Below are 144,179 nucleotides of genomic sequence, written 5' to 3' on the forward strand. Positions count from 1 at the left end.
AGCCCATGTGGACCCTGCTGGCATGCACTGAAAGTTCCCTACTGCATGTTAACATAGTACTGTTTGAAACAGGATTACATTAATGCACACCACAGAACTTTCAGTGTGCACCAGCAGGGTCCGCATGGATCAGTTAGTGCACAACATGTTGATGTGCATTACAATCTATATCCCTCCCAGGTATGTGTAGAGCCCAGCGCAGATTAAAAAAAAATGGATCCGCATCTGAGATAATTAACTTGTGTTTGACCCACTTTTTATATGTATTCGCACCAGCACCCTATCTCATAATCTCACTGTTAGAGCCCTACACGGATACAAAAATTTGGATCTGTGATCAGCAAAGATGGTAAACAGGCAATGATTACCCCCTACCCCCATCCCGATTTTTCACACTTTCTATCTGGTCACTCTAAGCCAACCACACATCATCATGGCAAATCCCAAAGAGATGCAGCCTCCTTGCGGATCAAGTGCACCCATATTGATCTCTAGCTTACTCCTTAAGGTAAACGGGCTGGATATTCAGTTTATGTCCATCATTGACAATGCTTCAGCAACCTTGTCACAGGGCTCCTGACCTACACCTGGAGATAGAGCACAGGAGGAAGGGGGAAAGAAGTCAACTTCTCCACCTTCCAAAGAACTCTCTTGAACAGGGAGAGCCATCTGCCCTGCTAGTGACACAGAAAAAGTGACAATGTAGCCAGAGAATGCCCTGGCCATCCTGCTGGAACTGTGATGGGAAGTTCTAGAGACATCGTTTGCTCCAGTCCCTGCTGCTGGTTCTTCAGAGAATCCTCCATGGGCATGTCTAGCCTAGGAAAGAGAGTTTCTAGGGAGAATCCTCATATTGAACACCCAGTGTTTAAACATTTGTAAAGTTGTTAATTCCTGTCTATTAGATGATAAGTGGTGTTTTAAAAAGTGTTAATTCAAACATGTTAGCTAATGTTTTAAAAAACCACTCCTTTTTTCCTGGTCTAAACAGGGCCTATATGGGCTGTGCATGGGGGGTGATTGACAAAAGTCTGGGGAATGTTGCCTACAACCCCCACATAACCTCAGCAGAAATAGCACTGCATTCTCAGTGCTATACTAATGCTCTTGGCTGCAGCTACCCGTGCCAGTAGGGTGTGGTTCTTGGATCTGTACTCACTGACCTTCTGACCCCATCACCCCTCCGTGCTGTGCATTCCCCCACATAGCACATCACTGGATTATGCAAGGTGCATGGACTCCAATGCTGCCTACCTGTATCCTAGCTCTGGCTCAGTGTAGTGAAATTCACTGGCCTTTATTGGAGTTACAGGATTTGGCTCATTGTAGCTGCCATGCAGAAGTGAGAAAAGCTGGTCCTACCTGGTAATTTAAGGCATAGGTGGGAGACAGCAGTGGTGATGGAACCATGACCAGTTGAATTGTCAGTTGCTAGGCAATATGGATCTTCACCAACTGCCCCTTGTTCCAAATTCCTTTGTTTTTTCTCTCTACCACTGAAATTTGGCTTGGGCATCACACACATAGATCCCCCTCCCCAGAAAATACAGCACTGCTGAGGCTCAGGTGTGTAGTGTTTTTATATTGTTAAGATATTTTTCTTGTAAGAGACTTTCACTTCCAGCCCCCCTATTATTATTTATTTGTATTGTGTTAGCACCTAGGAGCCCCAGTCCTGGACCAGGATCCCAGTGAAGTAAGCACTATACAAACACAGATTTAAAAAACAGACCCTACCCCCAAGGAGTTTAGGGGAAAGATATCAAGTATCAGGGGGTAGCCGTGTTAGTCTGTATCTACAAAAACAACAAGGAGTCTGGTGGCACCTTAAAGACTAACAGATTTATTTGGGCATAAGCTTTCGCCCAAATAAATCTGTTAGTCTTTAAGGTGCCACCAGACTCCTTGTTGTTTTTTTAGGGGAAAGATAGATTTTTTTTTTAAACCAGGCTTGAGTAATGTTAGAAATTTTAGATCAGCTTTTTGGAAAGATCACAGAAGGAATTTAATCAAATAATATTCTGTAAGCTACCTCTGAGCTTTTTAGATGGGTCTAATAGTAACATTCTGTTTTAGATAAGAAACTATGTTCTTTGCAACAAATGTCCTTTAAGTTCTCACATTTTATGCACTGGCAGTTTTGACAAGATCAAGGATTTGAGCCTTGGTTTTTTGGCACTATTTAAATGTAGGTAATTATTACAGCTAGAATAATTCTATGAATATATACTGCATTAAAAAATTTTAACCCTCTGGCTACATTTGCTTTTCCAAAATACTCTAGCAAACAAGTTCTGGCATGGATGTTTGCTGACTCCAGGACTTTTTAGTGAATATTGGAGACTATCCAGAGGAAGGGAATTATGAATTCATAGAACACAGATATGCATCAGAAGCCTTTAAAGATTATGTTCATCCAATCATGGAGCAGAAAAAATACCATGTGACCTACGTGTCCAATCAATCCTTAAATATTTTTGAATATAAAGTACAAGTTGTTTGTTAATAAGCTACAAGTCAAGAATTTTTTAATGTTAAGCTTTTCTCAAATTTATTCAAGGATTAAGCTGCTCACCAACAATTCAGAAGAGGCAAAATTAACTAAATAAATGATTCAAAACTAATAATTTGTCCAGCTCTAGGAACTATATTCTGCCTAAGTTTTCCCTGCAGTTTCAATTGACTTTTTTGTATTTATGAGACTCCATCTGAAGATTTCAAAGTATTGTTAATTAATATGTTATTAGACTTCTAAGGATTGATTCTAAACTCACTCTGGTTTTACACCAGTCTAACTCCACTGACTTCAGTGAAGATCTTCTTGAATTACTCCTGGGTAAATTAGATTAGAATCAGGCACCTTGGATTTTTTTTTGTTCATAAGAAAATCTGTAGTTGAATAGTTTATTTCTATTTTGATTTGTAAAAAACAGATACAGGGTAAATGTTTCAAATGTACCTAAGTGACTTAGGAGTGTAAGCCCCATTTTCAAATCAAAGACACTTTTGCCAGTATAAGCTGCATCCACATTGGGAGTGCTTTGCTGGTATACCATACTAGTATACCTTCATCAGCAAAGCACTCATAGGCGATATCTACACTACAGAGCCTATGTCAGTATAGCTATGCCAACATAGCCTCCTAGTGTAGATGCAGCATATACTGATAGAAGGCCTTAGGTCTTGTCTTCACTTGCAAGCTATAACAGCAAATGCTTCTAGTGGAGACGTAGCTTATATAGCCAAAAGCATGCTTTTGCCAATACAGCTTATACCAGTTTCCTGAATAATATAAACTATACTGGCAAGTAGACATTTTTACTGGTATAACTGCATCTGCAGTAGGGCTTTTGGTGGCATAGCAATGTCTGTCAGGGTATGATTTTTTACCACACTAGTAACAGACATAGCTATGCCAGCAAAACTTTTAAGCATAGGCCAAGCCATAGGCTCCTAAATCACTTAAACTCATGAAAATTTTACTCACATATTTTAATCTGATTTAGCCAAATTCCGCCCTTGAATTTGTGTGGGTGGTTCTCATTGAAGTTTGGGGAGTCCCCTATGTTAATCCGAGGACACAATCTTTAAAGCTCAAGAAAATACGAGACCTGATTCTGCTCTGATTGGCTTCCCCCCATTGTTACTCCACTGACTTCAGAGTTACTCCTGATTTACACCAGCAAAGCAAAGTCAGAATCAGGCTGTTTGTCACTGTGAACACATCTTAAGTTTCACTTCCATGGCGAGCAGACAGAGCCAAATACTCTGTTTACATGAGGATTTGTTTGCTTTTTTACTAGGAATTCTGCTTATAAGAAAGGCACCCACCTAGATACAATGGGTGACGCAGAGAAAAAGCGCCTGATTGAACTGAACATGACAAGGGAATCCTTGTGTATGGTGGAAGGAAAAAGTGACTCAACCTGGCTCAGACCTCAGAGGAGACACTTCCCTCAAAGTAATCGAAGTTCACTAGAGACCTACAGAGAAAAAGAGCCCGAGCTTGACACTGGCAGGAGCTCCTGGACAGCACTCACTCCTCTTCACCACAAGGAGAGGAGGCACTTTCCAGAAAGAAGTAAGTTATATGCCTTACAGAGAAGAAACACCTGGGGCCAAATTCACCCCTGGTGTAGCTCCCTTGACCTCAGTGAATTTAGACCGGAGATTAATCTGGCCCACTGTGACAAATGGAATATGAGGTTACAGGATAAATGTCTTCAGCTGCCACACTGGTACCTCTGTAATCCGGCACTCCCTGGTCCAACAACATTCTTGGTCCGGCATAGGCGCCAACTCCGTGGGTGTTCCAGGGCTGGGGCACCCATGGGGAAAAATTAGTGGGTGCAGAGCATCCACCGGCGCCAAGCTCCCCCCCGCGCCTCTTGCGTGCCGGCAGCCTCATGCTTACAAACTCCTCCTCCTCCCTCCCAGCACTTCCAGAGCACCACAAACAGCTGATTCACACCGTTCAAGCTCCAGGAGGTAGGGGGAGGACCTGGGACCAGCAGCTGGGACCCTGGGCGAGGGACCGGTGGCTGGGACCTGGGGCCAGCATCGGCACCCCCGGGCAGGGGGCCACGCTGGGCGCAAAGCCTGGGGGTGCTGCAGCACCCCCTGCACCCCTACTTCCTGTGCCTATGGAGACCCGCTGGCACTCTGCATTGACCACCTGTGGTTTGGCAAATTCTCTGGTTCAGCACCCACCGGGTACTGAGGGTGCTGGACTAGAGAGGTTCAAACTGTGTAATTACACTGACTGAAATGGAGTTACTTCTTATTTACATCAGCCTGAGATAAGAATCTGGCCCAAGAAGTTTATTTCAGAGCAGGAGGCTGTTATCCAATGAGAAACTTTATTACATAGTTTTATTCATAGGATATCATAAGCCCCTGGAATTCCACAGCACTTCATTGGGTTTTTGTTTGTTTTTTTTAAAGCCATAGTAGGGTGGCCAGATGTCCTGATTTTATGGGGACAGTCCAATACTCGGGGCTTTGTCTTATACAGGCACCTATTTCCCCCGCCCCCATCCTGATTTTTCACACTTGTTGTCTGGTCATCCTAAGCCACAGGTAGAAGATTTGTATACCAAGTTTAAATTCAAGCTGTGTTTTTGAAAATGCAAAGCTGCTTACCGTCTTTGGGCTAAATTCTGCCTCAGCTTGCATGGATGTCAGTCAGACAGACCAGAATCTGTCAGGGGGGCTGGAACAATTTGTATAGTGGGGGTGCTGAGAGCCATTGGACCAAACTGTAAACCCTGTATACCAGGGGTGGCCAACCTGTGGCTCCGGAGCCACATGCGGTTCCTTGCATAGGCGCTGACTCCGGGGCTGGAGCTACAGGCGCCAACTTTCCAATGTGCTACAGGGTGTTCACTGCTCAACCCCTGGCTCTGCCCAAGGCCCCGGCCCCACTCCACTCCTTCCCCATCCTCCCCCCTCCCTCTCCCCCAAGCCTCCTGCAAACCACAAAACAGCTGATCGCGGCGGGCGGGAGGCACAGGGATGGAGGGTTAGGTGCTGATCGGCGAGGCTGCTGGCGGGTGGGAGACACTGGGGTGGGGAACTGACGGGGGGCTGCTGACATGTTACTGTGGCTCTTTGGCAATGCACATTGGTAAATTGTGGCTCCTTCTCAAGCTCAGGTTGGCCACCCCTGCTATATACAGTGGAAGCCACTTCAAGCCAGGGGGTGCTGCAGCACACACACACCCCCGCACTCCTATTTCCAGCACCTATGGAATCTGGCCCTGTGTGTGTGTAAACAGTATAATACTTTGCTCTTCTGTAGGACCTTCCAAGAACTCAAAGCATTTTACAAATATGAATGAGCTAAGCTTTACAACACCCCAGCGTGCAGTGGTGATATTGTGGGTGTTCTCGCCTCATGCCACCCCCAAGGTGGAAGTATTTCAGTGGCTGGTGAACTGATTTTAGTTCACTGCTACACTATGTACAGTAACTTTATGAAGTGCTTTGAGATTCTTTGGGATGAAATGAGTGTTGTTCCATAAATGATCACACCTCACGTAATATTTTCCTTTTTTGGGATGAAGGAGAACAAAACCTATTGGTTATTCACTGCCCATATATTTCATTAACACAGAGTTGACATTGACTGACAGTGCCTCATACCCTTCTAGAACGATCAAGGGCACCTACACTTAAATCTCTGAAAACTAGGAAATAATGAGGTATGGTACACACCAACCCCACCCCCAATCTTACCTCTGTCTTCATGTCCCAACACACCAGTAACACACACACTAGCACTCTACCCTTACAGGTGCTCGAGAACGCTTTGGAAACAGCACTATACAACAGAGTCTAACACCTTTTTGTTAAGGCAAAACTCAAGTTAGGTCTCGTTTAGCAAACAGGAGTTCCCTACACTTGGTCTATACCCAAATACTAAGTCTACTCCACACAGATGACCCCAGACTTGCAAAATGTTACTATCGGTTCACCCTTGCCTAAGGATTCCTTCTGAGACATTGCCTTCGCTTACCCCTCACTAAGCCCCAGACACTGATGTCATGCATGCCACCAGACTGCTGACAATCTCCATGGCAAGCAGACATTTTGTGCACGTCTACTAATACAACCTACACAACTCAGCACTGAAATGATGCATGCTTGATCCTTCAAGGTACATGTACAGGGTACAAGGTACTCCTCATATCACAGTGACAGCTCTGGCAACCTGCTCCAAGTAATCTTTCTGCCATTCAATACAGCTACAGCTAACAATGAATGGCAGTTGGAGTGCATGCAGATAAATGATGTAGTGAAGATCTGTGGAACACAAGACAATGGCACATTATTTTAGTCATTCCTCATGTCTACTTTAGTTCTGGTAACACCCTTTACTGAATCATTCCCAGTAGCTATTGCCAGATCAGGAGCAATAGGTGGAATGATAACACCACTTATATTAAAATTATCCAATACTACATATTCTGCTTTCATTTGCTCATTAGTCAGGCAGTTCTTATTAACACTAGTCAACTACAGACACTGTAAGACTAGAACTCATGGTCTCCTGGTTCTTAGTTTAAGGCACTTTCTCCAAGGACAAAGTGGATTTTGATGGGGGGAACACATGGATCCTCCTGTTCCTTTTGTCTGTGTCCCATATGGCGGTTCAGGTGTGGATGAGGCTCTGTTTCAGAACAAGAGAGGAGGCGTAGTTGGAGTTAGGAGCACGTGAAATGCATTTGGAGTGTTCACAGTTTGAAGGGACAAGAGCTGAACAAGTTCCAGCGTATGTCTTCAAGCAGCCTTTTTTCCCCTAATGCTTATAAGTTGGCCACATTCCAAAGGATTTTCATTGGGACAGCAAAAGGCACCTCTAACCTCAGAACTAGCCCTCAGCTAAATGTCAGGTTCCTGTTCCAGACCACAAGTACTAGAGATGTTTTAAAGTGTTAAATTTTTTATTTTTTTCCGAACAACCTATTTTTTGCTGAACTGTTTTTGCTCAAGCTTAAAAAAATCCCAAACAACTGAATCTCAATCAAAGACCAAACACTGAAATTTTAACTCCAAACAGTTCAAGTTTGTCAGAGTTATAAAGCAACTGAAACGGCAACCTTATACATTCAGCTACTTCTACTGCTCCTCCTCCTGTAATATAAATATATATTACTAAGAGAGGAATTGGTTTTCATAACTATTTTCAAACTTTACTTTTATCTTGCAGATAATGCCATTTTTGGATGAAGCACCACTTAAAAGCTGCCTTCTTGTTTGAGCTCAGGACATTTCACAAAATAAGGAGAAACCCAATATTACAGGGCTGCTTTTAAAATTAGTTTGGATATCTAACACTGCTAGAAACTGTTTCAACAGTAGCTCAGTTCCCAATTAAACTCATTACTAACACTCTAAAGTACATTTTAAAAACAGCATAATGTACTTTTCTTCCTCAGGACAAGACTCAGAAATGAACAAAAGTTGATTCACTGGAACTGTGTCTAAGACTGTAAAATTTTGACCATGAAACCTACAGTTTATTTCTAAACTGAATTAAAAGTATAATGTGTGTGTGCTGTGCAGATTGGATTTCCAGTTTATTTTATGTGAATTTTAAGCTGTACATTTCAGTCACTAGAGGTTAAAATTAATTTCCAAAGCATGTTTATATGGAGATATACCTATCTCATAGAAATGGAAGGGACCCTGAAAGGTCATCAAATCCAGCCCCCTGCCTTCACTAGCAGGACCAAGTACTGATTTTGCCCCAGATCTCTAAGTAGCCCCCTCAGGGATTGAACTCACAACCCTGGGTTTAGCAGGCCAATGCTCAAACCACTGAGCTATCCCTCCCCCCACATTTAACTCCCTGTTACAGTTTTCAGTGCACAGGATGCTGTCACGTAGCACAGGAAAAATGCATTGGACAGCTAGCTCCCTCTATCTCTAAGTGATTTTTTTTAAATTTAACAACAAATTTGGGCAACAGAATAGCTTTAAAACAAAACCCCTGAAATTTCATATTAGCTAACAATCAGTTTTCTGCCATGCTTATTTTTAAAAAAGTGACAAAAATGTAGTGAAGAGCCAGAGAATTTGTACAATATCCTGGACTAAGGGTGGGTGGGGAACAGATTGCTGACTGATGTAACCCTCCCTCTTCCTCCCACTCCCTCCCTGATCAGGACGTTGATTGCCCAGCCTCCACACTACTCATCTGGTCACCGATCGCTTCCCACCTCCTGTGGAGGGGTGTTTGGAGCATAAGTCATTGAACGGGGGGAGTGGGCAAGTGTTGGGGGTTCCAGGCAATTGTCTGATCCACAAGGTGTAGAGCAAGGTAATCACTGTGGGGGTGGGGGGAGTTGTCAGCCAGTTATCTCTAAAACTACTTCATTCATATGTAGCACATGTCATCCATAGATAAGTATCATTATCCCATTTTACAAATTGGGAAATGGAGATACAGAAACATGAAGTGACTTGCCCCAGGTCACCCAGCTGGTCAGTGGCAGAGCTGGGAATAGCACTCAGCTCTCCTCCCAGTCCACTGCCGGACTCACTGGACTGCACTGCCTCCAAAAGGCATGTGTTGTAAAAATACTGCAGTCCTCTGATTGACCCCGTGGTCCACCCGCAGCTCAGGGGAAGCATCTACATTACAGTGGTACAACTGCAGGGTAGATGTGGCCTGGTACAAAACTGATGGGAGGTCAGAAATTAGGCCCATTGCATTTTCTTATCAACACTAATTGGCAAACAAAGATTTCTGAAAGCAACCCTCTGTGGCTCTGGAAACCACCAGCTGGGAGAATGCTGGGGTCTCAATATGCCAATATGATGCAAAAGTTTGGCTCGAGTAGTAGAGAAAAGTGCAGCATTATAAGACGTGAGTCCAGGTTCAGAAGATTCCTCTTTAAATACCAATGGAAATAAGCATTGCTGGATTTTTTGATCTATGTAAAAGGCATGGAAAGTTGCAGTCTTGTTGCTATCTTATTTTCCATGTGTCTGCTCTTAAATTATTAATCGTAACTGATTTTCACCTCATCAACTGTAAAATAGCCTGCCTGTATAAATACAATAGGTAAAACTTTATTGGGCTTTTATTCTTTAAGATGTCATTTTGGTAATACAAAAATTCCACATATACCCCTGTGATGATATCATACATAGTATGAAATATGTACATGTACACTGTAAAAAAATATATACAATAAAGCCCCAAACCACAAACTACAGAGCAGAGCTGTGTTTCAGATGCTCTCTTTTTATTGTTGTTTGGCAAGTGTTCATTGTTTCAACCGCTGGTGAACTTTGGGGAACAGCTTCAGGGCATTACATGTTGTTACTTCACAGACTGTTTCTACGGATACTCCTTTCACTGCAGCAATGTACTGACAAGAAATCCTGATCTGCTCTGGTTCATTTCTCTCCTAAAAGAGAATTGCCAACAAGGTTACACTATACAAGAAATTAAGTGAGATCAGCCTGGCTTACCCAGGGCCCATAGGACTGAGTCCCTCCCTTCCATTAATTACTTCAAAAAAGTCATCACTGGCATTTACAAATTTTAAACCACAACTAGGCTCTATGGTGTTAGCAACTTAGATAAGTTAGATGGAAGAGTCAGCCTGATACAGTGCAGTTTTGGATCGGACACGAGCATAGTTCTATGGGAATTTCATTACATTTACAGGATCAAGCTCAAGAAATGCTACTTCCTTTATTGCTGAGAAAGAATAAATATTCAGCAACAGTTTGAAGTTCCTGAAACTTCTCTGTGGAGGTTATCAGCAGGAAGAAATCTGCATTCTTTGAAGTTCTATATATATCAGCCTAGATCCTGCAAGATGTCGAGTGCCTAACTAAACCCCATGGGAGTTATTTATTTATTTAAAGTAATAAACATGATACCTAACCAAGGCTTGAGGCACTCTGACATCAGTCATGCTACAATAAAATCCCAGCAGCATTAAAATCATTGCACAGGAACTCAGGCAGCCAGAGTTCAGAAACTCCTTTCCACCCTTTTAGTGTTGCAGGAAGCAAAACCTCAACCCTCTCCAAAAACCGTATCAAACAGATGTCTTTTGAAGCATAGCCAGAACGTCACTTAATTTGGACTATTTAGGGGAGCTAGTTCCAGAGTCCTGGAGCTCTCAGATAGATGCTTTTTCTTTTATAATGAGGGGAGATCCATCTCGAATGCCCCTGCTGACCACCAGCTATTGCAGTATGGCACAGGGAGAGAGCCAATCCTTCAAGTAGGCCTGTCCCAGGCCATTAATGGCTTTATAGGTCATAGCCAACACCTTAAACTCCACCCGGAGACCAACGGACAGCCAGTGCAGATCCTGGAGTCATATGCTTCTGGTAAGAAGCCCCCCTCAGTACCTAACATCTCAACTGCCACTGAAGTCAACAAGGACTGATGACACACAAAATGTTTAAGCATTGTTCAGCCCCTTGCAGGCTCTAATTTACTAAAGAGACATTTTCACATTGATTTCAACAAAAAAATTTAAAATTCCAACTAAAATGGGGGGTTTAGTTTGGATGTAAACATTCCTGTGCAGTTTGGTACCCTGAACACTGGCTCTCATGAATTAGCACAAGATGGCAAAACGAGAAACTGACTAGTCTATTTTCCAAGTTAAATGTAGTGCCAAATGTACACAGAGAGCATTAATGATGACACATTTGATTTCTAAAATTTGTACTGTTAATTACCTGTGGTGGTAACAACAGAAAGAAGGAAACATTTATTTTAATGATCTGATTTCACATGACAGTGCCCCTTTGATCTCAGAGGTGCCTGGGGGTGGTGTTTGAGCTCTAGGTTAAACTGTGTATTGGTTAGTGTGCGTCAATGGAGCGACAGCAATGTAAACCCAGTGAGATAGCAAAAATTAATCCTATAATATGTGCACCAAGAATCATTTTTCTCTCCTGACAACTTCTTTTGGCTTTTCTTTTTTAAATAAGAGAAGCTGGGACCTCTCTTTGCATCTTGCATATGGCTAGTAGTCAGGGCATTAGGGAGCATGAGCCCCTAATGCATTATAGTGCATGGACCCTAAGAGTCAGTCACTTCATTTCTGAAACGCAGGTTGAAAGGATTTAGGATTTAAACTAGTAAGCTACATACTTTACTTACTGTACCTCTTTCTTTGGGCCAAGAGAGGGTGAGTCGGTCTCCAAGCAAATGTTCTCTAGTGGAATCTGTCTTATTAACTTTGCTCGCTTGTAAAGACAGGAGAATAAAACAAGAAATAACACAGGTAAGAGTCCATTCTCATCACACTAATCAATACAGAAAGGAGCACACTATACATTTTGCACACACAATCAATTAATGGGTAACAAGTCTGCCTTATTGGCATTCAATAGGCTGGTTGAGCCACTGGGGATAATTCTATGTCTCCAGTGAGCTGCAAACACAAAGGTTAAGCAGAGTGTCCTGGGCCAACAGAGCCTCTACCATACTACAAGGATTGTGAATATTCACCCCCCTCAAATGTCTATTAATCTTTTCTAAATGCAAGCTGTCTTTAACATTCTATTAAGTACATCCACTCACCGAATGACACGGTACTGTGGTTGGGAAAGACAGTACAACAGCCAACTGGGTGCTGGGCTGGTAGTGTAGGAGACCCACAGTCAAGAACATCCTGTGGACTCCAGTTCTCATAACCATTAACTAATGACGTTAGGTAGATGGGGTGGGTTGTGGTTTTCTCTCTCTTTATCTAGGCAGTTAGAGCATGCTCACTGCCATGGTATCTGAGTCCCTCTCAGGGCTGGTGTGGAAGGTAAAGGGATTCACTCCACCAGAAGATCAGAGAAAGGACAATGGGGCAGATGGTAGCGTGGATGCAGGAGGGCCCAGTCTCTCAGCGCAAGAATTGGTCATTTGGTGTAGGAATCAATAAGCGATCAGCCTTGTGATTCCTTGGATGCTTGGGCCCAATCATCTGGCTGAGATGCACTGGCGTGACCCAGTCAGTTAACACTGGTAGGTGACCAGTCAGATCGATCATGGTTGTGAGCAAGTCAAGGCACTCTCCTCTCACCAAGTAGCTAGGTGTGCCGTCTCTGCAGCAAGGGACAAGGATAAACTCAGCTGGCACTACGGAGCAGGCCTGCGTATGAACAGGAAGGGATTTGGAAACCCCATCGTACAGAAATGAAAGATTAACTGCTTTACTGCTGCTGTACTAGGTGTATGCGGGGAGGGGAAAGAACCTCAAATCCTGCCTTAGGTACTTGGCATGTCTCATTCACACCTTCTTGTGTCAAGAGTAACTCCCCTGGAGTTTCTCTGAGGTACAATCAGTTTAAGTGAGTTCAGAATGAGGCCCCTAGACAACAGCCTGCAAAGAGCCTCCTCCACTCCAAAGTTTGAGATTCTTTAGATAGGATCACATTCATACCCTACTTCCTGACCTTCAGGGTCCTGCCCCACTCCGCCTCCCCATGGGCTCTATGCTCTTAGACCCAGATCCACAAAGGTACATAAGCACCTAATCCCCCGATGTAGGCACCTCAGTCTCAGTTTTATGCTTCACAAAACTCCCACCACACCCTGTGGGCACCTAAACTCAGGGACATTGGGGGAGGTGCACATCAGACTATCCCATAGTTCAGGGGTTAGAGCACTCTCCTGAGAGGTGGGGCAACCTCTGTTCAAATCCTTTCTCCCCTCTAGCAGAGGAGGGAATTGAACCCAGGTCTGCCACAATCCAAGTGGGTGCTTTAACCACTGGGCTAAAAGTTATAAGGTGAGCCTGGGAGTGCCCCAGGTTTTGCATGGATCAAGGCAGGCACCTAACTCATTCTCACAAGAAATGACTTAAGTGCTGTAAGCACCTAAGTCACCAGCTGGCACCCCAGTGGCAGGGCAGGGTGTAGCAGGCTCTCATGCTTCAATGGCCCCGGCTGACAACCAGTCTGGTTCTGCAGTAGTCTGCTTCTTCTTGCGACTCAACCCTCCAGCTGAGTCACCTAGACTCCCACCCCTTCTGGAGTAAACCAATAGTCCCTCAAAACAGGAAAGCACAAAGTCTTGTGGCCTCTATGCCAGGTCTGGGGGAGAGGTAGGGGAATCCAGCCTCTCCTCTGGTTTCCAGCCCAGGGACCCTGTTTAAGTGGTTAAGGGCTTGTCGTTCAATCCCTCACCACTACCCTGGGTTGCCCCTATCTTTCCCTACTTGTCAACACCTTCCATCGATCTGGGAACACCGCCATGAATTTGTGGCTCCCCACAGCTTCTTCCCAGCTAGCTACTAAGGAGCTTCCTCAAAGTTGCTCCCAGCCTGTGAAATACAGCCCAGGTGCTGCTAAACAGTCCTTCCCATTTCCCTCCTTATGACAGGAGTCCCCCCAGCTCTCCTTCTTGGAGCTGGATTTGTAGCTTAGGTCCACTGCAGGGCCTCAGCCACCTTCTCCTTCAGCTAGTTCCTTTTCCCTAGTTAGTCCCAGGCTCAGAGGATCCAGCAGGCCAGCCTTCTCCTGCTGATCTGCTCTCCTTCCTAGTCAGTCCCCAACTGAGCCATGTTCAGGCCTTTTAATTCCTCCCTCCAGGCTTGACACCTAGTGCAGGTGTAGTAGAGTTCAACTGATCTTAGTAACGAGTGCTACAGACAAGGCCTTTGATTGTAAAACTCCTGGCAGCAGGGACTGTCTCCCCCTATGTATTTGTATAGCGCTTAAGTAACCCACACACCTTCTGGGTGTGGTGTTCTGTCCCATCTAGTGGCACCGAGACCACTTAGAGAGAGATAAAACGAGTCTGCTCTATAGCCTTAGCTAATAGCAAGTTGGCTTTTAGCTCATGAGGTAGTGGCTCATGCACTAAGCTCCAGAGGCCCCAAGTTCGATCCCGCCCACTGATGACTAGGGTCTGTCGGCATTACACCTAGCACAACAAAGCCTCTAACTAGTGCTTAGGAGCATTACTGCAACACAAACAATACCACTACCAATTTAGTTCACTGTGATTCTGCCTTTGGGCCAGATGATGATCTCCCTTACACTGGCTGCACACTCATGCACCTTCACTGGTTTCAGTGGACTCACTCCTGATTTACATCCATGTAAGCCAGAGGGGAATCGGCTTTGTGTCCTTCTTGCAGAAGCAGCTTTGCACATTTTCTCTTGCCACCCTCCATCCCTGACCCAGTCCATGCACCACGCCACATCACTCTCCTCCTTATTCTAACCCCTCTTCCAAACTCACAGCAGTTAGTTAACCAAACCCAAAGGTCAGGGATTTAAAACATCAATGTGTAAAGCTTATTAATGCCATTAACCCCGAACACCAGCTCTAGCTCCATCATCATGTCCCAACCATCATTCCGCAGCTAAGTGTTCTACTCTAGCTGTAGCCCCATCATTGCTCCACACGGCAATATAGTAAGTTAATTAATCCTCATTTAAAAAACCCCAACAAGAACTAAAAGGCCACATATGTTCCTCCCCCCATCCCTTGCTGAGCTATGTGTGATTTAGACTGTAAGCTTCCTGGAGCACAGACCTGACATTCTTCATTTGTCTTTAATTCTGCTGTGATATATATAATAGAGAAAGTGTCTCTTAGGAAGTATGGGTATCACATGTGCCTATTACACACGTTGGGCCCGATTCTCTTTTACACTAAGGCCCATCTACATTGCTCTGGAGGAGTAAATGTGCCCTAAAGTGGGTATAAATATACAAAGGCAATTTACTGCCAGAGTGGCATAACAAGGCCTTGGTGGGCATGAGAATTCAGGTCATTCTTGCCCTCTGCCTCACCCTACCCTCCCAAATACTATCTCCCAATATCTGAGCCAATGCAGAACGCCAGTTCTCGTGCAGTCCAACTAAAACTATGCTGAAGCAGATTCTGTGAACTTTCCAGGGACTTACCTGATCAGTCCTTGTGACAGCTGGAGGAAAAGAAAAACAAAACCCAGCTTGTACTCCTTCCAGGGCAACAGAGGGCCTGCCAGCAAAGTTATGAAGCAGTGCATTCCGAATACCTGCACCACATAGAAGAAACCCAAAAAACCTAAAGACACTAAAACCAGGCTGCAAGAGTTTAACAGCACCACGGTAAAGATTTGTATCAAACTTTTTTTTTTCTATTTTAATTGTAAGAGAATTTAGTGCCAGCTCTCAGTCCTGAAGTCCTTTATTTATCCACAAGCAAAATGTGCATCAACCTTGGCTTTGTAGGATCCCTCCCTGAGAAGTGAGAACATAATTGATTCCACCTGTGACCTCTCTGCTAGGCCTGCCAACAAAGGTGCAGACTCTGATTCCCATGTATCCACCGGGAACCGGACCAAGACCACCAAATTCACTTCATATCAGCACCAGAGAGCTGTCAGTGGTAACAATTTTCAGTTGGCATCTGCCGGGGCCAGACTGGAACCTGTCATTAGTGGTGAAAGGCTCCACAGTCGATTACCTACCTCCGCAGCTTTCTGACCCCCAGCAGCTTATTTCTGTCCTGCTGTCACTAATTGTGTTTGTAATATGCACAGAGATGTAGATAAGTAAATATTTTAAACATATTTTAATTGTATCTTTCTTCACAAAAGAGGCCAATTTTCAATCTACAGATCTGCTGGAAAAAATCATAAAGAGAAATAAAGCTATCTGGAAACCGTACTCTTCTTGCTTCTGTTCAAAAGAGTGTGGTGGAAGTTGATGCTGAGACAGAGGTTGCTTTGCTTCACTCACTCCCTCCTCACTCCCAAAAAAAGTTACAATAAAAAGAAGAAACAATTCTATGTTTCATCAGAGGTTTTCCACTCTGCAGAAACTGTCACTCCTTGAGCATAATACGTAAACTTGGCAGCTCTAGAGCATTTTCCACACATAGTTTCCAGACTTTAATGAATGGAGTTCTATGACCCAAACGTGAGGTAGGGAAACATTATTAGCTCCATTTTACAAACAGATAAACTGAGGTAAAGGACTCAATTTTCTTCCCAGTTACAGAGGTAAATCAATTGAATTACTGTACACCAGCGTATAACTTGTGTAAGAGCAGAAACAGGCCCAGAGAGCAGTTAAGGATTTCTTCTTGCAACAATCATCAGTACTGGTTCTAAGGGTTTGATCAGAATGGATAGTGAGACTTACCTTGCTCCTTAAGAAAAGCAATAGTTTGTCTCCCAGCCGAACGAGAATGAACGTTTCTGTTCATTACAAAACACATACTTTAGAGAAGCAGAGAAACACTGGTGTTTTTTTTTTTTTTTTTTTTTAATATAAAGTGATTTCTTTTTAGAAAATAAGATCTCTCTATTAAGGAGAAAACGTTACTGTTCAGGAAAACAAGGGTTACAACTGGCACTGCTGGCAAAGTGAAGAGATTTGGTTCTATTCTGAAAAAGCAACTACAGAAAAATGGCACCTTCTTCCTCACTAGGTCTGCTCCTCGTGTGTATTTAGAGTCAGATCTGCTGAATTTAGTGTCAAAAGTAAGGTGTTACTCTTGTTTGCCATGCAGAGCCAACACAGCTAAGAGAGAGCGAGCTGGATTCCTTTCCTACTACTGCATCATCATCAGAATTGTTTACTTAGTACCAACGAGTTTCACCGACATAAACTGAATGAAGACAATGACACTGCACAGTCACCAAGGGCATCGTGTGACCTGCCGAACTTTTATTACTAGGGATGATGCAAAGAAGAAAAGAACCCAGCTTGGTTTTCAAGTCAGGGGTTGACTCTGAGGGCTGGCAATTAGGAAAAAAACCCAACATCTTTTCACTGGTAAACGGAACACATTTGTTCTGGAAATCACTAGGAGAAAATAAACACAGCACCCTGCCACGCCAAAGTTACTTTCATTGAAACAAAGAAAGAATTACAAACTAAGAGATTTTATTCTCCATCCCCACTTTTTAAAGTTCCTAACATTTTGGGGCAAAATGAGGTGAGGGATACAGGTGGTTTAAAGTTCTCCTTTGCACTGCCCCAGTGCTTGTGCTGCTCTGTCCAGGCCATTATCCCTAAGCTGAAAAGCTATAAGGGGCAAAAAACAGTAGTCCAGGATAAGCATGGCACCGAGGCATTCTAGCTTCTCTCCCCACTCCTTTCTCCAGCCATGCCCCCTTTTATCTGCTAAGTCAGCTGCAAGGTGGTCAAGCACAACCAGTTGGCATGCTGAATACCTGTTGATAGTTAAGAGAGTTACACATGTAGGGAGGAGAGAATAAAGTATTACGGTCTTTGTCTTCCTGTTTCCTGATGCTGAACTCGATAGCATCAAATTAAAATCTCAGTTTATTTTTATAATACTCTTATTTCCCCCCTAAACGTTCACTTACCAAATACAGTGGAAAACCACCTATCTAGTGGAATAGAGAGTTTTGGGAGAGATGCTGATTTCATTTATGCCAGTGTAACTCCTGGAGTTTTACCTGCATAACAGAGATCAGAATCTGAGCCATAGAAGTTATTCCAATAAAAGCTCTGGTTAAGGGGGCGAGTTTTGCGATGTAAATGACATACATAGAGGGAGGAAACCTCAATTTGGACAACAAGGAGTTTAGATAAGAGGGTCTCTTTCTGCTATGGGGGGTGCATGTGCCTAATCCTGCTCTCACTGAAGTCTGTGGCAAATCTCTCTCTGGTTGAAATCCTGGCCCTAATGAATTGTGGGGGAGTTTTGCCATTCATTTCAAGGGGCCAGAATGTCGTCCTCTGACTTCATTTGTGCAGAAGTGCGACATAAAATGACGCCTTGAAATAATACAAGTCTAACCCCCGTTGAAGTTTTATTTGGGGAGCATAGCTCAGTTCTTATCCAAAAGATGAAACGTGTACAGATGGAAAATACACCCCCTTTCAACAACAACTCTTTCAGAAGAAATGCCAGCAAGTCTCCCACAATTTTAATGATGACTCTGTTAGAGAGGAACATTTATCAACCCTAATCTCTTGATACAGGCTCTGGCTTCCCAGATATAAGCCGCCTTTTATTATTGTTATTTTTCTTTTTAACCTTAAACCATTGAATATTTGGATTATTTTTAGTCAAAACATTATTAATATGCTTTACCACCCCTCCTGCACTCCAGGAGCTGTGACTTAGGAAACAGGTGCTGAGCTTAGTTAAGATTTGATATATGAGGAAGACTTTGCTTGGAGGGATTCTGACTCACACTGGCAGGTCTAGTTGTTTAGCTATATCCAGCTGTAACGCAAAGACCTTTTGCTGCTCCTCACGTTGCTGGGATGTGGACACAAACCATGGAGTGAAGTCTAGACCGATCTGCAATGAGAATCAGTTAGGGGATGATAGAGTTTGTAAAATCTTAAGTAAACTTCAAAATGCATGGAGGATTATTGCTTTCAGTATATTAAACTTCAAATGCTGTAGGCCAGCGATTCTCAAACTTTTGTACTGGTGACCCCTCTTACATAGCAAGCCTCTGAATGTGACCCCCCCCCTTATAAATTAAAAACACTTAAATATATTTAACACCATTATAAATGCTGGATGCAAAGCAGGGTCTGGGGTGAGGGCTGACAGCTCACAACCCCCCATGTAATAACCTTGCGATCCCCTGAGGGGTCCCGACCCCCAGTTTGAGAACCCCTGCTGTAGGCTACTATGAGAAGCCACTATAACTGAGACAAGATTAGAAGGCACTACAGTCTCTATATAAGGTATTGTACCTGGGGGTACAGTAGTACATGGATCCAGAATAAACTATATTATATATAAGATAACATAAAAATGCTTTGCTAGGAAAAATCTATAGCAGCTCATCTAGTCTCCCTACTACTGTCCTAGCTGCAGGATTCTAGCATATCTATGTGGCCCGTCTCCAATAGTTATTCATAAAATGATCATCTGGGGCCTGATTCTAGTCCCACACCAAGAGAGGAGTTAGGGTTTTTTTGTTTTTTTTTTAATCTCAGCAAATATGATTTCTGTCTATAAAAAGAAAAGTAAGCACCATAAACCGCAGATTGCAATATATTGCACAGGCCTACCAGAGCAATGGCTGAGTCAAGAAAACCCCGATACTAATGAAATCAAATAAAGCACTCTACCTCTCCAATAGCCACCAGCTTATCTTTGTGCTTCTCAAAGAATGGAAGGGCAGGTTCCAAGTCCTGTAATAAATCAGCTACAGCTCACATGCTTTGTTAAAATAACAGTGGGGTAAAAGAGGTCCTGGAATGTTAATGAAATTGCAGAAACAGGCATTAGTATACCATGGTGAGGACAGCAGTATAAGGCGGGTATTAAAATTATATACTGAATTGTCTAAAAGCTACTGAATGTTTTAAGTACCCATTCTTTAAATACGACTATAATTAAAAATGAAAAGAAAGCCCAATCATTCTGCTGGGCTGCTCAGAGCCAGCCTCACTACTGTGGAGAGTACAGGCTTGGGATGGGGCTTGGCCATAATGGCCAGAAGATGTGTTGATTCAGCATATCTTCAAGGCAGCCTCAGATGGCAGGGCTCCTGTGGAGTCCTGGGGGAAAGCGTAAAGCTGCCCTGCTCCACTGATGGACTCCCCAACAGGGACAGCAGTGGGAATAGCATGGGTCCTCCGCTGAGGATGAATGCCCCAGTATCTAACCTCTCCTGCTGCAATTTGCATCCCATGGGCCAGCAGAGATTAGTCAAGGCCACAGTTTGCAAAGTGCAAAAGCAGCTATATAAATAAAAGGCATCATTGTTATCACATAGGGCTTGTCTACATGGAACTTAGTACATGTAAGCTCGGGTGTGAATTTACCAGGGTGGATAAAAATCATTGATTTTTTTTTTTTTAAATCTGATTTTCTATAACAGTTCTTTTCTCCCAAAAGCATATCTAAAGATAGTTTTAATTAAGATACATGATAGCTCAAAGATATCTCATCATGGAATAGGGATTATAAATTCTAATTCTATAGTGTGAGACAATATATTCACATAAAGTTTAAGAAAAGTTTTGTAAATGAGTTCCAATAGTTCATGGATTAGGGACCCAATCTTATGGGGTTCCACAGGCTTCTGTGTAGATTATTTAGGTTAATCTTTCTATCTACCCCATGGGACTCAGTCCTCAGTCTAAAAGATACCATCAGAGATGCTTAGTTTTGCAGTTCTCAAACTGTGGATTTGCGTCTCTAGAGGTAATAAGCTTGTTAACAGCAAAAATGTTTTTAAATGAATAAATAATATATAGAGGTGAGAAATAACAGACCTCGACCCTATTGTCCCTCTGCAAATTTGTGGACACAGAGTCAATCCCTTACCTCTCTCTAAAAGTGCAAAATTTCAAAAAGTTCAATGAATAGAAGATTGTGGGGGGCGGAATAGATCTGGACAAGGAGAAGAGGTCTGGAGATAAATGTGAGAAGCGAGGGACATATCCATGTTTTGTTAAAATATTCTATGTTTGCTGTTGAAGAAAAAAATCCAGAATACTTAACGTTGTTGTTTTAGTTTAATAAAACAACTTAAATGTCTGTCTGGTGATGTTCTTCTCCCAAGAGAGCATGGCAAGAAAATCCTCCAAATATTAATGATTAACCTGTTGAATTGGAGATCGTTCACCTCCCAATGACTTCATAAATATCTGCTTCAATTACCTTTGGTAAATTAAAGAACCAAACAATCATTCATTTTCTGATATAGCTGTAAAACTAATCTGAAAAGTTTTCAAAATAAATCACTGTTTTAAAAATGTATAGTGTGTACCTTCTAAAAATGAAACCTACATCTATCTCTGAGTTGAGAAGAATATGTATTAAGGTTATAACAACCAACAAGAATGCACTTTTATGTAGACATCCATGATTAAATCAAGTCTTCCCGACTAGTGATTTAAATCAAATCCACCCTGAATGCTACAAGGTAACGTCCCATGTGGACACACTGCGCACTACAGCACCTTTGTGACCGACATGGCTAAGGGCAGGTCTACACTACCCGCCTGAATCGGCGGGTAGAAATCGATCTCTCGGGGATCGAATTATCGCGTCTCATCGGGACGCAACAATCGATCCCCGAATCGACGCTTCTACTCCACCAGCGGAGGTAGGAGTAAGCGCCGTCGACGGGGGAGCCGCGGAGGTTGATTTGCCGCCGTCCTCACAGCGGGGTAAGTCGACTCCGATACGTCGAATTCAGCTACGCTATTCGCGTAGCTGAATTTGCGTATCTTAAATCGACACTCCCCCCCCCCCCCCCCCGTAGTGAGGACGGAGCCTAAGACTACACTGCACAAGGGAACTATGACCATCATGATCACACAGCACCCTCTGGAGCTCAGTGAAGGAACTGCCTTTATGTCTATTGACAAGGTGCTGGGGTGATGGCTTATGCATAAGGCTAAGCTTTTGTCACAGTTATTTTTAGTAAAAGTCACAGGCAGATCACGGGCTTCTGTGGATTTTTGTTTATTGCCCATGACCTGTCCCTGACTTTTACTAAAAATAACTGACAAAATGGGGACGAAGGAGGGTCCAGCACCCTCCTGGGGCTCCAGGGTTCTCCCCACTGCCCGGTGCCTTGGAGCTGTAGGGGTGCCTGCCCCAGGGCTGAAGTGGAAAATGTCATGGAGATCTCTGGAAGTCACGGATTCAATGACTTCCGTGACCTCCATGACAAAATCTTAGCCGTACTAAGTTATGCAACAAGGAAGGAAAACAGGATAAAATCATTAAAAAAAAAAAAAAAAAAAAAAAAAAAAAAAAAGTGTCCTTGCTTGAAGTCTCCTTAAATAGCTTTTATCATCTGCTTCAAGTCCTGCACCTAACTTATTTCCGAGATCTCACCATATTTGCTCATTTTCTTACTTGTTGCTTCATCTCCAAAAATGGCAAAACAAAAAAATTGTAATAACTTTGTGGCCAGTCACAACTTCATAGCTGTCACTACGTTGCACAGCAAGGGCACTCCAAACTTCGCAGGGAAGGAACTCAGACCTTCCTGCTCTGAAAGCACAGACCCTTACTACTTAAAGGAGAGTTCCCTCCAGCTGTTAACTAAATAGGGCCTATGATGCACAGATGAGCAGATCTGATACCGTCCAACAGAGCGCGGCATTAGACATACACACTAGCCAGTTTTTCTTCCAATAAATTGGTGATAATTACATTATCTTTATTAAAGTTGGGCACAGAAGAGAAGTGTCCATATTCACCCATGTGACAGCTGTAGACACAGCTGCTACCATGGCAGATTTCTGCCCCAGAGACTTGAAGAGCTACATAAGTGGAGTTACAAATAATACCCACATGAAGAAATTCATTTGATTTAGCAAAATAAAGGCATGGGAAGCTAGGCAAGTCACCTGAACAGTAACACTGCGATGTCCATCTGCACTGCCCTGAATCGGATGAATCCCAAAACATGCCATGACAGACTCTGGATACCTTTAGCAGGGGGAAAACATGTCAATGGGATTAAAACATCTAGCTCAGCAGTGACAGTAACATCCAGTGACTGTTTTATGGCCTGTGGGCAATAAGTTAGTGGTTACAGCCAAGTTTCTAGCAGAGAGGTGTCCTCACTCTGGGAAACACACATCACAATCAGCACTGAGTTGTCATTCTTAGCAGAAACACCAAGGACTGAACAGATTGGGAAGACTGAAATACCCTTTCACCACTAGAGATGGTCTCTCAAAGGCCTGTCTACACACATTTTTGTACTGGTATAACTATGTGAGTTAGGAGTGTGATTAGTTACCAGTGATACCATTATGCCAGGACAACCCCTACTGTGGACACATTTACACTGATATAAAAGTGTCTTACACCAGTAGCGCTTACTCCCCTTCATGTATGAGAACAGCTATAGTGGTATAAAGCTCCTTCATACTGACACAAATACATCCACCCTCGTGGGACTGCACCACTTTGACTATAGCAGTATAATCAGAATGGTACAACTTGTGTGTGTAGACAAGGTGGAGCTGAGGCACTTTGGTGAGGCAGCATAAGGGCATCTACAATGCCACCCCCATGCTTTGCCCATTCTTAGGAGAAATGGATGTCTCCAGGGCTGCTCCTTTACACACATGCAGGTGATCAATAATGTTTAACAATGAATATTTGATCTCTTGATATTTCCATGTTTTACATTTTGCTTTTTTATAAAAACAAAGAAAAATACAATCTCACCCTTTGCCTACAATTGCCTGTAAAGTCAACATCTCTCTCTCTCTCCCCCACACACATGCACACACACTATTTTTATAAAGCAAAATATACTCTTTGTTAGCCTGTTCCAGTTCTCCAGCTTTCTGCCGTGGTAAGTCAAAAACAACCCTCAGGCTATTTGTATGCAATAGCCTTGTTTAAAGAGGCCATATTGCAGTCCATTCTCCCTTAGAAGAGGAGAGAATGTTACTTCCCCTCGTGGAAGAATAAATGTATCTTGATTTTAGGTTCTCACGTCAGTAAGATATATGGTCCGTTCCCCTGACTTACAACAGAAACAGCTTGCTATTCAGCATGTACCCCTCCAATTAAAGGCAAAATCCTGCTCTTATATGCATGTGTGTAGCTCCCAGGGAAAGCCCTGTTCAGTATATTCTTAATTTCAAGTATATAGTCAACTTTGCCTTAAACTCCTTTATGCCATCACCTCACTCATCATACGGCTGATATTCCACACTTCAGCACTCTATGTGATGACACCATCATAATATCTAGCCCAAATGTTACAACTTCAAAACAAGCTGCTACCTTGGAGGGATGAAGGGGTTATCTCCCGCATCCTCCATACACCTGAAGACCATTACAATATCACCTCTTTGTTTCTTCTTTTTCAGGCTAAACATGTTTACATATTTGTCAGCAGACCACGATTCTGTCTCATTGCCTTCCCCGGTACTCACCCTGTAATCTATTCTTTTTTAAATGAGATGCACAAAAGTTGCACTTGATTCTAAGAATGCCATTCCCAAGACCTTATGCAGAGAGATCCCTATAACCCAGTTGCTAAGGCACAGGACTGCGAGTTCGTGGGCATGGGTTTTATCCTTGGCTCTGAGATGGAATCACTAGCCCTGATTCCCGGCTACCCTAGCTCCCTGTGTTGTCATTTACACCTGCATCAAGTGGGTGTGAAATGCTACCAGATCAGAACAGTAGATTTACACTGACTATGCACAGATGTAAATGACTATGCAGAGCCCGAGGCAGTGGAGAACCAGGGCCAACAGCACGATCATGGCCAATTCAATTAATCTCTCTGTGTTTCAGTTTTTCTATCAGTAAAGCGAGGATAATGAGACCCATTCACCTCTGTCCAGAATCTGGAGATCTAGATATGACAAGTGCTATGGCAAGTGTTAAGTAGGGTGTTATTTCTTTGATCTAAAAGATGTCTTTATACTGACACAAAGCATGCAGTGAAATAACAAACCTTTCTGCTAGATCAAGAACCTCCTCAAATTCACTTTGCTGCTCTGTAACAGAAACAAAGGCTTGAACTCCAGCCTGGATTGAAGAAAAACAACCAAACAAAAATTGTGTTTGTTACTGGTGAAAGTTACACTTCCCTCCTGTTTTATGTACGTGTTTCAGTTTATAAAGGACCTAGCTAAGAACTGTTCTAGGAGCACGTTCACTAAACTCACTTCAGTTAAATACATTATTAAATGAGTTGAGGGAAAAAATTAAAGTAGTACCAAAATAAATGACTTCTCATCTATTCAACCATGCAGGATTGAACAATATATTAGCCACATTGCCTCACTGCCCCTTCTAGTCCATCCCCATCTCAAAATCCTGAGGGAAGAGCTAATCCTTAATTTTATCCTGAAGTTCCACAGATTCAGGGCTTGTCTAAACTACCGCTTAAATCGATGTAAATTAAGTTGCTAGGGGTGTGAAACAACCACCCCCAAGCGACATAACTTACATCGACTTAAAGCTGTGTCTACATCACGCTATGATAACGGGAGACGCTCTTCCATCAAGTTAGCGCATCATCACCAGACATGCTAAATCAACGCTGCTGCATCAATGCAGTGGTGGCTGATTTAACGTGGTAGTGAAGATAAACCCCAAAGCTCTGTTGGACCAAGGAAGAAAGCAAGCTCCAGAGACAAGGGCCCCTTAATGAGAACACCCTGATGGCAGGCCCCTCTCCCAAGCTCTGATAGAATAAAGCACTCTTGACTGCTGTTCCTGCACCCAGAATTTGGGGAGCCCAAATGATCTATGCTAATCCTTCCAGTTGCTTCACACACACCTCCCCCACCTTTCAGTTGCTTCACCACTCAGTATTACCGCAGTCTTGTCCAATTTGAGTCAAGCAATCAAACTGGTCCAACCAGATGGGATGGGATTACTGATGATAATGACAGTCAGCCAAGACACTACAATTCAAACTTCCTCGCTAGCCCTTCTAATGACCCTTTCTGCCCATTAGTGGGAGGTGTAGCAAGATGGAATAAAGTTCAGTAGGCATTTCATATGCACAAGTGTAAAGTACATACTGATCTGCTCATTTGGCTCCACTAACAAATAAACAGATCAAAAAACCTCTATACTTACAAATTGTGCCTACAGATAGTCTAACATGCTCGTGTTAGTGCTACCCCGTCCTCATGCCATCACCTGCCTGCTTGCTTTACCCACAAGTTACATCTTGTCTTGACCTAGGGTCCTGCTCCTGCTACATCTGCAGCCCTCTGCAGCTGTGTAGAATCCCATTGACTATACTGCAGGATCAGGGCCTACAATTGTAAGCTGTTTGGCACAGGAGATGTCTTTTACTACATGATTGTATAGAACCTAGCACAATGGGGCACTAATCTAGTTGAGGCTTCCAGGTGCTCCTGTAATACATAATAAATAAATCCTAATAATGCCCTGAGTAATGAATGAGGAATTCTGGTGGGGAAAAAGTAATAATTTAAAATAAGTCACTAACCTTTCTTGATTTTTCAATCACATCATTTATGTCCTGCAAGACACACATCATCAGTTATCATGCAAAGCACTGAGAGACATGATTTTGTTATATTTAAGTGAGGGATGTGTAACGGTTCCCCCCACCCCCTCGGGTGCCACCTGGAACTGAGGTATCACTGAGCCGCCCCCCTGACCCACCAGCCTGGGCTCCCTTTACACTGTACTGCTGTGACCAGCCTGCACTTTCACCAGCACACATACAGATAGGGACACACCCAGCTGCAGTTATATGCAGACGCTGTGATCAGCTCTGCATGGGAAGGCTCTAGCTAAGGAACTTTCCAGCTACGGGCACGCACCCCGCTCTGGGGTGTATACCCAAAATTATACCGTCTTGCGCTGCACAGGGACTGTACAGCGTAAGCTCAGGAAATTTGCCCCCTCCCTCAATGTGGAGAAGAATATACAACAGCTTTCTGCCCCAAGTTATGACTCCCACACACTGGTTTTAGACAAAGCAAAAACAAGTTTATTAACTGAAAAAGATATAATCACTTAAAATCTAAAGGCATAGCAAACAGATCACCTAGCAAATAAACAAAAATGCAATCTAAGCTTAATAAACTACATAGATCGGATATGAATAGCAAATCCTCACCCTAAGTGATGATACAAGCAGGCTGCAGATTCTTAAGGGGCAAGCTGCATTTGCTTACAGCTTTGAATCCCCCAGGCTAAACTCCCTTTAGCCTGGGTCCAGCACTTCCCCCAGTTCAGTCTTTGTTTCTCAGGTGTTTCCAGGTGTCTCTTTGGGTGGGGAGTCAGTGAAGAACCTCGATGATGTCACTCCCCTGCCTTAAATAGCCTTTGCATATGGCGGGAACCCTTTGTTTCAAAGCTTGGTTCCCACGCCAGTCAGTGGAAAAAACACTGATATCCCAAGATGGAGTCCAGCACCAGGTGACCTGGTCACATGTCCCTGTAGTGTCACTGCAGCCATGAGTTGGAGGCTGTCTGCAGCGTCCTCAAGAAGGCTCCCCAATGGGAGATACACTTCTTCTAAGGCCTATTGTTTTCTCCTAATGGCTCATTAACCTGAATGGGCCCTTCCCAGCCAGCCATCTAGACTGAGAGCCTTTTGCCTCGTGGGCATTCCCCAAATGTAAACACATTTGTAATACAGATACACAGTCAATATTCCTAACTTCAGATACGAAAATGATACATGTAGACAAATAGGATAATCATATTCAGTAAATCATAACCTTTCCAATGACAACTCACATGACTTATCTTGCATAAAATACATTAAGCCATAATCATATCATAATCATATCTCTGTGAAGAACATGGGGTGCCATGTCACAATGTTGAGTCTGAACTTTTGATGAGCTTAAACTTAACCCAGACTTGATGTCTCTGTCTGAAACTTTTAATCAAAGCTCTGACCTGCGAACTACTCATGACACCCCCCCGCCCCTTAAGTAGCCATCTCCCCTTTTGTCTTTTTAAGTTTACATTTTAACCTGTTTTATCCTGTAGAATCTTGATTGATTATGCATGACCATTATGATCTGTTAATCACTTTGTTTACTTCTGTGTATAAATAATATTGATGCTCACCCCTAATAAACTTGCCACACTTACTCCGAAGCCTTTTAAGCTAAGGATAGTGTGAGCCCGTTGATCAACGAATTGGTGTCTGGTCTCTGACAGATTGTGAGCCCCATACCAACTCCGCACGAACTCGGGTGCTGGAGAGGTGAGTAAGGACTTGCTTTTTACCTAACAACAGGATGGTCTTGTGTTGAAGATACCAGGCTGGGACTCAGGACATCTAAGGTTCATTAGTGGCTCTGTCACAGACTTCCTGCGTCACTTTGGGTAAGTCGTTTAACATTGCCATTTTATGTATGGGGAACCGAGTCCATGGCAATGACAAAGTTTGCCTAGCTGACAGGGGGGTTGTAAAACTAAATTATTAATAATTGTAAAATATTTTTCGAGTCCTGGGGTGGAAGGTGCTTGATGAGTGCAAAGTATCATCATTGTTATTTTACTATTTCACAAGAATTTGGTGGCAGAGCCAGGAAGAGAAGCCAGGTCGTCAGACAGCACAGACATCCTCCCTTCCTCTCCCAACCTTCTTGAAAGCTAAACATGGAACCCAGCTACATCTGTGCTGGCACCAACCCCCAGTACTTCCCATGACACTTTTGTGCATTATCTTGCTCAGATTCTGGGGCATTTCAAATCCTAATCTCACACTAGAAGGAGTCTGGGGCAGCCAAAACACCAATGCATAGCCCTGAGTGCAGAAATTCAAATGGAGGTCCTGGAGCCGAGTTCAGATTCAACTACAGAGAACATCAACTATTATGGGGGGTGGGTATGACACTCTGTACCCCAAAGCAACACTTGGGCACCCCCATATTTACCACAGTGATATAATTATGATATGTTTTCTACAAAGTATGCCTTGAGGTATCATTTTAAAAGTCTTGATCTGTTGAAAAATCAGTATCCAGTTGGATTGTGTGTGCTGTCATTGTATGTGAAGTTATGAAGTCTGCCGTGTGTGTTACTGAAGTACGTTGTAATGTTGGGAATACCCACAACCAGCCTTTCATATACAACAATGGGGCAGCCAGATACTGATGATGACCCATGAAGGGGAATACACACTCACAAAGACTACCCCAAGAACTGTATACAGTGAAGACCGCTCAGAGGGAGCACATAGACAATGGATACTACTTGACTCACCATAGCAAAAGATCTTTCCAGCAAGCTGGAAGAATCTATAAAGGAAGGGAAGTGACATCATCATTTGTCCTCATTCCCCCCACAACTCAACACCTGGAAACACGTTTGGAGAACAAAGACTGAACTGCGGAAGTGGTCCCAGGTTGAAGGGGATTTCCAGCCTGTGTATGGAAGATCTCAGACCTACTTGCATTGTCTATCAAGGTGAGACACTGCTTGATTCAAATCCTGTCTAGTTTACAGAACTCAGATTGCAATTTTACTTTTTATTTCTCGGGTAACCAACTTTGATTTGTGCGCTTACTACTTATAATCACTTAAAACCTACCTTTCTGTAGTTAATAAATCTGTTTTATACTTCAAGCAAAACACATTGTTTAGGTAAAGTACTTGGGGAATCTGCTCAGGAACAAAAACTGGTGCATGTCCTTTCCACACTGAGGGAGGGGCACTGGTCAGGCTTCTGGCCAGGGGAAGACGGTATAGCTTTGGGGTCCTAGGCTGGGAAGCTGTGGGGAATTGGCTTGAGCCTCTTTATTGTCAGTTCATGAGTGTCTGGCAAAAGCATTCATGTAACCCAGCTGGGTGTATCCCTGCCTGTGGATGTCTGTGTTCAGTGCAGTACCTGGAGAGATTTGCAGCTAATCACAGCACCACAGTGTGAGAGGGAGCCCAGTTTGGTAAAACAGAGGGCTCAGTGGTACCCTAGTTCCAGGCTGCACCCCGTCACAGTGGGCATATGGTTTCATGAGATTTGCTTGCCTGACTTGTTTAAAGAACACTATTTCTTCAAGGAACACCCACCTCAATGACTTCAGACTTCCAAAGCAAGAGCCCTGATGCTAGTAGCATCACTGACAAGCAAAGGAAGGAGAGGCCCAGATTCTCCCTCTATTTGGTTAATTCTGTAGCCACTTAGGCAGTGATAGTGATCCTTTTAATACAGGGACACAGCAGTGACTACCAAACGATAGCACGTTCTAGCTTGGTGTCACATACACACACACACCCTTTGCCTTTAATGGCAGCAGCAATTTTCAGGTTAACACAATGCTTTTTCAGAGTTAAATATAATTGCACAATGATATGACATTCATGTTAGCTCACCAAGTTCATCCCCTGCAAGCACAGACTGTGGTCCCCCATAGAGGATGTAGCAGACATGAGAAACAGACCAAAAAGATTATTAACTAAAAGGCTAGATGTAATCATTTCTTCCTAATCATACTTCTATTTCAATGGAACCTAGATTGCACAATGGATGCATCATATATATATGTATTTACTTTGTCCTTGGGGGTTTCAGGTCATTCATGCCATGACACAGAGCTTTTAATATTCTGGTCATTGGGGAGAATGACAATTGCCAGGTTATTTTGTTCTTCATCAGACACACAGCTAATTGCATCTGCTACATTAGTTATCAGATCTTGTGTATTGGCATAGAGTAGAACCTCAGAGTTACGAACACCAGAATTATGAACTGACTGGTCAACCACACACCTCATTTGGAACTGGAAGTACGCAATCAGGCAGCAGCAGAGACCAAACATTTTTTTAAAAAGCCAAGTACAGTACACTACTGTGTTAAACGTAAACTACTAAAAATATAAAGGTAAAGTTTAAAAATTTTTTTTGACAAGGTAAGGAAACTTTCTGTGCTTGTTTCATTTAAATTAAGATAGTTAAAAACAGCAATTTTCTTCTGCATAGTAAAGTTTCAAAACTGTATTAAGTCAATGTTCAGTTGTAAACTTTTGAAAGACCAACCATAACATTCTGTTCAGAGTTACAAACATTTCCAAGTTATGAACAACCTCCATTGGCAAGGTGTTTGTAACTCTGAGGTTCTACTGGATATACACAAGTGCAGTCTCCCAAGGTAACAAGTTTTCAAATGTCTAGTTTTAGCTGTTTGTATTTAATGTTAACCTAGGAAGGCATGCCTACCCTTCTTATCTTACCCCAGCCTGGATGGCTCTTTTGGGTTTATCACATGTCCTACATTCTACAGCTCTGTCTGGATTTAATTAGGGCCACATAGCCCCCTGGAAGCAATTGCACCATCCCATGAGTTATTTCAGACTCCTAAAGTGTCATCGTCTTGCGATCACACCAATGTCATGCAGTGCCGGCTCTAGGCACCAGCAAAGCAAGCAGGTGCTTGGGGTGGCACATTTGCAAGGGCAGCAGGGATCCAGCATGGGAGCTGAGAACCAACAGGGAGCCCTGGGAGCTGTAGTTCCTTGGTTAGCTCCCTGCCTATAGAGCCAGCCCTGGAGCAGGGAAAGAACTACATTTCCCAGCATTCCCTTGGCAGCTATCTACAGGAAAGGGAGTGGGAGGGAGTGAGGTAGCTGAGACCTCATGCTGCAGCTTGCTGTGAATGGAGAGGCACTGTGAATGGTAGGGATACCATATTTTAACATTCAAAAAAGAGGACACTCCACTGGGGAGGAGGGTTAGCCCCGCCCCCTATCCATTCCCGCCCCCTGACTGCCCCCCCACAGAACCCGCAACCCATCCAACTCCCCCTGCTCCTTGTCCCCTGATCGCCCCCTCCCGGGACCCCACCCCCTATCTAAGCCTCTCTTCTCCTTGTTCCCGACTTTCCCCTCCAGAGAGACCCCCCCCACCCTAACTGCCCCCCAGGGCCCCACCCCCTACCTGTCCCCGACTGCCCTGACCCCTATCCACACCCCAGACAGCCCCCCCCCGAACCCCCAACCCATCCAACCCTCCCTGCTCCCTGTCCCTTGACTGCCCCCCGGGATCCCATGCCCCTTCTTCAACCCCCCCACCCTGTCAGCCGTGCCGCGCTCTGCATTGGGAGGAAAACCCCGGACCTTTTGAGAGTTTTACAAATTCCTCCCGGACGGCTATTTAAAACCCCAAAAGCCGGACATGTCCGTGAAAATACGGATGTATGGTAGGTAACCCTAGAACGGGGAACAAGTAAGCCCAAGGAGTAGATGGCTTTGGCCCAGATATCCCCTTCAGAAGACATCCCCAGACTGGATTAGGGATACTGGTGTGACCCCACCTTGCAGCCCCCAAAGAAAGAATTGGGTGGACTAAATGGACAGTGCACCTCTCTATCTGAAGCCTAGCAAGGGAGGTATGTGGATCCCACTAGCATTTAAAATGAAACGTAATAGAGAGGAGGCTCTATTAGAGGACCCAGGCAGCTTTAGATACAGTAGCAGGCACGTAGGAGGATTTCCACTTCTGAGCCATGGACGCAGAAATTGACTTTTCCTTTCCAGGTTTAGCGAATATTCAGAAAGGGAATCTAGCACCTGCCTTCCCGATTTGAACACCTTCAAAATTCAGGAGTGCTCAAGCTCAATTTGGGCAGCTGTTACTTCATTTCTCCCAAATCAAATATACTGATCCACTGTAACTTGCTGTAGAAAAAGTAGGATAAATTGAGCAAGAAATGCTTCCCAGTGGTTATTAGGACTGGAATTGCTATTTTCAACAGCCATTGCTTTTTTTAAAAAATTTTTTTATTATTATTATTATTATTATTTTTAAGTTTTAGTTTTATTTGTTTAAAAGGAAGACAGTGATATTGCATTGGCAAATTCCCCATAGAAACAAAGAATGGAACAAAAGAATAATAAAGGCACCTCAACTTTTCCTCATTTATGTAGGACAGTCTTATAATATACATCCAGATATCCTCCAATCACAAAGCTGAAAATTGTTCCACTTTACTGCAGTTCTGTAACCATATGGGAACCAATCCTGTCTGTGTTCTGTGAACATCCAAAATTCCTGCTGAATGACCCGCCCTGGGAGCGAGTTACCAGTGACCCAGGGCTGGGACGGCAGGAGGGTGCAGTTGTGGGGGGAGAGCCCAGGGCTGGGGCAGCAGGGGGTGGGGGTGGGGATGGGGAGAGCCCAGGGATGCGGGGGGGGGGGGGGCAGCCAAAATTTTTTTTTGCTTGGGGCGGCAAAAAACCTAGAGCTGGCCCTGTTCATGACACAAGCAAGACCTGAGGAAGAGCTCTGTGTAGCTTGAAAGCTTGTCTTGCTCACCAAGGGAAGTTGGTCCAATAAAAGCTATTACCTCACCCACCTTGTCTCACAAACAAGTTTGTAAATTGCAGAGCAGAGCACAAGGAACCCTGCTCCTAATCCACCAAAAAGCTCCCTGAAGTGTCTCCACCACCTCTATGCTATAAATGGGGGTTCTGCCACTGACTCTAATGGAATCAGGAGCTTCTACAGTCCGAGCATACTCCAGGCTCAGTGACTACAAGCAGGTAGAGGGAATTCAGTCACTAGCCTGGAAACAGCTGTTGTTACAATAATACTTCGTATACCCAGGGCTGCAAATCCAATAACAGCAGCCCCAGCATAGGGCCTGTGTACAGAGTGCATCTGCTGACTGCAGTCTTCAGTCCTACCTGCCTGAACTCCTCGGCTGTGAGGTGGCAGTGGCAATCGATGAACCAGCCCTTCTCCATCTGCAAAGGCTGCTGAAAGCACCCTGAGTAGGCAAGGCCTGGGCTCCTCCTCTTACGACTCTGACAGACAGCAGAAAGAGGATACGGCTCTTCCCAGGGCAGCGAATACAACCCCTCCCACTTCCACGATGACAAGCAGCCCAGCCTAGCCCGGGCACACACCGCCTCGCGATTGTGCACAGGGAGTTCGAGTCTGGCGAGATCTTCCTCTACACACATGTGCGTGCAGTTTTGCAGCATCAAAGCAGGACATTCCAGCCCCAGCTCTACACTACAGGAGTATTTACAAACGGGACGTCTGAGTCGGGGGGAGAGTGAGCCCTGTTGTGTCTCCCCCCGCAGTCACTTTCCAAACGATTATCATTTACTGAAGCCTCAGCAAAATGTGTTTAAAGGGACAGTGGCAGTTTAGAAATCATGTTTCTTACAACAATCAGTTTCGACGAGGCTAGGAATGGTCCAGAAGCAGCGAATCTTGTTGCAATCTTCTCAGTCAAACGATGGAAGCTGAAGATTTTGAGTAGACTACACATTTCTTTTATACCCACAGTTGTAGAATGAGCAATTTCTTCTGCATTTTATAGGATCTAATAATTACAGCCTTAGTCCTGCAAACCCTTAAGCCTGTGCATACCTATGCTCATGGGAGGAGGCCCGTTGACATTAGTGAGACCACTGGTGAATATTTACAGACATACTGAAGCCTTTGCAGGATCAGGGCCCAGACTGCAGGGGCAGCAGGTTTGTAGAAGTTTTGGTGGTGCCCAGAACCTGCCCCCACTTGCCTAAGGCTCTGGGAGGGACGTTGGGTGGGAGGAGGAGGTCTGGGGTGCTGGCAATTGGGGTACAGAAGGGGTGTAGGCTCTGGGAGGGAGACTGGGTGCAGAAGGGGTGAGAGGTTGGGCGCTGGGTGGGAGTTTGGGTGCTGGATGCAGGCTCCGCTGGGCAGAGGGTGGGAGTGCAGGAGGAGGAGTTGAGGGGTGCAGGTTCTGGGAGGGAGTTTGGGTGCTGGGTGCAGGCTCTGGGCTGGGGCAGAGGGTGGGAGTGCAGGAGGAGGGAGTTTGGAGATGGGAGGAGGTGTGGAGGGAGGGGGTGCAGGCTCTGGGAGGGAGGTTGGGTGCTGGGTGCAGGCTCTGGGCTGGGGCAGAGGGTGGGAGTGCAGGAGGAGGGAGTTTGGAGATGGGAGGAGGTGTGGAGGGAGGGGGTGCAGGCTCTGGGAGGGAGGTTGGGTGCTGGGTGCAGGCTCCGAGCTCGGGCAGGAGGTGGGGGTGCAGGAGGAGGGAGTTTGGAGATGGGAGGAGGTGTGGAGGGAGGGGGTGCAGGCTCTGGGAGGGAGGTTGGGTGCTGGGTGCAGGCTCCGAGCTCGGGCAGGAGGTGGGGGTGCAGGAGGGGATGAGGGGTGCAGGCTCTGGGCTGGGGGTGCATGTACAGGAGGAAGGGTTGAAGGATGCAGGCTCTGGGATGGAGTTTGGGTGCAGACTCTGGGAGGGAGTTGGGGGTGGGAGGAGGTGTGTGGGAAAAGGGTGGGGGGTGTAGGCTCTGGGAGGGGGTGGAAGAGTGTGTCACTTACCTGGGGCTCCTAAGCAAGGCGGGCCGGGGGGCCTCCGCGTGCTGCTACCCCCAGGCACTGCCCCCGCAGCTTCCTACTGGCCGCAGGAGCACTTGGGGCAGGAGCAGCGTGCGTAGACACAGACCCACCCAACCCAGGGGCTACAGAGAGGGGCCGGCAGCCACGTGGAACGAGCAGGCAGAAACTGCTCAGCTCCGCTGCACTGCTAGTGGTGGGTGGGGGCCCCGGGGCTGTTTTAAATCGCCTGGGGGGACGCACAGGAGGGAGTGCCTGGGGGCAGAAGGAGGGGCCGAGGGAGAGACCTGGCCTCAAACAGTGCTGGAGCCTGCCCCGGGCCAGGAACGTTCCTGGTGCCCAGGCAACACGGGCCAATAGAACTCTGCAGCTTGTGTAATTTGATGTCATGCTATGTTTTCAGTATTGTCTACAGCAGGGGTCAGCAACCTTTCAGAAGTGATGTGCCGAGTCTTCATTTATTCACTCTAATTTAAGGTTTCGCGTGCCGTAATACACTTTATCGTTTTTAGAAGGTCTCTTTCTCTAAGTCTATAATATATAACTATTGTTGTATGTAAAGTAAATAAGGTTTTAAAAATGTTTAAGAAGCTTCATTTAAAATTAAATTAAAATGCAGAGCCCCCCGGACCGGTGGCCAGGACCCGGGCAGTGTGAGTGCCACTGAAAATCAGCTCACGTGCCGCCTTCGGCACGCGTGCCATAGGTTGCCTACCCCGGTCTAAAGAGACAGCATTAATTGTGTTGAGTGTTTTATTCTTTGTTTATATTTAACTTTACCTTTTTTCTTGTTTTTTTTTAATAAAATCTTTTTTGTTAGAATAAGGCCTGCTGTACACAGTTTTTATACCAAGGCCCTTGGAGTAAATTTTCTTTTTAACTAGAATAGTTTAATTGGTGCAATCCTTATTGTGACTGCAGTTATACAAGGTGCATTTTACCGGTATGGCTTATTCCCCTTTCCACACACATTAGGCACTTTTGTACTGGTATAGCTGCATGCACACTGAGGGGGAGTTATATCACTTTAATTATACTGTATCGTTACAACGTGTGTGTGTAGACATAGCCTACCAGGTATAGTCTGCAATTACTTCAAAGTGTTATAAAAACATTTTAAAAATACTTTTTATATGACTAAAAATAACACGAGCTAATCAACCCTGGATGAATTTTAAAATGTAATTTGCCATTCCTTAACGAAGATGTTTTTCTGTGTTGCTCTCTGCTTAGACACTGATAAGACTTGTCGGTGTATTTTTAGTTTATTGTCAATGTCCCATTCCCAGTTCTTCTATATTGCCCGTCATTGTAAGTGTAACGAATCTGACTGATCAGCAACGGGTAGCGTGCATCCATTTCAAAGTTCCCTAGATGTATCTTGAGCTATACACTGCCCTTGATCCATGCCCAGAAAATCCTGATAATGATACAGTGGAAGCTGTGCATGCAGGTGGCTCTATGTCATTAATTATCCTTAATCAGGGTTCCCACTTAGACCCAAATGTTTACCTATTTGCAGTTCTTCCTTCTATTTCCTGTCTTTTAAAACCACAATACACATTGCAATATATATATGAGGAATGATTCAAATTCAGGTGTTTTCTGAAGACAGAAAAGACAGACATTTTCTTAACTTGATAAGCTAATTAGGTGCAACTTACCTTAACACTGCCACTATCTGAGGAACAAGTAAAGCTAACCTCCCCCAATGGTGATGCAGTAATCATAGGGATGAAAATGTGAGGGAAAACAAGCACTTAAGGTGGACAGCAGTTACCTTCCACATGACCTGGAAATAGGCTGCTTACATTTTATCTTACTTAGGGCTCAATCCTTCTCTCACTGAACAACAAACAGCAAAACTCCTACAGACTTCAAAGGCAACAGGCTGTCTCTACTCCGTTGGCACCATGACTACAATTTGTCAATCTGACATCCATCGGTGGTTCACAAAAAGCCAAGGATGTCAAACAGGAGTTCAGAACCGTGTTTTGTAAGAGATCTTCCAGAATAATAAAAACAAGGCAGTTAAAAAAACTGTATATATTAAGGGAGAGAAGATTTGACTTGTCTACAGGGTGCATTAGTCCACATTAGAGGGGTGTAAATTCTAATGCACATGCGAGTATGTCACACATTAACTGGCCCATGTGGACCCTCCTGGCATATGCTAAAAAAGTCCCCTACTGTGTGTTAATGTCCATTTCAAACGGACACACCCTGTAGACAAGTCTTAGGTTTTAAAACAGTACAAACATTTGATACATGGAAGACATGGGCCCAGACCATAACACTGGGATGCAGATTTGAACTTGCCAGAGTTTGGAGCATTCGGATACAGGGTTTTGGTTCAGGTCAGGTCCAGCTCTGGTGTAGAAGTTTATAGTGACCATAGACTGGGATAGGAGAACAGATTCTCCCTCGCTGTCCTGTTTTAACACAGTAACTCCACAGAGACCCCACATTCTGCCCCCTTACTCGGCTGGGCCTTCGGAGTAACGATTAGGGTACTATGAAGATAATTTCTCTGACTATTGGGACAACATCCTGGGCCTGTTGAAGTTTATGGGAGTTTGGCCCTTGACTTCAATAGGGCCATGATTTTACATAGTGTTTAGTTAAGTCAGGCAGCTATAATATTAATTCACCAATATGAGAGAGACCCTTCTTCCATATTTATTTAGGCAACTAATATGAATCTATATCTGGACCAGATACCGGAAGGATGTATATTTGCTGAATTATTTGATAGTAAAATCCTGCAGTTAGGACGAGACGGATTTTTTTTATTGCACATGTTAGCTGTTGGGACAGAATGTAATTGCAAATTTTAAACATGTCTGGGTCTATTTCCAGAGAAATTTCTGAAGTTTGGGAAACAGTTTCAGTGCATTCTGCGTCGTCACTTCTATAACTTCTTCCACTGGGATTCCTTTCATTTTGGCAATATACTCTGCAGCAATGAAAATATTCTTTGGTTCATTTCTCACCTGCAATGTACAAAAACAGAGAATAAATTAAAGAATCTGAAATTACATTAGTGTCAGATTCAATTTATCTTCAGAACCAGTTGTTGCAAATGGTTTCAAATATACCACTGATAGGGCCTTAAATGTAATTTCTGTTATATTTGCTCATCCTCCACCAGTCTCCTCTCAATCTATTCCTGCAATTGGCAAGAGTCTTCTCCTGTGTAGTCCCTGCCTTTGGGAACTGGCTCCTTGTATCACTCTGCCTTATCAACCTGCTATCTCTTTTCCAATTTCATCTGACAATGTCTTTCCTTCCTTGTCTCTGCCTATTCAATTTTTGCCCTCTGTTACTGTCCTCAGTAAGCTACATTTTTAGAAATGCAGAAGTGGAGAAACCAACAATTTACCTGTTTTTCAGGACCTAGTGCAGGAGAGTCGGTTTCTAAGCACATACATTCTAAGGGCAACTGTTTCACAAGCTTCTGCTTCTTAAAGGAAACAAGAAAGCTGTTAAATGGCTCATTCACTCAAACTAGGGAAAAAAATCAGAGAGAGAGAGAGAGAGAGAGAGAGAGAGGTATGTTTCATGTTAAAGGCATGGCAGTAATACACGTGGGGATCTTGTAAATATATTTTTGCTAATTGCACAATTAGGAAGTAGTAAAAAATGGTCAAGAATACATGAACTACTTTTTAATAAAGTCTCCATAATATACACAATGCCACCCCTAGTGAAGCACTCAGCCCATTATTATCTATTAAATCAAGTAATATTATTGCACATTAAAAAAAAAAAAAAAAAAAAACTACATTAGGGTTGCAAAGTAAAGCACTCAAAAGCTCAGATATACCAGAATCAAAGTTGCCTGTGCAACCCTAATTCATCCTCTTTGTGCATATGTCTTATGATACAATATTTAATTACATGCATACTATTTTTTCTCCTCCAATCTTGTCCCACCTCCCATCCCCAGGGTTCTTGTCCCAATCTATTCCATCATCGTAGTCTGGCTCTTGTCCCTTCTGCATTCAAATCAGGCAGCTGCTTCCTCCTCCAACTGCCTGGGCCCAGCAGGGAGTTACTAGAGCACAGGGCAAGCTCCCTGCTCTCATTTCAGGTGCCTAAACCCAGCACAGCCTGCAGCAATGCAGGGAAAGTCCTGCTTGGCCTGTGGCTGTAGTGTGCCCAGTGTGGATGGGATCTTTGAAGAATATAGCTGCTAAAATTTAAAGTCTCTGCTGAGCATGTGCAAACTGCAGTTTTTCGTGGACATATAACTTGGCCAAATTAGAGTGGATTTTCACAGGAACAGCATAAGGCTCATTCCTGACACACACGTCTCCCCCTGCCAAATTCTGAGTCCCTACTCCAAAGCAAGGGAGCACTAGAGCTTTCCAAAGAAAAGGTCACCAGAAGTTTACATATTATAGGGTTTAAAAAAAAAAAATCAGCCTAACAGAAAGTAATATTTTCTTTGTGATAAACTGAGGGTTACAGGCTGCAATCCCCAAATACTGAGATAGGACTAGTCCCTTCGAACTTTACCTGTTCACTTCTTATAATGGAAGGAGGAATGGAGAAGAAATATCCAGCCTTCACTCCTTCCATCGCCACAGATGGCCTCCCATCAAATGCATGAAGCAATACCCTTTCAGCACCTACAGAGAGCCAAACCAATTAGGAAGTAACTATATTCGTGGTAGGACTATGATGTCACCTCCTAGTACTAGAACCCTTGGTCTCGCTGTACTCTAGGATTACAGTGCTCTGGAGAGGAGCAGAGTCAGAACTGCTCCTGTGATGCCAGCACAGTTGGTGCTTACGGTGTCAGACAGATAGCTTATAGAACAGATCAGGTGGCGGGGCGGGATGTGGAGAAGAAGAACCTGTTACGAGAGGAGCCATGTTGGGAGATATGATTGGGATTGCAAGCAGAGACAGTCTGGGGAGGGAAGGAGGTAGATAGCACCATGGGAACAATTCTAATCTCCTTCTCTTGAAAGCATTACCGTCTGAGGAAAGTACAGTCGGACCAAGGAGTTTCTGTCAGGAGCTGACATCATCATTCTAACATAATAGAGACAGACAGAAATTATATTCACTTTCCTTCCTTTCTTCTTTTTACAGGTTTCCCCCCATTAAGTAAGGCAAATTGGGCAATAATGAAGAGATGAAAAAGACGACCTATTAAATCACCGAGTCCATTCCCCTACCAGTGCAGGATACCCCATCCCCCAGGAGTGTGAGTATTTGATATTAAATTGATACAACACTTGATCTTAGTTCAAAACATAAGAGATACCAGAGCCTTAATTTGTTTATCTATTTTAATAACGCCATGATTCCACTTCATGAGCTCCAAGACTTAAGCTATAAAAGTATCATATCAGTTAATTGCCTGTAACACTCTTTGAAATGTATTTAAAATGTCCACCTTTTAAAAATAAAAAAAAATAGAATTTCAAATGCCAACCTGGAGAGTGTGATATTCTGAACAGACGCTGAGCATGGATATGGGTCTGTCAGAAGGTGTATTTGAACTGACAAACTGCTAGTGGCTAAGGCAGTCTGAACAGTTCCTCAAACAAACAGTAAATCCCATAAATCAAAATTACAGTACTTTGAGAAGGACCTCCATAACTGTGCCCATCCGGCTTTGTGTAAGCAAACTGACATGCATGATAAGGAGATATGGTAAAACCAAAGAAAGGCTGCTGAAAAAAAAATATGAATTTTTAATAGCATGAAGTGACCCAAAAAAGTACCTTGTTCTTTTAGGAGGTTAATGGTTGGTCTTCCAGCTGAACGAGAATGGACGTTTCTAATGAAGAAAAGAAAAACTAGTATTAGGAAATTAAGCAGAGTATTTTTTTAAATAAGATTAACTGATTTAACAGCAATTTTTATAGCACCATTCACCAAGAAAGATTCCCTAAGAACTTTACAAACATGTATAAAGAAATCACTTCAGCCATCATGAAAATACAGTAGCAACAGTCTAGGACAAGAAGAGAAGAAGACTACAGTATGCAATTGAAACTACAGGGGTTAACCCAAGTAGGCACAATGTAACTACCATGTTATAATTTGGCCAAGACAATGAAGGCAATATCCTTACTTTTCTAAGTGCTCTGGGCTCTTTAATAACTACAGATATGAAGGAATTTGATTTTAGATCTCTTCTGAAACACAATAACCTGTCAGTATAAACAAGACCTACAAAGGCAAATCCAGTCTTTTCGCTAACTGAATCTGTTTGATCAAGACTTGTCTTTGTTCTTGCTTCTGTTCATCAGTGCTGGCAAATCTGGGAGTGAAATCTAGTCCAACCTACAGCACAAGAAGAGACATAAGAAAGTTTCACCAACCTGATTCCTTTACGTACTAGTCTGCAGTTCAGTAAAGAAATAGTTTTTCAATCCTGCCAGTCAATTTTAAATGTATACATTTGGGAAGGATTGCCATTAAAATGAGCTCTATAGGAAATGGTCTGTTATCAGCTTCGATTCAACATTCAAACACTTTAGGAGTTGAAAATAAATTGAGAGACCCAAGAACTTTATTCAACATTTTAACCAATAGATGACTTTTGTGCAGCTATAACCGTTGTTTAACAATGATTTCCAAACTAAAACCCCATATCCAGAATCCTCTGAATTCCAAGGGAAGTTCGGATTCAGATCTGAATCTGTAGCTCAAGCCCATTTCTAATGAAGTCAGCCAGCTGTATAGTATTGGAATTAAATATTTTCAGTTGATTTTTAAGTTTGTGAAAGGTTCATAGCTGTACCAACCAAAGTCCTTGCCTTATCTACAGAACAGGTGCAGCATAGCAAATTTACCTATACTGACATGTCAGTGTGACTCAACCCTGCACGGTGTCAGAGGGTAAACCAAAGGGCATCCAGGTGTAAGAGGATACTTCATATTTATTTAATTCTCTCTGCTAAGACTGCAGGCAAGATTGTCATTTGTTGTGGTGGTTTTGAGATATGACCATGTGTCCTGCAGGAAGTGGGCTCAGACACCAATCACCAGTCATACAAGCCACTGTACAGCTATTCTCCTTCATGTCCTGTAATAAACTGTCATGTAGCATTACCTGTGCTCTAATATTGCTCTGCTGCATTCCACCCTGAATTTCAGTGGCGATTCGAGTGAACACTATGAATTCCCTACCTATTACACTGTGTTTTGAGGGTCAATAAATTGACATTTTAGTTTTATGTCAATACATTCATACATACATGATTTCTGAAGCACTGTGGAATTCACTGAGAGGAAGTAATAACAGCTTTACCAACATTAATTAAGCAAGCCTCAAACCACAACAGCATATAAAACCACACCACAGTTTAGGACAGGAAGTAAAGGAGAATCCCAGCCAAACAAAACCGCTGAGGCAAATTAGGAAAGCAGAATGCAAGTACCTCAATGGGAATTTGGCCAGGACACTGAGGTGAACACCTGTAATCTTATGAAAAGTGCAATGGGATCTTTAATGAACCAAAGTCGTCAGGACTTGGTTTTATATCTCATCCTAAAAACAGCACCTTCAGCAGTAGTGTCCCTGCACCATACCTCAGTTCAGTACTGAGTCAAAGATAAGAGATCAGCAACTGAATCACGGACACTGCTTTCCACAGCCCCTAAATGGTCAGTGGAGATCTCCCATCCAAGTACTGACCCAGCTTGACCACACTTTGCTCTCAAGATCACCGCACAAGTTGGCATGGCTGCAGGTGAAAGATAGTATGTATATTTAAGATACTTCATACCGAGTCCACGCTATTAACTAAATATAAAATAAAAAGTAGCTAACAGCTTTTAAAACCTCCTCCTTTTCATTCAACCTGTACTGTCAAGTTCCATTGGCACTTTCCCATTGGGTTGAAATCAAAATATTGTGTTATTCTTAGCAGGAAAGAGCAGCTGCAAGGAGTAGGATGGGTCAGGAAACTCTAAAAATGAAAAGTACAATTGAAAAAACTTGAGAGAAAAAGTGGGGAAACTGGAAAGATTGGGGGCAGGGGAGAAGGAAGATAAAAAATGCTATTACTGTATTTTTCTTCTATTTTTTTCAGGCTATTCCCTTACTGCTGTGTGAATGGTCATTCCTGTTGCCAATTTATTTATTTGAAGGGCATTAATAGCAGATTCAGAGGTAGACAAAAAAAATTCTCGTTCAGATGAAAAATTAGCATTGCAAAGTAAGTAGCAGCTGGGGGGAAGAGGGGGAGGGAGACGACTGGGGAGATGCATCAGGGAAGTATATGAAGGAAAATATTTTCAGTGCTGGAATGACAGGTCAGGTTCTCCAGCTGCTCAGATTATTAGTATTACTTTTTGTTTATACAGAGCTGATCATGTGCTAAGTGCTTGTAACTCAGAGGACCTATGCTGGCAAAAAAAAAAAAGAGGATTTAAACAAAACACAGAACTTCTACTTACCTCTCCGACTGCCAACAATCTATCTTTATAGAGTTCTATAAGTGGCAATGCAGCATCTAGGTCCTGCGAGAAGAAAAAAAAAGAAATTAAAGAAACAACCCTCTATCCTTGCAAAGCAAGAGCAGGATGAATTCAGTTCCACTGTGATACAGAACCACTTAATCTGTCATCCGTGTACCTTGAAACGTGCTCCTACAGTAGGTTGGGAGGAAAGGAGGACAGTCTGTCAGGTTTAAAGATCCTGCAAGGCCATTCTGCCTTAAAGTTTATTTTTTAGATGAGTGGAACATGTAATTACCTCTTCAAGACAAGATCTATTAAAATCCTGTACATGCCAGCTGTTAGTCTGAGTGCAAACAGTCACCAAATATGGTCAGGGCATGGACACAGATGTATACATCTCTCTTTAGTCTTCCACTCCCCATGGAAGTGGAGGGACAGCTAAATGTGCATGTTCATTATGTTGATTGTAAGCAGATCATCCGCTCCACTGTAGCCCTCTGTAAAATAGAGAGCCAAATTACTTCAGTAGCATTTTGCTTGAGTATTAACAGAATCTAAGATGAGTAAGGACCTCAGGATTTGATCCACAGTGTTTTCTGTATTATGGCAACATGTACAGTATAGGTTGGATTTATTTTAAATGTCAAATGAGTTAATTCTGAATGCCTGCTGCTTGGCCCAATCTGAACATGTGGCAATTAAGAGTTTATTTATACCTTTAAAGTAACACTGCATTGTTCCTCTGGGGGAATACCTTGAACTGGATGAACTCCCAGACATGGCAAGACAAACCCTGGGTACCTAGAAATGAGAAATACATTAACAATGGGAAACATCACAAAGCATGCTACATCATGACTATTGTAAAGAACTAGAGAAAAAAGTATTAACTAATCAATTAAGGCTACAGTACATTCCTTGTCATCCCAATAACCAGCAATCCACTTGAGCAGTAGCACATCTTATGCCTAGTGCCAGAGAATGAAAGCCAGAGTACCTGGGTTCTATTCTTGCCTCTGACTGGACTTGCTCTCTGACACTGAGCAAGTTACAGCCAGGCTTTCAAAAGTCCTCTGATTTTTGGATGTCCAACTTGACACATGTAGTGCCTGATTTTCTAAGCTGTTGATGACTCACAATTTACATAAATGTGGGTGTTGAGCACCTCTGAAAATCAGACCATGAGTGTTGGATACGAAGAAATTGAAGCAACTGAAATCAGTAGTCTCTCTGAAAATTTTAGCCTCAACATCTCTGTGTGCCAATTTCCCTCCCTCTGTAAAATGTGGGAAAATACCTCCTTCACAAGGGTGTTGTGAAGTTTAATTAAAGTTTATAAAGAACTTTGAGATCCTCAGTTAAAAGGAACTACAGAAGTGAAAAGCATATTATTCTCTCATAAAAATACTGCTACCTTTCAATTACAAGTTTCATCTTGTGACAAGTTTTTGGAGATGCACTTTTTATGCATGCAGAAATCCAAATAAACAAGATAATACAAAATAAAGACACCTAAAAGCAAACCTAATAAATGCCAGCAGGATTCCAGCTTAAGATGCCTTTTTGTGCTTGAGTTTTTTGGTTTTTGTCACAACTCTAATACCTGCAAACAGGAAAGAGCTCAGAAAGATTTTAGATATTGCAGAGAGCTCCCTACTCAAACACCCTACATTTGATTATGCACAGAAGAGTCAAATAGAAAAAATGCTTAGTACAATACTATTGACTCTGAGAGGCAGTGTGGCTAATGGTTAATTCAGAAGACAGGAGTCAGGATTTCTAGATTCTATTCCCATTCTGCCCTGACTCACCATGTACCTTGGGCTACTCACTTAACTTCTCTGTTCCTCAATGTATCTGTCTGTAAAGTTGCATATCCTAGCTCTCTAACAAGAGGGTTATGAACCTTAATTCATATTTGCAAAACCCTTAGGAATTTTTGGATGAAAGGCACTGGAAAAGTGAAAAATTATTATTATTGATTCACCAAGGTCTCATTTATTAATTATTATTATTTATTTGTATTGCAGTAGCACCTAGGACCTCCAGTCACAGACCACGACCCCATTGTGCTAGGCACAGTTCAAACACAGAACCAGTAGACAGTACCCGCCCCAAGGAATTTACAGTCTAAGTAAGGCCTTGCTAAATCCCATGAATAGCCATTAACCCTGCTCTGTCCTTTTGGTACTGCCCATGTACAGTCGCAACCTGTGTTTTCTTTTTCTCCTTTTCCATAGAACATGCTTTCCTTGATGTTTTGAATCCCATGGCACCAACCTTATCAAACTGCTCTGCAGTCATTTAAAAATAATTATTGTTTTAAGCACATGCAAAGAAGACAAAGTCGTTGGAATAAACAATACCTTTCCGAAAGCTGGATAATTTTTTCAAATTCTCCTGAGTGTTCAGCAACTGCCACAAGGGCCAAAACTTTAGCCTGAAGCAACAGGAAATAAAATTGCTGTAGCACAGAGGAACAAATGGAAATCCTAGATTAACTTCCTAGCTTGACAGAACTTCCAAGCTCTCTCATAGTCTGCATTTAATTGATAAAAATTAGGTGGGGATATTTCATGTATAATGAACACTTCTCTGGAAAGCCTAGTGCTGGGGTGGGATTTGGGAGAGAAGGTTTAAATTCCATGTGTTCCTAGCAACCAGCCCTGTGCCACCTACTGGTACAAGTACTGAAAAAAATAATCAGAATAGTTTTCAAAAATGTCCATGAATTCAGAATTTTTTTTAAGACAACAGGGCATTTTTAAAGGATAGGGTAGGTTAGGTATTTAAGAGTCCAAAACCAATCAATGAGCCCTGTGCTTTTTGGCATATCTAATGTAGGTTAAACGGGGGGACATGACATCTCCGGGTTTTGGTAATGGGCTATGGAACATTTCAACTCTAGACCACTGTCTCAAATACAACTAGATGGAAGCAAAATCATGCCCGTAAAGTCGATGAAAAGACTTCAGTTAATGTCAATAAGAGCTAGATCAGCAGTAAGTGAAAGTTTGTTCTATCTGATGGCTTTCATTGTGGTCTAGGTAATAGCCAAATGGACAAGTAAACCAACACATTTATTACTTATTTACAGCCTTGTGGCAATCTCAGCACCAAGGACTGAATAGCCATAGAAACTGAAGTACCCTATTGCTCCTAGAATTGGCAGCTCCAAAGTCAGGATGAGAAATGCCAGCATCATACTACAGGGAAGTTTGCACGGTTGCTGCTCCTACCGTAACTCTTCTGTGATAAAGGATTTCAGTTTACTACACTAGCACTAAAGCAATCTGTACCAACATTTATATTAATTATATTAGAAAACCCCATTATTAAATGAAACACACTCAATTTTAACTAATAAGTAAGACAATGAAATAAGAAAAAATAGGTGAATTAGAAACCCTGCCCTCCTAATAAGGATTTTTCCATAGGATCCATGAAGAAACAGAAATGACAGCTGATTTTCCTGTCCATACAACGGTAGCAAAAGCATCTTAACCATAAATAGTTCCTTTAAGAACCATATGCTACATACAAATTTATGGCTTCAGAAAAATATTATGTATTCAACCAGATTTGTCTTTCTCAAAATATAACCCCAACTACTTTGTCTGCAAAAGACTAGACCTTGATCCTGCAAGCTGCTCCACATGGAGAAACCACTGCATTTGCCCAGAGTTGGTTAACTTCACTGGGGCTGGGTACAAACTGGGTGGTCCTTTAAGGCAAGCTGGGCTCAGCCTTGCCTCTAACCAAACAACTATCCTCAAGATGACTGTGATGGAGACTTAATTATGACTAACCCGAGCTGCAAGGAAGGAGGGGAATCAGAGAGAGGACTACTTAGATCTGGGAACTCAGTCTGGCGAGGAGGAAGAGGGGTTTCCTTTCTGGGGAAGTCAAGCTGGAAAAGATCTACGGGAAGTAGGTCAGGCTCCTGTGGGGGTGACCAGAGGCCCTTGGATAGGGCCTGTAAAAAGCAGGGAGATTCCTGAGATGTGCTGGTGCTGCCAGAGTATCTAACAAGGCAAGGCAGTGGTGGAAGCCTGCTGAGGAGATGTATCATAGGAGAAACTCTGTAGGGCCCAGGAATAGGGGCAAAAAGGCAGAGAACTTCAGTGTAGCCTAAGAGGTGCAAAGTATTATTAGTGAAAATATTTATTTGGACTTAGTTGGACCTCTTGTTACCCCAAAAAGGGAATGAATTTTTCAGTGATCTGGAGAGGACCCAGCCAGACAGGCCCTGGTGGGGCCAAGGAAGTGATCACCAGGAGGTGCTAGAGATGAAGACCCCAGTATGAGTATCCAGGCATGAGAGGGAAACCTTGAGGTGAAGACATGCAATTACAGGGCTCCATTCAGGCATGAGTTGGCCCACAAAGAATGGTAGAGAAGTCAGTGGGGCTCTATGGGGGTACAGTGGCCTGGCTGTGCAGAGCAGTTTGCAGGATCAGTCCCCAAGTCACTAAAGTTTCTGGACAAAGCACAGCCAGGGGAGGCTTTTACTTTATTCCTAACAGTCCCTAAGCCAGGCTGTTGTCTAGCTTGTCCTTGTCAGATGAAATAAACACAGTCACTGTCACAGATGACTTGAGAGCTGTGATGTAAGCACAGATCTGTAAATCAAGATCTTCCAAATTCTAATCTCAGCTCTGACATGGACTCCTATTGTGAAGATTACTTCATGTTTGTATAGAGTTTGAAAGTGCTGAATATTCAGACTTCATTAGGCGTCGTATAAATTCCACATTTAACTACATTTTGTGTTGCAATCCTGTATTTTAAAGTATAAAACTTTGTGCCCAGCTAACAGGAAATGTGCAATGTTAGCAGAATTGAAGTTTTTTTCAGTATAAGGCAAACACAAGCTCATGCATAACTTTAGAAATGGGGGTAGCCTCATTGACCTCAATGAGGCCACTCATATGCCTAAACTTAAGCATGTGTGTAAGTGTTGACAGGAGCAAATCCCATGTTTAGTAATTAGCAAACACTTTACAACTATGGAAAAATGCCAGTATAGTTACCCACCTTCTTTGCTTCTTCCAATACATCCTCAATATCCTGAAAGAGATTATAATGTTTTATTGGAAACCTGAATCAGAGAGGGGAACAAGACTTTTAAATTGACAAGTGTCTACTCTTTTAAGGGATCTGCAAATAGAGCAAGAGCTGAAGGGCTACAGTGGAAAAGTCACGGAGTGATGCCACAGGGCTGGAAAACACCCATCTGTGAGATGCAAACCTTCCACTTGAGGGAAAAGCAGCCCCAGCAATCCCTGAGCAGCCCCTCACACCCCAAAGCAAGGGCCCCTGATGTAAAGCACTGGGGGTGGGGAGCAAGGTGGAAGGGGTGAGCAAGGGGCAGGAGGGGGTGAAATCCAGATGGGGGGGTTAAGAGAGGGGAGCAAGGGTTAGAGTGTAGATAGGGGGGCGGGGGGGGGTAGAACCTGATGGGGCGGGGAGGGGAGATCAAGGGACAGAAGGGGGTCCCGGTGGGGCAGAGGGTGACCAAGGGGCAGGACAGGGGGGATGATGGGGCAGGGACCCAATAGGGCATGAAGGGAAGGTGACCAAGAGGCGGAGAGAGGGTCCCGATGGGGTGGGGGGGTGCTGGTGGAATGGGGAGGGGGGTGACCAAGGCGCAGGGTCCGCTTGGGCACGGAGGGGATGACGTAGGGGCGGGATGGGGGTGCTGTTGGAGTGGGGTGATCAAAACGCAGGGTCCGGTGAGGCACGGAGGGGCGGGACGGGGGTGCTGGTGGAGGGGGATGACCAAGGGGCAGGGTCCCAACGGGGCATGGAGGGGCGGGATGACCAAGGCGCAGGGTCCGGTGGGGCATGGAGGGGAGGGACGGGGCGGGGGGGTGCTGGTGGAGTGGGATGACCAAGGGGCAGGGTCCGATGGGGCACGGAGGGGAGGGGAGGGGCGGGGGGGGTGCTGGTGGAGTGGGGAGGGGGGTGACCAAGGGGCAGGGGCCGGTGGGGCACAGAGGGGCGGGGGGGTTCTGGTGGAGTGGGGAGGTGAGTGACCAAGGGGCAGGGTCCGATGGGGCACGGAGGGGCAGGACTTAGGGGCGGGGGGGTTCTGGTGGAGTGGGGAGGGGGGTGACCAAGGGGCAGGGGCCGGTGGGGCACGGAGGGGCGGGATGGGGGGGCTGGTGGAGTGGGGAGGGGGGTGACCAAGGGGCAGGGGCCGGTGGGGCACGGAGAGGCGGGACTTAGGGGCGGGGGGTGCTGGTGGAGTGGGGAGGGGGGTGATCAAGGGGCAGGGGCCGGTGGGGCAGGACTTAGGGGCGGGGGGTTCTGGTGGAGTGGGGAGGGGGGTGACCAAGGGGCAGGGGCCGGTGGGGCACGGAGAGGCGGGACTTAGGGGCGGGGGGTGCTGGTGGAGTGGGGAGGGGGGTGACCAAGGGGCAGGGGCCGGAGGGGCGGGACTTAGGGGCGGGGGGTTCTGGTGGAGTGGGGAGGGGGGTGACCAAGGGGCAGGGGCCGGTGGGGCACGGAGGGGCGGGATGGGGGGGCTGGTGGAGTGGGGAGGGGGGTGACCAAGGGGCAGGGGCCGGTGGGGCACGGAGGGGCGGGACTTAGGGGCGGGGGGTGCTGGTGGAGTGGGGAGGGGGGTGATCAAGGGGCAGGGGCCGGTGGGGCGGGACTTAGGGGCGGGGGGTTCTGGTGGAGTGGGGAGGGGGGTGACCAAGGGGCAGGGGCCGGTGGGGCACGGAGAGGCGGGACTTAGGGGCGGGGGGTGCTGGTGGAGTGGGGAGGGGGGTGACCAAGGGGCAGGGGCCGGAGGGGCGGGACTTAGGGGCGGGGGGTGCTGGTGGAGTGGGGAGGGGGGTGATCAAGGGGCAGGGGCCGGTGGGGCGGGACTTAGGGGCGGGGGGTGCTGGTGGAGTGGGGAGGGGGGTGACCAAGGGGCAGGGGCCGGTGGGGCACGGAGAGGCGGGACTTAGGGGCGGGGGGTGCTGGTGGAGTGGGGAGGGGGGTGATCAAGGGGCAGGGGCCGGTGGGGCGGGACTTAGGGGCGGGGGGTGCTGGTGGAGTGGGGAGGGGGGGTGACCAAGGGGCAGGGGCCGGTGGGGCACGGAGAGGCGGGACTTAGGGGCGGGGGGGGGCTGGTGGAGTGGGGAGGGGGGTGACCAAGGCGCAGGGTCCCGCTGAGGCGGGGGTGAGCAAGGACCGCACCCCCTCAAAGTCCGGCGCCGCGAGGTGGCAGTGACAATCCACCGGCCCCACGGCCCCCATCCCGAGCGCCCCAGGCCGGAACGGCTGAGTGGTGCCCGGTTTCCGCCCGGACAGGTGACCTGAGACGCCGGTTCACGAAGGGCTCGGGCGGGTTCCGCTTCCGGCGGTTTGGAAAGCGGGAAATGGCGGCAAGCCCGGCCCGGCCAAGAGCGATGGAGGCGGCGAAGGGGCCGGAGCCGCAGCCGCGGCCGCCCTCCCCGGCCCTCCGGGAAACGCGCGTCCGCTGCTGCTCGAAGCGCTGGGTGGGCGAGGTGCTGGGGCTGTGCGCCCCGTACGTGCGGGCGCTGGCGGACGGGCAGCCCGGCGAGCTCGGGGCCGAGAGCCGGGAGCGGGCGCTGCGGGACGCGCTGTGGGTAAGAGCCGCCGCGGGGGTGAACGGGAGCCGCATGCTGCGCCCGCTCGGGTGGGGGAGGCTGGGCCCGTCTTAAAGTGGGGCTGGGGCTGCCCCGACCCCCGGCGTAGAGACTAGAGCCTCGCCCCATCCCCTCGGGCAAAGCCAAGAGGCTGGCAGATGCCCCTGGTGAGGCCGAGGCCTCAGCCAGCCCGGAGGGTACCAAGGGCCACAGTCCCGCAATTAAACGTCCACCTCAGCACTGTAGCATGTCTGGTGAAGACGCTCTATGCTGACAGGAGAGCGCTCTCCCATCAGCATAATTACTGCACCTCTGCGAGAGGTGAAAACTATGTCAGTGGGAGAGCGCCTCCTGCCAACATAGCACTGGTATGAACAGCGCTTAGGTTGTTGTAACTTGTATTACGTGGGGTGTCTTTTTCACACCCCTGAGCGACATATGTTAAATTGACTTAAGCGATAGTGTAGACCTACCCTTCCATACAACACTCCTATTATAATGCACCCCAGAATATTAGCATTTTTTGCAACTGTATGACATTGTTGACTCTCGCTCAATTGGTGATCTACCATAACTCCTAGGTCCTTTACAGCAGAACCACCACCTATTGCAATTTTGTAGTTGTGCGTTTGATTTTTTTCTTTCTAAGTGTAGTACTTCACACCTGTCTTGACCACTTCATCTTGTTGATTTCGGACCAACTCTTAAATTTGTCAACTCCATTTTGATTCTAATCTAAGAACGATGATAATACTAGGCACTGCTTCAGTGCTTTGCATCCCTTGATCTCAGCTGCTTTTAAAGACTAGAGGGGGAAATGTCTCTGTGTTTCAGCCTTTGTCTTGTACATTTTAATGTGCTTTGTGTATAGTCACTGTCAGTGTTATTCCTGTGCAGTCAATTAGGCCCTGATCCTGCCGTCCAACAAGTTGTGTGCACACAGAGACCATTAAAAAGAACAGGAGTACTTGTGGCACCTTAGAGACTAACAAATTTATTTGAGCATAAGCTTTTGTGGGCTCAAATAAATTTGTTAGTCTCTTGGGCCAGGTCTACACCCAGCCGCTAGTTCGGCGGCTGGGAATCGAAGTTCTGGGTTCGATTTATCGCGGCTGGTCTGGACGCGATAAATCGATCCCGGAAGCGCTCGCCGTCGACTGCGGTACTCTAGCTCGGCGAGAGGAGTACCGCGGAGTCGACGGGGAGCCTGCCTGCCGCGTGTGGACCGCGTCTGAACCGCGGTAAGTTCGAACTAAGGTATGTCGACTTCAGCTACGTTATTCACGTAGCTGAAGTTGCGTACCTTAGTTCGAATTTGGGGGGTAGTGTAGACCAGGCCTAAGGTGCCACAGGTACTCCTGTTCTTTTTGCGGATACTGACTAACACGGTTGCTACTCTGAAACAGAGACCATTGACTTCTTTGGGGCTCCAAACATGCTCAGGAATCTGCCTGTGTGGCTCACATTTCAGGATTGGGGATTGGTCTTGTTTCCCCTATTGCTTCTATGGGTCTTTCATGCAGGGACAGGAAAAGAACAAAGAAAAAAAGGAGAATGTGATTGCAAGTCCCTAAAAACTTGTCAGAAGAATACAGGGGAACAGCTAGTACCTGAAACTAATTTAACTCACTTTTTTTTTTTTTTTTACTCTAGTCTACATTGCTGGTATCCCCTTAAATAGGTTAATGAAGCAGAAAAACCATCCAGCTTTTTTTATTTTTGTGGTTTTCATGTTCTGAAAAATGTCATAGACCAGGAGTTCTCAACCTTTTTCTTTCTGAGATTTCTCCTCCCCCCCCCCCCCAACATGCTATAAACACTCCAGGGGGCAAGGGGGGACTCAGAGCTCTGGGCCAGAGGTGGGACCCTTGGGCATAGGCGTTGTTTGACTTCTATTTTGGGGAGGCAGGGGCCGGCAGGACTGGGGCCAGCTCCGCACAGTGAGGTCCATGAAGGGAGTGCCACCTCCACACCCTGACTCACCTCAGCAGGCCACCCACCTGTCTGGGGCTGTGTGCCGGTTGCTGCTCCCCGAGGGCTCTGCCTGCCCCGGAGCTGGCTCCCCGCATGGGCAGCTGACAAGCTGCGTGAGCAGTCAAAGTGGGCTGGGAGCTGAGAAAGAGCCGCAACCCTGGGCACCAGCAGCAGACAGGGGAATGCCACGGCTGCCCACTTCATGGCACCACCAGCCAGAGGAGCAGCTGCCCCACACTGCCTGGCTCCGGCTTCCCGCCTAGGATCTGGCCAGAAGGTGGGTGGGGCCTGAGAGGAGCTGACAGAGAGGAGGAGGGGGGGGGGGGGAAGAACCTGCCCCACTCTGGGTAAGGCACTACAGTTTTTGGGGGGAGGGCAACACACTTGTGCCCCCTCAACTCTGCCCATGGGCTCAGGGCTTCTGCCTGCATCAGGACTTCAGCCCCACTACTCCCGGCCTCAGCGGGGGGAGGAGGCGGAGCTTGAGGTTTCAGCTCCCTGCTGCTCCGACTTCAGGTGGGGGGAGAGGAGAGCTCGGGGTTTCAGCCCTGTGCCGCTCCCGGCTTCAACCCTGCGGGGGGTGCCCCCTACTTCAGTGGTGGGGCCCCGCTTCCCTTATAAAAGGGCTCATGGACCCCCAGGGGGCCACGGACCCCAGTTGAGAACCGCTGTCATAGACCATAAAGAAGTGGCCAGTACCCAACCTCCACAACAGAAGCAATCTTCTTTAGACGTGAGAATTTGTAATTGTCTCACATGGAAAAGAAAACCTGGCTTCATTGTTGAATTTGTATGGGTTCTGAATGAGCTTCTTCATACCTATCTTCTATGGCTTATTAATAACACTACATTAAAAGAACATTAAGATAGCAAAGTCAAGCGCTCAGAAATTAGGTAATGCTAGAATTAAGGTTGTCTGTGCAACCCATCATGCTTGCTTGGTTTGAGGCTAGCACCTGTTGACCATCTTTCCTCTCTCTGATTCAGCCCTCTTTGTGTAGACTTCTGCTCAGGCCTAAAAATTGGACCCAAGCACAGCCAACCTGAACCCAAGAAGGTCAAATAGTGTTCTGACCTGACCCCAACCCTTCCCCTCCAAACCCAAGTCAGCGCTGCCACCACTGCCCACTTCTGCCTGTGGGGTCAGCACAGCGGTGTGCCCTGCTCCTGCTGTCCACCACTCCTTGCTGTGCGGCAGAACATGAGGGGTTTCAACTCCTTGGCATACTCACTCTGCAGCATATGCTGTGCAGTAATGTGGCAGCAAGAGCAGGGCATGCAGCTGCCAATGTACCAGCCCCACTGGCAGGAGGAGGAGAGCCAACCTGGACTGAGTCCAAGAGGGTCTGTTTTTTTCTTACCCAGCTAGACCCAGACCTGACACTTGTTGGGTCCTATTGTAGGGCTCTACTCTTGTGTGTATACATTATGATACAGTCTATCATATGAACATATACTAATTTTTCTACAGGACCCCATCTCATTCAGTGCATGGGATGGACTGTGCTCTGGGAATGAATCAGGGTTGCATAATGAATGACACCTCATCCCCCATTTGTTGCAGAAATGTAAGGTGTGTAGTGAATGTGGCAGAGGGCTGCAGGAAGAGAAAGGAGGGTCCTGTGAACCCCCTATGTCTGTCACATAGTTCCTACGTCATGCCGGGCAAGACACTTAAACCAAACTTTTCACAGGTGGGCACTAATTTGTTGCTCATTTTCTGGATACCCAACTTCCGACATCAAGAGTTGGATTTGAAGAAGTATCAAGCACTCAGAACTACAACTGAGATCAGTGGGAGTTCTGTTCCGACCATATAAAGTGCTATAAAAATTAGGTCCTAGGTTTCTCAGTTTGGGCACCCAAAATTAGTTGATCCCTTGGGCTTTAATTTCTGTACCTTAGACCTATATATGTAAAAAGGGGATGATAATGCTGTGTGAAGATGTGTGTGAAGAGCTAAATTACTATGGTGAGAGCACCATAGAAAAGCCCAGGAGGACATTAATTTATTCTGTATTCAATGCAGTGTTTGGATGGTGTGCAGTAAACAAGGCTGAGGGGCACACTTTGAATGATGAAGATTAAAAGCTACCCATTTAGTGTGCACCATCCATTCTGTGCAGGGAACGAGAGAGGGGCTCTGTGTAAAGTAGGGGATCCTGTAACTAATGGCTGTATCATAACGCATATGCGCAAGTGGGCCAATTTAAGGTTGTACAAACTGTAATTTGGCTGGATTTGATTGGATTTTCAAAGGAATAGCAAAAGATATGTCCCTGACACCATGGTTACCTACCTACCAAATATTCTGTGCCAAAGCTCAACAAAACAGTTGATGCTTTTTTTAAAAAAAAGATGGACAAAGCATATATTTTTCCTTAACCTCGTTCTTGGAAATGACTGAACCATTTTAGCTGAAACATATCAAAAAATTCAGCCTGAGTCAGACACCTGGAATGAAAACTTTCATTTCAGACAGCTTGTTTGGCAAACTTATGTGCAACTGAAAAGATGATCTTATAATCGAAAGTGTAGGATAACCTATAGACCAGTGGTTCTGAAACTTTTGTTCTGGTGACCCCTTTCACATAGCAAGCCACTGAGTATGACACCCCCCCCTTATAAATTAAAAACACTTTTTAATATATTAAACACCATTATAAATGCTGGAGGCAAAGCGGAGTTTGGGGTGGAGGTTGACAGCTTGCAACACCCTATGTAATAATCTCACTACCCCCTGAGGGATCCCGACTCCCAGTTTGAGAACCCCTGCTATAGACAAAGGTAGCTGCATGGCTTCCCTCCTTATCCTCACTAAGCCCAGGAGAGGAGGCCAGCACTTCTCCTTACTCTGCAGCAGCTTCTGCCCCTGCCAGACAGGGGGATGGGCTACAGCATGCTCTCATACTTCCCTTCCCATTATCCTTTCCTTCTACTGTCTTTCAGTTTTTTCTTGCCAGTCAGTCCCCTCTTCCTGGATGTTTGGAACAAATGACCATCCTAAACCAAGAGACCACATTCATGTGTTTTTAAACTTGTGTTAAGGTACCACGTGGGGGGGTCTCACACACAAAATAACTCAAGGGAACATGGATGGAGTCCTTGCCTGAATGAAAATGCTGAACAAGCTCTTTAAATTCAGTTGTCAGCTGTGTTATATTACATTGGTAGGCTAGAAAGCATATTATTTCAAATATTTTGATTGTTCTGAATTTCTTACAGAACTTTGAAACATCAGTTCAAGAGAATATTACCATTAATGGACACCCATGGCAGGAAACTTCAGATGAAGCTGAGCTTCAGAATGGTGTGTGTTTGGTTTTTAATAATGTTTTCACTTTAGTCTAAGCACTTAACATATTAATCAAGCAATTGTTCCTCCTGTTGTTGCTAATATATGTGATGCCGAGGGAAAAGATCAGACTGAACCCAAGCCTGTGTGTGTTCAGATTAATGAGTTACACCTTTTCAATAAAACCTTTCCCCTAAAACAACCTCCATATATAAATTAAAGGAGGAAAAATAATCCTTGAACATATAAATTCCTGTACCCCTGTGACCTGGAAACAAACGGGGTGTTTGAGAACTCAATTTGTTCTGATACTTATGACTTCAGCTTTGTTCGATACTCAGTTATCAAGATGATGGGTGATTTATAAATAGGTAAATGACATTTCAAAGTAAAGAAGTTTATATAACCAATGCCCAGGGTAATTATCCTGCAGAAGGGTTCATAACAAAAGGACTAGTGCAATATTTACAAAATAAGATTTAGTTTGAAAAAATAATCATTTTACATGATCACTTGTTACAGTCCCATTCACTTAGTCTTGTTTCTTCTCTTATTTTTACTATCTGAATTGAATAGGACAAATGGAAGGGATATTATTTTTAAAGCTTTAATAAGAAATAAATCAGATTTAACAAAAAAATGAAACTAATGTTCTTCCTAGTAAACTCACAACCTTTTTTTTACTTTGCAATTTTTTTAAATCATGACACCCCAGCCTATGATGTAACTCCCTCACAATGATAGTAAGAAGAGAAATAGAGTAACAGTTAACATATAATAGAGTTTTCAATGGATGCAAAGTAATGAAAGTCCCACCCCTGTAAAACTACCAGCCAAAGATTAACGACAAGCTAAATTCCCTGTGCATCCTAGAGGAGCTAAATTGATGTTAGGTAGTACTACTGTAATTTCCTATACTATCTTGATATTGTTTGGTGGTATCTCAAGCCAGTTCTTGTGAGAAAAGTATGTTTACATCACAGGGATTGGCATTCTTGATTATATCCAGAGACACAAGAGTGGGTGTAATGAATAGATGAATGGGAAAAATGTTTATTTTGCAGTGTAACAGTGTTGCACTCACCTCTTGCGAGCACCCCCTAGCTGAGTGCAAGTGCCTGCACTCTTTCAGTTTGTGGTGGGTCTTCACTGACTCAGCCATCCACCCAAGTCATACATATTCTGTCTGAGAGATAAAAGCAACACAAACCCCTTTTGGGGTACATGTCCAACAGGGGCCTCTCTCAGTGCCCTCTCATGTCTCTGTTTGTCCCTGCTCCGGAGTAGAGCAGTGCCTCAGGGCTCCTTCCCTGGAGGCAGTGTCTTCACCCTCTTGGGGTTTCCTGGCTACAGCTCTCCAGCTGGGTCACTATAATTTAGTTCCCCTCTCTGGGGTGCCTCACTGTCGAAGCTGCTTCCCCCAGTGGCTGTGTGTGTGTGGGGGGGGGGGGGGGGAAGGGGTGGCCACTACTCCAGGTACCAGCCAGGGATCCTGTAGATAGTTATCTGCTGTGTCCCTTTATCTAAGGCTATGTCTACACTACTGCAATTCCAGCTACGTGAATATGTACCTTAGGTCAAGTTACCGTGGGGGGTCGGCGGGAGAAATTCTCTTGTCTACTTGCCTTGCTCTTCTCGTCAAAGAGTACAGGAGTCGACTGGAGAGCGATCTGCTGTCGATTTGGTGGGTCTTCACTAAAATTAACCGCCAGTGGATCAATCTCAGAGCCTTGATCCCGGCTGTAGTGTAGTCCTGCCCTAAGTCACGCTGCTGCTCTGATTCCCTGGGCCACTTTTCCACGGCCCTGTGCCGTCTTCACCCTTATGTCAGGACCTTGTCCTGATGGAGTCCCTACAATCAGCTCAGGGCTCCTTCTAGCTCTCCCTGGCTTCTGGCAGCACTACCTCATCCGAGGTCCTATAGCTCTATCAGCCAGCCACACACTATCCACACTCCTACAGCTCCAGCAAGGAACTGAACTTGCTGTGGCCCTGCAGTTCTTCTTATACTGACCTGTTGGACCCTGAGTGGCTGCTTCCCACACAGCCATTCTAGGCAGCTTGGAGGACCTCTCTACTGCCCTTTTCTGGGGTGGGATGTGGCAGGATCACAAGGCCTCCAGCAGGGGGCCTCTGGGCCTAGTCCACCCTGTCACATGCAGTTACTGCTTTTAATATCTTTTAATTTGTAATAATGGGGATTCTTAGTATCCTCTAGTGTTCACAGAAAACAGTCAGTGTGGTTTGGTTGCATATACCTGTTAGTGAGTGTCAGGTATTCTTCCTCACATGCAACTGCTACCCTTGGTTGAGTGAAATTGAAAACACAGGTATGGACTTGAATGTGGAAGAAGAGTTCCCTGAGCTGCTGCTTGGTCAGCAAGCTCTATAAACTCTGCAACTGATGACCTAGGCTGAGGAAACACTCCAAGCTATGTTCCAGAATCACTACCTCTTGGCAGAAAGTTTGGATCTGAGAAAATGGATTCTGTTTTAGAGAGTCCTGACTTAAACCATTGTAAAACTAGTATTTTTCAAGTTTGCATCATCTTGGAAACTTTCTTTATGGAAGGATATTTTTGTTTCTATTTTAATGTGGATCACTTTTTATTGGAATACATTTTTCTTTATGGAAAACTTTTTCCCTGTTTTAAAAAAAAATCAAACAAAAAGTTTGAATTAAAAAAAAAAATCTGAAAATTCTTACCCACTTTGGATCATTTTGAACTAATGTCAATTTTAGTTTCTTATTGGAATATCAGTGGAAACATGCCAGAAGTACTCAGCTCAGCATTTAAGTTTGCAGTTAATACACTTCTAGGAAAAATATTTATTTTAAAATGTAAACTATTGATTTTCATTACAGTTGTGCAAAATCTGTTACAAAAATTCTTATTTTATAAGTCTTGTGAATTGTGTGTATGTGTAAATAACCCACTTATTTTGATGGGAAAACAAGGTTAGAGCACAACATTGGTTGTTTGCTCTCAACAAATCAAAACTTCAGGGTCGGATTTAGAGCTATTCCACTTTCTATAAATAAGTACATATTGTACCAGAGACAAACGGATTATATAGCCAAAGTAGAACAGTTCCAACCAGAAAGATTGAAAGAGGAATTCCCTCTGGTACCCCAAATAGTCGTCAGCCTGGTGGTCAGGGCACTCGCCTGACGGGGAGGTGTCGGTTATTTTGTGAAAATGTTTGGAAGGACTTGGTTTTGTCCCAGTGCAGAACAGGAAATATTTTGAAATCTCATACATTTTCATGGAATGGGAAAACAGTTTCCCACCCAACTCTATTGTTTTGCCTATTGGCATTTCTTCCACATCCACTGATGCTGCACAGATTGACCAGTAGAGGGTGCTGAATATCCATTTTTCCCTAATACACTAACATCTAATGTTCTTAGCCTTTGGCTCACATGCATTCTAGAATACAGGAATGTAACTGTTACAAAACAGAAGGAAATGGGGTTAGGGTAACTAGTTTTTATAGTGTGTAATGATAGATGATATGACTTTAAATAACATAGACAGCTGGTTAAAGTTTGTTTGAAACCTCAGACAAATCTAATAGTATTTAGTTTTAAAAATTGTCAAGTTTAATTGCAATATTTGAGAAGCTAAGAACTTATTATAGGAGACACATACTGCAAACACAACTCACATAATACTTCTCTCCTTACTTTACAGCCAAAGGAAAAATGCCTTGCATATTTTGTCTGATACTTTTAAGAATTTGCTCTTAGGAAAAAAAAATTATGTATTACAGAAAGATCAACTCATAAGTGTGTGGTGTCTGTATGAGTACAGAGGTAAAATATATTTTTTTATATTTTTCATTGCATAGCTCAGTGTCAGGATTACCACCCTTCAGTCCCTCAGAAAATGTAATTATTTTTTTTTAAATGTAGTGAAGAATAGCAGCCATTACTGCTGGAAGAAGAGCATTGTCTCAAAATAGCCAGCTTTTGTTCTAAGTCACAGTATAGTTACGGCACACCTTGTAATAATTCTCAAGGAGTGCAAAGTTTGTCTGAAGTCTAGTATGTGTCTTCAGGCTGAATACATGTCTGAAAAGGCTGCCACAAATATTAAAGTAATGGAGTTTAGTAGATCTGACAAAATACTTGTCAAGCTTGAGGGCCTGATTCAATGCCCACTGAAGTCCATGGAAGTTTTTCCATTGGGTTTAATGGGCTTTGGATCAGTAGTCACTTCTAATAGCTTGTTGCTCCAACATATACTATCTTTGCTGAAGGGAGCTGATGAGAACTAGCATCTTAGGACTTGTCTACTCACAGAAGTTGTACTGTGTTAACTATACTAGTATAGTTATAGCAGAACAATCCCCCTAGGTGGATGCAATTATAGTGGTATAAAGGAGCTTACATTAGGCTAGCTTACTCGCAAAAGGGAATAACTAGGGGTTGCCTTGCTATAACTACTTTGGAATAAAATCCCAGCCTTGACTGAAATAGTTATACTAGTATAAAACTAAAATATGTGTAGCCCATCTCTTAACAACAACCAATGCTCTCATAAATCTGAAGCTTCTCAGAAGGATTCAAGGCATCCAGGAAATTAGTATCATGTGTGAGATGCAGTTATAATATTAAGCTGACTTTCAGTCTTAGAGTTCTAGAAAGCAGTTACTTTTGGACAGTCCCACGTCATGTCTGTCTGTGAATCAATCTCTATTTAGTGAAGAATAGCAATATTCAGTGTGGAATCTGAGCACTTAGCACATGTACCTTTAGCAGCTTTACACTTTCAGTATGGTGTCACTGTATTGTATACATTATGAGGGGATGGGGCATCCCTCATGTAGGCTCACTTTACATGATTTAGGCTGATGGATGCTAACTTCTCCAAAAAACAGGAAACACAAACCTGACCCCACCCTCTCTCTGTAACTAACTAAATTTACTTAGATTGTAAGCAGTTTGGGATAGAGATCATCTTTTCATTTTACATTTGTACAGTGCCTAGCGCAGTGGGGCCTGATCCCTGATTGGGTTCTCTAAGCACTGTTCCGGTACAAATAACACCTGTTGAGCCAGCTACCCTGAAACAGGGGATAAGGAGACTAATTGCCATGAGAAATTTTAATGCCTGCTGTTAGGGGGAAGGACTGACCAACGTTTTGCTTTATTTTTCTTTAGTTTCCTGTAATAATTTTAGTATTTTTTAAAGACACTCTTAAAATAACTGTGTGTACTATGTCACCTTGTTTTTCTTGTGAATTTAGGTTCTGACATCAAAATCCTCGAAGATCAGTTTGATGAACTTATAGTAGAGACAGCTACGAAGCGTAAGCAGTGTCCCAGAAAGATATTAGTACATGTAATCAAAACCATGAAAGCAGAGCAAGAAATGTTGGTAAGGATCTTGATTTGGACTTTGTAAAGATGAAGTCTTAGTAATAAGACTTTATCACACTCTACTATTAAATCTTTGCTGAGATATGCAGCAAGATTGTTCGATTTTTTTTTTTTGATTTTTTTTTTTTTTGCAATAGTTAATGTTTTCAGGTTACAAAGTGAATGTTAATTATGATTTACGGTAGTCCTAAAGTAATTTCCCCCAAGAGACCTCTCCTCTTGCTTTTGTTACTGATGGTCCTTTCAGATTTTGCAGTAATACTAATTAGATTATTCTGTTCTACCTAAATTGTTCAGCAAAAATTACAGAGTTGTTAAAATGTGGCATCACTATACATCACACTTTCAACCACTTTTGAGCAATCGTTTTTTATATTTTCCTCATCTTTGGCTGTAAGGAGTCCTCATGGGCAGCACAACTCCCACTACCACCACTGTCTCAATATATGTCTCTCAAGGCAGTGGCTTCATATAATAGCCCATAACAATGAAGTTCCAGGGCTTCCTTACACTTTTTTGTCCAAAAAACACTCCTCCTGAAGAACAGCTACACCTGCTCTGCACAAGTGTGTCAATCTCCGTACATCTGCCAAAGGAAGGCTGCCTCCTTTAAGGATCTTCAAGTCAATCCATTAAAAATGCTTGAGCAGTGCAAGTTGTATACTTCCCTCAGTTGGGACTGTTGCCTTCTGTATTTCCAGACTTGCTAACAAAGTGTGTGAGCCACAAGAATTTTGTTCCAATAGTGACTAATGACAGAAAGAAGTGACTCTCTTATCCTGGTCTGCTCACAATTTTGAGAGGTGACTTGTAGTGGAGAAAATATTTTATGGGTCAGACTTGAATATAAATGTTACTCGCCTTTCCCTTGTATTATAAAAACTAAAAACATTTTCTAACTGTTGAAGATGTTGGTATTGAAATAAGTTTCTTTCCTCCCTCATAGCCTATCCTTGCTCATCACTCAGCCTGAAGTAAAATCATAATGCTGAATCTACTATTACATTCATTTCTGCTACATCTACTTGATGTCAGATCACAAGATTCATGGCATGGTCAAAACAGCAGGAGAACCTGAATTTTGAGGGAGAATGTTCTTATTCATACACAAATACCTGCAAAGATAGAATAGCGGAAACTGACAGTGATTGGCCATATTAATAGCTTTCTGTATAAATGTTCCCTTTGTTCCAAGTTTGTCCAGGCTCCATGAAGGGTTCCCTAAGAGTTGCTCTGCAGTTCTGTTTCATAAATCATGTAGCAGATGGCAATGCTTCTCCCAAAATATCTAGATTTCAGCTAAAAATCTTGCTTTCCTCTGCACTAACAACTGAGTTTAGAGTTTGGCAAAATAAAGCTTAATATGGTGTTTATATACATTTAAATAAGAAATGGGCAGACAGAGCTAATTAGATCACTCTTTCTAGCAGTTCTCTGTATTGGATGTAGAGCACTAATCCCACTAACCATTTTTATTACAGTAGTAACCCATTGTGCTAGGTACTGTGAAAAACATAGATTAAGACACTACTTAAACCAAGGAAATATTTCAGAGTGAAAAATATTTTGAATTTATTTTTGTGTATGCAGAAGCTCTATCAGCCTGTCGTAAAGCAAAAAGAGATAAAGCCTGAGCCCTCTCAAGGTAAGTGTTTGTCATGACAATGCAAATGTATAGAGATAACATTACCTAACGGAATCACCGAATGCAAATTTTTTAAGAAACGCCAATAAAATTGTTCTCTTTCAAGTGTGACTTTCAGACAAAGATTTTTAACCTGTTCATTCTGTTGGCATAGTTATACGAGCGAGAACTTGGTTATTTGAATACACTTCTATTCTGGATGTAACTGTGCAGACATAGAGCCTTGTGGTAGCTGAGCATACTGTTACATTGCTTTATTTGCACACATCTAGTTCTCTTGTCCTGAACCTTCTTGCTATTACAGGCTGTGCTTCAGGGCAAAAATCAGCCACTAACAAATGATGGGGGTTTGGCAAATATTTTCTGTGGGCCAGGTTATCCAATAACTGTCTGGGGCAGAGTTTCTTCCTCTGTCTACTGTTGTAGACAAGATACCAAACTCGATGAATCACTGGCTTCATCCATTTATGGCAATTCCTGTGTTCCTATTCATGTCTTATGAGAATACCACTTGGTTCTCAACATCAGTCAGTAGGCAAGCAATTGCTAAGAACTGGCTGACCTGGGAAAGAAGCATAAAGTACACATTTTTGGACATGCTTTTATCATTCAGTACTGAGTGGCACAGAGTTGATTTTCTTCTTAAAAATTATAATAAACACTCATGTCACCTTTTAAAGTACAACATCAATGGGACACATGAAATATAAATTGTAACTGTTAAAGCAGAAACTAACTATTTAATCAGTGTCCTAAGTTTACTAGGTACTTTCTAAACAGGACACTGTCTCTGTCCTAAGGAACTTACAGTTAAGAAAAAATAAAACATTAAGGGCCATGAGTAGGATGCAGTCTTTCAAGGCTTGTCTTTACAAGCTGGATTATCTTCACTACCCTATTTTAAAAGCGTGTTGGTTTATTTCTAGCATTTTGAATGCAGTAAATCATACCTTGTGGTTACAAGGTCCTCAGTGTGCTTTGGCGGCGCAATGTCATTCACACAATATAAAAATATTGAAACAAATAGAAACATTAACTAGAACTGAGGGGAAGTTTTGATAGAAGCTTTCAATTCTCAAATTGCTGATCTGACTTTACTTTAGGCAATGTTTCCTTTTTGTAACTGAGAGGAGACTGCTCTGAGGAATGCCAGTTTTTGTAGCTAAGGTGCCAGCAGGCACTGTAAAGAACTTCACTTCATAGTTGAGGTTTTTTTCAGTGGTGGGGTTAGTGTCCACATCTGCAGGTTTAAGCATGGATTAACTTCTGGAACATCGGCAGTCTTTATTTTGTTGTTGCTCTTTTTAAACAAAGCAACAGCAAGTTATTAACAAAAAGCACGTCGTTTGTGCAGAATTTTAGTATTTGCATAGTCTCTGGGAAGTTAATGCATTCCAGTTTAGTAAGTGCAGTGGCCAGAAACCAAAAATGTTTAGATTACTCAATACCTTTCATATCCTTTTTTCATTTCCCTATGTTTTGGAAAGTCTAGAACAATGAGGAATATAATGCTCTCCATGTAAACCTAAACTTTAACCGATAGTGACATGTTAAATGCACTCAATGTGCCATTGTTTCTGATTACCCAGAGGGGTCTCAAGTAACTGCTTTTGTCTTCTCACTCACAATTTGGGGGAGTCCTTACTTTGCTCAGCCTTCCATCACTCTGTATCCTGTCATCAAAACTTCCTATCGCAGATGTACTGTCCTTTTGGATGAGTGTCCATTCATAGTCCACTGCTCTTTCTTTAGTTAGAGGGATTGCTGTGCAAATATTTTTCCTCCCAAGGTCTGAATAATCCTGCCTTTTTAACATCCTTTGCCATTCCTGAATTATGCTGCCTGACACCTGGATAGGAAATCAGATTAGGTCTCCACTAGTAATACTCTTCCCAGGACAGAGTGCTCATTTTCCTGCTATAGCAGATGAGTGCAGGATTGCTTTTGGTAGACTGTTTGATGAGAAGCATAATAGGTCTATTATTTTAGCTTGCAAATTATTCCAAATTTTTGATTTTCCTACTCATCAGAGTGATCACAAGAACTAATGTTACATAGAGACTCTCATCCTGTTATTGCCACAGTACGGTAAAATGAAAGTGTTTCCTGCATTCTGCATCTACTGTGCAACTTAATTTCTTCCAAACTTCTCTCTTCTTTCCAAATTGATCTAATAGAACACCTTCCCATTTTGTTTATAGTGAGTTCTTAATTTTTCTGGAGTAACACTTATCACTCCAGTTTTGCTGAGTGGGAAAGGTTAACTGTAACTCTGAATGCTGAAGGCAGCAATTCCAGTTGTATATCAACAACAAAACCTCTCAAATCTGTTACTTTTGTCTAACTTTCCATTACTGACCTCTTCACCTTTGTTGTCTTCTGCCCTATCTTATTGTCTAATATAATGAAATCTTTTAAGCTTCATAAACATGTCTTGAGGTTTTATTTGTTGTAACTGTCTTCCTTCCTTCACCACCTCCTTGTTGTCGTTGTTTCCTGTGTTTATCTAATTTAGGTTGCAGACCTTTGGGGCAGGGACCTTGTATCTTGCTTTTCCTGTCTGCACCTCGATGAGGCCTCTAGGCAACATAAATGACTAGGAATAATAATGGCAACATATAAAACTTAGCACAGAGAATCGTAATTTTAGGGGTGGAAGTTGGTAAATGACCATCCACATCCAGGTTTTTAGAGAGTAATGTAGGCTATAGGTGAGTTTAAAGACATTTATGCAAGTTCATACTATATTTTCAGTTAGTAGGTCTAACTTTATACAAGTTGCTTACAAGTATTGTGCTGCATGTATGGTAAACAGCAGCCTATCTATACTGGTGAATAAGAAACAATAGAAAGTGCCTCTGGACTTTGTGGTTTCATGGAGCACATTTACTTGCACATGTTTATCAAGAAATCCTAAGATGCATACCATTACTTAGCCTTCTCTGGTCTTGTTAAAAATGTTTAGGAGGCTTCTGTCAAGGAGACTTTGAGAACATGGGGCGTATTGGTTATTTCTCACAAGGTAGCATAAAAAGTGAACAGATAGAAGTAATAAGTATGAAGAGCAATAAATAGCAAAATATTTCTCATTTTGTATGCTCATATTCAAAGACCCTAGAACCAGAGCCCTTAAAATATCTTTAGTTCAGTTCAAAATTAGTTCAATTACAACATCTGCAAATGTATATAAATAACAGCTCATGGGATTGCGGGAAGATTACTTGTAAACATTTGTTGTATATTTTTCCTAAGTGAATAAAGCTGTGACTGGCTTGTGGCAACCCTTTGAATGTGGAAACAATATTCTTCTATAAACGCTAAATGAGAAAAATGGGTTGTACAATATGACATGAGGCAGTACTAGCTTGATATATTGCCCCAGTCTTTAAGTGACGGGAAACCTGAGGGCTGCTTATTTTTTTCCCTGCTACTGGATAACCTATCAAACTATTATTAATGGGAATCACTAAATTTACAAAGCAGTGTATTCTTTTAGTTTCCTGTTACATAAAATACTGGAATCACAAAATGCCTTAGAAAGCAACAAAGCAGATATTTAATCATTTTTAGAAGTATTTTTACAGTTGGTAATATTCTCCTGCTCTTTATTTTAAAAAAAGGTTTTTTTTGTCACTTCATAATTCTGGGGGAATATAAAATTTTTGATGTTTGTGTTTCTTTGCAGCTTCTCACATGGCAAATCTTAGGCAAGTAACAGGGGTCACATCCAAGCAGATTAGTGAAGCAATGAAGGTAAGATTTCTGTGTGCCTGTTGGGAGGAAATCTTTCATTGTGATTTTTGTCACATAACATTTAACACATTTTCCATCAATGCTGTAAAACAGCCTTATGAAGCAAATATTCTAACTAGCCAATATATCCTTTTTGTTCAAAAATTTTCCACCTGTATTTGTAAAATTACTGATTCTACATCTTTATCAGACATAATTGCAGTAGAACCCTTGCTTTGGACTAAGTTTCCTTTAAGATTCACAGTGAAAGACCTGTAGAAGTATTTTTGTAATTTGGAATATCCGCAGTGTTGTAAAGATTTAAAGATTTCTGTACCTGCAGTGTTTGGAAGATTAAACCATCATTTTAGAAGAATGGTACTGCCTCTATATACTAAATGGCATTTTATCACTTTGGTAAGAAATTTGAAATGAGCTGTAGTATTTCCACCATATTTATTCTTGATAAACTGTTCATATGTTCTTCTGCTTAGTCTTTAAACTTGCACTGAAATTTCTTTACATGAGCTGCTAATGCAGACTCTTGCTATTATTGGTCTATGAGTTAGTGTTGGTAACTCAGAACTATAATTCCAAAAGATTGTGTTAGGTGGGGTTTTAGTGGATGTCAAATTCTAGTTAACATGTTTTTTCTACCCATAATTAATATGAATAATGTTAGTTTAATTATGTAACTTGGGATTGGAGATGCTTTGTTTGTTTGTTTTTCTTTGTAGTCCCTACCAGCATTGATAGAAAGAGCAGAGGGATTTTCCCAAGCGTTAACTTTGCAGCCCATCTTAGAACTATGCAAGCTTCGCCAAGAAGTCTTTGCTGGCTGTAAGGCTAAGGAAGAAAATAAAATCCAAAGCTTTATAACACAAGTGGAAGTCACACCAGCAGAGACTGCTGCCAGTAAAAATTCTAATACTATCCTGAAAAGAAAGAGAACCACAGATTCGCCACAGATGAAGTACTACCCGCTGCGACGAAGAATTACGTTGAATACATGAAAGTTTTTCTTACATTTACTTTCAAGCTTGAAAATCTACTCTCCCCATTTCCACAGCATAGTTTAACTGTGTTCTTTTCTGACCGTGAATTACAGGTTTTTTAAAAAGAGAATTCTTAGTGGCTGTGTAGCCTTTAATGTTTTTATATTTTTTCTCTTTACTGTTACATCCTAGTCACGTGAAAATGTGTACATTAGCAGTGATGTTCATCAGAGTGCACTCATATCCCCACAAATTTTTCTCTGTCCTTCAAAATAGTAAACTCTATAGATTAGCCTATAATTCTTTCTATATTATTTTATTGTAGGGATAAACTCTGGTCTTGATCCTTCAGTTGCTTGCACAAGTGCACAACTTTATGCATGTGAGTAGATCTATTGTGTCCAATTGGATTATTCATGCATAAAGCATGTGTATAAAAGGATTGGAGGATGAACCTATCGTATTGCTCCCTTAAATATAGCTAGCTAGATAGCTGTTGGTTTCTTTAATTGTTGATGAAAAGTAATTCTAAAACACATCAGTCTCTGTATAGCAGATATAGTTTTCATTTATGAAATTTGTGCGCAATTGCAAAACTGGTCTTTTTTTTAGTACAATTATTTTTATTCTAAATTTGGGTGGGTTTGGCTTATTTTTTTTATAATCCATGTTTTTATGTAAACATGGAATTTTAATAAAATGTTTATATATTTATCTGTAGTATAGTTTTTGAACAAAAACCAGGCCTTTTCGGTCTTGTAATCTATAATATATCGGCATTTTCATGTCATCTTAACTACAAGTGTCTAAGTGCAACCACTTTGGGATCCCTAGAGGATACTTCTTCATGTTAGAGGCTCTCCAACCAGTGTTGTGTATATATGTATCTGTAAGTAAAATATTTTTGACTAGACTTTTAAATCAATGTAGAGTAAAATTAAATTAATATCAAGCTGAACTATCCAACATCTGAGTTTCTTCATATTATAACAGAATAACTAGAAGATTGCAGAGTATTAAATTGAGCAGCTTGCCTTAATAATTTATATTTTAAATGTTTTAGAAGTCAAAGCTATTAATATAACTTTTTCCTGGCTTCTGATTACTTGCAATATAAACTTTTCTCTATAACATGTAAAGTGCTTTCTCATACTGAATAACTTTAATTACTCTTTATTGGAGAATTTCACAGATCAAAGAGACTCAGTAAGAGGGAAAGAATAGGCCCCACTTAACCTTTCAGAGACTGAAAATCTTTAAGAAAAATGTCTGGCAAATTTGAGTTTAAAATATTGTGATTAATAAATATAAATTTCGTACAGAGTGAGAATTTGTATGTTGAAAATTTGTACATAAATATTGTTTTTGACTTGTATATTTGTAAATAAACATTTGTGCTATTATACAAATAAAACTGTAATTAAAAAATACTATGTGAAATCTCAATTTAGTTTATTTACCATTTCAAGAGTAACTATCTAATCTGGAATATGTAGTGACTCTAGTCGGTTACCTTTGGAAACTACTTCCAGATTTTGTCTTAGGTACTAGTAGGGTGACCAGATAGCAAGTATGAAAAATTGGGACCAGGGCACAGGGGGTAAAATAGGGGCTTTGTCTTGGGATCCTAACATCAGGACAGTCCCGATAACACCCTAGGTGCTGGTCCCATTCTGGTTCTTATGTGTCCTCTCCAAACCACTGCATAACTCAGTATGAAAAGAAGTATCTACTTGAGAGGCCCAAGACTGGGATCGCAAGAGTGGTGGGATTATTTTAGCATATAGAATATAGATGGGAAAGAAGAACACAATCCACCTGCATTATGCACGGTTGTGTGCTTTTTTTTTTTATTGGTGGGGATGAGAAGACCAACCACCTCATTCCTTCACCCAAACATTGATCCACACGTATTCTTCTCAGTTCCTTCTGCCCCTTTTCTCTCAACCCCGCAGATAAAACTCCTCCTCTTCTACTTGTAAGACCGATATGTGAGTACTATTTATTTTAGGATTTTTTACTGGCATCCATCACTAGTATCTAAGCATCTCCTAAGTTAATAGAACGTCGTAAGAAAGTCTGTAGTTGGTTTCAGGGAGCCTTTGGCTCTTCTTCCTTAACAGTTGTAGTTAAGCACCAACAGTGTGTTTGATTTGTACAATCAACAGACTTGACCCCTGACCCAAGAAACAAGAATTCCAAAAGGCAAAAATCAGGTAAACACCTTAATAGAACCTGAGCAAGGCATCTTGGAGCTACTTTTATAAACAAAGCTGAAGATGGCATCATATTGACAATGTTTGAAGGCTCCGTGAAAGGTGGGATTTCAAGAGGGATATGAATGAAGTGAGTATGGATGCTTGGTGTTCTGCAGCATGGAGAACATTCCAAACACAGGATGTGATGTGGAAGAAGACACAACCTGAGTGGTAGGGGAAAAGAGGTGAGGCTGCCAGGTTAAGCAAAGTGGTTAAAGGGAAACTTGGTAAGAAACAAAAATATCACTTTAAGTCTTGTGGGTAGGCTCTGTCTCTGAACAGGGATGCTCTATGAAGTTCAGGATATCTGATGACAACCATGGGCCAGACTTACGGGAGAGGACATGACAGAGGCAGAATGTCCCAAAAGGCTTCTCTTTGGAGTGGATGGGGTAAGATGAACTATATGGTACATACGTTGCTGTTTATAAATATGACAGGTTTCAGAGTAGCAGCCGTGTTAGTCTGTATCCTCAAAAATAACAGGAGTACTTGTGGCACCTTAGAGACTAACAAATTTATTAGAGCATAAGCTTTTGTGGGCTACAAGCATCCGAAGAAGTGGGTTGTAGCCCACGAAAGCTTATGCTCTAATAAATTTGTTAGTCTCTAAGGTGCCACAAGTACTCCTGTTATTTATAAATATGGAAAGCTTTTTAATGCGAACCAAAGAGTGACCCTTCATGTACTTTTGCAGTGTTCCTTGTGCATGACCTCAAGTGTTCTGTCTTTGCATATTCAGACCAAGAAAGAAAAAAACAAAGCGCTTTGTTTTTCTTTCTAAGATACTTTTTCCCTTCAATGAACTTTCCATAGAAATCTGCAATGTTGCAAGGCAAGTATCGGAAGTGTGCACTTACTGAAATGTCACAACAGTCAAACTTATTTTTAACGTAGGGTAAATTGGTATTGCATCAGGAGACGTCTGGCAGTTCTTAATATAGCCTCTGAATTCTACAAGAGCTACCTACTCCATAAAGGAAAGACTGCTCTTGATAGTTAAAGTTCCAGCCACATTTCCATTATAAATTGGATTTTTGACCCATTACCTTTTTCATTTTAGATGTAATGTATCTTACATTGTTGCCACTCTCTCAAGCAGCAGCAGATGTTGGGGACTTGCAGATCCGCTCCCATTGGAGGAGAAATCAGTGATACAGTGTCTGGGTTTATTTTTATTGTAACTTGTTTTATTTACACTTTATATACTGGTTCTTGAACAGAGGTGATCACAAAGAGCATGTAAGTAAATTCCTTTTTCAGAAATCTCTACCCAGTGCCCAGTTCCTAAGAAGCAACTCTTCCCCAAGAATTTACTCTAGTTGCAGAGATTAAGAAAGAGAGCAAACTCTTGCTGATTGCCACAGCTCCCCCAAAGAAAACTATACCATCAAATTAACAATACAGCATTTCTGCAAGGACTGTACTGCTTGCACACTAACCGCTTGTCAACATGGTGAGGTAGTGTGTGGCAAGCCAGAGTGTGAATCTACAGCATACTGCTAATTCACTGTGTGGGTCCTGCTAGAGCACACTAAAAGTTCTTCTTTAAGTAGATGCAGCTTAGGTGTGCGCACTGAAGCTGGAGAAATTTGTGTAGCGGTACTGATAGAGGGGTGGCCATATCCCCATCCCTGGCTATATGAGGTAGCACTGTCCCGACCCCCCCTCAGTACCTTCTTACCACTCACGGTTGGAGTTGGAGCGCTGTGTAGTGAAAAATTGTGAAGTTAAGAACTATTGCTTTGTGTATTTCCTAGTTGTATGTAGTTAGTAGGGAATCTGTTGAGTCCAGTACTGATGAGTGATGCTGGCACTGGCTGTTTTCATGCTAGCGGACCATCTTTGCCTTTCCATCCCAACCTCTCCCTTGGTCCAGGACGTAGTTTATAGTCTCATTGGTTTATTGGCTGCTGAACTTTTGGGTCTGTCGGCACCGCACCCCAGTGTTCACCTTCTGTAGTCTGTGGAAGCAGAGCTGGTGCTGGGCTTGGTGCCAGGGACTTCCTCGGCACCATTGCATTAGGCATCATTGATATTACTGTGGTGGCTCTCCCCTCACTCCACTTCGGCATCGTCACGTACTTTGATGCTACTGCTGACTTTGGGGTCAGTGCCACTCCCAGCACTGGGAACAACGGAGGTGTACTCAGTGTTGACAGTACCATTTCCACTGTCAGCACCAGCGGGCTCCTTCTTTTTGGGGAACGGATAGTCAGACCAGTTACTTGCCCCTTCAGGGCTAGCTCCACCATTATCCCCAGAAACTCAAAACTACTTGGCGTCAAGGCTGGGCTCTTCCTCCTCTCGTTCTCCACTGCCTGGCCCTCATCAGGGGCTGTTTATGGAGCACAATGGGTACCAGGATTGGCACTCCTCTCACTGTTGGGATGGGGGGCCCTGGCCCAGCACCTACTGGCCACGAATGTCTTACCGTTATGCCTAGTGACCTCCAAGACTGCGCCGAGCATTTAGGCAGAGTTTCTGGGGATATCCTGCAGCCGTCTGCTCCTGGGAAAGTGGCCCTCCCTATAAATGATGTGCTAGATCCTGCAAAGGTTCTTTGGAGCATGGCAGCTTCAGTACCACCTATTGTGAAGCACATAAAGAAACACTATTTAGTCCTGGTGCAGGAATTGGAGGGCTTTTACTCCCAACCGGTCCCAAATTCCCTGGTAGTAACCACAGTGAATGATAGAGCCCAGCAGGGCGGATTAAAGGACAAGGAGTCTAAAAGATGGACTTAATGGGTAGGAAAATTTACACTACCTCCTTCCTGCAAATACAGATTGTGAACCAGCAGGCATTGTTGTCCAAATACAACTTTGTAAAATGGACTGCCATGCCTAAGTTTGTAGACAGGCTGCCTGAAACCTCCACAGAGGAATTTTGGGTGTTGATCACTGAAGGCTGCTTGGTGGAAAAGATGTCGCAATCACTTCATCCAGAGTTATGGCCTCCCTGGTGACCATTAAAAGGAAGTCCTGGCTGCAGAATTCGGGCATTGTTCCCAACGTGCAGCAGGCTGTAGAAGATCTGCCCTTCAATGGCTGGGTGCTTTTTTTTTTTTTTTCTTTTTTTTTTTGGACAAGACTGAGACTACTTCTTCAGGGATTCCAGGGCTACCCTCTGTTCCATGGGGGCGTATGCACTGTCACTGCAAAGGCACCACTATAGTGGTCAACAACAGATGCAGTGACATCTGCAATGCATCTTTGGGCAGCCTTTTCCTCTTCTAAGGCAGTGGGACTACCCCAGAAAGGAGCATAGGGCCCAGAGGAGAAGGAAGATGGGTCCAGGGTTCGGACAGTCCACATACCCTTCCCCAATGTCCCCCAAGCGCCCATTTTGATTCCTTGGTCCAGAGCAGTGTCCCAGCCATCCTTCCCTTTACCCCGCTTCTATTCGAGGATAGGATGGCTTTGCTTTTACGATGTTTGGGACTGAATTACAACCGACAGCTGGGTCCTAGGCACTGTCAGTTCGGTCTATGCTATCCAGTTCCTCTCCACTCCTCCTCCTCCTCCCCACCTTTCCTCTCCATCCCTCTTCAGAAATCTTTCTCACAAGATATTACTCCTCGAGCATGTCCATTCTCTACTGGCTTTGGGAGTGGTGGAGGAAGTTCCTCTGGAACACCGGGGTCAGGGCTTCTATTCCCAGTACCTACTGGTCCCCAAATCCAAAGGCGGGGTAAGACCCATTCTCGACCTTTGCAGACTTAATAAATATATCAAGTACATGAAGTTTGGAATGGTCATCCTATCAACTAGACTCCCCATGTTGTCTCAGAACGACTGGTTTGCTGCTCTGGACTTTCAGAATGCCTGTTTTCATGTGGCAGGTTTGCTGAACCACAGAAAACTCCAGTTTGTCATGGCAGAGTGCTATTTTCAGTACACAGTGCTTCCTTTTGGCCCCTCTTCTGCCCTCTTCCCCTCCCCCCCCCCCCAGGTTTTTACCCAGTGTATGGTTGTCATGACGACGTACCTCAGAAAGAGGGGTATTCATATCTTCCCATATCTGGATGACTGGCTGCTAAGGGACAGGTCCATAAAGGAAGTTCTTTCTTTCTCACGTATGCATTACACTGTGCGTACTTGACTGTCTGTGGTTCATCCTAACAACCGGGAAGTCAATGTTGGTTCCCACTCAGAAAATCAAGTTCACTGGGGCCCTAATAGACTCTACAAGTTTGAGAGCATTTTTGCCAACCTACCATTTTCAGATGATTGGCCACCTTTGCCTTGATCTGCAGTCCAGCATTCCATGACAGCTCAGATATGCCTGTGGCTCTTGGGCAGAGGAGGATTAGGGGTTTGTGGGGCCCTGGGCCAGAGCAAGTGGGGGCCCCTCCCCACCCCTTCTGCCCGCAATCCCTCCCACTCCGCACTCCTGCTGGGGAAATGGGGTCTGGGCGTGGGGGCTTGCCCCCCTGCCTGGCATTCCTGCTGGAGAGCTGGGCGGGGTGCAGGGACTTCCCTTGCCCACCTGGCATTCCTGCCTGGGAGCAGGGTCGGGGTGTGGGGGCTTCCCCTGCTCCCTGGCAGGAGCGCCAGGCGGAGCAGGGCAAGCTCCCATGCCCCGAACCCGCTCCCTGGCAGGAGTGCCAATGGGGTGGGGCAAGCCCCCATGCCCTAACCCTGCTCCCTGGGAGGAACGCCAGGCAGGGCAGGGCACAGAGTGCCCATTTTTCCAGGGGACCCGCAATTGGGCTAATCTGACATTGCTCTTGGGCCACGTGTACTTGCATGCAGGTGGTCCATTTGCAAGGTTGCAGCTTTGCCCCCTTCAAATGTGGCTTAGGACAATTTACTGTCCAATTCTTCACTCCTTGGACAGATTGGTCCATATCCCTCAGTTGGTCCTGGACTCCTTGCAGTGATAGATGTTTCTGGAAACTGTATGTCAGGGTGTTCCCTTTGTCTGGACCCTACCAACCCGGTCTGTTGTCACTGACGCCTCCCTAATAGGCTGGAGAGTACATCTGGGGTCACTGAAAGTTCAGGGTCTGTGGTCGGAGCAGGCAACCTCACTGCATATCAAAGTGCTGGCGCTTCAGGCCATCTACAATGCTTTTGTCACGCTTCTTTGAACCACATTAGGGGCTGAGTGGTTCACATACTTACTGATGATACCACTGTGATGTATTATGTGAACAGGCAAGGGGGAGCACACTCCAGAGTGCTCCGCCAAGAGGCGCTCAGGTTGTGGCAGTTCTGCATTGACGAAAGTATCTCTCCAATAGCTGACCCCTTGCCTGGGGCCCAGAATTATCTCATGGACCATCTCAGCAGGAATTTTTCCCTGAGTCATGTGTGGTCCCTGAAGACAAGCAGCCTGTGGGTCATCTTTGCAGCTTGGGCCATTCTGACGATCAGCCTGTTTTCTGTGAGAGAATAAAAATGCCATCTGTTCTGCTCTCAAGGGGCTCTCAGTCTGGGCTCCCTCACAGACACCTGCCATCTCAGCCGGCAGTCGGCTCTTCTGTATGCATTTCCTCCAATCCTGATTATTCCATGGGTCATCCTCAAGTTGAAAGTGGATCAGGCCAAGCTCATCCTCATTGCCCCCAGCATGACTGACGCTGTGCTGGTTCTCCGATCTTCTTGCACTGTTGATTCAGCCTCCCATGTTCCTTCCTCTCCCTCTTGACCTACTTAAGCAGAATCATAATCACACCTTGCATCTTGCTGCATGGCTGCTTCATAATTGAATGAGGTGGAGGAAGAGTGTTGTTTGGTGGCCGTTCAACTGTTTCTACTCAACAGTAGACAGTTCTCTACCAGAGTTGCCTATTCGGCAAAATGGAAGCAGTTTTTGATGTGGTCAGCGGTCTGCAGAATTCAACTGACGCTGGCCGCTATTCAGGACGTCCCGGAGTACTAGTTGCATCTTCAGACTTTGGGCCTTGCACTTAGCTCATTGAGGGTGCATCTGGCAGAAACGTCAGCATTTCATCTCCCCATTGATGGAAGATCAGTCTTTTCCAATGCCATGGTAGCAAGCGTCTTAAAAGGGCTTCTTTGTCTCCACCTTCTGGTCTGAGAACCAGTTCCTCTGTGAGACCTTAATACAATGTTGGCATAATGGGACCTCCGTTCAAGCCTCTGTCATCTTGTCCCTTTCTGCTTTTGTCAGAAAACTGCATTCCTGGTTGCGATGACATCTACTGGGAGAGTCTGTGAATTGAAGGCTGTGAACTCAGAGCCTCCTGATACGCAATTCTCCCAGTACAAAGTGACTTTATGGCCACACCCAAAATTTGTATCTAAAGTAGTCTGAGTTTCATTAGAACCAAATGGTATATTTACTCGTGGTCTTTCCAATGCCACATTCATCTTCAGAGGAGCAGCATCTTTATGCATTAGATATCAGGCACTGTCTAGCCTCTTATCTGGACAGGACTAAACCATTTTGTGCTTTACCTCCTCTGTGTCATATGCGGATCTTATGAAGCGGCAAGTGGTCTCTTCCCAAACAATCTCTAAATGGATGACCTCCTGTATCAAGTCTGCATATAAAATAGCCTCAATCACACCTCCTCAGCAGGCGCGAGCTCATTCTACAAGAGTGCAAGCTACATCAATAGCGTTCAGTGACATCTCAATATTGGATATTTCCGGGGCTGCCATGTACTTTTACAAACCACTATGCCATTACTGCATCTTCCAGAGCTGATGCAAAATTTGGGAGGGCAGTTCTGCCATCCCTGTGTAGATAGACGCTGAGCCCTGCCTCCTGTGGGTATTCCTTGTGAGTCACCTAAGTGAAATACATAGCTGCATCTACTCAAAGAAGAAGAAATGGTTACTTACTGTAACAGTGGTGTGATGCAGAGATGTAATGCAGACATGTATTCCATGACCTTCCATCTCCTCTGTATCGGAATCTAGTGTGTGAAGGAACTGAGGGGGGTCAGGGCACTGCCACCCCATATAGCCAGGGGAGGGGGATATGCCCATGAGGCACAAGCACTGCACGTTTATGCATAGGCAAAATTCTCCAGCTCCATGTGCTGAGTGCACACACCCCTAAGTGGAATACACGTCTGCATCACATCTCAAAGACCCACAGTTACAGTAAGTAACCGTTTCTCCCGTAACATGCTTTCTGTACTTTTAGGTCAAATACATTATGGATCTTTTATAGACAAGTCATTAGAAAAAAAAAATTGTAAGACCATTAACAATGCCATCTGGTGTTCTGCTGTCCTAACAATACTTTCATATGGCAGGAATACCAGTATTTTTCATTGAAAACATTCTTTAAAAAATAGCAAAACAAACATGTCACTAAGATGAAGTTAAGGTTATTAAGACATAGGAATTTTGTGTGTATGTAAGTGTAAAAACATTACTGGAACTTTGAAGTTTGAAATAAGGTGTAAAATTTAAATTGTTTTAAAATTACTATAAACTTTGTAAAAAAAAAAAAAAAAATTAAAGTCTGAAAATATGGAATTATGTCAAACGTAATTCTGCCTCCCTCCAGACCAACCATTGCATGTGCATTGCCTATGATGCTTCAGTTTTTCTCTCTGAATACTATAGTGTGAATAGTTTGCAAGTTAACTCTTTGTAAACAAATTGCTGCTAAACTTTCACAACAAAACTTTTTATGTTGTGTTGTAAACCCAAATGACTAGTCTTTGCTTTCTGGATTCCCTTTCTCTTTGACAAATTTTCTCATGCACATGTGCTTCTGCTCAAACAATACTTCCAATCCACAGCAGAAGTTCCTTATGTATTTTCTTACGCACTAAACAGAAGATTGCTCTCTAAGGAAGTTTTGACCCCCTTCATTTCCTTTGTTGTTGTGAATGAAGGAGACCTTATGCCACCAGATCTCTCAAGGGGATTGTCTTTTGCAGTATTGTCTGTCCTTCTGGAACCTCTTGGAAACTCTCCATTGTCAGAGCTCCAAAGGACTGGTAGTCTGCCAGATTTGGTATGGGTTGGCTGTAGCAGGGGACTAACTTCTCTCCCTATTATGTTCGCAGCCAGAGCCGTCCCTTGGGTAGGGCAAATCAGGGCAACGGCTCCAGACCCTGTGCTTTGGGCCCCCATGAGCCGGTGCGATTTGCCAATGGGGTCAGTCCCGGAAGAGACAAAGCTGTCACTTCCACCCTGGGCCCCGCAGCCCCTAGGGACGGCCCTGTTCACAGCATATATACACAGAAGTTAGATAAACACACAAAATGCTCTTGCTGAAAGTTTGTACCATAACACTACTTTTTCTCATAACTCAGAACCCTAACCCATAAGAACCCCAAAACAGCTCACCCCACCATACTCTAGGCTGGCTATCTGCAGACTGGCTACACGAGAGTGATGCAGATTGCACACTTCTTACTGAGCCCCCTAGCCTGCTGGCAGGATCAGGAAACCACTTACACTTAAAGTGATAGCTTGCCATTTTGACTCAATTTTAAATACACCACACTCCCCAGCACTATTGTCCCTGATAAACAGATCAGGTATTAGTGCAGTGCTAACTTTTGCTGGATCCCCTCTGCAACTATATCTCTACCCCCAGGGAGGATCAAAATCAATGATGGCATAACTCCTGGAAAAGATGTGCTGGTGGAGAAGCAGGAAAGCTCCATAGAGGGAGCAGTCCAGTGTCTCTCTGCATCCTCAATAAATGGGGCTTTTTCCCCTGCAGACCCACAGATATTAGAGTCCAATTCCTCCCCCCCACACACACACACACTCACCCTCCCCCCACGCACACCAGGACAATCCCTTGGAAACTCCTCAGAGTTCTCTGCCCAAATAACCTATGTGGATTTCTTCAAAGGAGGGGATAAGTTTGTCCTCTGTTTTAAGACAATACTAAAAAGAGTGCACCTATAATAATGCTTCTGTGTGTTTGATCTCATTCTTTTACCTGTAGCTCAGAAAACCATCATACAGTCTGGCATAGCTGGTATTCTCTGCTCAAACTTGGAGTCCAGGACTACAGTGGCAGTAGTATAGCCAATGTCTGTGACGGTACATTGACGCAGTTACATGTGTGAAGCATAAACACTGCTTGCTTGAAACAAGCATGTTTCATGTCTACTACAAGCCCCTTGCTTTCATGAGCAGAAGTTGTACTTGCAAATTTTAAGAAAAAAATGTTGCAGTGGAGAGCAGGTGGTGAGAATAGAATTGTTTTAAAGTCAACCCTCTCATCTCTTTATGCAGTAAAGCAGCCTTCATAGTGGGTTTGGTAATTCCCAAACAGCAATTACAGATGCGTTGAGCCCTCCACCCTACAGTGCACATCATCTCGCAACCTCAGATTGCATCAGCAAGAGAGAATTACTTGTGTGCTCTCTAAAGTATGAGCATTTTAAAAGTAAAGCTAGTAAAATATTGACAGTTGAGCACAATTCTCAGGAGGACAGTTGGCATCAACATTGATTATCTTAGATTCATGGATTTTAAGTCCAGAACAGAGCAGTATGATCATCTAAACTGAATTCCTGCATCATACAAGCCAAAGAACCTCACCCAATAATTTCTGCAGAAAACCCCAAACTTTTGTTTAATCCAACTTAACTGCTAAGAGGCTCCATAACAGGTCACTGGAGATCAAACCAGGAACCACAATCCATGTGGTGTTTAGCTGCCCACCAAACAAATGTTCTCTGGCTCATCCTTTTTGGAGGCCAATTGTAAAGATCTTTGGCAAACAGCAGCAGATTGGCAGTGCTGAGAAATCAATCCTGCTGCCAATTGCCTTTGACAATCTGCATATAGCATTACACACAACTTTCCCACAACATTTCAGATTTTTCCTACATTTACTAATCTATCCATGTGTTTATATTGATTTTGGCTTACAAAGGGCTGGATGCTCTTTTAACAAGTAAACATCTGCTACAAAGTTTCTCCATCAGTAGAACGTGGTTCATTGCTTCAGTCTATCAGCCAAATTTAAAAAATCCATCCTGCCCACCAAATATGGTATTGGCCTACAGTCTCTATACAATGTGTACATAAGCAAGATCTGAACAGCTCTGCCCATTTGAGTAGAGCTAGGGGAGCATGAACGTGTTCCATCTCCTTGGCATTCAGAATATCCCACCCTGTTGAGGAACAATCTTTTAAAACGTCATTCTGAAGAACTACATTGATTTCCACAATTATTAAAATATATTTTCTATTTTCCTTCTTAGAGCCACAATTTGTTTGTTCCCCTGTTGCATGATTTTAAGTGAAATCTGAAGGTCTTGTCTGATCTTTACTTCTCAGTTTTTGTTTTTGAAATATTATAAAATAAAGTATTTCAAATTGGGATTTTTGAAACTGTAAATCTGAACTGGATTATAGTTGGGCACCATATAATTCAGGGGCATTTCTGTTATGATTTGGGCCTTGATCTTACTCTCAGGTAAGTCAATGGAAGTTTTGAACTGACTTACAAAGTAGCAGGATTCTTGTGTGCTTAGCCAGAACTCCTAAAGAAAGAGGATTGAATATGTCTACATTGACAACAAAAAAATCTCCTCTAGAATTTACAGTGTACTAGGTATGTAATATAGAAGTTTCCCCCCAAATTTAACCAAACCAAATTCTTCAGTGCAATTAAGGATATGTCTGCACTGCAGCTGGGATGTGTAATTCCCAGCACAGGTAGACAGATGTGCCCTAGTTCTGCGTGAGTTAGCATGTTAAAAATAGCAGTGTGGCCACTGGCTCCAGCCGCTAGCCTCCCAAGTACCTAGAATCGCAGCTGGGGTTGTACTTGGATGGCTAGCCCAAGCACCGCTTGTGCCGCTGTGGCCACTCTGATAATTTTAGGTGCTAGGTCAACTATAGCTAGTGCTTGTAGGTCTACCTGAGCTGGGAATTACACTTCCTAGCTGCAGTGTAGACATAGCCTCAAATGTGTGTAATTTCTCAATTATAGATGCATCTACTCTCCTCTTATGCACTTGTATCTTCCAGCGATGGCAATGGAACTTGTGTGTGCACAGGGAGAAACAAATAATGAAATTGTTTTTGTGTCAACTACTGTATATCACCTTGCATTTGGCTAGTGCAGCTCAATACTTTTAGCATCAGTCGTCTGAGGTTCAAATGTTGTGACACCTCTTAGGCTCTTTGATATAGCTATGTGCTGTCGCAATACCCATTTTGCAGTTGGGTAAAATGAGATAGGGGATGTTTAAGCTGCTTGCCTGAGCAATACAGTAAGAGCTGGGACTAGAATACAGGAATTCTCTCTCCCAAAGTCTACTTAACTCCCATTGAAATCAATTTTGTTAGGTGTCTCAATACTCTTGAGGAGCTGGATCAAAGTGACTTGCCTAGAGCAAGGAGTTGAGTCTGGGTCTCCAGGGTCCCAAGCTAATGCACTAACCACTGGACCAGCCTTCATCTGACTCCCATGGACTTCCATGAGTCCTGGATCAAGTCCCTAGCCTTAATGCTTTATATTCCATATAACTGAATTAATATTTTACATTAATTTCTGAGCTGTATTACTTGACATTAATTTAAATTGTATGAACCACATGAAAAGATCTGGGAATACCAGAAAAATGCAGAAGTACCCAATTAAAAATGTAGACATATCCAATTAGATCATTATGATAGATTAGCTGAGGCTTTACAACTACAGCATCTATTGGGGTTTTTTCTTGGGCTTGAGTCTATGAATTTCATAGCTGAACAAAATAATGTATGCTATTAGTAAGATATTTAGATATTTCATCTAAATATGCACTGGATATGCATAGACATTTTAACCTGTACAAATATCCATTGCCTAGTTTTAAAGAGGTATGGGAAGAATCAATATGTTAATGTCTGAAAAATAATTTGAAGATGAAAAGAAAAGTGTAAGTGTTAAAGACTAGTGCTGCGCCCTAGATCAGGATATGGTCGTGTCAAAAGTGACTAGTGCTCCATAATGTTAAAATATTATTTGGATAATAAACATGGATTAACCTTTTAATCTTGAAACAAAAGGATTGCATGTTTTCAGCAATCAGACTTGACTTGAATCTAAATGAAAAATGTGCTAAGTACTTCTTATAAAGGAGTACAATGACTAGTGCATGTGAAAAATGGCTTTTCCAACATCTATGACTAGACAATATGTGCATAGTATTTGGCCCACATTTATCTCTGGTATAACTGCACTGAAGTCCATTCCACTTCTGACATCAGTGTTGTTACACCAGGGATGAATTTATTCCACTATGCACAGGGGGTATGATCCAAAGTCCACTGATGTCCGTGGAATCCCCTCCATAGAGAATATGTGATAACGTGGGAGGTTTAGCTGGGATGAGTTTGAAATGGCTGTATTACCCCTGAGGGGTGAAGCCACAAGTGAATTATTCAGATTATCCCAAATAACAGTCCATACAAAGGTAAATACCACATTGCATCTCCATATCCTCAGTATCCACCCCTCATGTTTAGAAAAACTACTTTAGAAATATTTGAGTTGTTTCATATTCCTCCACTCATAAAGCCAGTCTGCCTTAGGTACCACGAGACCAACTGCACTGTTCTCTGAGAAATGAGAAAATTAATCATACATTTTGGAAACCTCTAAAAGTACCCTAAAATAGCTTTTCTATATATATATCTCTGAACCTACTGAAAATAGAAACAAATGTAGGTTTCTCTTTGCAAAGCTGGGAATCTTCCCTTTCAGTCATACCAAGCTTCCATGTAACCTTGAGGGATCACAGAATATCAGACCTCAAACCTGTCAGAAGTGCAAGAATTAATATTGCCCATCATGAGCCTTGGATCAGTGTATTTTGTGGGGGAAAGAATTTGGGGGAAACAGAGAAACATTTTTCTTCTGGTTATTTTTAAAAGAGAAGCAAAACTGTTGACTCAGATGTTCAGGGAGGAGTTTGGAATGTAAAACCAAATATATCTTCCTTTTAAGTAGCATGGAACATTTTGCATCTGTAGTAGTATCATATCATCATCAAGTTTCATATATGTCACTATGAAGATATGTTAAATTTAACCTCTTGAACTTTTGACTTGTACTAATAATTTTTCAAGAAAAACATTCAGGGAGCTATAGCAATGCATGTGTTGATGAAAGGAGAGCCTCGTGAATAATGAGGCCAGAGGTAGCTTCCGGGCATAGCAAGATATCGATTGTCCCTACATCATCTTAGTCTTTCTAGCTAGACAAGGTGCAAGAGGTAATATCTTTTATTGGACCAACTTCTGTTGGTGCAAGAAACAAGGTTTCGATCTCTTCTTGTCTGGGAAACTGAGGCCTTGTCTACACCACCAAGTTTTGTTGAAAAAAGTGATGTTGATGCTCAGAAGTTGGCATAATAAAAATCAGAATGTCATATTCACACTCGCTCCCTCTGTCAGCACAGCACATCCACAGTTGGGGCACTATCATTGACAGTGTGAGCAATGCACTATCGGTACCTATCCCACAGTCCATCTTCACGCCTTCTGTCACTAGGTGTTGTGGGAAGGCGGAGCAGATCTTGGCACATCTTGGGACCGGGCTCAGTGTCCCATGATGCATTGCTTTCTGTCCCAAAATTCCATGGGCTTTCTTTCACGGCATTTTTCAACGGCCCTTCTTTGCTGTGCACCCCGGCATCTTTGTGAGAAGGGATGGATCCCGCATATGCTCTGTTAACTGTCATGAAGACATCGCAGATGGCAGTGCAGTTAATCGTGAAGTTCCTAACTGAAGAAGACTCACAGTTGCCTGACATGCCGTGTGATATGGATAGGAGCAACTTTAGATTGCTTTTGGCATTCACAGAGCAGGAGCATAGGGTAGACCATCGCTTTTGGGCTCGGGAAACAAGCACTGATTGGTGGGATCGTATCATCATGCAGGTGTGGGATGATGAGCAGTGGCTACAGAAGGTGGAAAGCCACCTTCCTGGAACTGTGCGGAGCTCGCCCCAGTACTACGGCGCAAGGACACCAGAATGAGAGCTGCCCTCTCAGTAGAGAAGCATGTAGCAATCGCTGTGTGGAAGCTGATGACTCCAGACTGCTACTGGTCGGTCGCGTATCAATTTGGAGTCGTGAAGTCGACCGTTGGTGCTACATTAACGCAAGTGTGCAGGGCAATTAATTGCATCCTGCTACAAAGGACCGTGACTTTGGGAAATGTGTATGAAACAGTGGATGGCTTTGCAGAAATGGGTTCCCCTAACTGTGGAGGGGTGATAGATGGCACACACATTCCAATTTTGGCAGCAGACCACCTTGCGACGCAGTTCATCAATAGGAAGGGGTGCTTCTCCGTGGTGTTGCAGGTGCTTGTGGATCACCGTGAGAGTTTTACTGACATCAACACGGGGTGGTCTGGAAAGGTGCATGACGCATGTATCTTCAGGAACACCGGCCTGTATTGAAAGCTACAAGCGGGTACTTTCTTTCCAAACCAGAAGATTACATTGAGAGATGTTGAAATGTCATAGTGATCCTGGGAGACCCAGCGTACCCTACAGCCCTGACTTGTGAAAGCTTACATGGGAAACCTGGACAGCAGTAAGGAGTGGTTCAACAACAGGCTGAGTAGATGCCGGATGACAGGGTGCCTTTTCCAGATTAAAGCTGTGCTGGTGATGCCTTTATGGCAGGTTAGATCTTAATGAGGATAATATTCCCATGGTCATAGCCACATGCTGTACGTTGCATAATATTTGTGAAGGTAAGGGTGAAAGGTTTGCTCAGGGGTTGAGTGTTGAGGCAGACCGCTTGGCTGATGATTTTGAGCAGCCAGATACCAGGGCAGTTAGAGGACCCCAAAGGGGGGGGGGCAATTCGAATCAGGGAGGCTTTGAGGTAACACTTTGAAAATGAGAACCAGTAATGTATATCTCTGTGATTGGTGCTGCAATGTTACATTACATGTAGTTTTCCTAGGAAGCAATGGTGACATTTGGGGCCTTACAGTCTAGCAAGCATATGAATAAACTGACCTTGTATGTATTGGTAGTGCCTGCTATCTCAATTTGTAGAAAACAAATAAAGATGAGTTACCATTCAAAAACTTTGCTTTTATTGCACAAGAAACAACACACACAAAGATGCTTTGTGGGAAAGGAGGTACCAGGAAGGGCAGACTTTCATAATAAAAGTTGGACCTACACACAGCTCTGAAAGTTGTCCAAGGGGGTGGAGCGAAGGCAAAACCGAGAAGTCCCGGCAATTGGAAAGGACTGTGTGGGCGGAGTTGGGGGGGCATGGAAAAGAATTCTGAATGTGTTGCAGGGGAGAGCGGACACAGATCTGCTCACTCTGCAGCATTATTAAGGACTTCAGCATCTGCATTTGCTTCTCCATGACTTTAATCATCCGCTTACTAGCATCCTTAACAAACTCCTGATTTTCTTTTCTGTCCTGTCTTTTGGCTTCCCACCACTCCTTGCATTCCCTTTTCTCTGCATTGGAGGAGTGCAGTACCTCCCAGAACATGTCCTCTTTGCTCTGTCTTGGGCACTTTCTTAGCTGGCGGAGACACTCGGCCGGTGTGTGTTGGGAGGGGGTGGGGGGTGTTCCTGAAGGCCACATCTGCCGAAGCACAAGGAACAGTGCACAGAAGCATGATTGCTAAATTCATGCACAGCATTGAAACGTTTCAGTAAAATACACCTTTTGCAACATTCAATCACTTTCTCACTGATCCTTGGCAAGAACACATCTCTGCGAACACCCAAAGCATGGTGAGTGTTGGCGGGGGCGCTCCACATGGGGAAAAGAGCACTCACTCTGCAAGGGTTGTGGTGCAGCTGACTAGGGAAAAAATTCTAAAATTCTCCCACACTTTTCCACAGCCAGGGGTCATTCTAGCAGACATCTCACTGCTAAGGGTAAGAAGGGAAATGAGGGTACATCTGCTACATGCTTGTGACTTCCACCCTGCTCCCTGTGCTGCTCGCCTGTGTGCTGCTTTGGTCTCTGCACAAGTGATTGCTGAATGGTGCGGGAAAGTTTCCTACAATGCAGGAAGGAACAAAGCTGCTCTGCCATGGAACCTTCGGCAGAAGATTACTGAGTACCTCCAGGAAACTTTCCTGGAGATCTCTCTGGAGGATTCCCGTGAGATCTCCGCATGCATCAACATCCTGTTCCGCCATACTGATTAGCTACACAGGGAAATGTCCAGCTCACGGAAACACAGCCAGCCTTCCACATTTCTGTGCCCTGAACCCACCTCTGCACTACACAAACCAAGCCACTTACCAGGTGTCTCTTCTCCTGCTTCTTGCTCACCGGAGACAGGGCCGGCGCCAGGGTTTTTGCCGCCCCAAGCAGTGCAAAAAGAAAAAAAAAAAGCTGCGATCGCGATCTGCGGCGGCAATTCGGCGGGAGGTCCTTCGCTCCGAGCGGGAGTGAGGGACCGTCCGCCGAATTGCTGCCGAATAGTTGGACCTGCCACCTCTCTCCGGAGTGGCCGCCCAAGCACCTGCTTGGTAAGCTGGTGCCTGGAGCCGGCCCTGACCGGAGAGCAACTGCTGAGACTGGCTAGACACCTCTGAAGTGGTGAACAGTTCCTGGTTGCCTGCCCCACGGGCAGACCTCGCTGGGAGCTCCACATCATCATCTAACTCCACCTCTTCATCAATGACTATGTTCTCCAGGTTAGTTCATCTTTCTACCTCCTCCAGGCCCACTGAAGTATCCACAGGGCTCTTGGCGATGAAGGTGGGATTGCTACCGAGGATACCGTCCAGCTCCTTATAGAACCGGCAGGTCTTAAGTGAAGTACTGAAGTGACAGTTTGCCTCCCTTGCCTTATGGTACGCCTGCCTCAGCTCCTTTATCATCGCTCTGCACTGCAGCATGTCCCAATCATGGCCCTTTTCACACAAGCCTCAAGAAATGTGCCCATAGGTATAGGGTGATCAGATAGCAAATGTGAAAAATCGGGACTGGGGGTGAGAGGTAATAGAAGCCCATATTACAAAAAAGCCCCTATAAAATTAGGACATCTGGTCACCCTACATAGGTGTCCCTATTCCTATGGCTCAAGCGTAGCTGGGACTGCACAGCCTCCTCTCCCCATATACTGAGCAGATCCAACAGCTCTGCAGTGGTTTAAGCGGAAGCAGGAGAGCATTTGCTGCGCTAACCGGTCATGTTTACCTGGGAAGATGCGATGAGATCTCTCCAGGTCGAGCAAACAGGAAATGGAATTTCAAAAATTCCTGGGGCTTCTAAGGGGGAGGGGCAGATGGTTGTTTTCCTAGCTGCAGCCTAGCGGAGTTCAAACTGCTGACCAGAGCGGTCCCGATGGGCATTGTGGAACACCTCCTGGAGGCCAATTAAAGCGATAAAATCAAACGTGATATCTACACTGGCACTTTGTCAACAAAAATTTAGAGGGAAAAAGATGTAAGGCTGTGTCTACATTGCCACTTTCTGCACTAACACTTTAGTCATTCAGGGGTGTGAAAAAACACCCCCCTGAGCGACAAAAGTTTTAGTGCTGAAAAGCGCCAGTATAGACAGCACTTTATCACCGGGAGCTGTGCTCCCAGCAATAAAGCTACCATCCCTCGTTCGTTCGGGGTGGTTATTTTTTATCACCGGGAGAGTTCTCCCCCCCGGCGGTGATAAAGCGTCACTACACTGCCCATGTTACAGCGCTGCCGTGGCCGGACTGTAATGTGGGCAGTGTCGACATACCCTTAATCTCTCATTGGGGTGGTTGTATTTTGTTGCCAAAACAGGGCATTTTTGCTGCCAAAAGTCACATCGCAGTGTGTACGCACTCACCGTTTTGTCGACAAAAGCTGCCTTTTGTCAGCAAAACTTTGAGTTAGGCCTTGTCTACACTACAAAGTGTCACAGCTAAATACCAGAGTTGAACAGATTGTTTAGTATACAGGGGCGGCTCTAGGCACCAGCAAAGCAAGCACGTGCTTGGGGCAGCCCATTTGCAGGGGCGGCAGGGATCCAGCATGGGAGCTGAGAACCAACAGGGGGCCCTGGGAGTTGTAGTTCCTTGGTTAGCTCCCTGCCTATAGAGCCAGCCCTGGAGCAGGGAAAGAACTACATTTCCCAGCATTCCCTTGGCCACTACCAACAGGAAAGAGGGGGAGGGAGTGAGGAAGCTGAGACCTCATGCTGCAGCCTGCTTTGAATGGAGAGCTGCACTGTGAGTAGGGATTCCATATTTTAACATTCAAAAAATAGGACACTCCATGGGGAGGGAGGGTAGCCCCACCCTGCCACCATCCACTCCCTCCGACTGCCCCCCCCAGAAACCCCAACCCATCCAACCCCCCTACTACCTGTCCCCTGATCACCCCCTCCCGGGACCCCACCCCCTATCTAAGCCCCAATGGTCCTTGTCCCCAACTGCCACCTCCTGAGACCCCCCCCCAACTTCCCCCCTAGGACTCAACCCCCTACCTGTCCCCTGACTAACCCCTGCGACTCCCATGCCTATCCAACTGCTGCCTGTCCCCTGACTGCCCCCCCGAACCTCCGCCCCATCCCACCCCCCCTGCTCCCTGTCCCTTGACTGCCCCCCCCCGGAACCCCCTACCCCTTCTCCAACGTCCCAGACCCCTTACCGTGCCACTCAGACCAGTGTGTCTGGCTTCGCACAGCGCCAGACACGCTGCTGCATACATGCTGCCGTACTCCCCTGTGGAGCCACAGCTCCGCCCCCCCCCCCCCCCCCAGCACCTGCCTTCCAGATTTGAACACCTCAAAATTCAGGAGTGCTCAAGCTCAGTTTGGGCAGCTGTTACTTCATTTCTCCCAAATCAAATATACTGATCCACTGTAACTTGCTGTAGCAAAAGTAGGATAAAATTGAGCAAGAAATGCTTACCAGTGGTTATTAGGACTGGAATTGCTATTTTCAACAGCCATTGCCTTTTTTTTGTTTGTTTGTTTGTTTAAAAGGAAGACAATGATATTGCCTTGGCAAATTCCCCATAGAAAGAAAGAGTGGAACAAAAGAATAATAAAGGCACCTCAACTTTTCCTCATTTATGGAGGACAGTCTTATAATATACATCCAGATATCCTCCAATCACACAAGCTGAAAATTGTTCCACTTTACTGCAGTTCTGTAACCATATGGGAACCAATCCTGTCTGTGTTCTGTGCACATCTAAAATTCCTGCTGAATGACCCGCCCTGGGAGCGAGTTACCAGTGACCCAGGGCTGCAGCGGAAGAAGGGTGCAGGGGGGGGGAGTGAGCCCAGGGCTGGGGCGGCAGGAGATGTGTGTGTGGGGGGGTAGGGGGAACCCAGAGCTGGGGCGGCAGGGTGTGTGTGTGTGTTTGTGGGGGAGAGCCCAGGGCTGGGGCAGCAGGGGGGGTGCGGTTGGGGGGGGTGAGAGCCCAGGGCTGGGGGGTGCGGGTCGGGGGGTGAGAGCCCAGGGCTGGGGAGGCAGGGGGGTGCAGGTCAGGGGGTGAGAGCCCAGGGCTGGGGGGTGCGGGTCGGGGGGTGAGAGCCCAGGGCTGGGGAGGCAGGGAGGTGCGGGTGGTGGAGGAGAGCCCAGGGCTGGGGTGGCAGGGGGGTGCGGCGAGGAGCCCAGGGCTGGGACGGGGGGCAGCCAAAAATTTTTTTGCTTGGGGCAGCAAAAAACCTAGAGCCGGCCCTGTTAGTATAAGTAGTTAACACATCGCAAGGGCCCCTTCAAAGTGAATTGGCCTATTAACACCCCTCCTGTGGGAGGGAAGGAAAAGGGGGGAGAAGGCAGGCAGCTGGGAGGGTTGTTAGTGCCTTATACATTCGTATAATAAGCCACAAATCCAGTGTGTTTATTCAGTCCATGATTTCTAGTAGTTAGCAAAGTTATGGATTGAAAATTCATCCTTCTTGCTAAGCATTTATACGGTTCTTATCACTGTCCTGTTGGCAGGATAGACCCTTTTTATATACAGGAAATGGTTGGTTTCACTGTCCCACTAGAGAATCCATCTAATCCAGTGTATGGCTGTGCAGGAGGGAGTGTATTAAGGATTGTGATCCTGTTTCCTCTTCCTCCTTCTAGCCCTTAAAACATGTCATTGTAGAAATGGGGCTAAGTCCAAACCCCGGATCTGAGCACCCCCTAAATCCCTGTCCCCCTTCAGAGCGGGACCTGAGTTTTCTCTCTAAGGAGCTGAACTAAACCCTCCCGTCAGCCCCCTCTTACATGTTCTCTCTTTGCTAGATAGTTAGTGGGTGGGGAAGTTTGGCTCCCATCGCCAAGGAATCGCTTTACGGTGCTGGTCGTAGCCTTCAGTTCTTATTTCCCAAATTGCCCCCCGGGTGCTAGGGTATCTATAGCTCGGAGTATCGCTCTCACGAGCCCCCCGAGGCGTGCGGGGGAAGGGAGCTCTGGCCTCCCCCCGCCTGGCTGTGCTCCGCAGCCCCTCTCGCTTCCCCACGCAGCCACCCTTGCGGTTTAGCAACTAGTTCCCTCCTAAGTTTCAAAGGGCGCCACGTGACTTCCATGAAATTGACAAGTGAGCTGCTGCTGCCACCGCCGCGAGTGCGGGACTCCCAGGCTCTGCCTCCCGGAGGCTGCGGCCGCGGCCGGATCCGGGAAGAGGAGGCGGCTCCTCCCCGGGGGCTGGGGAAGCACAGAGAGTGTGCGAGCCGCTGCAGCCAGGTGCAGGCTGCCGGGATGCCCCGGGCCGGAGTTTCCCCCTAGCGAGGCTGGGGACAGGAGTGCGCTGGCAGGGGCCGGGGTGCGGGGAGCGTGGCTGCTCTTTGGGCTCCCGCCGCGGCCCCGGCCGCTCAGCAGCTCCCGGGATGTCGCACGGTGTCCCGGCTTCGGGCAGCGTTCTGCAGCGAAGCTCCTCTTCCGATGGGAATCAGCCGCAGGTACCGGGCAGGGGAAGGGTGAATCAGGGTCCGAGTGGCGCAGCAGCCGGGGCTTGGGGCGGGACACCAGCAGGGCAGGAGCAGGCTGTGGAGAAGCACGGGAGGGCGTGGGCAGGGAACTCAGCAGCCTTTCCCTGTTCTCATCCCATTTCCCGCTCCTGTACAAAGGTAGCTGATGCCCCTCAAAGTGCGTTGTGATGAGCGCTTAGTGCTTTTCTTCAATTTGGCACCGACTCGCCTCCGGTCCTCTCTCTCTCTCTCTCTCTCTCTCTTAATTTGAGCAATTGCTGCTTATTCTTGATGGACTCCCTGCAAATCACATCACATAAGGAAATGTTTTCCTCACAACCATAGATAGCATCCTTCACCTCCACATTCCTGAGGCTGTAGATCAGGAGTCCAGCCTGGGGATCACTTTTGACACGACCATATCCTGATCTAGGGCGCAGCTGGAACTGGGTCCCAAATACATAATGCTGAGTCCCCTATAACATAGTGACCAGAGTCAGGTGGGAGGTGCAGGCGGAGAAGGCTTTTCTCCTCCTCTTGGCAGGGCAGATTCTCAGGATGGAGCCAGGATCAGGATGTACAGGTAGGAGACAGGATGATCATAACATAGGGTTGCCGGTTTTGGCTGGACATATTCCTGGAGGTTTCATCACATGATATAACCTTTAATTCAAGATTAATCTTGAATTCCTGGAGACTCCAGGACAATCCTGGTGAGTTGGCAACCCTAAGAGAAATGGCTGCTTCCATGCTTCCCAAGATAAAGAGCAGCATCTCGTTGATGCTGGTATTGGTTGTCCTGACCTTGTCTTGGGACACTAACTCCTGGCTGGACATGCCTGTGCTGTAATCTCTAACCCCATAGGGAAGATGCAGAAGAGAACAGAAGATGCAGAAGAGATGCCCTCTTTCCATGGATCTGTAATTACCATGGGCGCTCCTCTTGCCCGCTCTAGCCCTTTCTTTCATGAAACCACACACAGACATATGTCTCTCCTGTGCATATCTGACACATGGGGTGGAATTCATCACTGATGTGACTCCATTTATTTCAATAGTGTTACCTCAGAGATGAGTTCAGTTCACGGACTTTAGCAGTCTGGATAGCAGTGCATTACAGCTCCTACCAGGACAGCTTCTTCAATCGAGGACATGCAGTTTTAAATACTTTCTGCTCTGTTGTATAAATCTTCCTTGTAAGAGAGGAAACAGTGGTTAACTTGAGAGAGTAAACATTGCTAGGAGCAACAGCAGCCACCGCCAGCAGCCTTAACGCTGTCATTGACATGCTGGGATGAATTCTGTGTCTTCTTTCCAAACCAAGATGAAAGGCAATTGATCATGTCCTATTACAGAGCTGTAGGGAAATACTTGCAGCATGCTTAGGGAACTCCTCCCCTTGCTCCCCAATCCCAGCTCACTCTTCTGCAGATTATGCTGCAGCTTGGTGATGAGTGTGCTTTCTCTGGACTATAAAAATCTTATTGTTGTCTAAGTCAAATGTGACTTAGATCTGCAGACAACTGTTGCTGGGCATTGTTAGCTAGCAGGCAAGCTTATTTACCCAATTTCTTTAATATATATAAAATTCTGCTCCAGCCTGAGAGGAAGCAAATGAAATTTCAGACCAGATGGAGAATTTTTCAGGTATGCGAGGGAGAGTTAATCATTGGGTTTATAATGGAAAGCCTCCCCAAGCCTCCACAAACCATGATCAAGACTCCATAATGAAAACAGAAAGTTATTTTCTAGGTTGTGAGTGGATTTTGTGTATGAACAATACAGGAAAACATTAATCCAAAATAGGATCTCTTACGAAGATATTTTATATAGGAGATTTTCCTCTCTAAAAAGCCAAAAACATCTGTGATTGTGTAAATTTCAAAGACAGGGTGGCATGTGTATTATATGCTATTTATGTAATCAACAAGGTTGTTTCTGGAAAACCACATGGTCTACTGGATTAAGTGGACATAAAACACTATTATTCTGATTGGTAGAGTTTTATATCTACTTTTCATACACTGGTGTAAGTGGCTACAAGATACAGGCAGGGATACTGGAATAATTTTTATAGTGGGGAAACCATGTATTTGGTTGTTACTACTACTTCAAGCCGGGGGTGCTGCTGCACCTACAGCACCCCTAGTTCCAGCCCCCTTGATGCAGGATACCACAGAATCAGGCCTCTCTAGTTTTTAGTCCTCGTTGTGCCACTGACTTGCTCAACAACCCCAGCTCCCACAGATGTCAATAGGAGCAGCAAATGCTCAGCACTTTTGAAAATCAGGCCACAAATCTCTCCATGCCTCAGTTTCCCTGTCTGTGTAATGGAGATAATGCTACTTACTGACCTTTGCAAAGTGCTTTAAGTTCTGTGGATGGAGAGGATTATGTAAGAATGAAATATTTGTATTATGAAACACACCAAATTGTTTGCTTATTTTCACTAAAAGTTATTTCCTTGCTTTTTGAATCTCAGTGCACTTTTTAAAAAAACAACAACAAGGTGTTTGGTTTGGTTTTTCAGAGTCCCGAAGAGGATGATAGGAAGATAAGACGGAGAGAAAAAAACAGAGTCGCTGCCCAGAGAAGCCGGAAGAAACAAACGCAGAAAGCAGACAAACTCCATGAGGTGAATGGGTATTTCATATGTTGCATTGCCTTTTGAGCGTTGTGTGCAGAATTTAACAATACTATGCATTTCTTAAACAGATATGGGGTGGTTTTCGTACTAATCCAGCATGAGGAAGTTTGGGTTTGGTGTAAAAACATATGAATTACCATACTGACCATGCTGGTGAGCTGTCTAGTCCAATATTTTCCCTACATTGAAACATCTGGAACTTGCCAGTGATGCTAGAACCTTATACTGAACAATTAAGGAATAAGCTTCCCATGGGGAAGCTTCTGCTAACTCCAATAAGTCACTGAAGTATGAGGGTTTAGATACCTTATATATATTTTATCCTATCTTAAACTGTGGATGTTCCCATTGTGCATATAAATGTCTGATCCTTTTTGAAATCCTATTAACAAGCCCTCAGCATCAATAATATAATATGGTAGCCCTACTGTCTGTTCAGTTGTAAATCTAACAGGGCAGGCATTGTCTCTTTTCTGTGTTTGTACAGCAGCCAGCACAATGAGGCTTCTAGCTCGACTGGGGCTTTGGGCACCACCATACTATAAATATTTACTACTATGCTACTAATGCCTTTATGTAAGTGATGCAGCTCTCAGGGCCCAATTCAGCACAGAATTATCTCTGTCTTCTACATTGTGAAAATAAAATTTATCCACAGAAGACAATTTTTCATGATGTCTTTTGTCCTTGCAAAACACTGTGAAGTGCAGGAAATACTTGTAATGGGGTCACCATACCTAGGTTCCATTATACCAACTTCTAGAGATGAAATGCCAAATGTCTGCGCTTTTCTTCCCCTGGTGTCTACTACAGAATGCCTCCAACTCTTCTACAATTCATTCCCATAGGCAGTCTCTGCTCAGGTAAGAAGCAGGACTGGAATAACAAGGGTGTGGGTCAGGATTGACGTGGGTGCAAAGCAGAGCGGTGTTTAGAAACTAGCATCGAACCTGCCTGCATATTTGATTCTTCATAGTGCTCTTGTGAGCATTAAATTCAAACACATTTTAAAGGGGGAATAATAAAGATAACTTCAGAGGGAAACAGTTTGTTACACTTGCTGGATTGTGGGATATTTTCATTTTTTAGTTAGGAAAATATGATGAGTGATTATTTTCTTGCTATATAAGCACACTGGTCATGGTGGTTGGACAGCTTATGTTGATCTAGATAGGAACTTCTGTGGAAGTGTTTGCTAACCCACATTCAATTGAAAGTGAAAACCAGAGAATAACTGAAGTTGCACTGAAACACTGGTCCCACAGCCTTTTCACGCCGATCAATATAATCTCATTGTTTCCTTGTATTCCCTCATCTGTCTGCATCCGTCTGTTGTCTCGTCTTATATTTAGGTTGTAAGCTCTTTGGGGTAGGGACTGTGTTATTGTTGTGTGTCTGTACAGCACCTAGCATAGTGGGGGTACTGGTCCATGAGTGGGGCTCCTAGGCACTATACTAATACAAATAATAATAATTAGTTAATAATAATGCCCCTCCAGCATATATACCAGTTCAGTTTATATTACAAGGTCTCTAGCAAGTTACTCAAGTCCCAGATGAGCAGCAGATGATAGCAGAAAATGAGGGGCTCACAGACGTTTTTCAATTTTTTAATAATTAACTTATATAGTAGATAATGTAGAAGGAAAGTAGTGCTTAGTTTCATTCTGAAACATAAATGCAGATGTAGAGCTGAGTTAGCTGCTATCAGGGCCAGACGTTGGGCTCAGTAGCTTCCATGGTATTACATGGCCAATCTGGGCTTTGCAGCCACACAAGTCATTGTACAGCCTGAAAGGGAAGAAACCCCAGGCACAGATTTAGCACTTAGGCAGTTGCCCAACTACTCATGTTTCCCGAAGCAAACCAGGACTCTGCCCAGTCTAACTTGGGTACTTTTGATTTTTTAGGCAATACAAAACTGCCTTTTGCAGCCTGCAGAGGATGTATCCTGTGTGGAAGGATCTTTGGATGGTGTGGAACTCCTAAACCACCCCCATCCCTTCAACCTGTGCAGAGGGCATGGCTGGAGAAAGAAGCTGGGTGTTCTGGTCACAGCCCACACTCTTGCAATCACTGGTTGCCAGAATGGTCCCTTTAGGCCTTTGCTAGCGAGCACAGCCTAGAGCACCCTTAGGCCACAACAATTTGTGATGGGGGAACCAGAACAACGTAGATTAGCCCAGGATCAGGAGAATGCAAAGGTGGCTAAATGCTACCTTCGCAATCCCCTCCTGAGTGGGACTACATGCTTCGTGGCCACAGCTCAGGATCTGGGCCCACAACTGTAGCTCAGTAAGAACATGGATAGTAACAGTCGCATTGTTACAAGCATCTGTATTTATTAGGCTAGTTTAGTATTTTGATTCTTATGTTAGATTTCAAAAACATTAAATAAGCAGAAACAACAATTTATTCTGCTATCATTTGATTAAAAACAGGTGAAGGCACTGAAAGGAACGTTTTTATTAGCAGTGGGCTTCCTTTTTTCATTCCAGGAATATGAGTGCCTTGAACAAGAAAATACCTCCCTGAAAAGAGAGATTGGGAAGCTCACAGATGAGATGAAACACCTGAGCGAGGTGTTGAAGGACCATGAAAAGATCTGCCCTTTATTGCACTGCTCCATGAACTTTGTGACCATACCCAGGCCTGATGCCCTCACCAGTTGCCTGCCAAGATGAGAGCTCCTCCTTATTGCCTTTAAATGCTGGTTATTGTTGCACATAAATGGGAGAGATTTAAAGATCCAGCTTCTTTTTTTCACCACAATGCAGGTATATCCCTCTTGCAGAGGGATGGACTTTATCTAATAGGCCTTTACATCTCTAAATCCTCTGAATATCAAAAAGGTCAGTGTGGGGAGAACAAGACTGAGCTACAATTTATTTTCTAGAACCTGTAATACACTGTTTCATGTTCATAAATGGCAAAATATGATACAATCTGCTTTTACAGAATGGAAACTGGAGAAAAATAGCGGTATAGGCTAGAATCTGATTTACCCCACACTCTGCTGGCTATTATTTCTGAGTTGTTAGATTGTCATCCATAGATCTTATATATATCATATCCTGGCTGCTCATTTTTTGTTTACACTGGGGTTTGGCTAATAAAATCAATGTGCTCTTTTTATCTTTATGGCGTCCCCCACCTTCTTCAATATCCAATGCCTTTCGAACACCTTTACATTTGCTCATTTGTCAAATCCAAAGTCTAATGCTAATCTCCCTGCTTTCAGTGTGCCTTATTATTTGCTGATCACCAGCTTCAGGATGTTTGAAAAGCTTTATTGGCTTCCGTTCTGAAGCTTATGTAACAACTGAGTGTAGATCATCTTCACTTCCCTGATTACCCAAGCCATCAATCCTCAAAGAGTTTTATTCTCATTCTTGCATGAAGTGTGCCCACTTTCCAAGGAGTAAATGCAGAACAGGCAGTTTGGGGTCCAGATTCATCCCAGGAGCAAAGCCATTATAGCCAGTGGAATTCTGCCGGGGGAATTCCCTTTGGGTTTTTTTTTTTTGTGGTTTGTTTGTATGTTTTGTAATTTACTAGTTGTCCTCTTCCCCATTATCCATTACACATCTAGAGCTAGATTCACCAGGGAGACTTAGGTGCCTAACTGCCACTTTACATGCCTAAGCCCAACATTTAGGTGCCACTAGCATTCACCAAATCCCCAAGGTGCCTACATTTTGGCACCTGGTGTGCACAGCTGCCTCAATCCTGCCCCCATCCAGCAGCTCGGTGCTTAACTTTCACCTAAGCCCCAGCAGGACTTATCAAGTAGGCAATCCCCTGTCTATGTTGCCTTTGGGGCCTGATCCCATAGGTGTACTGATAGCATGCCTAAACCTGCACAAAAGATGCCAGAGGAGATGGTGGTGGTGTCCCCCTTTTGCCCAATAGCCCAGTGGTTAGAGCACTCACCCAGGATGTGGAAGACGTAGGTTCAAATCACTGCTGTACTGCCTCCTGTCTCCACAGGGAAGTTGGTGGTATGGTCGGTAGATAAAAGCTTGGCTACAGGATGAAGGAGACCTGCCTGACTTTTCAGCCGCTGAAGCACCAGTTGGCTGCAATGTGAGCCTCCTTCCAGCAGGGGATCCCTTGCACAGTCTGACCAGAATTACAGGTATCTAGAACAGAGCACTGCTTGGGAGGGAGTTGGCAGCTGAGGAGTAAGAGGCCTAGAGCTGAAGCTGCCTGATCCCAGGTTTTCCTGGACGTGACCTCTTTTTTGGTAGCCCACCCTCTGTCTGGGCAGATTTTTCAAATAAGAGGCAGTGTCCAGGATTTTTCGTTGTGGAGCAGAGGTTTCAGCTCAGAGAGAGCCATCTCCACGCCCTGATTGGTGCCTCCCCTGCATCCACTGATGCCAGATCCTGCCTGCCCTAGCCCAGCCTGCCAGGTAAGTGGAGCCGCCAAGCGCCTCTCGGCCGGGCCACCTGCCCTGCCGTGGGGCCTCAGAGCCTGTCTGGGAGGGGTGACAGGACCAGGCTTTGGTTCCCTGCCATAGAGAGGGGGAGAGGCCCACAAGGAGGCACTGACTGACAGGCTGGCACTGCGTCCCGGGCCTGGGCCAGCCTCCCCGCCACTGTGATAGGGAGCACGACACTGCCCCCCACCTCGACTCTGAGGCCTCAGGTACCCCCTCCAACATCTCCCAGGTACCCCTTCCAGTACACACACACCCCTCCAGCACCCCCAAAAACCCCTCCCAGTACACATGCACTCCCCATATACCCCTTCCAGCACACACACCTCTCCAGCACCCCCCACGCCCCTTCCCAGTACACATACATCTCTCCAGCACCCCCAAATACCCCCTCCCAGTACACACACCCCTCCAGCACCCTCCCAAACCCACTCCCAGTACACGTGCACCCCTCCAGCACCCCAAATACCCCTTCCCAGTATACACACTCCTCCAGCACTCCAAAATACCCCCTCCAGCACCTCCAAATACCCCCTCCCAGTACACACACACTCCATCCAGCACTCCCAAATCCCCCTCCAGCTCCTCCTTTCCCTCCCCACCCCCCAAAGGTGTCCTCTAGTTGGGAACTTGAAATATACTAACCGTATGTCCAGGTAAAGCCCCCATCCCCACTCTTGCTCCCGAGCAACACTAGCTTGTGTTCAGCAATCACCCAGATACAAATTAGCAGGAACTCTGATTTTAAAAGCCAAATTAAAGAGTCAGGCTATGGATCTAGCTCAGCCACACACACCAAAATAGATCAAGGCATCATTTATTGAATTGTTTCTGCTCATTTGAATAACAATGAAGTAGTAATGGCTGCTTCATTTTTTCTCTTTGATACACTGTCAAAAAGCAGAGATGTTTATAAAAGGACATTATAATTGAACATTTTAGGCTTCCTTTGGCATTTATTTTACTATGGAATCCAGAAATAGAATAATAGAGTCATACAAATGTAGGGCTGGAAGGGACCTCAACAGGTCATCCACAGTACCTCATATGCTGAGGCATGGCCAAGTATACTTAGACTGTCCCTGACAGGTGTTTGTCCAAACTGTTCTTAAAAACCTCCAGTGATGGGGATTCCACAATCTCCTTGGAACTATTATGTTCATTATGTAAAGAACAAAAGGCACAATAAGTGGCAGACCAAATGAACTATTTTTCCAGCTCTGTCACCAAAGTGTGGATGATATTGTTGACATTGATGTTGATGCATCATCCTTATATTTAATAATAGAGTGGTAACTTACCAAAATTTTTGGTGCCCAATATTCAAAGGCCTTTGGGCATCTTAAAAATAATTAGTTAAAATGAACAACATTCCACAAATAAATTCAATATTGCTGTCTGTTTATAGTTAGTTTGACGTTTGAGTCCACGCATGGTAAGAAGGGAGCTGAGCTAATAAAGCAGAGTCTCACATAGGATAAATAAAAAGATCAACATTGGGGCTACACCGATTACAAAAACCGAATGAACTGTTCATGAGGTATAGGTTTGGAATGTATTTAAAAATAGAAATTTATTCTAGAGGCTGGGATAATCGGATTGTTACAATACAACAAGAAAGACAAACAGAAAGGAAAAGGTTCCTTTGTAAACTAAGCAACAAAAATATCTTTATCAAATCCAAACCTCCCCCTTTGGAGCAGACTAGCACACCATTGCAATATATATTCTAAATCTGTGTATGTGCTAAAATGTCCTGTCCTAGCTAGTCATGTCCTAGCTTTCGAAAACTTCCAAAAAACTTGATTTGTTCCCTCTGAATTTGAGCTATTTTTTTTCTGATGTACGGTATATGTGAGGGATGCGTAGTAAGTGGGAGCTGTGTTGTCTTCAGTTGTATGGCATATATGAGTGTTACCATGTAGTCATAGCCTTGTTATATATGGATGTACAATACATGTGAGTTTGACTGTGGTTTTCAAATACATAGTGAAGTTTGCCATCTGTCCAGATTTTGTTGTTATGGTGGTCAGTCTTATATGTTCTATTTATCACAATGAAGAAGCAAAATGCATGAGGATCAAGTCTACCAAAGTTAAAAAACACTTAATTAACCGATTGGGCCCAATCCAACCTTGTCTTTCTATTAATTTCGGTGATGTCCAGAATGCCTGAAGTCTCTCTGAAAACCAATTTTAGCCTTCAAAGGTGAAAAATCAACAGAAAATAGTAGTCAAGCTTTCTGAAACCTTTAATTTGATTATAATAGACACTGACTTTGTACCTTGAGCTAGACATTTAAGGAGAAAAAAAGGAAACTACTTCTTCCACTGATCTCCCATATGTATATTTATGAATATTTACAACCTTCTAGATGTGATTTCAGTGCAGCTTCTTGTTGACTGCTCCAGAAGGTAATGGGGCATATAATGGTTCAGTTTTTATTGTGCAGAATTCAGCAAGGAAAAGTGCTGTGATAGTCATGTTGTATTCCAGAATGAACTAAATTCTTCGATTTCCATTTTCCAATTGTTGATATATTAATTGTTTTAATATTGACAGGCAGGGAATGTGATCACCAAAAGTGACACTGAGTGTAAGATGTACTACAAACCCCAGTCGCCTTTTTATCTGATGTAGAGCTTGCAGTTTGCAGCAGCCTCATCAGTGAAGTGCAGAGCCCTTAGACCACCATCAAATCTGGTCAGAGGGCAGTGGTCAATGTAGGGTTGCCAATTTTGATTGGATGTATTCCTGGAGGTTTCATCATGTGACATAGAATCATAGAATCATAGAATATCAGGGTTGGAAGGGACCTCAGGAGATCATCTAGTCCAACCCCCTGCTCAAAGCAGGACCAATTCCCAACTAAATCATCCCAGCCAGGGCTTTGTCAAGCCGGGCCTTAAAAACCTCCAAGGAAGGAGACTCCACCACCTCCCTAGGTAACGCGTTCCAGTGCTTCACCACCCTCCTAGTGAAATAGTGTTTCCTAATATCCAACCTAGACCTCCCCCACTGCAACTTGAGACCATTGCTCCTTGTTCTGTCATCTGCCACCATTGAGAACAGCCGAGTTCCATCCTCTTTGGAACCCCCTTTCAGGTAGTTGTAGGCTGCTATCAAATCCCCCCTCATTCTTCTCTTCTGGAGACTAAACAATCCCAGTTCCCTCAGCCTCTCCTCATAAGTCATGCACTCCAGCCCCCTAATCATTTTTGTTGCCCTCTGCTGGACTCTTTCCAATTTTTCCACATCCTTCTTGTAGTGTGGGGCCCAAAACTGGACACAGTACTCCAGATGAGGCCTCACCAATGTCGAATAAAGGGGAATGATCACGTCCCTCGATCTGCTGGCAATGCCCCTACTTATACAGCCCAAAATGCCGTTAGCCTTCTTGGTAACAAGAGCATACTGTTGACTCATATCCAGCTTCTCGTCCACTGTGACCCCTAGGTCCTTTTCTGCAGAACTGCTACCTAGCCATTCGGTCCCTAGTCTGTAGCTGTGCATGGGATTCTTCCGTCCTAAGTGCAGGACTCTGCACTTGTCCTTGTTGAACCTCATCAGGTTTCTTTTGGCCCAATCCTCTAATTTGTCTAGGTCCCTCTGTATCCAATCCCTACCCTCTAGTGTATCTACCACGCCTCCTAGTTTAGTGTCATCGGCAAACTTGCTGAGAGTGCAGTCCACTCCATCCTCCAGATCATTAATAAAAATATTAAACAAAACCGGCCCCAGGACCGACCCTTGGGGCACTCCGCTTGAAACCGGCTGCCAACTAGACATGGAGCCATTGATCACTACCCGTTGAGCCCGACGATCTAGCCAGCTTTCTATCCTTCATCCAGCCCATACTTCTTTAACTTGGCAGCAAGAATACTGTGGGAGACCGTATCAAAAGCTTTGCTAAAGTCAAGGAATAACACATCCACTGCTTTCCCCTCATCCACAGAGCCAGTTATCTCATCATAGAAGGCAATTAGGTTAGTCAGGCACGACTTCCCCTTGGTGAATCCATGCTGACTGTTCCTGATCACTTTCCTCTCCTCTAAGTGTTTCATAATTGATTCCTTGAGGACCTGCTCCATGATTTTTCCAGGGACTGAGGTGAGGCTGACTGGCCTGTAGTTCCCTGGATCCTCCTTCTTCCCTTTTTTAAAGATGGGCACTACATTAGCCTTTTTCCAGTCATCCGGGACCTCCCCCGATCGCCATTAGTTTTCAAAAATAATGGCTAATGGCTCTGCAATCTCATCCGCCAACTCCTTTAGCACCCTCGGATGCAGCGCATCCGGCCCCATGGACTTGTGCACGTCCAGTTTTTCTAAATAGTCCTGAACCACTTCTTTCTCCACAGAGGGCTGGTCACCTTCTCCCCATATTGTGCTGCCCAGTGCAGCAGTCTGGGAGCTGACCTTGTTTGTGAAGACAGAGGCAAAAAAATCATTGAGTACATTAGCTTTTTCCATATCCTCAGTCACTAGGTTGCCTCCCTCATTCAGTAAGGGTCCCACACTTTCCTTGACTTTCTTCTTGTTGCTAACATACCTGAAGAAACCCTTCTTGTTACTCTTAACATCTCTTGCTAGCTGCAACTCCAAGTGTGATTTGGCCTTCCTGATTTCACTCCTGCATGCCTGAGCAATATTTTTATACTCCTCCCTGGTCATTTGTCCAATCTTCCACTTCTTGGAATTAATCTTTAATTCCTGGAGACTCCAGGACAATCCTGGAGGGTTGGCAACCCTAGGTCAGTGATGTGTGACATTGTCAGTCTTTGGCCACAGCTACATGTGGGATCCTCTTGTGGGCATGAAAGCTGATTGCACATTGACTCTGGCCCATTCAAAATTGGTTCAGAAGGGCCCATGAGCAGCATGGCAAATCAAAGCCAGGTACATGCATGATCGGGTCAGTTATAAGAGAGTGGTTTCTGACATCAGTTGCAGACCATTCTTCACACCACATCAACAAAGGCCAGTTTTCTAGCCAACCTCCAGCATTGTTGCCTCTATCTAAATTTCTGGAGTTTCGTTTAGAAATCATGGGCCTAATTCCAATCATAGTTATATCATTATCAGCCCATTGACATCAATGGGGGCATTCCCGCTCTACAGGAAAGCTGAAGGGTCAGGAGAAATATACCGTCAAGGTTGTTTTACACAGCTGTTAAACACCCACGGCTGGCCCATGTCAGCTGACTCAGGCTCGCGGGGCTCAGGCTGCAGGGCAGTGAAGAAGAGCTCTGTGAGGCTTGAAAGCTTGTGTCTCTCACCAACAGAAGTTGGTCCAATAACAAATATTACCTCACCCACCTTGTCTCTCTAAATTGCAGTGTAGATATTTGGGCTCGGGCTGGAGCCTGAGCTTTGGTACCCCATGAGTGGGGAGTGTCCCAGAGCCTGGGCTCCAGGCTGAGCCCATAGACATCTACACCACAGTTTTACAACCCGGCAGCCTGAGCCCCATGAGCCTGAGTCAGCTCACTTGATCAGCCACAAGTGTGTAATTGCTGTGTAGACATACCCTCAGTGGCCTGTGATCTAATTAGCTACATTCTTGAACTCACCCATCCTGTGGTATCTGAGCCCTGCCTGCCTTCCCCTCCAAAAAGCCCTGTCCTTCAGTCATCTCTGTAGCTTTGTAAAATTGCACCTAGACAGCACTTCCCACTGTGCAGAGTTGAAAAGGGGGAGGTTGGGGGTGGGGAACATGCATCACTGCTTGTAATGTTTGATGTCCTCATGAGTACATTTTTTGTAAATCAGAAGGCAGTTATAACATATTCCCCACAGTGACATTTCTCTGACCTGAACTCCTCCGCTGGGTGAAAATAAAGGAAAACCCTTGAGCCTAGTATAGTATAAACTATCATGAACAGTAAGAAAAAGAAGATGGCCCACCCAGGCTCAAGGGCACATGGCTATATCAATTTACACTCACTTCATGTTTTCAAAGTCACTTTCATAACCAGGAGCCCTAAGAATATATTTTTGAAAATTTAAAACCCGGATTTTGAAGCACAGTTCTCTTGCAGTGGATGGGAGGGGTGGATTCTGTAGCTGTGGAATCTTGGAATCAGGGAGCCCTGCTGATGATACTCTGCTGTACATAACAATATCCTAGTGTTGCTCCTTTTAATGACTCCTCCCTATCCATCCCTTTTCTGCCTTGATTGGCTGACCTGGAGCTCCATTTTGACTTCTTTCAGGTAAATGTTTCAGACAGCAGGACTTCTTTTGGGAAGAAGATCATCCTTAAATCCTTCTCTAGCTCTTCTATCTCCCTCCTTCACGCAGTCCTTCTGTTTGGGTTCAGAGTTTATAATCTTTGTATTATCCTTGATTCCAAACTTTGCTTCCCCTCTCACCTCTCCTCTTTCAGCAAACCTGCCTCTTCTATCTCTGTAGCTTTGCCTGTGCACACTCTCTTGAGTCCCCCTGTGCTGAAATCCTCATGCATGCCGTCATCTTCTCGAGCCTTGACTATTGCAATTCCCTTCTCAATGGCTTCCAAAACCACACCCTCTCCAGGCTCCTGCATGTGCAGAATCCTGTCTCCACCCTGTCACATATACAAAAAGTCATAACCACATCACTCTCGTTCTCCACTGGCTGCATAATCGTTTCAGCATCCAGTTCAGAACTGCCTTCTTTATATAAACCTTCCATGGACTTGCAGCAGCCTCTCCCACAGACTTTGTGTGTCTCTCTCTCCTCCCTTCTTTGCTATCTCGCATAGACTAGCACTGGTCTACTCTCTGCTCCTCCTCTAGCCCCTGCTGGTGTGAGAGTGTTCTCCTCTGCAGCTGCTGTCATCTGGAAAGCCTACCTGTATCTCTCCATCGAATTTCAGATGTCATCTTTTTGCCTCTGCCTGTACCTCTTAATTACTGTTTGGTCCTATTTACCTCTGTAACTCTATTACTTTGTCAATAATTTTGGAACACAGTTATTCTGAAGGACATTATGCAAAGTAGAGTTATATCATCCAGGTTGTACTCTGTGAAAGCAGGCAAACGTGTGCAGTTGGTGCTTGTCACTTGGGTGTTGAAGGAAGAAGTCTGAAAACTTGCACCTCCACTCAGCGTAGAAATATTTAGAAGTGGCATAACCTTTAGCCTATGAAACCACAGTGCTTCCTGTCCAAAGACAACAGCTCTAGTGCACCGCGCTTGGGGTTTCCGTTTTTGAATCAGTTTAGAATTTCTTCCTAAGTGCATCAGTGAAAGTGATGAATAAAGCAAACACAAAAAAATCCCTTCTCTCCGCTTCCCATCAGTGTAGTGGTATCATTCCTGTCACAGGAAGGAAGCATGTCTGATAAGCAGGAGAACTGGTGGGTTTGATTTACTGTTACACAGACTGTTATTCTCTTGAAGGAAGGTTAGCAGATTACTGTATGTATACTCAGTGTTACTGTCACACAGCCATAGGAGAAACATTTTACAAAACTCTGGAGAATTCACACACATACAAATTAAGCAGTGTGTATGTGTGTGTGTGAGAGAGAATTTAGGGTTTAATCCTGTGCAAAAATGTGGGTTTTATATTTACTTCAGTGGAAGAGGGATCAGACCCATGAATGCCTCAGAAGTGTCTCAGGGTTCCTGCTAACAAACTTCAGGCGGGGTAATATTTAACTCAAGAATAGTTACAAACTAACTTGGAGTGAGTGCTGCTTAATAGAAAAACCATAGTAAAAGTTAGCCCTTTGATTACCCAGGAATGAGTCTGATACTCATTTGCTCTTTCCCAGATGGTTCCTTATGGAAAAGACTTATAGAATTTAATAGGAAATTTTTTCTCTACAGTATTTTTAAACTATCCTATAGAATGTAATGGAGAATGGCAGCCCTGCTATAGAGATCTATACATGTAGGTTGCTTTAAACGTTGTATAGAAGTGATCTCATTATCTATTAAATTATATAAATTTATAACATTTCTGTAGACCTTCTTGATCTCGCCCCTCTTATATTCTACAGGATATTTCCATCAGGATTAGATCTGCCCTATACTGACCTCTCAGGTGTCTCTCACTGTGAGGGAACTCTCTCATTTACCTGCATGCCACACTGACCTGATGTTATCTAGGTTTTGTCACTGTAAATTTTTATATTCAAAACAGTTGATTCATGAAATGGACATCAGAGTCCAGAAGTTCTAAAGCTGGAGTCTTAGGAGACTTTCTTGGGATCAGCAAAGTGCCCAGATTTTTTAATAATAAAAAAATAACATTTTGCGAGGTTTTCATAGATGTATTTGACATAGACCTGCAATGCTTTTTAAACAGCAAGACCACATAAAAAAGACCTGCAGACTACAGTTGTCCCCTCATTGTCCCCAGGCTCATTTTGATGGGGGAACTAGGATTGGGGCTGAGGAGTGGGGAGAGGTAGTACCTCTTGTTAAATTAAATCAGTTAGTTTAATCTGTCTAAGGAGAAGACAGAAGAGAGTGGGGATTCTTTTTGTTAAAATGTTTATCATTTGAACCATGGTGGAATAAAGTACATTTCTTGGTCAGAAAAGCTTTCTGGCAAAAAAAAGGCAAAAACAAAAGCAAACAAACCAACCAAAAAAAGTCACAAGAATTTTGTGAATTTCTCAAACTCTGTTTAGTTGCTTACAGTCAAAATGAACAGTTGTGGGACATACAGGCTTATAGAGGACTGCAGGCAATTTCCTCAGGTTCTCTTATGTCCAGTTCATTGATTAGATATGTAAACAGGATGCTGTATCTTTAAGAGCAGAAAGCTGTAAAACAGGATTTGATACTAAACAAGAGTCAGTAGTTCCCTTTTAGCTGTTCAAGTTTCATCTTCGCTTATAAGAACTGTTTTAGGGGACAGTAATTTCCAAGTGCAATACTGGGTTTGTGGGGTAAAGAATTTCTAGAGATGAATATTCTTTTTCTTTCTTTTTTACTGTAAATGACCATGCTATATAGTGCTAAAAAATTCCCCATGTGAATTCTGGTCATCCCATGTATTCACTAGGTTCCAGTATGGACTCAGGACTTGCTCTGTCAATATATAGAGGAGTTATGCTCCATCACTAAGGCCCTACCAAATTCACGGTCCATTTTGGTCAATTTCACAGTCATAGGATTTAAAAAATAATAAATTTCATGATTTCAGCTATTTAAATCTAAAATTTCACAGTGTTGTAATTGTCGGGATCCTGACCCAAAAAGGAGTTGTCGGGGGTGATTGCAAGATTATTGTAGGGGGTGTTGCAGTACTGCTATCCTTACTTCTGCGCTACTGCTGATGGCAGCTCTGCCTTCAGAACTGGGCAGCTGGAGAGCGGCGGATGCTGGCCGGGATCCCAGCTCTGAAGGCAGAGCCGCCGCCAGCAGCAGCGCAGAAGTAAGGATGGCATGGTATGGTATTGCCACTCTTACTTCTGCGCTGCTACTTGCAGAGCTGGGTCCTCAGTCAGAAGCTGCCACTCTCCGGACACCCAGCTCTGAAGGCAGCAGCACAGAAGTAAGATGGCATGCTATGGTATTGCCATCCTTACTTCTGCACTGCTGCTGACGGGGCACTGCCTTCAGAGCTGGGTGCCCAGCCAACAGCTGCTGCTCTGCAGCTGCCCAGTTCTGAAGGCAGTGCAGAAGTAAGGGTGGCAATACCATGCCCCCCCCCTACAATAACCTTCCAACCTCCTTGCAACTCCTTTTTGGGTCAGGACCCGCACTTTGAGAAATGCTGGTCTCCCCATGAAATCTGTATAGTATAGGATAAAAGCACACAAAAGACAAGATTTCACAGGAGGAGACCAGATTTCACAGTCTGTGACGCATTTTTCATGGCCATGAATTTGGTAGGGCCCTATCCATCACCCATGCCTATCTAGAGGAGAATTGACCATTAACTGTGTTTGAGAGCTTGGCTAGTGGCTAAAATGCACAAAGTTTGGAAAAGGCTTCTTATAGTAATGATAGTGATAGTAGTGATTTTAGGGTATTAATTATTAGTCTTTATTATTTTTACAGTACACAAAATGTGGAAAGGTTCTGCTTTACAGACAAATAAAGTATATACAGCACCTGCCTCAGACAACATGTAAATTAAGGCTTTGATATTGCAGACTGCTCCATGTAAGCAGACCCCTGCTCATGCAAGGAGCTTTATTGACATCAATGGGGCTCAGAACAGGCATAGGGGTCAGCCCATGTAGAGCAGCTTGCAAGGTCAGGACCTAATTGTAGACATGACTCAAACAGTAGGTTATAAATAAGGGTAATGGAGGATGAGAATGATAATAATAGTTACATGGTTACTTAAGTTTGTTATGGATTTTTGTAGATGACATTTACAGGCACACACACACACACACATTATATACATATTTACCATTATGTTAATAAACTAAATAATAAATTTTTCTTTTCTGTAGCTCATATTCTTTCCCCAGTTGTTGAATTTTGCCTGATAATTCTTTTCAAAATTTCACTAAATTTACAGCTAAACTGATTTCCATATTCTTCACTGATTGATTTTGTCCCACTATTTGTTTCCATTTTTTTTCCATTTTCCAACTTTAAATGGAAAATAACTAAAAAATTCCAGGGGAATTATGTACAGTTCTAGATAAGTTTCCATGTAACCGATTAGTATTTTTAAATTTCATGTTTGTAGTTTTTATTATGGTTAATGAAAATGAGATTTTGATAAAGAAATCTTGTTACTTTAAACAGTAAGGCTAGACATAAATGATCTATGGTGTGTTTGTAATTTTGTTTTGTTAACAATATATCATACAGGGATGCACCTCACTTACCCATTCACTAAATTCAGGCTTTTAGTGGCCTTGTTGTATTGTACAGTGTGCTACCAGAAACAGGGACACTGTGCTATTATTAAACACTAAACTGTTTCTTGATCTCTTAATAAAAATTTCATTAGACAGCCCACTTACCTTTTCCATTAAATAAAGGGTTTCAAACTCTAGGGCTGTAATTCAACTACTGAATTAATATTTTAAAAAATTATCAATTCTGAATCAATATGCAGCATCTACATTTTCCCTATATCAGTGGTTTTCCACCTTTTTCATTTGTGGACCCTTTAAAAATTCAGATAGAGGTACAGACCCCTTTTGAAATCATAGACATAGTTTTGGACCCCCAGCAGTCCACGGACCACAGGTTGAAAACCACTGCACTATATCTGTAAATTTTGGTATCATGACAAATAATAATACTTAGCATTTTTAGTATAGAGGTTTACAAAGTGCTGTTTAATTATGTACTGGAGGGCATGGATCAGCGTTCATGTCGCATGCCCTGTCAGTACCCAGCCCGGGCCCAGCAGGAAAGCTAATGATCCAACCAACGGAACAAATTCAGTGATGAATCCTGGTCACATGCCATCTGAGGCATGTTGCACATACGGTAAGAATTATGTATTAACTCATCCTTGCAACACCTTTGTGAGGTACATTATTTTTTGTTATTAATTATAAATAAATGCTTACCAAATGACAATTAAAATTCTTACACCATTAATTATTTTTTAGTGTCTATGCCTGAAGTATAAGCTTTATCTATAACTCTTTCCCTTACCCTACATCTGTCTTGTCTATTTACATGGTGAGTTTTTTGGAGCAGGCACTGTCTACTATTCTGTGTTAAAAAAAGTGCCTAACACAACAGGGCCCCAATTTTGGTTGGTCTCTAGGCACTACCATAATACAAATAATAATAAATACTTTGATTGTACTATTAGTAAGGAAAGCATCCTCAAATAACTACTGTACTGGAGCAATTTCAGGGAGATTTCCTAACTTGCAGTGCTTTCCTGGTTTGTCCATGCATTGATCCACTCTTGGCAAATTTCCCTTTCATTATTCATGCTTGTTATGCTATTGTACAGAAAACCACAACACCTGAGCTGAAGTCCCATGTTCTGAAATGGTTAGCCATATGTTTTACTGGTAGATTCTAATAATTCAGTTATGATTTTGAAATCTATCTATCTATCTAATCATTAACATGCCCATCAAATATGTTCCTGGTAGTTTTCCTACTGTGCCATACAATACACAGTCCCTGTTTTTACAGTAGTTAGGTTACCTGAGGTGTGTTATAACAATTCACTATTATTTCATTTTGTTGTTGTTTAAATATTGTCTTAAATACAATTTAATAATATCAGTGTCATATATTTCTAGAACCAAATTCTGTTCTCACAAACCCTATGCAACATCACTGAAATCAAAGAGGCACTAGTCATCCACACTAATGTTAAAAGAGAGACTTTGCACCAGAATGTTTTACACACAAATATTTCCATATGTATCAAAAATAAGGCTTTGATCCTGTAATATGCAGCATTCAAACTGACTGCTGCGCCCATGCAGTGCTCCATTGAAGTCAACGTGGCTCTGTGCAGGCACAGCAATCTGTCTGCAGGCTGCTCAAAGGATAAGGTCCTACATTGATATCCTCTTGATTTGAGAAATGAGGGGATTTCATTTAGGGGATTCCTTTTTGTTTAGATGGCATCCCCACATGATATTTGCTCTTTTTCAAACACTTTTATAATATGACATATTTTCCTATAGTTTTTTAAATGGTCCCCATATGATATATAATTTGTCTGTCTTATTTTTTATACCATGCATCACTTTCTCATTATTGCTTACTAGTGCCAGTAATTCATTCCTTCCAAGAGGCCCGGTTTAAGCCCAAGTAGTAAAATACAGATAGAAGAATATTAGAATTGATGACAGTTAATTTAATGAAACTCTTACCAACACTCTCCAGAGTATAGAAAATTGGCAGAATGCTATTAATGGTAATTTTGGGGCTGCTTTCTGATGTCATTCAATTAACAACTAATGGGCTGTTCTCTTGGGTTATCATTTCACAGTTTAGCGCAGTGCAGGCAGATTTCTTTTTAGTCTTCAGTTTTCATGAGGAAAATGTTTTCACCCCTCAGCTCACAGAGAGTAATAACAGTTGATTTAATTTGTGTGTATGTGATTTGAAAGTGGATCTTCTTAGATTACAAATCAAGGACCATATTATCCTCTAATCATAAAAAATAACATTTTGAGATGTTTAGATAAACATTTGACATGAGACCTGTAATGTATTTTAAATAGCAAAACGTATGTATGTATGTTTTTTAAACTACAAGATGTATGTATGATCTCTGCATACATATCTCAATTTGATTGTTACCACAATTAGTAATAGCTGAACTGCTGATCATAAACATTTGGATGTTGGTGGCAAAATTGCAACCACTGATTTCCTGAAAAAAACCACTTTCACAGATTAAGATGATAACATGATTTCTCAGCACTACATTACTAATATTTGTCATTTCTCTGGAACTTTATTGACTTACATGTGGTATCCTGGAATAAACCTTTCTACCTTTCTGGTCAAGGCTTAGGAACAACCAAAGTAGAGACAGCCCTGAAAAAAATCCATCTCGGGTTTTACACAAGACCAAGTGTATTTCAGGACAGGATTTTGTGAGTTATCAATCATTCAGTGTAGAGTTTCAACAAAACTGGATTTTTATCAATATGAAATTGCTAATTCTTTATCCTAAAAGTGAGTCTTAATATATAAATTCTAATTTCCCAGTAGCTTTGACATACCAACAATATGAGCAACAAAAAGCAAATTGTAAATTGTCAGGATCATGTGTGATTTTGTAATTCCTATGTTGTGTTTGTGGATTTCTCTTTAAACCTTTAAATATTACTACTATTTTGCATTTCTGCCTTCTAGCCCTAATCTTTAGCCTCAGAATCTGAAGTATGAATGGTGATTTCTTGGTGTAATGTATAGTAATAGGGCAGTATACCTTTAATAAATAAATAAAAACTGCTAGAAACCAGTCAGAGCAGCAATCTGTATGTAATTAGGCTTTGCAGGTTTGTGTATATACATTGGCCAAACCGGACAGTCTCTACGCAAAAGAATAAATCAGACATCAAGAATTGTAATATTCAAAAACCAGTAGGAGAGCACTTCAGTCTCCCTGGACACTCAATAACAGACTTAAAAGTGGAAATTCTTTAACAAAAAAACTTCAAAAACAGACTTCAACGAAAAACTGGAATTAATTTGCAAACTGGACACAATCAAATTAGGCCTGAATAAAGACTGGGAGTGGATGGGTCACTACACAAAGTAATTTTCCCTTTGCTGATACTCACACCTTCTTGTCAACTGTTGAGAATAGGCCACTTCCACTTTAACTGAATTGGCCTCGTTAGCACTGACCCCCCACTCAGTAAGGTAATTCCCATCTTTTCATGTGCTGTAATAGATATACTGCTTACTGTATTTTTCACTCCATGCATCTGATGAAGTGGGTTTTAGCCCACGAAAGCTTACGCCCAAATAAATTTGTTAGTCTCTAAGGTGCCACAAGGACTCCTCGTTGTTTTTGCTGATACAGACTAAGATGGCTAGCACTCTGAAATTAGTATACTTGGTTATTTTGGAGCCAAATGTGCCCTTGTGGTTTCTTCAAACTGTTTTTGTAAAAAGGGCAGGATAATGCACAATAGCAGGAAAAGAACCTCTTACACAGCATCAGAGGGCTTCATGTGCTAGAGAAAGGCCACCATAAAGAACCCTTAACACTTGGCCCTGAACCTTGCTTACTTTTAATTTCCCCTATATTCTTCATCTTTCTTTCTTCTGGCACTTAAGAACCTTGCTGTACATCTAAGCAAATGCTAATGTCCTGGGGACCTGTCCTTCAGATTATTGACCGGGATTTTGGAACACCTGAAGGAGAGACCAACCATGCCCAGGAATCATTCCAGAATTTTCACTGAACCCACTGTCTGCTGGGACAGGACTTTGGGAATTTGTTCGGTGAATACTCATGCAGAGCAGACACAATAAATACAACCCACCTTAATTGATTAGTCTCGTTATAGTTGGTATGGCAACACCCATTTTTTCATGTTATCGGTGTATATATATCTTCCTACTGTATTTTCCACTGCATGCATCTGATGAAGTGGGTTTTAGCCCATGAAAGCTTATGCTCAAATAAATTTGTTAGTCTCTAAGGTGCCACAAGTACTCCTGGTTCTTTTTAATAAATACAACTCATAGCTTATAGGCCTCACTATGAAGGCCCAGGTCCTCAAAGGTATTTAGATGCCTAAACTTTTATGGGAGTTAGGCATCTAAATATCTTTGAGGATCTGGGCCTCAGTACCTTGATTTAAGTAATGAGAACTAATCAATGTTAGCTACAGATGTGACAATACCTGTACAAGTGAAGTACTCAAAGTTGTCAGATGAGATTGCTTGAACTAAACCACTTTTTTGAAAAAGAGATGGCATCTTGTGTAGTATAACAGCCATTTCCAATGATGAGAGGAAGATTTTGAGGTAACATTTTAAAAAGTGCTAAAGTTACTTAGGAGTGTAAGGACCAGATTTTTAAAAGGATTTAGGTGTTGCTCCTCTCAGCATTGCCAGGCCTACATGACTTAGGCAGCTAAGTCCCATTTTCAAAAGTGACTTAGGCATGCAGGAGCCTAAGTGTCATTGGAAGTCAGTGGGACTTAGACTCCTAAGTGCCTATGTCATTTTTTAAAATGGAACTTAAGCTCCTTAATTGCATATGCACTTTTTGAAAATTGTCTCCTTATCCTTTTTCTTTTTTATTTAAAATGTATGTTTTTTAAATTGACCAATGCTGTAAGAGCTCCCTTGTCTGTATCTTTCTGATATTGTAAAGCTTTTTCACTCACTGTTTAGGTACACCAAGACTGCTCATTTATGGTTCAGGGTACTTGGTACCACTCAATAGCTCATGGGACTATTTCCTACCCTTGCAGTAGAGCAGACTCAGTGATCATACAGGCCTTGTCTGCCTGCAACCAGTATGATCCTGGGATCTTATTATCATAATTCAATGACAACATCTTCGGTTATAGCTGAAGTCATGAGAAAATCCCAATGAACATATTCTATTAGTCATGAAATGTGATCAGTGAAGTATCATTAGGGGCTATCCATCTAGTTAACATTGGTAAGAGCTTTCATTTACAAGCTCTGGCCTTGCTGAAATAAGGGGAAATCCCTGTAATCAAGCCTTGGAAATCTGCAAATCATTCATTGTGACTGGAAGTTACTCTAAGTGCCAAATTCTGCCCTGATTTACACCCCTTGCATCCACATTGATGTGGACAGGGCTTCACAGGTTGTCGGTAAGGGCATAAGTTGGCTCTAATTCTGTAGCCTGGTCAGAAGAAAACATGGGGCCAAGTTCTGCCCTTAATTACACATGTAAAACCCCACTTAAATCAGTGTGGTTGCATTGGTGTAACTGAGAATTGGACCCTAAGTCTAAATCACAATGAAGCTGCAGAGAATGAATTATAAATTACATTTAAAACATGACTGGCAAGGGTTTGGTCATATGTACCCAACATTATACGAATGGAAGTGTGGCATGCGTATAAAATTAGATGCATTTAAGTGAGCATTGCTGCCAATCATGCCATAACAGAGAATTAGGTTTACTCACCCCTGGGCAGTACCGGGTTTACCATGGTGCTGGGCCCAGAGTCAGAAGGGGCCCCGGCCAGCCCCATCCCCCGGACGGCTGAGCTGGCCAGGAAAGCTGCCCCCTCCTCTGCTCAGCCCCGTCCCGACTCTTCCCACCCCTGCTCTGCCCCAGCCCTGCCCCCACTCCATCCCTTCCCCTGAGCAACATCCCGGGAGACTGCAGCAGGGGTCGGGTGCGCCTTGCAGTCACCGGGCGGCGGGAAGTGGAGCGACTCAGCCCCAGCCTGCTCCGCGCTGCCAGTGAGTGCTGGGGGGCGCTTCCCCCCTACCCCCCCAGTCCCAAGGCTGGGAGCCAGGGGAGCAGAGCAGAAACTGGCTGGGGCCGGGTCTCTCCACTTCCTGCCGCCCCATGAGCGCGGGGTCGGGCCCGCCCTGCAATCACTGGGAGGCAGGAAGTGGAGCGACCCGGCCCCAGCCCGCTCTGCTGGCTTGTGCTGGGGGGAGGTTTCCCCCCTGCCCCCAAGCCTGGGGAGGAGATGGAGCAGTGGGGAAGGGGCATGGGATGGGGAAGAGAAGGGGATAGGGGAAGCAGGGGCCCAGCATGCGGTTCTCCTTGGCAGCAGCTGGGGTTCCCCTGGTAAGCAGGCCTATCAACCCTCACCCTGACAAGCCCCACCTCCCCTGCATCTGTACCACCCCGATGAGCCCCCTCAGACCCCCTCCCCACTGAGTCCCAACCACCTACACCTGGACCCCCACCCCACTGCCCCTGCACCCAGACCCCACCCCCCGCTGAGCTCCAACCACTTTCACTTGGTCCCCCCTGCAGACTCCCATTGCCTTTGCATCTGGAACCTCCCTGTACATCCAGATCCCCTGTTGAGCTGCCTGCACCCAGACTGCCCCACACGGAACCCTCTTACCCCCATCTGGACCCACACACACACTAAGTCCCTCTGCACTTGGATCCTGCTGCCAGGCTGAGCCTCCCTGCCCAATTCTGGTGTGCCTGGCGCAAAAGGGGCAGGGCCACAGGGTGTTTCTGTGGCAGGCAGGGCCCTTGTGCTGTGCAGGGTCATGTTCAGCCTCACTGCCAAGTCCCTGTCCCAGGGGGGTGGGGGAGGTTGCAGGGTATTCTCCCACCTCCATGCAGCCAGTGGCCCGTGCTCCCCACTGCCATGGTGGAGCTTCCACATTTATTTATTGTAAAAAAAAATTGCAGAGTTTTAAAATATTATGCACAAAATTTGATGCAGAATTCCCTCAGGAATATGGGGCGCTGTACAGCTGTGGTGGTGGGACTGTGAAGGGGGTGCTGGACAGTAGAGGATTTGTGGGTGCGAGAGCTAGGCAGGGGGTATGGTGTGCAGGGTGCTGTGCAGTTGTGGTGGGAGGTCAGCGGGAGGGGTCTCTGGGCAGGGGGTGCTGGGCATAGCAGGTCTGGGGGCATTGGGCATAGGGATCTGTGGGGGAAGTCTCTGGGTAAGGGGGTTCTGGGCATAAGGGCAGGGCACTGGGCAGGGGGGCAGTGTGGAAGGGGCACGCTGGCAGCACAGGGCTGGGCAGGCCAGTGTGCGTCTAGCAGTTGTGGGGTTGTAAACAGTGCCCTTGTGCTGGGCTGAGTGGGACCACTCTCGCTGTGCTGCACCTCATTGCCCCCAACTGGCCCCTTGCTCTGCGGACCACCCCCTAATTCCCCAATGGGGGCCCACAAATATGTTTGGCGCGGGCCCACAAAAAGTTAATCCGACCCTGCCCCTGGGTAGTCATCCCTGGAGGATGAGAGCTGAGATCAGCCCAATTTCTTCTATGGGGATTTCTGACTGGCAAGTGGGGCCCCAGTTGACTGGATGAGGAAAGCAGAACTCTAGATGTCTCTCCTCACTCCAGGTGAACTGCACAGCTGTCACTTCAACTGTCATGGAACATTCAGGCCCCAGCATTCCACCCAGAAAATCTTCAAATCCCCATCGAACTGCCACAGAGCCTTCAGGCCCCAATGTTCTATCTGACATGACACCTCCCCATTTCACCCCTGTCTTTAGAACGTTTTGAGTGTTTTTTAAGAAGCAGGGCAGAGGGAAAGAATGTTATCCACATTACCCTTTTTTTTCTTTTTGGCCTTTTATCTCTTTCCCTTGCTCTCCCTAGCTCCTGCTTTCTCATTATGGCCATGAATAAGGGAGAAAGGGAATATGACTAGTTCCACAGAGATCTCTTCTATTCTGACAGACCTACATGAGTAATAAAAATATATGTAGTTTATATACGTATGTTATAGGAGTGGTATACATTTTCAGATTGGTTTCATGTGAGCTCATATATTGATTCATATATGAACTATTATGAAAGTGTCCCTTTACAGTTATTACTGTCATATGTATCATATTTGAAACATATGACATATCTATGTAGATTAAAAATAACTCTGTGTGTGCAAAGATATGGAGAGAGAGAATTCATTAAGCAAAAATTCACATGACTTTCATTGCAACCTTTAGAACCTTTATACTGTTAGCTCTGTAAAGTTCAATGTTACAGAACTATTACGTAGTTGACGAAAAATGTCTGCTCTGTGTTTTGGAAAATACTTCTGTGTCATTCCATTAGTTCTCATTATATCATGATTAAAAACGTGACTTCAAGGAGCACAGCCCAAAGCAAGGTATCCTGAGTTATAGTGTCATCTAGTGGCAACTGCTACTAGGATGTAAGTGCTTGATGTTGACAGAAAAGTGAAAGTGTTTCAGTTCAAAGTCTAGGGGTTTGAAATTACAATAAAATAATCTGATTTTTACCTAAGGACCTGTTCCTGACGAACCAGAGCAAAACACACACACAGAGGCCCCAGTCCCACAATCTGATCAGTCTAGACCTTGTATCAGCACAGAGTCTCATTGAAAGCCTATGGCAGTCAAAGTGCAAGACTGGTGACAAAGTTACTAAATTGTTGTCAGACAAAAATAGAAAACTCTTAAATGCTTTTCTAGTTTACTTGATTTGGCTTATAACTTTTGGAAACACTTTTGAGTTACAAAAAGTCAATTTTTACAATATTGCCAAGCCTGTTAAAAGCAGCCAAGACCGATACTGTCTGAGCAGTTAGTTTGGGTGACTGTTTAATGTTGTTTTATAGTTAAGGGGCCAAATTCTGCTCTGACTTACCTCCTATGAAACAGTATACCATACTGACAAAAGTGCAAGGATTCCCCATGAATGATGCAAGGCTTGCAAAGATAAATTATTCAAGGTTTAATGCAAGAGATATGCAAGGATCATGAGTGGTTAAAGACATTCTTGCATATTACATTCATGATCCTTGCCTCTTTGCTTCCTGCACATTACAGTACTTGGACTTTGCTGAATGATGTTGTCAGTGGAAATGCACAGGATGTAAAATCAGTGGAGAATTTGTTCCAACGAATTGTGCTATTGTTTGGGGGAGGGTAGTACTTAGTTATTAAGGGAGAAGGCTGCTGTGAGCAAGTGCATTAGAGAGTTTCTGTTTCAGTTCTGCTCTGTCTGCCTGCCATCCACCAAGCAAGTATCTGGTTGCAGCCTTTGAACTGTTCACAAGAGCTCATATAAGGACTGTTTGGTAAGAAGCGTGTGGTTGAAATACCACATTTCATAGAAGGAGATGGTGAACGGAAACTCCGCATTTGGACTGTTGTCTGCTGTGTTTCTTATTCACCACAGTAGAAATGGTAAAATACCTCCTTAGCTTTACATGATTCATGAAATGCTACTCTCAGATGAATGCCTACAGCTCTTGTTGAAGTCAGTGGGAGATGCATGCACATACGTGTATTAAAGACTCTCAGAGTCACAGTTATTAGTATCTATTTTCGAGTAATCAAATTATATATCAGAAATAGATTATCCACTAAATATGAGTAAAAGACAGGGGTTCATGAACCAAATCCTGCCCACAATTATATGCCTGTTAAAAATCTGCCATTAATTTCACTCCCATCGAAGTCAGTCATTATAAGTGAGGGCAGAATTTGGCCCCTTATCATTAATACCAGCTATGAGAAGAACTAATTCAAGAATGTTTTTTTCCCAGCATATTCTCCAATACTCCAGCAGAATCCCAAGGATTTCTTGTGTTTCCCTTCTTTATTCCCACTACCCTCATCCATATGCAGGATAGCTATTCTTCTGATAGAAGAAGATGGCATGTGGTTTCTCAGGTCTATCAGTGTCACTCCTGAGTCAGCCAGAAAGGTCACTAGATGCAAGACGCTCTCTCTCTCTCCTCCCACAGGATGTGTGTGTTGCCCAGTGATTTATTTGAAGTGAGGGTAAACCAGGGAAATCCCCTCTTCTGAATGATCTGCTTCCTGGCTGTAAATGTTCATTTGTTTCCCGGCCCCAAAGGATATATTTTCCCCCATGTCATTTTTATATTTTTCTGTGGTTTGTATTGTCATTTGTTGATTATGATATGCCATTAATTTCTGTCCATTGACTTAAAATATTGTATGGCATTTCTTCCTTTGCCCCTGAAGAATTTCACACAGGAATAACTGATACTACCACTACAGTGCTTCCCATCTCTGCCAGCCCAGGAAATTAAGACCTAAACCCAGGCCCAGACTCAGATCCTGGTCCCAAATCTTTTAATAAATGTTACTGGGTCTCTCTGAAAGAGATGCTTGTAACAATCTGTCCTTGTCTTTCCCAGGTACAATAAAGCATCTTCTTTCATTTTATTAATCAAATAGAGATTCATGACAATGGTGGTGAAAAGAAACTGGCTAGCTCAAGTTTATGAAAAGCTAGTTACAGTTTTCTGAATCAGTGTTTAGTTTGAAACTGCATTTCTAGCTCACTAGTTGTTGTTCATGTACCCATCTAAAATATCACCTATAGGAGATTGTGTCTAGAACATTTTAATGAGAAGATGGCAGAAGCCCCTGGAAGATCAGTTAGGCCTCACCCAGAACCTGTTTAAGTCTGAGGGGCATTACTTTGTCTTGATTTATTTTCTTAGCAGGGAGGTGAAGGAAGGGTGGTAGGAAGAGTATTGAATGTGTTTCCAAGACCCCAGAATCTTATCCTTTCTCCTACATACTGTCCCAGCTCCCTCAAGGCCCTTGATCATAGTGATTTGTTTTGTTTCTGTCTGGTGAGAAAACAATTATGTAGCAATCAGAGCTAGTCAAAAAAATGAAAAACTAGCTTAGTAAAAATATTTAAAGCTCTTTTCAGTTCAGAGGATATGGAAAAGACCCATTTTCATGACTTTTTATTGTTTTTCAAAACATTTGTGACAACCAAAAAATGTTATCAAACTTATTTTCAAAATGAAACCCTTGGAATACTTTAATTGTCCTCCAAGCAGATTTCATCCATCTAAACTAAGAAAACTACTTCTTGTACAATAAGCCCACCCAGTGGGTCACTAGAGAGTAATACAAGGCCCTCTCTGGTCCCCATCTGTAAAATGGGGATAGTAACACTTCTTTCTTCCATCGTTTGTCTCTCTATTCTACTTAGGTTATTAGCTTTTCAGAGTAGTGGCCTCTCACTATGTGTTTGTATGTTACCTAGTACAATAGGGCCTTGATTTCATTTGGGGTTTCTAGATGCTATTGCAGGGGTGGGCAAACTTTTTGGCCTGAAGGCCACATTGGGGTTCTGAAACTGTATGGTGGGCCGGGTAGGGAAGGCTGTGCCTCCCCAAACAGCCTGGCCTCCTCCCCCATCTGCCCCCTCCCACTTCCTGCCCCCTGACTGCCCCCTCAGAATCCCCGACCCATCCAACCCCCCCTGCTCCTTGTCCCCTGACCGCCCCCTCCTGGGAACCCCCACACCTAATTGCCCCCCCCCGGGATTCCACCCCCCTATCCAAACCCCCTGCTCCCTGTCCCCTGACTGCCCTGACCCCTATCCACACCCCCGCCCCCTCACAGGCCCCCCAGGACTCCCACGCCTATCCAACCGCTTCCTGTCCCCTGACTGCCCCCCGGGACCCTCTTCCCCTTATCCAACGCCCCCGCTCACCGCCCCCTTACCATGTCGCTCAGAGCACCAGGACTGGCAGCCGCGCCACCCGGCCAGAGCCAGCCATGCCACCATGCTGCCCAGCAGGAGCTCGCATCCACGCCGCCCAGAGCACTGGCAGCACGGCGAGCTGAGGCTGCAGGGGAGGGAGGACAGCAGGGGAGGGGCCGGGGCTAGCCTCCCCTGCCGGGAGCTCAAGGGCCAGGCAAGACGCCGTAGTTTGCCCATCTCTGTGCTATTGTGATAATAAATGAAAGTTATAATAATACTTATTACTATATTATGTTATTAAGCATGTTTGGCCTCATTTAATGGTGACTTAAATAGTGCGTGAGTTACTCATGGGGGGAAATTGGTCCTAAAATGAGTGTATGTGATAAAATGCAGTAATTTGAGCTGATTTGGTATGCAGTGGGTATGCAAAACAAGCCTAACAGATACTAAAGTGGAAGAAAGTTGGTAAAGGGGGGACATCAGCTAACGGGAGAGTGTAAGATACAGAGTGTGTGTTTAGGGAGGACTCTTCTACTTTCAGTCTCCTTTTAGGTACTTATCCTGCGGAGGTGGTTGGTTACTAGACACTAATGGGGCTAATCTGCAACAATAATGCTGCTAGCCACACTATAGGCACCGTGTAGCGAGGCAGCACGCAGTAGCACCTGCTGCCACAGCGGGACTCCTGTTGGGGCTCTAGCAGCCTGGCTACCAGTAGGGGGCAGCAGGCCCTCCTCACCGTGCCTGGCTGCAGGTCACTGAGAGGAAGGCACAGCAGAGGGAATGCAGGCCTCTCTGCAGCGGCTCCCTGCCATGTGAAGCCCTGGTGTGCATGGGCTGAAGGTAGAGGCAGGGGAAGAAAAGGGCTGAGGGTGGGAATGAGCTTCTTGACCCTGCAGAGTGGTCAGTGTGCTCTAAGTTGTGGTGGAGCATGTGGACGACGGGGCAGCGCTGATGGGGTAGAATGGTTAGAGGTTCTTTTCCCCAGCGTGGGGAGGATAGGGTGGTGTGCATGGGTTTGAGATGGAGGACAATGGGGAGGTTCTGGGTTGAGTGCAGGGGGGAATGGTGTATGTATCAGGGGAGAGATGGTAGACCGCTACACCGCAAGGGGAGAGTGGGGACCAGGATAAAACAGTAAAGGGTCACAGAGAGATAACTAGTGTTTTCTCCTACACTGCTTTACTGAAAAGTGTCCCAGTTTTTCCTTTGGAAAGGCAGAGGGGTGGGTACCCCATTCTCCTCCCACTTCCCCTCTTCTCTTCACCCTCATCTGCCACCAAAACGGTTCCTTGTGACATCCCTGCTACAGTGTCCCTGGATTTGACTTTGAAAGTATGATTATCCTGCAGGGGAGGGCAGAACAGTGTGTTTGGAAGAAGATAAGGGCAACGTGCTACCTGCAGCCACATCACTTATTAACACCTGCCATTACTGCCTCTTATATCTCCACTTTCTGCCCCATGGCATATAAATTACATTCATGTTGCACCCCAACAAATGGCAGATTTGTGCAGGTTACTCTGCCCTTTCCATGTGTTTATGAGCAATGTATAACCAGCAGGCTGATTCCCGTCTTTCATACTCAGGTAAGACCACTTAAGTCAATGGAATTACTAGGGTTGCCAGTTTTGGTTGGACATATTCCTGGAGGTCTCATCATACGACATAATCTTTAATTAAAGATTAATCTTTCATTCCTGGAAACTCCAGGCCAATCCTGGAGGGTTGGCAACCCTAGGCATTACCCCGATTTACTCCAATCTGATATCAGGATCAAGCCCAACATATAACTTACCCCACCATCTAGTCACCATTTAATTTGGCCCAGAGACTTCCAGGAGACCTGTGTGCTTACACCACTTCTGAATTTGGCCCACTGTCTCCACTGTTGTCGCGGGGGCTGGGAGAACAAGAGACAAGTTTCAGAGATTGAATCTAGCTCACCAGCACAGTGTAGTGCAGCGCAAACAACACAGACTCGCCTGCCAGACTCGGATCTTTATTTTAATATTTTAATTTGAAATCTGATTGCACCAACCACTGGAGTTATTTTTAAACAATTAACATTATTCATGATAGCTCATGCACATTTAACAGGTGTATCTCTTAAAAGATTTATTATTCTAATATTTCACATCTCTGGCAATAATTCTGTGCTAATTGCCCAGACAGTTTGTCACTTGGGGATTATAAATCAAAATATGACACTTTATGTTTTTTCAATTTACATATATTGAACTTTCAATTAACCTGACATTACAGAGCACATGAGATAGTCGGTGAGTGTCCATTTTACTCGATGAATGTGGATTTATTACCATGACTTAGAGAAACAGAATTACCTTTTCATAAAGTTTGGGTAATCTGTCTTTCCGTACAAGATGCTGCTATGGTAACCTAGGTGGTGTTACGAGAGTGACCCGATAAAATTAATTGGGTCCTTTTATACAGAAATAATTTTTAAAGGAGTCTGGGCATAATACTCACCTTCCATTCCTTTAATAATACATGTACTCATCTATCTAAAATTAGAAATACTTTCTAATTTCCCAATTCTTGTTACTTAGCATTCAGATGCCATTTTAATACTGTTTCTTAACAATATTTAACACTTATTTAGAGATTTTTCATCTCCAAAAAACTTCACAAACTTTAACTAGCCAACCCTCCTGTAGTCTGATTTTATGAACAAACTGAGGCACAGAAGTGACTTGACCAAGGCTGCCAATGTTAGAACTGGATTAGAGCAGATGACTAGATTATGACTTTCTCTTAATTCTGATCTCATGTACACAAGGGTTTGTGTTTTTGGTGCTGATGGTCCTGGTTCTGAGCCTGGTTCCAATGCTTTTGGAGTCTATAGATACTGATGGCACACACAGGGTGTGGAATCACCAGTGTGGCCTTTTAGTGACCGGTCCTTCAATTCATGCAGACGAACTGAGACAGTTCCACTGGATTACAGCTTTCCATGACCTTGGAGGAAGTGAGGACAGCATTTGTTTCTTCATCATTATTATTATTATTTTACTGGCATTAAAGTAGAATAAGCAATGGCACAGTTACATTATTAGCAATATCAGGTACAACTCAGAAGTTTAAAAAAGATTGGACAGATTCTTACCAGAATAATAACTAGTGATGGCAACAACTGGCTGTTTTTAGTGGCATTATGTATATTTTTTCTTTTAATTTAATTCAGTGCATCAATGTCACGTGTAATGATGCAGACAGAAGGTCTCAAGAGCTCATCAGGCATCTAGTGTACGGGCAGTCATGTCACTTCGCTGTATCTTAATTACCCCATCTGTAAAATGGGGTACTGGTACTTGCCCACTTTTATAAAACATTTTGAGATCTGTGGCACTTAAATAAAAGCAGACTGATTTTCAAAGGTTTTGAGTCCAGCAGTTCCCATTGTCTTCATTAGGATTCATGGGTACTCAGTACTTTTGAAAATCAAACCACTTTTATTTAAGTGCCTAAGGCCCCAATTTAGGAAAGCACTTAAGCACATTTTTACCTGTAATTACATGCTCAAATTCCATTGAAGTTAATGGGATTTAAGCATATGCTTAAAGCTATACACTTGCTTAAGTGATTTCCTGAGGAGGGATGGACATAAGCATGTGGTTAAGTGAATTGGGGTCTAGATAGGATTTAGGAGCCTAACTTCAGACACTCCGATCTGAACATTTTGGCCACTGGGCCTACATAAATCATCCACAGAAGGAGCTAGGTCTAGAACCTTTGAAGTTCATCTCTAAGAACACAGGCCTTTCCCACTCCTTTAGTAGTAGTAGAGAGCTCCTTTAGTAACAGGTTCTATTTTCAGAGTGGTAGCTGTGTTAGTCTGTATCAGCAAAAAGAACGAGGAGTACTTGTAGCACCTTAGAGACTAACAAATTTATTTGGGCATAAACTATTTTCTATCTGTAGGACAGCCACATCACTCTCATTGACACACACAAAGTTACCTAGCTACTCATGGGAGCAGGAATCTGAGGCAATGTCAGAAATGCCAGACTTAACTGAATGTCTTCCCAGCAGCCAGCTCACTGTTTATGTGCTTGTGGAAGAAAAGAATTAGAGGCTTCCAGCTAATATACTAGAGTAGAATCTTATCTCACATTCGGCATCAGTGAGCTTTCAGAGTGAAGGGGCCAGCTGTAATAGTGGCCAAACTGTCCTCTTTTTGCTTAAGACAAACTCTGGTTCATCATATTGATGCTTCTGCGACTCAGGGATGGTTGTAGGTGCCTTGAGTCCCTAGGCAAAGATGGAATTTGTACCTCCTCATATCCCAGTCATTCCCTGCTCCCTTTCTCTCACAGCCCTACCCACCCAGTCACCTGTGTCATTTTTTCTCCAAGTCATTTGTCTCTGTTTCCGGTCCAGTTATCTGTGACAGGAACCTTTCGTTCCCAAACACATCCCAGAATCTTTCCATTGACTGCAATGGTACCACTGCAACCAGTGCAGCCGGATTCTTGGGCTCACCTGAGACCCAGAGGAGCCTGCTGCTCATGAGTAAACAGGACGTAAGGATCATAGGCGGCGAGTTCTATGAGCCCGTGGTGCCTGGGCACCAGGAATATTCTGAGCCTGGGGCCCGGCTCTACCACTGTTTGAGGCTGGGTCTGTCCCTCGGCCCCGCCTTCTGCCCCCAGGCGCTCCCCCCCTCACGTCCCCCGGGCAATTTAAAACAGCCCAGGGCCCCCACTCACCACGAGCAGCGCAGCGGAGCTGAGCGGCTTCCTGCCTGCTCGCTCCACATGGCTGCTGGCCCCTCCCTGTGGCCCCTGGGCGGGGTGGGTCAGATCTGTGTCCACATGTGTTGCTCCCGCCCCAAGCGCCCCGCGGCTAATAGGAAGCTGTGGGGGTAGTGCCTGGGGGTAGCAGAGCGCGGAGGCCCCCCGGCCCGCCCTGCCTAGGAGCCCCAGGTAAGTGCTGCACCCCCCCAGCCCTTTCCCACACACCCCCAAACTCCCTCCCAGAGCCTTCACCCCCTCCCCTTTCCCACACCCCCCTCTTGCCCCCAAACTCCCTCCCAGAGCCTGCACCCCCTCCCTCCGTATACCCTCCAATCCCCAAACTCCCTCCCAGAGCCTGCACCCCCCCAGCCCACACGCCCCTCCCACCCCCAAACTCCCTCCCAGAGCCTGCACACCCACCCCAGCGCCTGCACCCAAACTCCATCCCAGAGCCTGCACCCCTCAACCCCTCCTGCACCCCCCACCCCCTGCCCCAGCCCGGAGCCTGCACCCAGCACCCAAACTCCATCCCAGAGCCTGCACCCCCAGACCCCCTCCCCCACCCAAACTCTCTCCCAGAGCCCAACCTCTCACCCCTTCTGCACCCAAACTCCCTCCCAGAGCCTGCACCTTGCACCCCTCCTGCATCCCAATCCCCTGCCCCAGCCCAGGGCCTGGACCCCAGTCCTCCTCACCCCACCCAAACTCCCTCCCAGAGCCTTAGACAGGTGGGGGGGCAATGTTGGGGGGGGGGCGGGCTCTGAGCGTTCTGGGCACCACCAAAATTTCTACAACCCTGCCGCCCCTGGCAAGGATAACACATTTCTGGGACGGGGAGGATACTGGGTGCACAGAAGTGCCACAGACAGTGATGTTCAGAACTGTACTGATGGTGTCTGGCTGTGGCTATTCCAGTGGTGGTCCAGTGCACCTTTAGACCTGGTGCTGTAGACAGCCATTTATGTAGCCTATGCCTAAAGCTGCTCCTGCTGATACTGTGGAAGTGGTAGGGAGAATGTGGGGTTTGGCTGCAGTGCGGAGAGGGGAGAAGAGGAAGAGCGAAGGAGGAACTGAAGAGAAGGAACTGCTTTTTTTGCAAGGGAATTGAAAGTTCATTTGCTGGAGATACGTATGTTTAGTTTAGTTTATTATTAGGAAGGACTTTTTTCAGACCCTCATCTTCCATCTCCAATCCCCATTCAACAACTTCTATCACAGCGAGGTATCCTGGCCAAGGAGGGCTGGACATGTCTCCTCTGGAGTACATTGACATAGCTCTTGGCTCAGCTGGAGGGGAATCAGTTGAGAGCCACACAAGGAGTTTGCAGGAACTGAATGCACTAACCTCTGCAGTCCTCACTCCCCTCCAACCCCCTGGGGTTGTATGCATGACCTCCACAATACATACAATGATATGTTAACTTGCAATATATTATTCAACCATGAGATATCTCTGTGCTATACAGTTTCCAACGAAGTGTGGTCCCTGGTAAACAAGGGAGACAAAGCTGGAGCACAGGCTATGTGGAAGCCTGTTTGTGTCTGTAGTTGTAGTTTTCTTTTCTAAATGTCTCCCGTTTAAGAATGTCTTTGATTCCATATATCATGATAGCAAGTTGCTTCTTGTAAGAAGCCCTTGCCTTATTCGCTTCACATCTTGTGTGTGTGTATATATATATATATATATATAACTTTCATGGGCTCTCTTAGTGTGGCATATAGAGAAATACAAAAGTCTACAAGACACTGCATATAGAATATCAGGGTTGGAAGGGACCTCAGGAGGTCATGTAGTCCAACCCCCTGCTCAAAGCAGGACCAATCCCCAACTTTTGGCCCAGATCCTTAAATGGCCCCCTCAAGGATTAAACTCATAGCCCTGGGTTTAGCAGGCCAATGCTCAAACCACTGAGCTAGTGTAATTATTATATTATTTGAGAAATAATAAGTGATCATGTAACTAAAAACTATTGTTTGGCATATACAGAGTGGGGGCAAGGTTAAGCTTCTGCTTGCAACTTTAACATTGACATTTCCTGACTTTTGAATGCTTAATTATACAACCTTAATGTTGTTTAAGCTTCCTGTGGAATGGCTTCTGTACATGATGGGATGGTCATGCCATCACCTTATAAGCAGACACTGAAACATTATGTTCATTCAAGTAACAATCTCTAAAGAGAAGTGAAGTGGCAGGTCAGTGCACAAAGGGAGAGGAGGCTCAAGAATGCAATTGAATGCTGCCCTGAGAAATAAGATAAAAATAACTACTAAGATAAATGTACAATGAAATAGCTTTGCTCACCGCTGTTGGTTGGGTGCAGAGAGCAGCACGATGTTTGAATGTTACTTTAAAAACAAGTAAATTTTTTACAATACCCAATTTCCCCCCCCTTCACTATTAGCTGTGAAGTCTAGTCTTTAGACCCTTTCAGAATCTCCACAGATCATTGATTTTTCTAACAGCAGCATCATTAGGATGTGTCATGCAAGAAAGAGCATAGAGTGCCTGCTTGTTAGAGCAGGGAATGCAGCATGGACAACCCCAAGCACTCTAAAATCATGAGTAAGGCCCAAAAATCATGAGATTTGCTTACAAATAATGAAATTTTAAAAATAGAATATATTTTGGGTTCATTTTCTTTGTCTTGTCATTTCTGAGTCTTTATGGTAACTCCGGTCACATTGTCAAGCTTTTCTCTGCAACCATGAACACTGGGATGCTCATCTAATTGCATACCTGTAGGAGCTGTTCTTTAAGAAGAACACTCGTGATAAAATCACAAGAGTTGGCAATACTGGGACTGGGAGTTAGGACTTCTGGGTTCTGCTACTAAATCCACCACTGGCTTTCTGGATTTCTTTGTGATCTGGACTAAGTCTCTTAATCTCTCTGTGCCTCAGTTCTGATGGTTAAAGTAGATTTAAACAGGATGAAGAGCTCTCACTACACCAGCAAAGGAGGAGTGGGTGCAATGGGAGAGCTCTGTTTACCCAAGCCAGGGAGAGCACGGTCCCAGTGGGAGTTGCACTCTCATCCACATGTGAGTAAGTTTACCCATAGAAATAGTCCCATTGAAGTCAGGCATTTGCAGGATAGAGGCCAATGCTAGTAATATGGTCCTTTCTACTGAACTGTGTTTGACAGTATTAGTGAACGTCAGCTGCAAGCTCTGGCCACCTGCTGCATAAAATAAGATAAATGTAGCAGCAAGTCTCGGTCCACATTGTCAACTACAATCTCAGGGCCCAATCCTGCAAACACTTGTACATTAGCTTAACTTTACTTCCACAAGTAATTACTTTGATTTTGGGACTACTCCCAGTAATAAAGTTAAACACATACATAAATATTTACAGGATTCAGGGAGGGGAAAGGGGTAAGAAAGGACAGAGAGGTGCCTAACTGTGCACCTTTTAACAATTTCACAAGATTTGAAGCTGGCATGTGAAGTTACTGCTAACCACCACTAGGTGATCTCCATCAGTAACATTTAAAAAGCATAGTATAACCATAACTAGTTATTCTGTTTTTTGCTTTTGTTCATTTTAACATAATTTGGATTGTGTTTTCCCTCCTATAATTACATTTGTGGGTGATTTCTTTCTATGAGTTTTGTAACCACCTATAAGATTTCTTCTACAAAAACATCAAGACCAGAATATCTGTTGTCTGTGATCTTGTTAACATTTTAATAGGTAAAGCTACAAACTTATAAAATGCCAACCTATACTCTTAGAGTCTAAAACAGCCCCTTAATCTGTTCTAAAACATGGAATTAATGGTTATTTTTATTCACTTTGTGGGAGCTTCTACCCTTTAATTAATTGAATTGACTCACTGATTATTTATCCCAGTGTTGTTGAACTTGCTTTCCTGGGCAAAATGTGTAAAAATAGGTTATGAGGATAGAAAAGACCCAGAACAAAATACACTTATTAGTGGGTCTCAGTCATGGTGAGCCCCATCAAACATTTTTTTGGAAAGCCCCCATTCTGCAATGTGATCTGCATGGGTCTGCATGGATATAATTGCAAGATCAGGCCCTAATTTAAGACAAAATGCAACAAGCACGTATAACAAACTATCAGAGGGAATAGGGGAAGGAGAACAAGAGTAATAGTGATAAGAATGTTACATACACTGGTGATGTACACAATTAGATTTTTTCAGATCATATGTTTTAAAATAAATATTATATAACATAAATACAATTAACATCAGCAATGCCTAGCCTGTTGATGAGGTTTTTTAAAACAAACCTGTGATTAATAGTTTGTGTTGAAGGCAAGCAGGTGGCTTACAAATTTAGCAAAGATAAAATGAGACAAGAAGTCAAAACCACACTAGCTAAAGCATGATTGCCATCCAAATAAGAGCAGATAGAAGAAAATGGGTGAGAGATTGAATATATGCATGTTGGCTGGTGCAAGTCTTTTAAAGGGATATATTGATAGGGAAGTTCCATTTATAAAGAAAAAAGATGCTGTTGAAGTTGGTAGTCCCAAATTCCACCTAGTAGAAAGTCCAGTTGAAATTTTAAACTGGTTTCAGTTGGCCAACTAGGTTTTGTAATGATGCAGTGAATCTATTAGTCTACTGGATCCTGGGGCTACTGATATTTAAATAACTCCAATCTACTGGAATTTCCACTGTGTTGAGGGTTTTTCTTATTTGCAAAGTATTCAGGCTAAAATTTTTGGTCAGCACCTACCTGTAAGTGCCAGGACACTTTTATTTAGGAACTTTAGTATGGATGTAGGTGTTCGGTTCCGAATATACAAGCTTGCATATTTTAGCTATAATCCTTAACGTTTTCCCAAATAAACAACCAATAACAAAATTCCCAGATCCCCAACCTGTAATTTTTAACAGTTTGCAATTATATAGCACATTCCATCTTATCATCCTAAAGCAATCTATAAATATGAAGCTCTATAGCAGCCCTCTAACATATGTATTATCCCCATTTGGCAAATGAGTAAACGGAGGCATGGAGAGCTAAAGTGACTTGCCCAACATCTCACAGCATAAAAGTCCTGGCTACGAGTCCCCTGATGCAACTACTATGCTGTGTATGAAGCCAGCAGCCTAGCATTCCTGGGCAGTGTGTATATCAAGAGGAGTATAGAGTTCAGTAAACAATGCCAGTTTCAACTTCCAAAAACTTATTGTTGGAAACATATTTTTTAAAATAGCTTCTTGTTCTTCTAAGAAAAGAAATTGTTTCCAGATTTTGAATGAATCTTAGAATGAAGTCACACATGAGCAAATGTATATTAATTATTTTTTATTAAAGTATCAAAACATAACCTTGAGAATAGAAAACAAATTGCTTTTAATGCTGTTTTAAAGGTTCTCCCGAATAAAGTAGACATTTACTAAGCCCATGCAATGCATTGCTCATGTCTAGCCTTTTTAGACATTGCTTTCTTGGGTATATTCAAATTAACTTCAGTACCATAACTTATGAATTATACTTGCACATACACACGGGTGCATGCACACACACACACACACACACACTCACAGTGCAAAGCAGCAATGACTGAACAGATAGAAATAAAAACAGAATACCTTCTGACAAAAGTAGTGATACCATATTAACATTTGGCATGCTAGTAAATAACATTTATGTTTAACTCAAGCAGCAAATGCATGACGCCTGCGTCACCAGTAATACAGTTAATAGCAACTGTACAAAATTCCTAAAGAAGAGACATGAATTTTGTGATTATGTTGAACAGTAAATGAAGCCAGTCCCTGTACTAATACCTTATAACAGCATAAGTGACAAACTTTTTTTTTATTTTGCCTTTGCTGATATTTGTTGCACAAAGGACAAAGCCAAGGAGTTTGGTATCTGGATTATGCTTAGATCTACTGCTTCTATATTACAGAAGTCAAATGCTAGTGAAAATTCATTTGACAAGGTTATTGAAACACGTTCTATGTATTTCCTGCGTCAGACAAACAATGGGCCAAATTTATCCATTGTGTAACTCCAGTTAAGCCAGTGGAATTGCATGAGGGGACTCTGTTCTCCAACCACAGGATCTGAGAAACTCTCATTGAAGTCATTGGGAGTTCCATATAATCTGCAACGAGAGACTTGGTCCCCGGGACTGAATGTGGCCCAATATGTTGTATTTTATACATTCACCTTTCAGGTGCTTGAAGTACATATCTGAAACATGATATAGGACATTACAATATATCCAGATCTTAGGAAAGTGTATTAAGAAGTTCTGTTGCAGAATATAAAAATAAAAAGGGATCTGGTATGATATCTGGTTTACCCATTTGGGGCTTGTAAAGTAAGAAGCTGATGGTTGAGGTATCTATTGGTTTAGCCTTTAGATTGAAATTGTATTTTTAACACTGCAGAACTGGTGTAAAATATTATGTACTGTAAGCTCCATTTTTATGATTTATTTCATTTAAAATGCATTATTAAGCAATTAGACACCACTGATTGAGATATGAAATCTCTGAACCCAATCCTGCAAGATGATGAACACCTCATGAGAAGCAAGAATCAGGCACTTATACTTTTTAAATAGTGGTGTCCCAAATAGAAGCGTTGAAGTTTAGAAATATATAATATTAGACACCAAAAAGTAAAAATAAAAAACAGTACAACACTTGTGTTTTCAGTTTTTTCTTGTTTGCAATATTTATTATTTCAACTTCTTAGGAATATTAGTGATAAATAAGGATAATATTTTCTTTTACAGAAAACTGTAATGATAATATTTAATAGGATTAAACAATCTGAGGATTTCACAGAAACATCAGAATTTAAACACTCATAACTCTAGCTCTTTAGTCCAGCAGCTCAACTAATAGTTCAAAACATCTAAGGTTAGATTTTTAAAAAAGTAAAAAATAGTTACTCACTACATCACCAAGTTCTAGGCTATTCTTGGATTCTAAACAGCATTTTCGTTGGCTGCAGTTACCACTCAAATGTGAAAGAAAAATTACTACAGTCAGAATTCTTTCCCCTGTATAAATCATCTGGCAATAAGAAATAATCCTGACAGGGTGAGAGACTTCAAACCATTGCTCACATGAATAAGAGCTACGTGTGGGACTACTTGTGTGAACAGGATTACTAATTTGAGTAAAGGTGTGCAGAATCAGCCCCTGTGTGATCTAATGTAGTAAGTCTTTTCCATTTCTATTTTCTGTGATTCACAAACTTGGGGTTCAATCCTGCAATCCTTACTCAAGCAAAAGTCTTATTGAAGTCCCTTCCTGGTTAGTTCCCTCTTCCCAAAAAGTGCAATTCACCCATGTGCAGAGGGCCAGCATAAGGTGGATGCATTATTTAAATTACATTTATAGCGTCAAAATAGGGCTTACATGATGTATAGCCCTTGCACCTGCCCTCTGCACGGGGTGAATTTCACCCAGAATGAATGATAAATGGGAGTTTTGCCTGAATAAAGATTGCATGCTCAGAACCCAAGACATTAGGGAATCATTAGATTTTTCAAGTCTATTTTTACTGTGTAATTTTGTTTCCATAAAGTTATTTGAAATATCACACATATGAGACATTATACTTTGGGTGCGCAAAGGCCAAGGTGCTTTCCTATTTTTCCATGCAAAATTGCAATTCCTGAAGAACAGTGAGTGAGGTTCCAGTTCAGTAAATGCAAACTTAGTTACATGGACATTTGGCAAGAAACTGACACTTGTCATATCTCTCAGACTTCTCAGAATCTGCCGCTGAGTCATAAAAAACCCACACAAGTGTTGTGAAAAAAAAAAAAAAGTACAATGCTTAGTTTGAAACGAAAGTCTTTGCAGCATTAGGTTAGACTACAGTATGTCCCATCACATAGCAACACATTCTGCCAGAAAGCATCATTCTGGAAACATTGCAAAACTTTAAAAACACTCTCAGTGTGCTTTCCCTACCAGCAACAAGGAAAGATAGTGTCCATCCAGCACAGCTGTCGGTACGATGTGCATCATTGGAAGTCATAGTGTTCTAACACAAACATCATGAGTGCAGGCACTGTACACTACAGAGACCTAAAACTTCCGGAGCTGTTGTCTGTAGCTTCTAGGAACAGCAAGTATGACAAGTACTAAAACCTAGAGTTGAGGCAAAGGACACTTCGACTTGATCGAGACCAAAGCTTTGGAGAGGAAGAATCACAGCTAAGCCAACATGATCCTTCCTGCTTAACAAAGCAATCTCCCCTGCCTAACGGTTCTAGACTAATAGGATCCTACAGATACACATTGAGTCAAATCCTCGATGGTTTCTGTTTTTTTGGTGTAAAGATGCACTATGAGAACTCTTGGTTTGCCTTAACCCTGCAATGTTCCTTCTTTGATCTGTTGAATAAAGAGGTTTCTTTCATCCTCGGGTGTTCTCCCGTTCTGTGCTCGAACTATGCAAGTGGGCCTGTGGAGATTGAGCATGTATATCAAATGTTGCTTCTCATTCTTTAGCTCTTCAATCTGGGCCTTTAGTTCTGCGTTGATAGTTTCCAACTTTTCTGATTCCTAGTCACAGAGCACAGACATAAGTATTACAGTGAGTATTTTACATAGTTAACCATAATGTTATTGTGATGGTTGCCACCCTTTAATGGTAGCAAAGCATGATGGCTGGGTTAGAAAGAAACTACCTGCTTCTTAATTAGTCATAACTATGCAACTGTACTTCACCAGTATATAATAGTCTAGAGAACAGATTCAGACAATGGCCCTCTTTGCCCTTTAAAGAAATATGACAATGGTCACAAAGCCAAATTCAATAGAGCTACCTGCCAAACATTGCTTTGGCCAAAAGGAAGCTTATTTGCCACCACCACCACCAAAAAAAAAAAAAAAAAAGCCATTATGAACTCACTTGGCCAGTCCAACGGCAGAGTAGAAGTTTCAGTGAACTGCACCCCAGGATCTGAATCCTTGATTCTAGCCTGGTTCCTTGTTCCCAGGCCAGCAGGGACTTAGAGCCTGTGGAGGCAGTCCATTCATTTTGGGGTAGGATAAGAAGCAGCACCCTGCTTTTCTTTGATAAGCCCCTCTGACCAACACAAGGAGTGATGTTAATGGGCTCCCTGCACTTTTCTGAAGAGACAGTCACTGATATAGGGCTTTTGAGAGACTGCTTAGTACTCTTAATGCACTAAATACTAAACACTAATAATCACAAACTTGCTAATGGAGACAGACATTAGCACCATAAGGGATACTTTGTGCCTATTCTTGTGTCCTCTGTGCTACCCTGTCTATAGGGCTCTTGTCTATAGGACTCTTATGACATCATTACTGTTTTGCAGTGGCATAAGCTTACGGTATCAATAAGTAATAGTAATAGTAAATAAGCTTGTGATTTGTAAAAGTTACTTCTCTCAAGTTCAATCAGTAGTGTTAATTATAAACCAAATGAGATGCAGCTTTAATTTGTTAAGCTACTACATCAGTGATCATTTCTAACTGGAGAGCCATTTCATAGAAAAATCAAGTTTTGGTGCATGGAGTAAGCATAGCTTATTAGAATCTATAATGTACATTATGTGAAATGTAATTTTAATTCCTCATGTGTTCCATTTACATTTTCAGATTACTATTATCCATATAAATAACACTATCATTCACTAAAATTTCAACAATGTTTTCTTCTCCTTCTTCAGTTATTTTTCATATATCTTTCATTGTTAACCAAATTTGATCTAAAGGCATTTGGGTAAAATTCACCCCAGTGTCCTAGGATTTTGCATAGGCCTTGTGCCAGCCTTCTGCACAAAGATGAATTTCACCCATTGGTGAATTCAGCTTTCCACCGCTCAAGTGAGGTGACTAAATATCTCCATTTTACAGTTAGGGAAAAGAGGGTAAATGACTTGTCCAAGATCACACAGGAAGTCTGTAGCAGAGACAGGAAGAGAGTCCACATCTCCTGACTCCCAGTCCTGACCTTTAGCCCGAAGACATTGTCCTATTTGCTCAAATAACAGAAAGAGGAAATAGGTTGAGAACAGTCAAAGTCAGTAACTTACTTTCTGCAAACATTCTGTTTTCTCCTTCTTTTTGTTTCGGCATTTTGCAGCTGCAATTTTGTTCCTTTCCCTTCTTCTCTTTTTCCTTTCATCTTCTTGGGGCGAAAACTAGCAAGATTCAAGATGCACATACTCAGCATGATGCAGTAAATGCAGAATAATCATGTTGATAATTGCTGACTTTTAAAATAATGGTAGCACTAAAGGTTAGCACTAATAGGTGTGTTACCAACACAGAGCATCAGACACTCTAGAGATATGCTTCTGAACTCAAAACAGTGTAAATCAGGAGTAACACCTCTGAGGTCATCAATGTAAACCTGGCGTAACAGATCAGAATGAGGTCCTTTATGTGTCACATTCTGAAGAGTTATTTAAGCCAACATTTTTAAATTAAAATATATTCAGATTTTATTCTACTGACTAATGTTTAATTCCCTGAAGTCAGGAGGAGTTTTGTCTGAGTAATAATGATGTGCAGAATCAGGCCCCTAGTCTGGTGGTTGGATAGCAGAGTACTATGCCAGTGTCTAAGATCTACTAGCTGTACTCAACCCAGCCATCTTTACACACTGAATACCCTCTGATGCCAATAGGAGTATGGAGTGGGATCAATGGTTGTGTATGGAATTCACAAAAAGTTTCACTCTTTACACTCAATTCTGCTCTCAGTTACTCCAGTGTAAACCCAAAGTAACTTTGACCTATGGACCAGATTCTCATCTCACTTGGATTTTACACTAGTATAACTCCATAGATTTCAGTGGAGTTACTCAGACTTATACCAATATGCATGAGTTCACAATCTGCCCCACCTCCCCCGAGGCTAGGAATGGCACAGCTGGTTTCTTCAGAAGAGGGTGCTATTATACAGCTTAGCGCTTTCTTTTTGGCTACCTGGTAGGTTCACAACCAGAAAACTGGTTTACAACCAATTCATGGCTAGGGTGACCAGATGTCCAGATTTTATAGGGACAGTTCTGATTCGTGGGTCTTTTTCTTATATAGGGTCCTATTACCCCCCACCCCCGTCCCGATTTTTCAGTCTGGTCACCCTATTCATGGCTATTGACCAAACTTCACTGCAATAAAAGGTGTCTTTTTATATTGAGATAGCTAATTTGAGATAGTGACTTTGATATAAAATCCTAGTGGTTGATTTTACTTCCCTGTAGCGAGTTGAGGAAAGTCAACCCTTTACCTCCCACCTGCAGATGACCTCAACTAACTACATCAAGGTTAAATTGCAGTGACTTGCTCCAGGCCCTACAGCAAGTCAGTAGTGAAGCCAGATACAGAGTACCCTCTAGAGATACTCCCTTCCATTAATAAGGGAAGTTATTACTTGTGTCAGGCTAAAAATAAACTGGCCCTAACTGAAATGAAAGGTGAAATAGTGTTTCACAGTAGCATCTAAAGAAAACAGAAATAAAGAAACACTAGAGCACTGAACACATTGACAGATTAAGTCCCCTGAGGACTGCCTGTGTTTGAGATTATATCATTCTTGGTCTTTGGGATATTTTGTGGTACATTAAATCAGAACACTAATCAATCAAACAGAAATATTATCAAAGGAATGATACCTCTGCTTTCAGAACAGACATTTCAACAGGTCTTTCCAACACTGTCACTGTATCCAATGTGGAAGACATCCTGTGGGATAGGCACTTATTTTGGATGGCAAATCTCAATTCCTCCTTCACCAGTGGGGTTAGATTTGTGAAATCCTCAAACCCCAGTGACGCTGTAGGAGACAAACAGGGAACAATTGCGGAGGCGCTGACTTCTGATGCAGATACCTGGCCTGGGTTTTGGAGCATCATTTTGCTGAAAAGGAACAAAATAAAAACATTGAATAGTCTTTCAATAATCTTAACAAGCCAAACAGATTTGACAGAAGAGAGCTGCATTTTCATAACTATGAACCAATCCCTGTATATTTTTTGCATAGGCTGAGATGACATTCTTACACTATTTATGTATGTGTACATATATGTATACACACACATTTATAGATTTATTTTAGAGTCTCATGGAAAGGTGTGCGAGTTGGCACTGTAGCTCATAATGGTTGCAAGAGAACGGTTACTGTCTACTTTATAAGGACTGATCATGTATTCCTTGAGCAATCCAAACTTCCATTGAAATCAAGCAATGCAGGCTCAGATCCTAAGTGAATGCATCTATATTTAGTCAATTTTTAAATGGATGTATGTTTTTTAGATTCTATCTTATTATGCAAGTCCATTTTCAGGATTTTTCTGCAAAGTAAAATGGCATTGTGAATCCTTCAAGCATGGCAGGGTGTGTGAGGATAGTATTGGGGTGGGAGGGAGGAAAGGAGAAGGACCCGTAGAAGGAAAAAATGGCAATTGAAGAGGTTTTAAATTTTAAAATTGTAAAAAGACACAAAATAAATGATTCTCTCATACTAAGAGCTATACTGCTATATTCGAGCTTGGAAGAAATGGGCCAGATCCTGGCCTCAGTTACATCTGTGTAAATCCAAAGTAACTCCACTGGATGCCTAGATTTACATGGGTGTGACTGAGCAAGATTAGAATCTGGCCCAAAATTGTTCAAATCAAAAGATAAATTCCTGCAAAGCAGTTTGTAATAAAAGTTGGCTCAAGCGTAAAGAGCTATATATGCTCAGAGGTATCAAGCCAGAGGTAGAATTGGAGGGAAGGAATAATGCAAAATTTGAAGTATATTTTATTCTTTTGCTCTTGTGAAATCTGAAAGTGCCCTTGCACACCCTTAAAATTAAGTATTTTAAATGATTAAACATCACTGTAACTTGATGTAGCTGTATTAAGTTCAATGGAACTATGCCAGTTGATACCAGTGGAGGATCTGACCCTTATTTTTAAAAAATTGGATAAAATTCAGATTATTTTACCATATTTGCTTTTTCTACTTCCTCACGGGATGCAGTCAACTGTATATCTTGTAGTAATGGGATTACTGCAGTATTACCTGTTCTTGATTCGTATGGTAATTATAGTAAAATCAGTTGCAATTAACTCCCTAGCAGCTAAGTAGACAACTGCCTCAGGGCCATCTGCGTACATAAAGGAAGGCTCTGTGTAGTCAGCCTAGATTTGTGCACTCACCTTTATGTCAGTGCTTTAACTTTGCAGCTTTGGGTGGTGGTGAAGATTATGTACTCTAACAAATGGCCAGATTCTTCGCTCAGTTATCCAGAAATTTACTCTAGATTTACACTGGGATAACTGAGAGCAGAATCTGGGCTAGAGCTAAATATTTGTAAAGGGTAAATACAAAAATCTAAAGTTAGTGAACTACCGATATGGAGAATTCCCTTGCCCTGGTCACCAAATCCCAGGTTTGGAGGCTTTCCAAGCACTTTCTCATTTTCAATAAAAATAGAAGTACCGAGGAGTTCCCAAACTCTCCACATGAAATCCTGGCCCTACTGAAGTCAATGGAAAATTCCCACTGATTTCAGTGAGTTCAGGATTTCACCGTCAGTTATTAAAGAAGGGAAAATTCCCTGGAACTATTTGTTATTCCAACAGACCTTGGGAAATTTATGTAAATTTATTCACTTCAGGAAGCCCCTGCTCATGAGTCATCTTAAGTATTGATACTCATTAATCCTATAATCTCAGAGCGCTAGAGGATACTCATCTCCAACAAGTTAGAAACATCCCTCTGAGTTCCAACTGACAAACCAACAACAGCATTTAGCATTTCACCAACACATTCAAATAGGTTCTTTCTATTTCCCAATGGGATTGAACCCATCATTGTATGTGGATAGAGGAAGCCTTAGCTATGTGCATTAGCTGTCACTGTTGTTTTAGCTCATGGTGATGGCTTAATTCTATATGGCTAATTCTGTTTAATTCATTCCAATCAGAGATCTAAATTAACAAAGCCATTTCTCCAGCCCACCCCAAGTAATATACAGAGATATACCTATCTCATAGAACTGGAAGGGACCTTGAAAGGTCATCAAGTGCAGTCCCCTGCCTTCATTAGCAGGACCAAGTACTGTCCCTAACAGTGTTGTTTTTTCCCCAGATCCCTAAATGGCCCCCTCAAAGATTGAACTCACAACCCTGGGTTTAGCAGGCCAATGCTCAAACCACTGAGCTATCCCTTAATTTTCAGTACTGGTGATAGGTCTATTGTTTTTTTTTAAATATGTGAATAAACTTTTAATTAAAATCAGTATTACCACCAAAAGAAACCAAGAATGTTCAGAGCTTTCAGGGAAAATATCATGAGAAATATTGTCTATGCTGGATTTCCACTGGTAATTTGAGGAGTTATTTTCAAATATCCACAAAACTCTGCTAAAATCCCTTTTATAACCCTATTTGCTTTTACTGGTGTCTCCTTGATGTAAGAGTGATGGGGGAGTGTTCTCTATGGGCACCCTTGACTTTAGAACTTGCGGCTCCCTTTGGTCTGAAATAGCCCAAGTCTGCTGACCTTCAAAACATGCTGGAAGGCATCTCTACTTACTCAGGCTTTAGGAAAGAGAAGGGCTTGAAGGGGTTTGTGGGTGGGTAGGTTTGTAGGAGTACTGTTCTGGGTCAGTTTTCCTTTGGTGGGGTTTGCTGCTAGTTTCCGCTTGTTTTTTGTAAACTGTTTGGGACAGGGACTGTCTTTTTGTTCTGTGTTTGTACAGCACCTAGCACAGTGGGGTCCTGCTCTATGCCTGGGGCTCCAGACACTATGATAATACAAATAATAATAAATCAGAACTATATCAGAGGTACGGAGAGTGCTAGATAGATACCTTTTGTATACTTGATAAATAGACATAAAATTGTAATGTTGGTATTTTCCTCTGTTCAAAAACATTTTTTCTTCAAGATGTAACATACAACTTCCTATATTATAATAGTATAAGCAAAAGTTAAAAATGTGTTTTGCCTCCCTTTTTCCCAGTCATCTGTCTGTAAATTATCTTAGGCTGCAAGTTATATGGGGCAAGGACCTGGTTTACTCTGTTTGTAAAGCACCTAACACACTTTGGCTTGCTCTATAATTAGCCCAAGAAAATAATCACATCTAAACCTTTCTGTTTAACTACAAGTCCATACAACTACATGGATCCCAATCTGGTGAGGTGCTGAACACCTTCATCTCCCATTGAAGTCACTGGGAGTTGGAGGTGCTGAACACCCCACAGAATAGCACCACAGAGGCTCAATTCATCCCTGGCACAAGTGCAAGCCACTCCATCTGAAGCTTATGATCAAGAAAAAACAGGACATTTCCTGATGAAGATCCCATTCCACAGTTTGTGTAATGATTTCCCCCCCACTTTTAGTTTTCACCTCTCACATTCTGACATTTGATGTGTCAGGGCACATTCTCTATTCCAAAGTCCAAACTCAGCCTTTATGTTATTTAACGTGTCCTTCAGTTTAATGCTAATATTAAAAGTGAACACTTCAGGTCACCCTCACTCCTAGCTTTCCTTTAGCTTAACTGCAGATGAATGATTTAATTGTATTTCCTTAGATGAATTCATTTTCCTCTGCTGCTGACGCAATAAACCCTGTGAGCTATACAGGTTAATCTGAAACGGCATTAAGAGCAATTATAGTTCACAACCTCTGTGCACTCAAATTGACCTTTAGGATTCTGATATCCCAGATCGTATCTGCCTCCTTATTTGCCGAACTTCTCTGCTGTTGTTGCTACCAAGAAAATCGATTTCACACAGGAAACTCGTTCTGTGTAACAGTTTTTCTGTTGCGTCGTCACTCAACCCTGCTCAGTTAGGCAACAGGTCAGCAACTGATCTTGTTCATGTCAGTCATCAGTAGAGGGGCAAAAAAATGACTTATCTCCTAGTGACTTTCCCCACTATTTAATTATTCACCACCTTGCAGGATGATATCACTTCTCGTCTGTGTGTATGCTAATCAAATACTCAAAAGAGGTCAATATTTCCCCAAAATAACATAAAGGAAAATAGCTTCATTTGGGACCCTACAACACTTATATGTAGCCCCGGCTCTCAACAGACACAGCCATTGCTGTGTGACCCGCATTAACTGAAGTCTGCGGGTGCCTTGAGCTCTTGGTTACTAACTTTTTTCTCTAAAGGACTGTATCGCAGGCACAACAACTTGGGCAGCAGCTTGCGAGCACCGGGCGCCCCGCAGAGCCGCGCTCCTACTGCCGAGCAATGCGCCGCCCTACGGACTCGAGCGCTACCCCCAGCCCAAGAGAAACGAATGAATCGGGCAGTAAAGCGACCCTGGCCGCTCAGCTGGGAGAAACCCCGTCTCTCGGGTGAAGGGGGAGGGCCAGATGCGCAGCCCCCCCCCCCCGAAGCGGCGCCCCTGGCCCCAGTGAGAGCGCCCGGCTCCCGGGGGGTCAGACGCGCGGCTGAGCGCCCCGGGTTAAGCCGAAGCGGCGGTGACTTGTGCGCGGGGAGCCGCGATTGCACTGTCCAAGCGGGGGGATGTCTAAGGCGCGGGTCAGAGACTCCGAAGCAGGAGAAATAGGGGGGCGGGGGGGCTTCTTGTGCGTGGCCCCAGCAGGAGTCAAAAACTTCGCTCTTCCGAGCGCACTTTTGCTTTCAGTTGCGGTTCGCGAGCTCCCCAGCCCACCCGCGTGAGCGGAGCCAAGAGGAGGGTCCCCCGGAGCTCGCCACCATCAAGTTCCTTAGCCAAAAGTCCGGGCGCTCCCCGGCGAGGCGAGTCCCCGTCCCCCCGCCCTGCCCCTTTCCAAACTCACTCACCTTTCCCCCGCCGCTTCTCACGCCGCCTTGCCGCGCCTGGGACAAGCAGAGCGGGACGGAGCAGACGCGAGCACGGGCGAGGCAGCGCCGGGGAGCAGCAGGACGGCTCGGTCCGTCCGCCTGTCCGCGCGGGTCCCTGCCGGGCGCGCTGGCTGGAGGGGCTCCAGTCCCTGCCGGGCAGTTCCGAGTTTGCCGCTTGGAGAGCGGCGGCTGCTTCTCGGTGTGTGTCTGAATCTCTGGCTCGGCGAGAGGTTGCATCACCCTCCTTATATAGCCGAGTGGGCAGCGCTGGTATTTACTCTGGCTGCGAGTCCCGGGCTGATGTCATGCTATTAATAGCCTCGCCGAGAGAGCGAAGGAAGGGGGAGCGCAGCTAGCGCTGGGCGGTGATGCAAGGTTCCCCCCATCCCGACCAGGAGGAGGAGCAAGGGAGCTGGCTCGCATGCACACCCGCTCCATAACAGGACTGCAGCCGCCTGGGCTAGCCGCCAGATGTTAACTCCTGCAGCTGCGTGTCATCCTCATGAGCCAATGGTGCCCAAGCCAGCTGCATGACTCCAGATCGCTGGCATCCTGCTGCAACGGGGATGGGCAATAACTGATCGGGGGGCGGCGGTGGAATTAGGGGGCAGAACTGGTTCGCTGAAGGGACCTTTTAGGAAAGGCTTTGTCATTTTCTGTAGCCATTTAAACGGTTTGAAACCCCCACCCCCCCCATTAGATCAGCGTTTGTGTAGGGGGCGAATGTGTAATTGTGCATCAGGCATCTGTGCCCGTGTGACGACCCTAGCACCGTGTGTGTGATATTGTGTGTCTGTTTGTATACGGGTGTGTACGCGCGTCAGCCTTCCCGGGCAGCCCCTGTGCAAGGGGAGCAGCGTGCGGCTCGCGCGTTGACACAAAAATACTACAATCCGCACCGATCTGGGTCTCCAGCGCCTGCTCTGAAGAGTTCGTCTCCACTGGAGATTTAGCTAACGGGATGAGAGGCGGGGACGGGTCCGTAGCGTGTGGGTAAGGGGCATTTCTAACAGAGAATCGAATTCACTTTGGAAAGTAGCCTCCCCTCAGAAAACTGTCCGATCCACGGGTGAAGATTGAGAAGATTTCTAGAGAAAAATCACTTCCCCATTCTCTTTCCCCCAAACGGCGCAGATGTGCTTCCTGAGATGTTTTCGGCGTGATCTGCTGTTTGTAATTCCGTACCTTTAGAGGCTTTTACTAGGAATCGGGTGGGTGGGCGAGTGGGGCTTTTTAGTAATAAAAGCAAAGCCCGTTTTACGATAATTTTTGAAGGATTATGTAGTTTTCAAAAGAACTGAAAATGTGATCCTGTGTCACTGAGATGTAGTTCCCCCAATTTCAGATGCCACCTAAACGTTCAGTGTACAAATTGAGTGGGCTGACTTTAATTTTTACCCGTAAAGATTAAAGACCCCTTTGCTGACACATCAGGGAGCTAAAAAATATCTTTCCTTAAACAAAGCGACTAACAATATCCTTCTGCCTTCGGGGAGGAGGAGGACTTAAGGGGAGGAGAACGTTTTCCTTTTTTTCATTTCACATCATCCTAATGTCTTAAACAACAAGAATTAATTTCTAACAGCCACAACACAAAAGCTGGGAAACAGATTGTTTAAAGTGCTTCAATATTCATAAATATACACACACATATATATACAACATAATATAATACTTACATAATACATACAAAAAACAGCGTG

At 43.8% G+C, this 144,179-nt stretch overlaps 5 protein-coding genes across 9 annotated transcripts; 2 read left to right on the forward strand and 3 right to left on the reverse strand.

The window, feature by feature from the left end:
* Positions 1–9,776: 9,776 nt before the first annotated feature.
* Positions 9,777–33,626, reverse strand: LOC135876385 (putative deoxyribonuclease tatdn3-A). The gene is made up of 10 exons (XM_065401578.1): positions 33,553–33,626; positions 26,391–26,423; positions 24,876–24,949; positions 22,795–22,876; positions 19,549–19,611; positions 18,651–18,760; positions 16,621–16,676; positions 15,397–15,509; positions 11,645–11,730; positions 9,777–9,915 (listed from the first exon to the last, which is right to left on the reverse strand). The coding sequence occupies exons 1-10, from the start codon at positions 33,610–33,612 to the stop codon at positions 9,777–9,779; spliced, it is 816 nt and encodes a 271-aa protein (XP_065257650.1). The 5' UTR covers positions 33,613–33,626.
* A 4,339-nt stretch (positions 33,627–37,965) lies between these two features.
* Positions 37,966–50,908, reverse strand: LOC135875895 (putative deoxyribonuclease TATDN3). Of its 4 annotated transcripts, none has more exons than XM_065400969.1 (10): positions 50,822–50,908; positions 48,665–48,697; positions 45,994–46,067; positions 44,344–44,428; positions 43,625–43,687; positions 41,394–41,503; positions 40,939–40,994; positions 39,719–39,831; positions 38,580–38,654; positions 37,966–38,190 (listed from the first exon to the last, which is right to left on the reverse strand). In XM_065400969.1, exons 1-10 carry the CDS (start codon positions 50,879–50,881, stop codon positions 38,047–38,049), a joined length of 813 nt encoding a protein of 270 aa, XP_065257041.1. In that variant the 5' UTR covers positions 50,882–50,908; the 3' UTR covers positions 37,966–38,046. The 4 variants fall into 4 exon arrangements, with proteins under 4 accessions (XP_065257041.1, XP_065257040.1, XP_065257039.1 ...); XM_065400968.1 differs by having other exon boundaries at positions 38,580–38,657; XM_065400967.1 differs by having other exon boundaries at positions 38,580–38,660.
* A 56-nt stretch (positions 50,909–50,964) lies between these two features.
* NSL1 (NSL1 component of MIS12 kinetochore complex) lies at positions 50,965–69,691 on the forward strand. Of its 2 annotated transcripts, none has more exons than XM_065401021.1 (6): positions 50,965–51,234; positions 56,434–56,518; positions 61,757–61,887; positions 63,480–63,534; positions 67,220–67,287; positions 68,004–69,691. In XM_065401021.1, the coding sequence occupies exons 1-6, from the start codon at positions 51,004–51,006 to the stop codon at positions 68,277–68,279; spliced, it is 846 nt and encodes a 281-aa protein (XP_065257093.1). In that variant the 5' UTR covers positions 50,965–51,003; the 3' UTR covers positions 68,280–69,691. The 2 variants fall into 2 exon arrangements, with proteins under 2 accessions (XP_065257093.1, XP_065257092.1); XM_065401020.1 differs by lacking the exon at positions 50,965–51,234 and adding an exon at positions 53,407–53,485.
* A 21,551-nt stretch (positions 69,692–91,242) lies between these two features.
* On the forward strand, positions 91,243–97,017 carry BATF3 (basic leucine zipper ATF-like transcription factor 3). The gene is made up of 3 exons (XM_065402128.1): positions 91,243–91,332; positions 93,854–93,958; positions 96,469–97,017. Exons 1-3 carry the CDS (start codon positions 91,243–91,245, stop codon positions 96,652–96,654), a joined length of 381 nt encoding a protein of 126 aa, XP_065258200.1. The 3' UTR covers positions 96,655–97,017.
* A 36,999-nt stretch (positions 97,018–134,016) lies between these two features.
* Positions 134,017–142,557, reverse strand: ATF3 (activating transcription factor 3). Its single transcript, XM_065401826.1, has 4 exons — positions 142,456–142,557; positions 137,303–137,546; positions 135,717–135,824; positions 134,017–134,214 (listed from the first exon to the last, which is right to left on the reverse strand). Exons 2-4 carry the CDS (start codon positions 137,540–137,542, stop codon positions 134,017–134,019), a joined length of 546 nt encoding a protein of 181 aa, XP_065257898.1. The 5' UTR covers positions 137,543–137,546; positions 142,456–142,557.
* Between the last annotated feature and the right edge of the window lie 1,622 nt (positions 142,558–144,179).

The sequence above is a fragment of the Emys orbicularis genome, chromosome 3, assembly GCF_028017835.1.
Source record: "Emys orbicularis isolate rEmyOrb1 chromosome 3, rEmyOrb1.hap1, whole genome shotgun sequence".
Taxonomy (NCBI): Eukaryota; Metazoa; Chordata; order Testudines; family Emydidae; genus Emys; species Emys orbicularis.

Coding starts and splice junctions, on each gene's coding strand:
- LOC135876385 (XM_065401578.1), bottom strand. CDS start 33,612: ATGGAGAAGGGCTGGTTCATCGATTGCCACTGCCACCTCACAGCCGAG. Junction 18,761..19,548: donor AGCTGGTGGCTATTGGAGAG/GTAGAGTGCTTT, acceptor TTCTCATTGCAG/ATCGGTCTAGACTTCACTCC. Junction 15,510..16,620: donor TGCTTTTCTTAAGGAGCAAG/GTAAGTCTCACT, acceptor TATGTGGTGCAG/GTATTCGGAATGCACTGCTT.
- LOC135875895 (XM_065400967.1), bottom strand. CDS start 50,881: ATGGGGGCCGTGGGGCCGGTGGATTGTCACTGCCACCTCGCGGCGCCG. Junction 48,698..50,821: donor CGGCGCCGGACTTTGAGGGG/GTGCGGTCCTTG, acceptor AATCTCTTTCAG/GATATTGAGGATGTATTGGA. Junction 44,429..45,993: donor ATTATCCAGCTTTCGGAAAG/GTATTGTTTATT, acceptor TCTCATTTCTAG/GTACCCAGGGTTTGTCTTGC.
- NSL1 (XM_065401021.1), top strand. CDS start 51,004: ATGGCGGCAAGCCCGGCCCGGCCAAGAGCGATGGAGGCGGCGAAGGGG. Junction 51,235..56,433: donor CGCTGCGGGACGCGCTGTGG/GTAAGAGCCGCC, acceptor AATTTCTTACAG/AACTTTGAAACATCAGTTCA. Junction 63,535..67,219: donor AAAGCCTGAGCCCTCTCAAG/GTAAGTGTTTGT, acceptor GTTTCTTTGCAG/CTTCTCACATGGCAAATCTT.
- BATF3 (XM_065402128.1), top strand. CDS start 91,243: ATGTCGCACGGTGTCCCGGCTTCGGGCAGCGTTCTGCAGCGAAGCTCC. Junction 91,333..93,853: donor AGGTACCGGGCAGGGGAAGG/GTGAATCAGGGT, acceptor TTGGTTTTTCAG/AGTCCCGAAGAGGATGATAG. Junction 93,959..96,468: donor AAGCAGACAAACTCCATGAG/GTGAATGGGTAT, acceptor TTTTCATTCCAG/GAATATGAGTGCCTTGAACA.
- ATF3 (XM_065401826.1), bottom strand. CDS start 137,542: ATGATGCTCCAAAACCCAGGCCAGGTATCTGCATCAGAAGTCAGCGCC. Junction 135,825..137,302: donor TGTCTGTTCTGAAAGCAGAG/GTATCATTCCTT, acceptor GAATCTTGCTAG/TTTTCGCCCCAAGAAGATGA. Junction 134,215..135,716: donor AAACAGAATGTTTGCAGAAA/GTAAGTTACTGA, acceptor CTCTGTGACTAG/GAATCAGAAAAGTTGGAAAC.